The 144,179-nt window shown below is 38.2% G+C and overlaps 2 protein-coding genes across 2 annotated transcripts in view; both read left to right on the forward strand.

Moving 5' to 3' along the window:
- Positions 1–2,341: 2,341 nt before the first annotated feature.
- On the forward strand, positions 2,342–73,490 carry DDX4 (DEAD-box helicase 4). Its single transcript, XM_040262547.1, has 21 exons — positions 2,342–2,660; positions 10,081–10,141; positions 28,514–28,591; positions 32,634–32,711; positions 34,591–34,641; positions 38,705–38,764; positions 41,396–41,497; positions 42,433–42,513; positions 43,828–43,875; positions 47,014–47,061; positions 47,166–47,213; positions 47,768–47,910; positions 48,541–48,693; positions 50,787–50,941; positions 53,499–53,628; positions 55,022–55,188; positions 59,448–59,593; positions 69,321–69,420; positions 70,192–70,462; positions 71,734–71,844; positions 72,792–73,490. Exons 1-21 carry the CDS (start codon positions 2,589–2,591, stop codon positions 72,876–72,878), a joined length of 2,190 nt encoding a protein of 729 aa, XP_040118481.1. The 5' UTR covers positions 2,342–2,588; the 3' UTR covers positions 72,879–73,490.
- Positions 73,491–99,040: 25,550 nt separating this feature from the next.
- Positions 99,041–144,179, forward strand: part of IL31RA (interleukin 31 receptor A) — a 47,416-nt gene continuing 2,277 nt past the window's right edge. The window contains exons 1-14 of the mRNA XM_040262392.1: positions 99,041–99,119; positions 99,591–99,668; positions 105,748–105,865; positions 107,049–107,218; positions 112,782–112,933; positions 119,091–119,256; positions 125,989–126,068; positions 129,458–129,674; positions 135,029–135,211; positions 136,212–136,313; positions 137,140–137,286; positions 139,177–139,317; positions 142,304–142,397; positions 143,996–144,077. Coding sequence (XP_040118326.1) covers positions 99,041–99,119; positions 99,591–99,668; positions 105,748–105,865; positions 107,049–107,218; positions 112,782–112,933; positions 119,091–119,256; positions 125,989–126,068; positions 129,458–129,674; positions 135,029–135,211; positions 136,212–136,313; positions 137,140–137,286; positions 139,177–139,317; positions 142,304–142,397; positions 143,996–144,077 — 1,809 coding nt within the window. The remainder of the gene's footprint in view (positions 99,120–99,590; positions 99,669–105,747; positions 105,866–107,048; positions 107,219–112,781; positions 112,934–119,090; positions 119,257–125,988; positions 126,069–129,457; positions 129,675–135,028; positions 135,212–136,211; positions 136,314–137,139; positions 137,287–139,176; positions 139,318–142,303; positions 142,398–143,995; positions 144,078–144,179) is intronic.

Raw genomic sequence — 144,179 nt, forward strand, 5'->3', positions numbered from 1 at the left:
ATTTCTTCTAGAATTAATAGCAGAGAATGTTTGCCAAGTGTTTTTAAAAATAAATGCTCATTTTAGAAAATATTTCCAAGCTTTCCATTCCTAAAATAAAAAATCTAGTTGGTTATCATTCTATCTATACAATTTCATATTTTGTTATTTTCACTTAATACATATTTTCCCACAACATAAAAAATGTTGAAAGAACATTCAATTCAAAGTGAGTAAAAATACATTAGAGGAAACTGTACAAATTCAGAGCATCAGAAAGAGTGTTGGTAGCTCTCCCCCATAGATATACAGTTGAAAGTATAAGATGCCTCAAGAGTATGATGTAAAAATTTTGTTTAAAAATAGAAATTATTAAAAATGAAAAAATAAAAATTATAAAAAATATTCTGGTTTCACTTTTGTTAAATGTAATCTTTTAAAGATAATTCACCTTGATAATAGTCTGACAAAATTTGATGCTAACTAAATAAATCCTTTTTAAGGATTCAAAGAAAATAAGTATTTTTAATTAAAGAGACCAATAATGACGGTTCTAGAGCTGGAAAGTATAAAGTGTTCCATAAAGTACCTCAGCCTCTATGCCTGAGTGTCAGCCTGTGTTGGGACTTACATTTCTGAACTATTTAGGAATTTATTAAAAGATTCAGAGCATGGAAAATGATGAAAATAAAGACAAAAATAAAAATGGTATTTTTTCCAGCGAACTGTTGTTATGCCTTTTGGAGGGATGGGAAAATATGAAAAGATTTCCCTGACTTTTTGTGGGACAGAACAAACACTAACTGGTTGATGAGTGGAAGTCCGAAGTACCTTCGGACACCCTTAGGTTTGGTCAGTAAGTAAGGCTATAAACAGGTGGGTCACAAATCAAATGAACGACCTTCACCAGCACAATTTACTTCTTTCTGGATCAGAGGGTGCCCAAAGAATTCGACCTCTAGCTCTGTAAGCAAGTTACTGGCTTCACAGCCTCCTAGGTATCGGCGTGACAGTTTCATCCTTCGGTCTGGGAAGAAAAATAAATACACCACCGCCCCCGGCCTCAGCCGTACTTTGTGGTACCTGGGAACCCCCTGGATGTGAAGCAAGCACCTCAGAAATAGAGGCCAACTGCCAGGGACTGCAGTAGGCAAAAAAGGAGAGAAAGCTTAAAGAGGTAGGTAGGAGGATGTTTTATTCCTCTTCTAGTTTAAACTTTGACTTGCAGTGCTTACATAGGAAAATTCTATAGCCTCTCCAGATTGAGGACCTCGCACAAGCATCCAGAGAAAGTGACCCACGGTCAGCCTTGTACCCCGAGGCCTAACGGGCCATTCCGTCCGGAACGTAATGGGTCAGCGGAGGGCGGCCTCGAACGCGAACGCGTAGGGTAGGAGAGGCGGGAGATGGGGGCGGGACGACATGGCTGCCTGACGCTGATTGGCTGATGGAGCTCGTCGCCTGGTGCCATTTGTTGTTGGATCAGCGCACCAGACGCAGTCTGCGTCCTGCACGTGCAGCCGTTTAAGCCGCGTCAGCGCCTGTGAGGACCCCGGGAGAGCAAGCTGCGGAGAGGTGAGTGGGCCGCCGGCTCTTTTCCCAGTACGGGTTTTGTCCCAACACTCTGGGCTTCCTAGTAGTAGCTGGACTTCGGGCCAAGTGAAGAACTGTTGGTGTGGGTAGGGGTTGGGGTCTTTCTGCTTCCTGCCGGAGAGTCCAGTAGCATGGTGCGTGTCCGAAATCTGGAGTTGAGGCCTGCAGGAAAGGCGAAGGAGCATTTTTGACTACCTGGTACTACACCATTCGTGTTCAGAGAAAAAGACTCTCTGAACACGGATGATTGTAGAACTACTCGTGTATACACTCTCTTTCGCGAAGCTAGTTGTTTGTTGGAGACATTCGGGCCACTAATCACCCCTTCCTTCCCTGCCAAACTTCAAGGCCTTGATCCCTGGTCAGTCTCCCCCTCTCCCGTCAAAGAAACTAAATAAACCCCACGCGAAACGTCGTACCCAGTTTTGAAGGGAGAAACCTTGAGTAGTATCTGAAAAATTTCCCCTCCCCCTTAATATTCAGTAAGACGTATTGGGAACCCTTCAGTGAGAAAATAAATTCTATCAGCAGATTTTGGGGAAAAGCCTAAACTTCACCGGGACATGGTGATTGCTAGAGTGATTAGATAAATGGTTCAACTAATTATTTAAGGTTAAAAATTGAAAGTTGCTCAGTAGTGTCCGACTCTTTGGGACCCCATGGACGATACAGTCCATGGAATTCTCCAGGCCAGAATACTGGAGTGGGTAGCCATTCCCTTCTCCAGGGGATCTTCCCAACCCAGGGATCGAATCCAGGTCTCCCGCATTGCAGGCGGATTCTTTACTGTCTGAGCCAAAAGGATGAATATAAATGGTATTTCTCGGTAAGAAACAAAACTTTAATTGCCCTTTTTGCAAAAAGTTTTGGGGAGGAACAACAGTTAATTGTGTAGTTTGGAGGTATATGTGTGAAAAGATGATTTATGCTTTTAAAGGTACAACTCTGATCTCTGATTCTGACTGAGCCTAAATGTGCATGTTTGTATTTTTATAAAAACTGAACTGGAAGCCACCATGGAAGATGAAGATTGGGAAGCAGAAATAATCAAACCTCATATGTCTTCCTATGTTCCTGTATTTGAGAAGGTAATAAAATTTAAAGTTTGTAGTTATTGACTGCTACAGATTCTATTAAAGTTGAAAATCTCTATGGTGAGAAAGTTCATCTGCGGTGAGAAGCATGCTGTGCTTCTCCATGTGATTGTTATTAACTGTCTTATAGGGAATGATGAAGCATGCTAAGCCTCAAATAGAAGAAAACAGTCTGACATAATTTAATAATTAAAACCTAAAACGGGTATAATATTATTAGCAACTTAATTTAAATCTCAGTGATTTAGAACTTATTGTGGGTGAAAGCAAGCTTGTGTTAATGCCGTTGAATGTCTCTGAGATCCAGTTATATAGAAAATGGAAAAATAAAATTTCGTTTTTGGGTGGCAATTTGAATTCTGAAAATTGGTTTTATACAAGCAGGGCTCTCAAGATGAAAACATTAGGCTGGTTCAGATGGTAACATCAGTTTGATCTTCAGATGTACAAAACTGCAGATCTTTTCCCTCAATAGCTTTTGAAGAGTTAAACTGTAATTTAGATGAGGGGGTTGTGGAGTGGGTTTTTGGATTTTAGTTTTGACTTTAAGATGGTGAACAGAGTCTACTTTGGAAGACAGTGTATTTAATGGATTGCTTTTACGTAAATGTTATCTACTTGAAAATGTCTCCAAAAGTCAGTTTGTTTTCCTTTTAGGATTTCCAGTTTGTATTTATGTTAGTCAATTCTGACACTTTCTATTTCAAGTGATGTCTTAGTAGAAATTCTTAATTTACCCCAAAACTTAAAATTTAATTCTTTGTCTGTCTTGAATTTGGTCTGTTTGCATATAAAGTTTAGATTAAAATACCTAAGATGTTAATCTGAGTTTATCATGTTTCTTGCTTTGGGACTTATTTTAGAAATAACATTTTTTTGTATGTTATCTTTTTATAGTCTTCTTTATGTTACAATATCATAAAATATTGTAAGACTAAAAGAGGAGAAACATTACCGAACAGTCTTGCTCACTAGCACAAATGCTCTGTTGAGGTTTTAGTAAATTTTCTTATATATTTCCCAAACACATTTTTATATGGATTGTAATGATTGTACATAATAGTAGTGTTTGATTTCAGCTTTTTCATTCTTCAGCACTAGCTATTCCATATTACTGACTTCCTAAAAATAATTTTTTATGGTTATATAGTATTTAATGGACTAGAACTACCATACTGCTAAGTCACTTCAGTTGTGTCCGACTCTGTGCGACCCCATAGACGGCAGCCCACCAGGCTCCCCCATCCCTGGGATTCTCCAGGCAAGAATACTGGAGTGGGCTGCCATTTCCTTCTCCAAAGTATGAAAGTGAAAAGTGAAAGTAAAGTCGGTCAGTCCTGTCCGACTCTTGGCAACCCCATGGACTGCAGCCTACCAGGCTCCTCCATCCATGGGATTTTCCAGGCAAGAGTACTGGAGTGGGGTGCTGTTGCCTTCTCCAATAACTACCATAACATATTTGATTTTCTGTTGGTAGAAATTAAAGTGTTATCTTTGCTCTGTAGTATTGTCATGAATATCTACAGTTCATTATTTAATTTGGGAGTATTTTTTCAAAAATGGAATTACTTGGTCAAATAATTTTTTATGGTTCTTTTTTTCCCAGATTCTTGGTAGATTTTTTCTAATAACACAGTTTAACTCACAGGTACAGATGTTCTTCCATTTAGACTTGTCTAATTTTTACTTTTTCTTACTCTGAGATTTTGTCTTAATTAAGTATTATTCGAACGGTATACTGCACTGTAGCATGTTGTGCATGGTTATTGCAAAGGGTGTCTGAAATTGAGAATGGTCAACTGTCAGGCTTCCAGATTTACCTTTTGGGAGTCTTTGTGCTATTCAGTAACATACTTTGTTTCTTGATATTGGTCATACTGATTGAGTATTAATTATGTTAATATTTCTACCTTAGGATTCTTAGTACATATCTGTGTGGGGCCAATTTGTAGTAAATTTTTTGCATTTGTCCACAAACTTAACACCTGGTGCTAGATGTGCAGTTAGTAATTTGACCTACTTGACTTGAAGGAACATGATGCATTCAGTGGCTTTGTTTGCTTGTCTTCGTTGAATAAGCTGTGTTGAAGCTAAGGATGAGCACATGACATTTTTATGTAGGAGAAATCTGAGGTCTTTTCTTTAGCCTGTTTTCTTTTAAAGCACCATTTGATTGGTTGGTCTAATTGCGTTTCTGTTTCAAGAAGTGACTGGGTTTCCCTTTTGTTCAGTTTGTATTGGCTGTGAGATCATCTTGGATTGGTAATAAGATCTGTGATCAGCCTTTTCTTAATTTAAAAAATTGGGAGTATGGTTGATTTACAATGTTGTGTTTCTGCTGTACAGCAAAATAGGTCAGTTATACATATACATATATTCATTGTTTTTTAATCTTCTATTCTTGTATAGATCTATACACAGTATTGAATAGAATTCCCTTTGCTATTCAGGAGGTTCTTATTATGTGATAAACCTTTTCTGAATGCTTCTAAGGATCCTTCTAAGGAGATTTAGTATTAACACAAGCTTATATAATTTTGAACTAACAGGTTGCTCTTCTGGTAGTTTTTAGAACTTCCCAATGCTAGTTTTTGAAGTGAGTGTACCATGCGGGGATAGAATAATAAAAAAATGTGAGGTTGAGAAATATTTGGTAATCTCGCAGTTACAGTAGTCCAGAAATGGTTAGGCATTTGCACATTGCGTGCACACTTGTTGGGGTGAGAGATGAAATGGATGAGCGTGATGACTGTAACAGGATACTGGGTTTGCTTGCTAGTTGTAATATTTGTTATTAAATGACCGATGAATCTACACACTCATCTCTTCTATCTGATCTTTTTGCCTTTTTTCTGGTGTATTTCAGAAGGCATATACTCTTGTGATTAAAGTGGAAACTGCTTAAGATAATTAGTCCATTCACAATTATTATTTTGAAATTTATAGTGTTTGAAATAATGTTGTTTTAAAATTTCTAAATTGGTTCACTTGGATGAGTAAAGAGGTTATAAAAGTTTTATAGCTAAGTGTTCTAAAAATAGGTAATGTTAAGACCTAAGACTCATTCAACAAGTTTTTTTGAGCCTTATTAGATGCTGGAGTTAGTGGTGAACATGATAGATAAGGGGCTTGCTGGTATGGATGTTGTATTTTACTGGAGGAGGCAGAATAAGCACATTAAAAATCACATACTAACAGTGAAAAGTATTAAATAATAATTTAATAATAATAGTAATAAAAGAATCAGGAAACTCTCTGTGTGTGAGGGAGAGAGGAAGAAAATTGATATGGGTAGATTTAGATCATATGGAGAGGAAAATATTTCTTGAGACTATGACTCATGAGCCGGAAACCTGAAAGAGTCCCAATAACACATGATGTGCAAAGATCCTGAAGAGGGAACAAACTTCCGGTATCAGGACAACAGAAAGAAGTACAATGTATTAGTTGCCTATAGATGCTGTAACCAATTATCACAAACTAGATAGCTTTCAGTTCAGTTCAGTTCAGTCGCTCAGTCGTATCTGACTCTTTGCGACCCCATGAATCGCAGCACGCCAGATCTCCCTGTTCATCACCATCTCCCGGAGTTCACTCAGACTCAGATAGCTTACAGTAACAGAAAAATTTCTCTTATAGTTCTGGAGGCCAGAAGTTAGAAACCATGGTCTCAGCAGTGCTATTTTCCTTCAGTAGGCTCTTGGAGAGAATCCATACTTCTTCCAACTGCTGGTGGTTATAGGCAGCCTTGGCTTGTGGCTGCATCTCTTTCTGTTGTCTTCACTTGGCCTTCTCTGTGTTTGTGTTAATACCCTTGGCCTTTCATAAGGACACTTGTGATGACATTTAGGGCCTACTTGGATAATCCAGGTTAATCTCTTCATTTCAAAATTTTTAGTTATATTGGTTAAAACTTTTTTTAAAAAAATAATATAACACGCATTTCAGAAATTAGGGCTTGATATCATTGAGTGGACATTATTCAATCTCCTATAGCTAGTATAGAGCTATTTCAAATCCTAAAAGATGATGCTGTAAAAGTGCTGCACTGAATATACCAGCAAATTTGGAAAACTCAGCAGTGGCCACAGGACTGAAAAAGGTCAGTTTTCATTCCATTCCCAAAGAAAGGCAATGACAAAGAATGTTCAAACTACCACACAGTTGCACTCATATCATGCAGAGTAATGCTCAGAATTTTCAAAGCTAGGCTTCAGCATAAACCGAGAACTTTCAGGTGTTCAAGCTGGATTTAGAAAAGGCAGAGGAACCAGAGATCAAATTGCCAACATCCTTTGGATCATAGCAAAAGCAAGAGAAGTAAAAAAAAAACCACCTGCTTCATTGACTACGCTAAAGCTTTTGACTATGTGGATCACTTCAAACTGTGTAAAATTCTTAAAGAGATGGGAATACCAGACCACCTTACCTGCCTCCTGAGAAACCTGTATGCAAGGCCAGAAGCAACAGTTAGAACCGGACATGAAACAGTGGTTTGGTTTCAAATTGGGAAAGGAGTACCTCAAGGCTGTATATTGTCACCCTGCTTATTTAACGTATACGTAGAGTACATCATGTGAAATGCCAGGCTGAATGTAGCACAAGCTGGAATCGAGATTCCTGGGAGAAATATCAATAACCTCAGATTTGCAGATGATATCAGCCCTATGGTCGAAAGCAAAGAGGAACTAAAGAGCCTCTTGATGAAAGTGAATGAGGAGAGTGAAAAGGCTGGCTTTAAATTTAACATTAAAAAAAATGAAGGTCATGGCATCTGGTCTCATCACTTCATGACAAATAGATGGGGAATCAATGGAAACAGTGAGAGACCATTTTTCTGGGTTCTAGAATCACTGCAGGTGGTGACTGCAGCCATGAAATTAAAAGATGCTTGTTCCTTGGAAGAAAAGCTATGACCATCCTAGACAGCATATTAAAAAGTGGAGACATTACTTTGTCAACAAAGGTCCATCTAGACTAAGCTATGGTTTTTGAATAGTCATGTATGGATGTGATAGTTGGACCATAAAGAAGGCTGAGTGCCAAGGATTGATCCTTTTGAACTGTGATGTTGGAGAAGACTCTTGAGAGTCCCTTGGACTGCTAGGAGATCAAACCTGTCAATCCTAAAGGAAATCAGTCCTGACTATTTTGGCTACCTGATTTGAAGAGCAGACTCATTAGAAAATACCCTGATGCTGGGAAAGACTGATGGCAGGAGGAGAAGGGGATGACAAAGGATGAGATGGTTGGATGGCATCATGTAACTCAATGGACGTGACTTTGAACAACCTCTGGAAGATGGTAAAGGACAGGGATGCCTGTAGTGCTGCAGTCGATGGGGTTGCAAAGAGTCAGACATGACTGAGTGACTGAGTAACAACAAATATCTAGTATGGCTAAACCATAGTAAGATAAGGCAAGATTTGTAGAAAATGAAATCTGAGAAGGAAAGAGAAAAGGAAGAAAGGGGCAGGACCCTGGAGATAGAGGTGGACATATAGTTGATAGGACTAGATGGGCTGGATATGGGGAACGCAAGAGAGAGTGATGCTAAGTTTTTTTATTGAAGCAAGTAGATGGATGATGGTGCTCTTTACTGAAATGGGAAATATGTGGAAGATGAACCATTTTGGGAGAGAAAAAAATCAAGAATTCTGTATTTGCAGTGTTCAGTTTCAGATGCCTAAGAAAAGATTTAAGTTAGGATATTAGTCAGTAGTTGTTGCTTAGGAGAGGAATCAGAGCTGTAGGTACAAATTTGGGATTTATCTATTTTAATAGGATTTAAATCTGTGAGAGTGGGTAAAGTTGGATGGAATAAAACAGACTTAGAGAGCTCTGCCATGAACTGTGGGGCACTTTGACTTCAAAAGTATGTTAACTGGGGAGTTGGCAAAGGAGACTGTGGAGGGAGTGGCCATGGGGCAAGAGGAAAACCTGGGAAGTATGTGTTCCCTAAGCCAGAGAGGGAAGTAGATAGCCTGTTGTTTCAAATGCTGCTGAGAGCTCTGGCAGTATGAAGCTTAAAAGAAGTAATTTTATTACACAATATGCTTATTATAAGCTTTTTGAGTGCAGAGGTGAGGATGGAGGCTAGCAAGAGCAGCTTGAAGGAAATATGGAATGTGAGAAAATAGAGGCAGCAAATGTAGACAAAATTTTTTGCCTACAATGGAGCAGAGAAATGATGCAGTAGCTGGAAATTATTTTTAAGGTATGAAAAATGTTAAGGATTTTTATGATGAAAGATGAATTCTATTGAAAAAAAATTTTTTTTTTTTCTAAATTTACCTTAGAGTGTATGTGGGATGTTAAATTCCATCTTCTGAAGATTGTTTGGTAATAATTTTTCAGTTGTTTGGTACCAGGGTGTTTCATTACTTTTTATCAGTTATATGAAACTGAGTGTTGTAACACTTATAAAACTAACCTTTTGGGGGTCTCTATTCATCCAGTAGTATTTTGGATACTAGAAAAGAGAAAGTCTTCAGTGTTTCACTTTAAATCGGGAAAGCCGGATTACTTTTCTTGTTTGTCTTATCATCTATGGTAATCATAAATTGGAACTTTTTACTGTAGCAGTTACCAAAATCTCAAGCCATTTCAAGGATTTTATTGTATGTTTTTAGTAAGTTAGAAAAATAATTGAATGTCTTTTGAGCTTTATAAAGGTGGGTTTTGTGTTGTTTTTTTTTTTGTGGAAAGGAAAGTTTGCTTTATTTTGGATTCTGGGAACCAAGGGTGTAGGGTGAGGAAGGGTGGACTCCTGTCCAAAGGCCTACTCCCCCCATCCCTGCCCCACCACTGACAACCACTGGGCAAGAGCTTTTTTTAAAGTCAGTGTATTTTGTGAAAGAAACTTTGGAGCAAAAGTGTTACCTGAAAATGTTAATACCTACCTTGGTGCACTCCCTCCAGTTTTAGGTTTATTTAAAGAAACTTATTTGACAAAAAAATTGATTTTTCTAATTCAGTCAGTTAATTGAAGTGTTACCTGTAAACTTTAGGTCACTTTTTGTGCTTAAATTATCGAATTTGATTTTGAAGAGTTTCAGAGCTCTGTTCAAAATTTTTGCCTTTAGCATCAGAAACTTGTTTGAGAAGAAGCAGCCTGTTACATACCTAAATGAGTTGAGGATGGCTTTTTTCCAATAAAACTTTATTTCTAAAAACTGGTGACCCACCAGATTTGGCTTGTGGCTATAGTTTTCTGACCATTGTTTTAAGTACTATATTAGTATGCTATACATACAATTTTAAAGTGAAGGTGTTTTAGAGTAGTTAATAAAGGAACATGCAGTGACCCAGGAAATCTTACATCCTTTAATTGTTTTGTTCTGGACAAAACCCAGTTGTTATACTCATTTTTATTATTCAAAGTAGAAAACTAATCTTTTCTTTTTTCTTACAGGATAGGTATTCTTCTGGAGCAAATGGAGACACTTTTAACAGGACTCCGGCTTCATCGTCAGGTATGTGTTAAGGCAAAAATGCAGAACTGTTTTTAGGTTAAGGGCTTCATCCAATGGATGAGAAGCAGACTGGTAGATACCTTGTCAAGGAAGTTTTTTAATTTTCTAGTGAGACATTCCGGAGAAGGCAATGGCAACCCACTCCAGTACTCTTGCCTGGAAAATCCCATGGGCAGAGGAGCCTGGTAGGCTGGTGTCTCTGGGGTCGCTAAGAGTCAGACATGACTGAGCGACTTCACTTTCACTTTTCACTTTCATGCATTAGAAAAGGAAATGGCAACCCACTCCAGTGTTCTTGCCTGGAGAATCCCAGGGACGGGGGATCCTGGTGGGCTGCTATCTGTGGGGTCGCACAGAGTCGGACACAACTGAAGCGACTTAGCAGCAGCAGCAGTGAGGCATTCTGGCTTGAATATTTTGGGTTGGGAGCCTCTTAACAATTAAAGGAAGGGAGAGAAGAAAGAGTGTAGTATTACAGAGTGTATCTTTGATTTAGTGGGTTTGCTGTAAAACTTTTGCCCAGCCTGGAAGTTGCATGTTTGGCTTTCAGGCTGCTATGGGAATTCCTGATATCAGGATTCCTGATATAAGGCAGTAGGAGAGTAGACTCAGGTGTTGAAGCAGGTTACAGTGATGGCGACCTGTCAGGGTAGCAACTATTTAAATCAAACTTATATCAAATTAATACACATAAATCCCTTGGATTTCCTATACACTAACAATGAGAAAATAGATATAGAAATTAAGGAAACAATCCCATTCACCATTATGTCAAAAAGAATAAAATACTTAGGAATAAATTGACCTCAGGAAACAAAAGACCTATATTTAGAAAACTGTAAAACACTGATGAAAGAAATCAAAGATGACACAAATAGATGGAGACATATACCATGTTCGTGGATTAGAAGAATCAACATAGTGAAAATGAGTATACTACCCAAAGCTATCTATAGATTCAATACAATCCCTATCAAGCTGCCAATAACATTTCTCACAGAACTAGAATAATTAATCTCACAATTTGTATGGAAACACAAAAAACTTCAAATAGCCAAAACAATCTTGAGAAAGAATGGAACTGGAGGAATCAACCTGCCTGATTTCAGACTATACTATAGAGCTACAGTTGTCAAGACAGTATGGTACTGGCACAAAAACAGAAATATAGATCAATGGAACAAAATAGAAAGCCCAGAGATAAATCCATGCACCTGTGGACACCTTATCTTTGACAAAGGAGACAAAAATATATAATGGAGAAAAGACAATCTCTTTAACAGGTGGTGCTGGGAACACTGGTCAACCACCTGTAAAAGAATGAAACTAGAACACCTAACACCATACACAAAAATAAACTCAAAATAAATTAAAGATCTAAATGTAAAACCAGAAACTATAAAACTCCTAGAGGAAAACATAGGCAGAACACTCTCTGACATAAATCACAGCATGATCCTCTATGACCCACCTCCCAGAGTAATGAAAATAAAAGCAAAAATAAACAAATGGGACCTAATTAAACTGAAAAGCTTTTGTACAACAAAGGAAACTATAAGCAAGTTGAAAAGACAGCCTTCAAAATGGGAGAAAATAATAGCAAACAAAGCAATTGACAGTTAATCTTAAAAATATACAAGCAGCTCAATACCAGAAAAATAAATGACCCAGTCAAAAAATGGACCAAAGAACTAAACAGACATTTCTCCAAAGAAGACATACGGATGGCTAACAAATACATGAAAAGCTGCTCAGCATCACTTATCAGAGAAACGCAATTCAAAACCACAATGAGGTACTATCTCACGCTGCTCAGAATGGCTGCTATCAAAAAGTCTATGAACAATAAATGCTGGAGAAGGTGTGGAGAAAAGGAACTCTCTTACACTGTTGGTGGGAATGCAAACTAGTACAGCCGCTATGGAAAACAGTGTAGAGAGTCCTTAAAAAACTGGAAATAGAACTGCCATATGACCCAGCAGTCCCACTGTTGGGCATACACACTGAGGAAACCAGAACTGAAAGAGACACATGTACCCCAGTGTTCATTGGAACTCGGTTTACAGTAGCTAGGACATGGAGGCAACCTAGATGTCCATCTGCAGATGAATGGATAGGAAAGTTGTGATACGTATACACAATGGAATATTACTCAGCTATAAAAAGAACATATTTGAGTTCTAATGAGGTGGATGAAACTGGAGCCTATACAGAGTGAAGTAAGTCAGAAGGAAAATCACCAATACAGTATATTAACGCATATATATGGTTTAATTTAGAAAGATGGTAACAGTGACCCTATATGCAAGACAACAAAAGAGACAAATATAAAGTACAGGCTTTTGGACTCTGTGGGAGAAGGCGAGGGTGGGATGATTTTAAGAGAATAGCATTGAAACATGTATATTACTATATGTGAAATAGATGACCAGTCCAACTTCAATGCATGAAACAGGGCACTCACAGATGGTGCACTGGGACAACCCAGAGGGATGGGATGGGGAGGTACATGGGAGGAGGGTTTGGAACAGGGGGACACTTGTACACCCATGGCTGATTGATGTCAGTGTATGGCAAAACCCACCACAATATTGTACTTAGCCTCCAATTAAGTTAATTAAAAAAGTAAAATATTTAAAAAAAGATAATATGAGCCTCTTTGGGATCTGAAAACTAACTTAGGGAGGTCCTCGGCAAATAAGAGAAACAAATCAAAATAAGGGAGCTGTTGTTTTTCCCCTATCACTTGTCTCCATCTTGTTCGCCTACATTTTTTATGAAGTTGAGAAGATAGCTGAAAGTGGTAGGACCTGGGCTAGAAAATTAAACTCATGACAGTAGTCTTTGATTTTAAGTTCCCAGCAGGCTGATATGCTACTTCTAGTATTTTTTCAGTTAAAAAATACATATAGCAACAAAATTTACTGTAAACCATTTTTAAATGTACTGTTCAGTGATATTAAGTATCTTCATGTTGTTATGCAGCCTGACCACCGTCTACCTCTGAGACTTTTTCACCTTCCCAAACTGAAATTTCAAACCTAGTAAGCAATAACTCAACAATCACTCCTCTCCTTAGCTGTTGGCAACCATTGTTTACTTTCTATGAATTTAAGTTACTATGAATTTTCTATGAGTCTCTGTGACCTTGAGTAACTACTTCTTTTAAGTCTTACTCTCATGCAAGAGAGGGGCTTTCTTGGTGGCTCAGTGGTACAGAATCCACCTGCCTAATGCAAGAGAGGTGTGTTCAATCCCTAGTCAGGAAAATCCTCTGGAGAAGGAAATGGCAACCCGCTCCACTATTCTTGCCAGGGGAATCCCATGGATAGAGGAGCCTGGAGTTGCAAAAGAGTCGGATATGACTTTGCAACTAAAACAGCAACTAATGTAAGAAAGAGGGCCTGGTGATACCAAGTAGTTTCATTTCTCTCATCAAAAATTTGTGAATGAAGTAAAACATTTTTATAGTTAAGGGAGCTACTGGCTTACTGAAGCCCTGTCCTAATGTGAAAAAACCTGTGGAGAGGTAGTTTATAAAATGTAAAAGCTGGAGTGGGGGTGTTGAGAGAGTTCATCAGGTTAAAGCAGATTTAATTCCCATGTTCACCTTAAGTTCAGAGTAATCCTCTTGATAGAAGGAAGTGAAGTTTAGACGAAATGCTTTTGTTATTGTCAAGATACACTTAGCTTTTGTAAACTTTTAAATGCAGCAGTTTAATATAGAATATCCTGATTCTCAAAAGTTTATGAAATTCCTGCCTGCTGAAACCCCAGCAAAAGGCTAATAACCATGTGTATGTGTATGTACTTGAAGTATTCAAAGAAGAAAATTGGGTGAAAGTAGTCTAAACTTAACATATCTATATGCATAGATCATTGTGTAATCAGAAGAAACCTTGTTCTGTGAGGTGTCAAAGATAACTTTCATGAAGGAATGAAAGTTTGAATCTATAGTATATTAAGGTGTAACATTACTTTGTAGTGAAGTCATCAATAAGATTGAAATGGCCACCAGCTAAAAACGTGGACTTCTTTTAGCATTAGATCTTGAACGTTCAGACTAATGAAGTAAAATCAATAATAAAAATATAGTTCGCCTGTTTACCTTCTGAATAACAAGTACTTTGGTATCTCTTTTTTAATTGGTTTCTTTTTCATTCAAATAGATTTTCATATTATAGAAATACATACCAGGGCAATGAATGCTATCCTAAGTTACTATCTAAATATTCTTATTGCAAAAAAATGAAAAAACTTAAATGTAGTGGTGAAAAGAAAGAAAATAATCTGAAATCTTGACTTCAGGGTTTAACCACTTTTGTTAAACTCTGTTTTGTTAAGTCTGTTGATTCTGATATTTTAGATTTCTTTCTTTTTTTTAAAAAATTACTTATTTGTCTGAGTCTGCTCTGTTGCAGTGTGTGAGCTTCTTTCTAGTTGAGGCGTGTAGGCTCAGTAGCTTAGTTGCCCTGTGGCATGGTGGGATCTTAGTTCCCCAACTAAGGATCGAACCTGTGTCCCCTCCATTGGAAGGCAGATTCTTTTTTTTTTTTATTATTTATTTTAATTGGAATCTAATTACTTTACAATAATGGTGGTTTTTGCCAGACTACCAGGTTCATCTGTATTGCCAGTTATTGTAGTTCATTTATAATTACATCATGAGAAACACTGGGCTGGAAGAAGCACAAGCTGGAATCAAGATTGCTGGGAGAAATATCAATAACCTCAGATATGCAGATGATACCACCCTTATGGCAGAAAGTGAAGAGGAACTAAAAAGCCTCTTGATGAAAGTGAAAGTGGAGAGTGAAAAAGTTGGCTTAAAGCTCAACATTCAGAAAATGAAGATCATGGCATCACTTCATGGGAAATAGATGGGGAAACAGTGGAAACAGTGTCAGACTTTTATTTTTTGGGGGCTCCAAAATCACTGCAGATGGTGACTGCAGCCATGAAATTAAAAGATGCTTACTCCTTGGAAGGAAAGTTATGACCAACCTAGATAGCATATTGAAAAGCAGAGACATTACTTTTCCAACAAAGGTCCGTCTAGTCAAGGTTATGGTTTTTCCTGTGGTCATGTATGGATGTAAGAGTTGGACTGTGAAGAAAGCTGAGTGCCAAAGAATTGATGCTTTTGAACTGTGGTGTTGGAGAAGACTCTTGAGAGTCCCTTGGACTGCAAGGAGATCAGCCCTGGGATTTCTTTGGAGGGAATGATGCTGAAGCTGAAACTCCAGTACTTTGGCCACCTCATGCGAAGAGTTGACTCATTGGAAAAGATACTGATGCCCGGAGGGATTGGGAGCAGGAGGAGAAGGGGATGACAGAGGATGAGATTGAGACGGCTGGATGGCATCACTGACTCTATGGACGTGAGTCTGAGTGAACTCCGGGAGTTGGTGATGGACAGGGAGGCCTGGCGTGCTACAATTCATGGGGTCGCAAAGAGTCGGATACGACTGAGCGACTGAACTGAACTGTTGTGTGAATACTATGTAATACAGTATGACTATACAGTTGAAGTAAGAAATAGATTTAAGGGGCTAGATCTGATAGATAGAGTGCCTGATGAATTATGGACGGAGGTTTGCGACATTGTACAGGAGACAGGGATCAAGACCATCCCCATGGAAAAGAAATGCATAAAAGCAAAATGGCTGTCTGGGGAGGCTTTACAAATAGCTGTGAAAAGAAGAGGCGTGAAAAGCAAAGGAGAAAAAGAAAGATATAAGCATCTGAATGCAGAGTTCCAAAGAATAGCAAGGAGAGATAACAAAACCTTCCTCAGCGATCAATGCAAAGAAATAGAGGAAAAGAACAGAATGGGAAAAACTAGAGATCTCTTCAAGAAAATTAGAGATACCAAGGGAACATTTCATGCAAAGATGGGCTCGATAAAGGACAGAAATGGTATGGACCTAACAGAAGCAGAAGATATTAAGAAGAGGTGGCAAGAATACACAGAAGAACTGCACAAAAAAGATCTTTGCGACCAAGATAATCACGATGGTGTGATCACTCACCTAGTGCCAGACATTCTGGAATGTGAAGTCAAGTGGGCCTTAGGAAGCATCACTACAAACAAAACTAGTGGAGGTGATGGCATTCCAGTTGAGCTGTTTCAAATCCTGAAAGATGATGCTCTGAAAGTGCTGCACTCAATATGCCAGCAAATGTGGAAAACTCAGCAGTGGCCACAGGACTGGAAAAGATCAGTTTTCATTCCAATCCCAAAGAAAGGCAATGCCAAAGAATGCTCAAACTACTGCACCATTGCACTCATCTCACACGCTAGTAAAGTAATGCTCAAAATTCTCCAAGCCAGGCTTCAGCAGTATAGGAACCATGAACTTCCAGATGTTCAAGCTGGTTTTAGAAAAGGCAGAGCAACCAGAGAAGAAATTGCTAACATCTGCTGGATCATCGAAAAAGCAAGAGAGTTCCAGAAAAACATCTATTTCTGCTTTATTGGCTATGCCAAAGCCTTTGACTGTGTGGATCACAGTAAACTGTGGAAAATTCTGAAAGAGATGGGAATACCAGACCACCTGACCTGCCTCTTGAGAAACCTATATGCAGGTCAGGAAGCAACAGTTAGAACTGGACATGGAACAACAGACTGGTTCCAAGTAGGAAAAGGAGTACGTCAAGGCTGTATATTTTCACCGTACTTATTTAACTTATATGCAGAATACATCATGAGAAATGCTGGGCTGGAAGAAGCACAAGCTGGAATCAAGATTGCTGGGAGAAATATCAGTAATCTCAGATATGCACATGATACCACCCTTATGGCAGAAAGTGAAGAGGAACTAAAAAGCCTCTTGATGAAAGTGAAAGTGGAGAATGGCTTAAAGCTCAACATTCAGAAAACGAAGATCATGGCATCTGGTCCCATCACTTCATGGGAAATAGATGGGGAAACAGTGGAAACAGTGTCAGACTTTTTTTTTTTTGGACACCAAAATCACTGCAGATGGTGATTGCAGCCATGAAATTAAAAGATGCTTACTCCTTGGAAGGAAAATTATGACCAACCTAGATAGCATATTGAAAAGCAGAGACATTACTTTGCCAACAAAGGTCCGTCTAGTCAAGGCTATGGTTTTTCCTGTGGTCATGTATGGATGTAAGAGTTGGACTGTGAAGAAAGCTGAGTGCCAAAGAATTGATGCTTTTGAACTGTGGTGTTGGAGAAGACTCTTGAGAGTCCCTTGGACTGCAGGGAGATCCAACCAGTCCATTCTGAAGGAGATCAGCCCTGGGATTTCTTTGGAGGGAATGGTGCTGAAGCTGAAACTCCAGTACTTTGGCCACCTCATGCGAAGAGTTGACTCATTGGAAAAGACTCTGATGCTGGGAGGGATTGGGGGCAGGAAGAGAAGGGGATGACAGAGGATGAGATGGCTGGATGTCACCACTGACTCTATGGACGTGAGTCTGAGTGAACTCTAGGAGTTGGTGATGGACAGGGAGGCCTGGCGTGCTGCGATTCATGGGGTCGCAAAGAGTTGGACACGGCTGAGTGACTGAACTGAACTGAATACAGTATAGAACACAATATATGCAAAACTCTGTTGTGTGACTGTACCACATATTTGAATTCTTTCTTTAATGCACATTTGAGTTGTTTCCTTTTTTGTTGTTACGAGCAAAGCTACCATGAACATCTCTTATTTTCCCCTGTTTGCTAAATATATGTTTTAGGTTATGAATGGTGTTGAATTGTATTATGTAGTTTAATCTGTGGAGATAATTACTTTTTTAATCTGTTAATGTTGTTAATTAATTACCTTTTTAGATGTCTGATGGTAAACACCCTTGCATACTGGAATAAACTCAACTTGGTCATACTGTTGTACCTGTTCAGTTTACTATTGGGATTGATTTGCTAATATGTATTTTTGAGATTTTATATCTACTCATGAGTAAAAGAGGTTTAATTTTCTTCTGTCTTGTCGTATAATAATTACTATGGCCTTGTGGAATGAATCGGGGAATAATTCCTCTTTCTATTTTCTGGTAGAATTGTATAATGTTGGAATGATTTGTTCTTTAAGAGTTTGATAGAACTCACCTGTGAAACTACATTTAAATAGGTATGATACAGAGATTTGAGTACTGGTTCCCTTTCTGTAGGGAAACAAAAACAAACCTTCTGTTTTTGTTTTCTTGAGTCAGTTTTGGTGAATCAGAACTTTGCTGTTTGTCTTTTTTTTAGATTTCAGATGTAAGTGATATATGATATTTGTCTTCATTTTTCTGACTTGCTTCACTTAATATGTTATTCTCTGGGTCTACCCATTTTGCTTCAAATGGCATTATTTGTCTTTTTTTAATGACTGAGCAGTATTCCACTGTGTGTGTGTGTGTGTGTACACGTATTCTTTGTCCTTTCCTCTGTTGATGGGCATTTAGATTTCTTCCATGTCTTGGTTATTGTAAATAGTGCTGCTGTTAACATTGGGGTGCATGGGGTGTATGTATCTTTTCAAATTAGAGTTTTCTCTGGATATATGCCGAGGAGTGAGATTGCCAGATCATATAATAACTTACAATACTAAGGAACCTCTGTAACGTATGGAGGTTTTCCATAGTGGCTGCACCAGTTTACATTCCCACCAATAGTGTAGGAGGGTTCCTTTTTCTCTACACTCTCTTCAGGATTTATTATTTTATGACAAACCCAGCCAACATAGTGATTTATTTTCAGGACCTTTTAGTGACAGCCATTCTGACTGATATGAGGTTATGCCTCATTGTAGTTTTGATTTGCATTTCTCTGATAGTTAGCGGTGTTGAGCATCTTTTCCTGTGTCTGTTGGCTATCTGTATGTCATCTTTGGAGAAATGTTTGTTTAGGTGTTCAGCCCATTTTGTAATTGGGCTGTTTGGTTTTTTTGTTGTTGTTGTTATTGAGCTGTTTGTATGAGCTCTTTGTACATTTTTGAAATTAATCACTTGTTGGTCCTATCATTGGCAGATACTTTCTCTCAGTCTGTAGTGTGTCTTCTAATTTTTTTTTTTTTACGGTTTCCTTTGGTGTGCAAAAGCCTATAAGTTTTGATTAGGTCCCATTTGCTTGTTTTTGTTTTTATTTCTGTTGCCTTGGGAGAGTAACCTAGGAGAACATTGGGTAAGATTTATTTCAGAGAATGTTTTGCCTTTCTTCTCTTTTAGGAGTTTTTAATGTGATTTTTAAAAGAATTTTAATTAATTTTCCCTTTCTGATATTTCCTTGTAAGTGTTAAAAAATGCAATGGATTTCTATATGGTAATCTTGTATCCTGCTACTTTGCTGATTTTATCAGTTCTAGTAGTTTTTGTGTGGAGTTTTTAGGGTTTTCTATATATATTATCATGCCATTTGCATGTAATGACAGTATTACCTCTTCCTTTCCAGTTTGGGCATCTTTTATTTTTCTTATCTCGTTGCTGTGGCTAGGACTTCCAATACTATGTTGAATGGAAATGGTGAGAGTGGGCATACTTCATTTTTATTTATTTTGCGGGGGGGGGCATACTTGTTTTAGATTTTAGTAGGAAGGCTTTCAGCTTTTTGCTTTTGAATACTATGTTGGCTGTGGGTTTGTCATAAATAGCTTTTATTATGCTTGGATACGTTCCTTCCATGTCCACTTTGGTAAGAGTTTTTATCATGAATGAGTATTGAATTGTATCAAATGCTTTTTCTGCATCCATTGAGATGATCATGTGGTTTTTGTCTTTTGTCAGTATGGTGTATGTATTGAACCATTCTTTTGACCCTGTGATGAATCCAGCTTGATCATGGTGTATGACTTTTTATGTGTTGTTGGATTTGATTTGCTAATACTTCCTTCACAATTTTTGCATCTATATTCACCAGAGGTACTGGTCTGTAATTTTCTTTTTTGGTAATGTCTTTGCCTGGTACCAAGGTGATGGTGATGTCATAGAATCACTTTGGGAGTGTTCTTTTCAGTCTTATGGAAGAATTTGAGAAGGATTGGTTCAAGTTTTTCTTTGTATGTTTGGTACAATTTTCCATTTGTGCCATCCAGTTCTTAACATTTGTTTGTAGGGAAATTTCTTTTTTTTTTTTTAGTAATATTTTGGTCCTTATATTTAAAAAAATTTTAAATTTAGTTTTTAATTGAAGGATAATTGCTTTATAGAATTGTATTGGTTTCTGCCCAACATCAGCATGAATCAGCCATAGGTATACATATGTCCCCTCGCATTTGAACCTCCCTCCCACCTTCCTCCCAATCCTACCCCTCTAGGTAGTTACAGAGCCCCAGTTTGAGTTCCCTGAGTCATACAGCAAATTCCTGTTGACTGTCTATTTTACATAATGGTAATATAAGTTTCCATGTTACTCTCTCCATACATCCCACCCTCTCCTTCCTCCCCATATCCATGTCCATAAATCTGTTCTCTATGTCTGTGTCTTCATTGCTGCCCCAAATGATTTCACAGTACCATCTTTCTAGATTCCATGTATATGCATTAGTATAAAATATTTGTTTTTTTCTGTCAAACTTACTTCACTCATTATAATAGGCCCTAGGTTCATCCACCTCATTAGAATTGGCTCAAATGTGCTCCTTTTTGTTGCAGGAGTTTTAAAATTACAGTTTCTATTTTACTTCTAGTGATCAGTCTGTTCAGATTATCTGTTTCTTCTTGCTTCAGTTTTGGTAGGCTGTATGTTTCTAAAAACTTGTCCATTTCTTCTAGGTTGTTTAATTTATTGGCATATAATTGTCCATAGTATTCTCTTATGGTTTTTTGTATTTCTGCAGTATTGGTTGGTATTTATCCCCTTTTCATTTCTTGTTTTATTTCTGTTCTCTCTCTCTCTCTCTCTCTTGTTCTTGGTGAGCCTGGCCAGAGATTGTGGATTTTGTTTGTCATTTCAAAAAACCAGGTCTCGGTTTTATTGATTTTTTTCTATTTCTTAATCTCTATTTTAATTTATTTCCTCTTTGATCTTTAATGACTCCCTCCTCCTTCTGACTTTAGTTTTTGTTTGTTCTTCTGTTTCTAATTCTTTAGGTAACAGGTTAGGTTACTTGTTTGAGAGTTTTCCTTGTTTTGTGAGGAAGGCCTGTATCACTATACACTTCCCTCAAAGGACTGCTTTTCCTGCATCCCATAGATTTTGTATATGGTTATGTTTTCATTGTCATTTGTCTCAAGGTATTTTTAAAATTTCCTCTTTGATCTCATTGATCCTTTTTTTTTTTCTTAAGTAGCATCTTGTTTAGTCTCTGAATAGTCACTTTTTTTCTTGTTTCTCTGTGGTTGATTTCTGACTTCATGCCATTGTAGTCAGAAGAGATGCTTAAAATAATTTCTGTCCTCTAAAATTTGTTGAGGCTTACTTTGTATCTTTCATTTCAGTTCAGTCGCTCAGTCGTGTCCTTACTCTTTGCAGTCCCATGAATTGCAGCACGCCAGGGCTCACTGTCCATCACCAACTCCCAGAGTTCACTCAAACTCGCATCCATCGAGTCAGTGACGCCATCCAGCCATCTCATCCTCTGTCATCCCCTTCTCCTCCTGCCCCCAATCCCTCCCAGCATCAGAGTCTTTTCCAATGAGTCAGCTCTTCTCATGAGGTGGCCTAGAATGGGTCTAACCTAGAGAATGTTTTATGTGTAATTGAAAAGAATGTGTAGTATGTTTATTTTGGGGGTGTAATGTGACTGGTTCCAAATCAGGAAAGGAGTTCGTCAAGGCTGAATATTGTCACCCTGCTTATTTAACTTATATGCAGAGTTACATCATGCAAAATGGCAGGCTGGATGAAGCACAAGCTGGAATCAAGATTGCCAGGAGAAATATCAATAACCTCAGATATGCAGATGACACGACCTAATGGCAGAAAGCAAAGAACTAAAGAGCCTCTTGATGAAAGTGAAAGAGGAGAGTGGAAAAGTTGGTTTGAAGTTCAACATTCAGAAAACTAAGATCATGGCACCCAGTCCCATCACTTCATGGCAAATAGATGGGGAAACAATGGAAACAGTGAGAGACTTTATTTTGGGGGGCTCCAAAAATCACTGCAGATGGTGACTGAAGCCATGAGTTAAAAGACGCTTGCTCCTTGGAAGGAAAGTTATGACCAACCTAGACAGCATATTAAAAAGCAGAGACATTACTTTGCCAGCAAAGGTCCGTCTAGTCAGAGCTATGGTTTTTCCAGTAGTCAGGTATGGATGTGAGAGTTGGACCATAAAGCTTAGTGCCAAGGGCTGATGCTTTTGAAGTGTGATGTTGGAGAACTTTTGAGAGTCCCTTGGACTGCAAGGAGATCAAACCTGAATATTAATTGGAAGGACTGATGCTGAAGCAGAAGCTCCAGTACTTAGGCCACCTGATGTGAAGAACTGACTCATTTGAAAAGACCCTGATGCTGGGAAAGATTGAAGGTGGGAGGAGGGGGGTGTGACAGAGGATAAGATGGTTGGATGGTATCACTGACTTGATGAACATGTGATTGAGTAAGCTCCGGGAGTTGGTGATGGACAGGGAAGCCTGATGTGCTGCAGTCCATGGGGTCACAAAGAGTCTGAGCAACTGAACTGAATGTCCTGAAAATATCAATTAAGTCTGACTGTTCCAATATGTCATTTAGGATCTCTGTTGCCTTACTGATTTTCTGTCTGGAAGATTTGTCTACTGATGTCAGTGAGGTGTTAAAGTCTCCTCTATTACTGTATTCTGATCCATTTCTCTCCTTAGGTCTGTTAGTATTTGTTTTCTGTATTTCAGTTCATTTCAGTTGCTGAGTTGTGTCTGACTCTTTGCGACCCCACGGACTGCAGCACACCAGGCTTCCCTGTCTATCATCAACTCCCAGAGCTTACTCAAATTCATGTCCATCGATTGGTGATGCCATCCAACCATCTCTTCCTCTGTCATACCCTTCTCCTCCCATCTTCAATCTTTCCCAGCATCAGGATCTTTTCAAATGTCAGTTCTTCGCATCAAGTGGCCAAAGTATTGGAGTTTCAGCTTCAGCATCAGTCCTTCCAATGAATATTCAGGAATGATTTCCATTTGGATTGACAGGTTGGATCTCCTTGCAGTCCAAGGGACTCTGAAGAGTCTCTTCTCCAAAACCATAGTTCAAAAGCATCAGTTCTACAGCACTCAGCTTTCTTTATAGCCCAATTATCACATCCATACATGACTGCTGGAAAAAGCATGGTTTTGACTAGACGGACTTTTGCTGGCAAAGTAATGTCTCTGCTTTTTAATATGCTGTCTAGGTTGGTCATAGCTTTTTTTCCAAGGAGCAAGTGTCTTTTAATTTCATGGCTGCAGTCACCATCTGCCTTCATTTTGGAGCCCCCCAAAATAAAGTCTGTTAATGTTTCAGTTATTTCCCCATCTATTTGCCGTGAAGTGATGGGACTGGATGCCATGATCTTTGTTTTCTGAATATTGAATTTTAAGCCACCTTTTCCACTCTCCTCTTTCACTCTCATCAAGAGGCTCTTTAGTTCTTCGCTTCCTGCCATAACCGTGGTGTCATCTGCATGTCTGAGGTTATTGATATTTCTCCTGGCAATCTTGATTACAGCTTGTGCTTCATCCAGCCTGGCATTTTGCATGATATGCTCTGCATATAAGTTAAATAAGCAGGGTGACAACATACAGCCTTGATGTACTCCTTTTCCTATTTGGAACCAGTCTTGTTCTATGTCCAGTTCTAATTGTTGCTTCTTGGCCTGCATACAGATTTCACAGGAGACAGGTCAGGTGGTTTGGTATTCCCATCTCATTAAGAATTTTCCATAGTTTGTTGAGATCTACACAGTCAAAGGGTTTGGCATAGTCAATAAAGCAGAAGTAGATATTTTTCCCGAACTCACATGCTTTTTCAGTGATCCAGTGAATATTGGCAATTTGATCTTGGGTTCCTCTGCCTTTTCTAAATCCAGCTTGAACATCTGTAAGTTCACGGTTCATGTACTGTTGAAGCTTGGCTTGGAGGATTTTGAGCATTACTTTGCTAGCCTGTGAGATGAGTGCAGTTGTGCAGTAGTTTGAACATTCTTTGGCATTGCCTTTCTTATGGATTGGAATTAAAACTGACCTTTTCCAGTCCTATGGCCACTGCTGAGTCTTCAAAATATGCTGGCATGCTGAGTGCAGTACTTTAACAGCATCATCTTTTAGGATTTGAAATAGCTTAATTTGAATTCCATCACCTCCACTATCTTTGTTCATAGTGATGCTTCCTAAGGCCCACTTGACTTCACATTCCAGGATGTCTGGCTCTAGGTGAGTGATCACACCATCATGGTTATCTGTGTCATGAAGATCTTTTTTGTATTGTTCTGTGTATTTGCCACCTCTTCTTAATATCTCTGCTTCTATTAGGTCCATACCACTTCTGTCCTTTATTGTGCCCATCTTTGCATGAAGTGTTCCTTTAGTGTCACTCATTTTCTTGAAGAGATCTCTAGTCTTTCCCATTCCATTGTTTTCCTCTTTTTCTTTGCACTGATCACTGAGGAAGGCTTTCTTATCTCTCTGTGCTGTTCTTTGGAACTCTGCATTCAAATGGGTATGTCTTTCCTTTTCTCCTTTTCCTTTCACTTCTCTTCTTTTCTCAGCTATTTGTAAGGCCTCCTAAGACAGCCATTTTGCCTTTTTGCATTTCTTTTTCTTGAGGATGGTCTTGATCACTGCCCTTTGTACTATGTCAGGAACCTCCATCCATAGTTCTTCAGGCACTCTGTTAGATCTAATCCCTTGAATGTATTTCTCACTTCCACTCTATGATCATAAGAGATTTTATTTAGGTCATACCTGAAGAATCTAGTGGTTTTCCCTGCTTTTTTCAGTTTCAGTCTGAATTTGGCAATAATGAGTTTATGATCTGAGCCACAGTCAGCTCCTGATCTTGTTTTTGCTGGCTGTATAGAGTTCTCCATGTTTGTCTGCAAAGAATATAATATTTTTATATACTTATATATAAGTATTTGAAATATTTAAATATAATTTTAAATATAAAAATTTATATCTATAAATAAATATGTATATATTTATATAAATTTAGATGCTCCTATATTGAGTGCATATGTGTCATTGAATGTAATATCCTCTTCATGTATTGATTCTTTTATCATTATGTAGTGTCTTTCTTTAGCCTTTTTATGGCTTTTTTTTTGATAACTGTTTTGTTTATATGAGTGTTGCATCCCCCACTTTATTGTCATTTTCACTTGCATGAAATACCTTTTTCCATCTCTGCACTTTCAGTCCTTTGTCTTGGAGTGTCTCGTTGCTTTCTTAAAAGAACTAGGTTTTGTCTTTATTGAGCCACTATTATATTTTGTTTCCTATTGCATTATTTTTTGTTGTTAACATTTTTTAAAAGATTTATTTGTTTTTATTTATTTACGGCTGTACTGGGTCTTAATTGCTCTGCACAGGCATTCTCCACTTGTGGTGAGTGGGGGCTACTCTCTAGTTGCTGTGCATGGGCTTCTCATTCCAGTGGTTTCTCTTGTTGTGGACCACAGGCTCTTGATGCATGGGCTTCAGTAGTTGCAACTCATGGGCTCTAGAGCACAGGCTCAGTAGTTGTGGCACACAGGCTTAGTTGTCCCACCTCATGTGGGATCTTCCTGAACCAGGGATTGAATCTGTGTCTCCTGTATTGGTGAATTCTTCACCACTGAGGCACCAGGGAGGGCTGCTCTTACCACTTTTTTTCTCCTTTATTTTTATGTGATTTATTTTGTTGTTTTTCTAATGTGCTTACTAGTTGAGATGGATGTTTATCTAATAATATTCAGTTCTTATTGTATAAAAATTTAATTTCTGATATATATCATTATCATACAATTCTAAGTATTTCTAAAGTTCCATTGTAATTTTTCTGCTTTGAATTGTTTTGTATAGAAGTGTTTTAAAATTTATTTCCAAATGTAAGAGAATTTTAAAATTGTATAATTGAGTTATACTGTCATATTAATTTTCAGTATATTATAGTGATTTGCTATTTTTATAGATTATACCCCATACAGAGTTAGTATAAAATATTGACCATATTCCTTGTGCTGTATATTACATCCCTGTAGCTATTTATAACTAGTAGTTTGTACCTCTTACCTCCCCTTCAACTATTTCATACCTCCCTCACCCTTCTCCCATGTGGCAAACCACTACTTCATTTTCTATATCTGTTCATCTTTTCTGTTTTTGTATATCAGTTGACTTGTTTTATTTTTTAGATTCCACATATAAGCAAAAATATACAGTATTTGTCTTCTAGCAACTTTTAATTTGATTGCATTGCAATTAGAGAATTTTGTGTATGTGATACTGATTTTTGAAATTGTTGAATTTACATTTTGGCCTTCTATGTGGTCGGTTTTTATGAACATTCTATTGAAGAATGTCAGTTGTTTAATGTTTTTAGTTCTGTGAATGTTTACAGTGTTCTGTGGATGATTGTAATTTATCTGTTCTCCTTTGACAGTTTTTCTTGGCTGTTATAGACAGTGCTTATCAAAACATTTTTATGTGTATCTGTGTTACCATGTGAGTGTATCCACAGGAAAAATTATAATAGTATATTTTCAAAAAGTATTTTCTTTTAAAACTAGGATCAAGATTGATCTAGTTTATAGTTTCAATATTGTATATGATTCGTGTTTGTTTCCCTATGTCCTTGACTAGTCTTGGTATTAAAAAAAATATTTATTGGAATATAGTTGCTTTACAATGTTATGTTATTTTCTATTGTACAGCAAAGTGAACCAGTTATATATATATTTCCACTTGTTTGGATTTCCTTTCCATAGAGCAATGAGTTCCCTGTGCTATACAGTAGGATTTTCTTTAGTTACCTATTTTACACATAGCACCAATAGTATATATACATGAATCCCAGTCTTCCAGTTCATCCTTCCCCCCACCGCCTGCCTCTTGGTATCTATATATTTGTTTTCTATGTCTGTGACTCTATTTCTGCTTTGCAAATACGTTCATCCATACTATTTTTCTATATTCCACATTTATGCATTAATATATGATACTTGTTTTTATGACTTTCTTCATTCTCTATGACAGTCTCTAGGTACATCCATGTCTCTACAAGTGACCCAATTTCATTCCTTTTTATGGCCGAGTAATATTCCATTGTCTGTGTGTACCACATCTTTATTCATTTCCTCTGTTGATGGAAATTTTGCTTGCTTCCCTGTCCTGGCTTTTGTAAATAGTGCTGCAGTGAACATTGGGGTACATGTGTCCTTATGAATTATGTTTTTCTCTGGGTATATGCCCAGTGTTGAGATTGCTGGGTCATACGGTCCTTATGTTTTTAGTAGTTTTTAGGAACCTCCGTTGGAGAAGGCAATGGCAACCCACTACAGTACTCTTGCCTGGAAAATCCCATGGACAGAGGAGCCTAGTAGGCTGCAGTTCATGGGGTTACAAAGAGTCAGACACTTACTGAGTGACTTCACTTTCACTTTTCACTTTCATGCATTGGAGAAGGCAATGGCAACCCACTCCAGTGTTCTTGCCTGGAGAATCCCAGGGATGGCAGAGCCTGGTGGGCTGCCGTCTATGGGGTTGCACAGAGTCGGACACGACTGAAACGATTTAGCAGCAGCAGGAACCTCCATATTGTTCTCCATAGTGCCTGTATCAATTTAACCTTCCCACCAACAGTGTAAGAGGGTCTCTTTTCTCCACACACTCTCCAGCATTTGTTGTTTGTGGACTTTTTGATGTTGGCCATCCTGACTTGTGTGAGGTGATACCTCATTGTGCTTTTGATTGGCATTTCTCTAATAATTAGTGATGTTGAGCATCTTTTCATGTGTTTGTTGGCAATCTCTATGTCTTCTTTGGAGAAATGTCTGGTCTTCTGGTGGTGGTTTAGTCACTAAGTCATGTCCAACTCTTGGAACCCCATGGGCTGTAGCCTGCCAGTCTCCTCTGTCCATGGTATTCTCCAGGCAAGAATACTGGAATAGGTTGCCATTTCTTTCTTCAGAGGATCTTCCCAACCCAGAGATCTAACCTGGGTCTCCTGCATTGCAGGCAGATTCTTTACCAACTTAGCTATGAGGAAAGCCCATTTAGGTCTTCTGCTAGATTTGTATTAGCAAACTGTTCCAGGAAGTCAGTCATGGTTGGGAAAAGTTATATTCTTCTTTTGATTTTCAGTATCTTTAATTATCACCAAGAGTAGCCCTTTTCTACTAGTCTACTCATCTTTCTTATTGCTGTGTAAAATTCCTCCTGTGCCATGTGCATGGCACATTTAAATGGTTTAAAGCTTGCTTACCACCAGGATACTTTTTTGTTATTTTGACTTGGTTCAAATGTTATTTACTTTAGAAATGGGTGATGGATCATCTCGAAGAGATCATTTCATGAGAAGTGGATTTGCCTCTGGGAGGAGTTTGGGAAACAGAGGTAAGTATCTTTTTTTAACCATCTATTATAATAGGTGAATAGTGGAATGAATAGAGGCTTTTATGGCTGTTTCAGTTCAGTTCAGTCACTCAGTTGTGTCCTGACTCTTTGCAACCCTGAGAATTGCAGCACGCCAGGCCTCCCTGTCCATCACCAACTCCTGGAGTTTACCCAAACTCATGTCCATTGAGTCAGTGATGCCATCCAGCCATCTCATCCTCTGTCATCCCCTTCTCCTCCTGCCCCCAATCCCTCCCAGCATCAGGGTCTTTTCCAATGAGTCAACTCTTTGCATTAGGTGGCCAAAGTACTGGAGTTTCAGCTTCAGCATCAGTCCTTCCAAAGAACACCCAGGACTGATCTCCTTTAGGATGGACTGGTTGGATCACCTTGCAGTCCAAGGGACTCTCAAGAATCTTCTCCAACACCACAGTTCAAAAGCATCAATTCTTCGGCGCTCAGCTTTCTTCACAGTCCAACTCTCACATCCATACATGACCACTGGAAAAACTATAGCCTTGACTAGATGGACCTTTGTTGGCAAAGTAATGTCTCTGCTTTTCAATACGCTCTCTAGGTTGGTCATAACTTTTCTTCCAAGGAGTAAGTGTCTTTTAATTTCATGGCTGCAATCACCATCTGCAGTGATTTTGGAGCCCCCCAAAATAAAGTCTGACACTGTTTCCACTGTTTCCCCATCTATTTCCCATGAAGTGATGGGACCAGATGCCATGATCTTCGTTTTCTGAATGTTGAGCTTTAAGCCAACTTTTCACTGTCCTCTTTCACTTTCATCAAGAGGCTTTTTAGTTCCTCTTCACTTTCTACCATAAGGGTGGTATCATGTGCATATCTGAGGTTATTGATATTTCTCCTGGCAATCTTGATTCCAGCTTGTGCTACTTCCAGCCTGGCGTTTCTCATGATGTACTCTGCATATAAGTTAAAAAAGCAGGGTGACAGTATACAGCCTTGACATACTCCTTTTCCTGTTTGGAACTAGCCTGTTGTTCCACGTCCAGTTCTAACTGTTGCTTCCTGACCTGCATATAGGTTTTTCAAGAGGCAGATTAGTGCAAGGTAAATCTGATATAACTTAGTGTACAGTAGACTGTGTTGGGATGATGAATTTTTTTTTAATACCAGTATTCTTTTCACTCTTTTACTTTTTAAGATAGTAGGAAATAGTTGAATTGATTAGATGGGTAGATTGATTAGAGAGTTGCTTCCCAGAGCTGCTGCTTAATGTGTTGATGGTTTTTGTTGCCAATTGGCATGGAAGGAATGAGAGAAACTCCAGAAACTAGAATATGAAGGACCTCTTTCTTAAGTTTTATGTTTTTCAAGAAAAGGCAGTATGTGAAACAGTTCTGTTAGCTCGCTAGTATTAAGAGGTTGTTTTCCCAAAATTCAAAATTTTTATTATCACTTTTAGAGCAGTCAGCACTAGATTTGACAGATAATGACCCAGCAAAATATTTCCCTCCATTCCATTTTTAGATTTGTTATTAAAATGCTGAAAATATTCTGCACTGCATTTTAGTATAGTGCAACAAAATATTATTAGAACCTTAAATGGTCATATGGATTTTTAAATAAATTTCTCTTATGGGATGCCGTAAGCTAGGGTTAATAGTTTTAAATATACATGACACTTCTTCTTCAATATATTAAATGTTACTTTTTGAAAAACTTTGGTATTTCTATATATTTTTATTCATTGGCAACTAAAAGTTGGTATATGGTATTTCATTTGCTACTTGGAAAACTTAATTTTTTAAGATAGAGTTAACGTAAGTGTGAATTTTATGTTTTGACGTATTTCTTCTACTAATGAAATTTGTTGAAGATGCATATATATATTTTTATTTTTAAGCCTGCTTATTAAGTAAGAGGCATTAATATTTTGGACCATGTAGTTGTGCTTAGAGATTCAAGTGTGAAGTTTGTTTGCTACTACTAAGAAGTAACAAATACCTTAATATGACACTCAGGGAACTAGTTAATGTTTGGATATATTTTAAAATCCTAATTTAGAATGATATTTTTTGATGCAGACTTCTAAACATTGTTGAATAGAGCCTTTTAAAATGAGAAAACCATCACTGAGATTTTACTATGAATTGTTATGTTGTAGATTTAAATACATTAAATTTCTGATCAAAACTCTCTGAATATTGATACTTTAAAAAGTTTTGAAAAATCTGAAAAAGAATGAATATATGTATATGTAAACTGAATCACTTTGTATACCTGAAACTAACACAAAATTGTAAATTAATTGTACTCTGATAATACTTAAGAAAAAAGTTATCTTTAATACTGCATATAATCCTGGTAATTTATAGAAGAACCACACCTTTCCTAAATGATTCAGTTTAACATTCTAGTTCGTTTCAATATCTATGGTATTTTTCTCACAACTTGGATATATTTAGTAATGTGGTTCTAAAATTGACTTTTAATTACCTAACATATATATTGACTAGCTTTTTATCTTCTGTGAAGTATGGCCTAAAAAGCCTTAACTTCCTGAATCACATGCTTTTTTAGAATATGATAAAAATACTGATAGTTGCATATACACAGTTTTACATGTGGCATTAGGAGTTTCACAGATCTCTTAGCTCCTCTGTATTAGGATATTACAGATGTAGGGAAGACAATTTGTGAAAATCACAAGATAATGATAATTATCCTAGTGATAATTTAAAGTGGCTATTTATGATGTTTTGGGTGCTTTAAGTTTGTTTTAAATAACTGTGCTGCTTGACATAGAAACTCTGCCCTCAAAATTCTTAATTTAGTGGTAGAGAAGCACATGCAAAGAAGTATTGCTTAAAAAGAGATACACATAGTATGCTGTGGGAATGTGATTGATGAATTGATTACAGTTGGAGGACTGAAGGAGGACTTCACAGAAGAGGTGGGTTTTGAATCAGGCTTTTGAAGAGTGAAAAGAATTTTGCTAGGAAAAATAGGAAAGCAAGGAATGTCATGCTGAAGGAATAACATTTAGGAAATAGAACATATTAGAAGTTCACAGATTGGAGGATGGGAAGTTGTTTTATGAATTAAAATGTTGGGTGTTCAGAGTTGCACGATAGTGAAGTCGCTCAGTTGTGTCCTTTGCGACCCCATGGACACCAGGTTCCTCCCTCCATGGGATTTTCTAGGCAAGAGAACTGGAGTGGGTTGCCTTTCCCTTCTCCAGGGAACTTCCCAACCCAGGGATCGAACCCAGGTCTCCCGCATTGTAGATAGATGCTTTACCGTCTGAGCCACCAGGGAAGTCCAGAGTTGTATAGTGGGATATAAAACTAAGACGGTTGATACAGGGAAATGCTATAAAGGAGTGGGAGATAAAGGGAAGTGGTATTCTTAGCATTTTTTCATTATTATATAGCTCCTTCTTAATTCTAATTTTAAAAAGTAGATTGAGAGTGATTTAAGTACTAGAAAAATGAATCGGGACTTCCCTGGTGGTCCAGTGACTTAAGACTCTATGCCGATACCAGTGGCCCTGGTTTGATCCTTGGTCAGGGAACTAGATCCCACATGCTGCAACTAAGAGTTTTCATGATGCAACTAAGACTTGGTGCAGCCAAATAAATAGTAAATGTTTTTTAAAAAAATGAATAATTACAGGACAAGAGTATAGAGTTTTCATTAGCAGTGACTTTCACATAGAGGTATAATGTAAATAGCTGGATCTATCAGGGTGAGGTTTCAATATATAGAAGATCAGAGTTGAATAGAGTTCAATTGTAGAGTTGAATTTCTTGGTTAAAGTTCTCTAGTAAAATAGCAACTAGTTGAGAGCTGTATTTCAGCAGTAGTATATTTATGTTTTTAGTTTGGTATAATGTAAGAATTTTTAAAAAAGAAGTTGCAGGTATATTTTAATTTTATAAGTTCCTGTAACACTCTCTCCTCATCCTTGTAAGTTCCCTTACCACACAGATTCATTTAATTCCTAGTTATTGATGACACACTTGATTTTATACTTTAAAAATTTTTAATTGTATCTGAACTTTTTCAGATCCTGGTGAGTCTAATAAAAGAGAGAATACGTCCACAGTGGGTGGTTTTGGAGTTGGAAAGAGTTTTGGAAACAGAGGTAATCTGCTTATGATGTCTTTCCATTGAAACTTAAGTGACACGTTATAGTCTTTGAATTCTGTTTCCTTTTAACATGCATAGGAAGTGTGTTCCTTCCCCAAGAATTTATGGAGATCGCAAAGGAGTGCTTTCACTTTCGTAAACATAGTTTAGAGCAAAACTTTATGCTGCTTTGGATATGTTTGCTATTCTGTTTAGTTCTCTTGGTTGGTTTCCTTTTTAATAGCCGTGCTACTTGCTGCAGCATCTCGTCAAATTGATTTACCCCACAGGGGAACCCCACGTCTTTTCTCCTCTACTCATGATTTCCTTGCCCTGCTCCTGCAACAAGTGATCTATCTTACACTTCCGGGGTGAACCTGAGTTTCCATCTTTACTTGAACAAAGAACCGGTGGTGGTGGTTTAGTCACTAAGTTGTGTCTGACTCTTGCGACCCCGTGGACTGTAGCCTGCCAGGGGGATTCTCTGGCATGGGATTCTCTGTCCATGGGATTCTCCAGGCAAGAATACTGGAATGGGTTGCCATTTCCTTCTCCAAAAGAACCAGCAGAAGTTTTGAATTTGCATTTTGTTTCTAAAAAAATTTAAAAACTATAAAGTAGAACTTACATAGAGTTTAAGATCAAAACCAATAGTACGTAGATGGAAGACTTCTCAAGCATTTTGGAGACTGAGCACTTGACTTTTCTGGGAAAGGTGTATGGAGGGGAAGGGGCAGTTGTAGAGGGCAGTAGAGTATAATCCTTTTCTGAACCAACTTCAAAGATTGCAAATATTTAAATGAATAAAATAACCAAAAAATCTGTTTTGTTATATATAATCTTTTTGTAGGGACTATCTTTACTTTGAAATTATATATCTGCTTAAGGAAAAAGTGTTATCCATTCATATATAGAGGCCATATATGGCGGGCCTCTATATATGGATACTTACTTTTTTATATGCTAATTGTATATTAAATGTCTCTGGAGTTTAATGCTGGGACATGAGATTTTGTTGAGCCTGAGATGTTAAATGACTTGATATGTAGACACTTTAATGTCTGTCAAAGAGTAATTGATTAGTCTCTGTACTACTGAAGCTGTAATTTAATATATTTTATTATTTAAATTAGATCATGATTGATAGACATTGCATATTGACATTTAATTTTAAGTTACATTATCTAAGTAACTTGTAGTTACTGAGGTACCCTGAGTATCACTTCAGTAAAGATCATTTTATTAAGACTCATATTTTTAAAAATGTATGAAATATTACTGATGGATGTTTTTAAAGTGAATTTTAGAGCTACATCTATATGTTCCAGAGATGCATAGATCTAGACACAAGGTTTTATTAAATGAGAAATTTGAAAGCAGACTTTGGTGAAAGATTGTTTTTAAAATTTTATAAACAGAAGTTGGCAGAATCTCCTTGATACTGAGAAGGGAAAAAGGATATGATATTGGATTATAATTTAGTTGTCCTCCAGCAGATGAGAGTATAATTTATAAAATTCATAAAAATTTGATATTTTGAATAAAAAGTACATAGTGGTTATAGTGAGATACGCACATGCATACCCATGTTTCACTCATGTACATGTGGAGGAATATGTAACATTTCAGGTAATATAAGATTGGCTGGTATTTTAATCTTAATAAATTGACACAAGGCAGAAGTTGTCATACAGTGTATATGCATTCTCATTCACTGTTTATATATATAGTTGTATGCGATTTATACAATTTTAAAGGGACATCATAACTATCAGTCCCTGTAAGGTGTGTGTTTCTCTGTTTCTCTTTCTTCTGCAGAAGAAATTGGTTTTTGGTCATTTGATTCAGGTAATTGTTTTCAGAAATTTGCAAGTTTAATTTTATGTTTCGTGTAGGTTTTTCAAATAACAAGTTTGAAGAAGGTGATAGCTCTGGTTTCTGGAGAGGTAAGTTCACTGTTTTTTGTAGTGACTTAAGAATTTAGTGTCTAGAATACATGTTAAGGAGAAAATAAAATTAAGTATCTTAGTCTGTTCCAGCTCTGATTTATTTAAACATGGTTTTATAAAGCAACTATCATTTCAGTTGCTCAGTCGTGTCCGACTCTTTGTGACCCCATGCACTGCAGCATGCTGGGCTTCCCTGTCCATCAGCAACTCCCAGAGCTTGCTAAAACTCATTTCCATCCAGTCGGTGATGCTATCCAACCATCTCATCCTCTCTTGTCCCCTTCTCCTCCTGCCTTCAATCTTTCTCAGCATCAGGGTCTTCTAATGAGTCAGTTCTTTGCATCAGGTGGCCAAAGTATTGGAGCTTCAGCTTCAGCATCAGTCCTTCCAATGAACATTCAGAATTGACTTCCTTTAGGATTGACTAGTTTGGTCTCCTTGTAGTCCAAGGGACTCTCAAGGGTCTTCTCCAATACCACAGTTCAAAAGCATCAGTTCTTTGGCACTCAGCTTTCTTTATGCTTTCTTTATGGTCCAACTCATATTCATACATGACTAGTGGAGAAACCATAGCTTTGACTAGATGGACCTTTGTCGGCAAGGTAATGTCTCTGCTTTTTAATGCTGTCTAGGTTGGTCATAGCTTTTCTTCCAAGGGGCAGGCGTCTTTTAATTTTATGGCTGCAATCACCATCTGCAGTGATTTTGGAGCCCAAGAAAATAAAGTCTGTTGCTGTTTCCATTGTTTCCCCACCTATTTGCCATGAAGTGATGGGACCAGATACCATGATCTTCATTTTTTGAAAGTTGAATTTTAAGCCAGGTTTTTCACTCTCTTTCACTTTCATCAAGAGGCTCTTTAGTTCCTCTTGGCTTTCTGCCATAAGGGTGGTGTCCTCTGCATATCTGAGGTTATTGATATTTCTCCCAGCTATCTTGATTCCAGCTTGTGCTTCATCCATGAATTCTCCTGGCCAGAATACTGGAGTGGGTAGCCATTCCCTTCTCCAGAGGATCTTCCCAACCCAGGTCTTCCGCATTGCAGGTGGATTCTTTACCAGCTGAGCCACCAGGGAAGCCTCAAAGCAGTATCAATTCAGTTCAGTTCAGTCACTCAGTTGTGTCCGACTCTGTGACCAAAGCAGTATAGGCAGAGCGTTAACCAAGAATTCAGCCTTCCTAATCTGGGCTGTTGTCATCTATCTTAACTAGTCTATGAAGTACAACTTTTGAATGCTGTGTTACATTAAGAAAAAGAAGATAGTAGAAAAGTCAGGAAGCAAAATTTCACTTTCATATATAAGTACAATTTGGGGCATGTAGGTCCTTAAGTGAAGTTGCTCAGTCGTGTCCAACTCTTTGCAACCCCATGGACTATAGCCTACCAGGCTTCTCCATCCATGAGATTTTCCAGGCAAGGGTACTAGAGTGGGTTGCCATTTCCTTCTCCAGGGGATCTTCCTGACCCAGGAATCGAACCCGGGGTCTCCTGCATTGCAGGCAGACGCTTTACCCTCTGAGCCACCAGGGAAGCCCATGTAGGTCCTTATTCAGACTCAAATAAGTATTTCCAGTGGAAAAGGATTCATGAGACTGGATCACTGCTGAACAAAGACATTTATGTAAAGGTCCTGACACTGGTTTGGAGGAATACAGAAAATGGTGAGAATAGAGTATTGTTAGCAGAAGATAAACTACAATAATTAATAATACTTTCCAAGAGAACCTGATTGAGGAGATTTGAGTGAGGCCCTGGATCCTGTATTTAAAAGCCTCCTTGCTGACTCTGATGCCTCTTTCACTTGGTACCCACTGATCTATGGAGTCTTTATAACTTCTCTGCACACAGATACATAGTATATTTTGTGGTTATTTTTCCTGTATCTTTTGTCCCTTAGCTGGTCCAGTATAGCAATAAGCTCAGATTTTAGAATCAGACACCTGGGATTTGAGACCCAGATCCTTCTCTTCCTGTCAGTTGTATTATCTTAAAAAAGCATGTTTAACTTTATATTTCTTTTTCTCTGTTTATAAATTGAGGATATTACCCACCTTATAAGGTTCTTGTGAAGATTTAAAAAGTTAAAATAGAAGTCATTTAGAAGAGTGTCAGATGGATACTAAGTTTTATGTGTTATTATTACATTATTTTTCTATAATAGATTATAACTCATCTTGGGATCATTATCTCATTTTTGTTTGTGCTTAAGTTTATTTTTAACTCTACAGAGATTATTTCTTTTTAAATAACTTTTTATTTTGAAATCATTTGACTCAAAGTTTCAAAAATAGTACAGAAGATTTCTTTCAGCTTGCCTCTGATGTAATTGTACTCCTCACCCAACTTCTTCTAATGTCGTTCAGTTCAGTTGCTCAGTCGTGTCCGACTCTTTGCGACCCCATGAATTGCAGCACGCCAGGCCTCCCTGTCCATCACCAACTCCCAGAGTTCACACAGACTCGCGTCCATTGAGTCAGTGATGCCATCCAGCCATCTCATCCTCTGTCGTCCCCTTCTTCTCCTGCCCCCAATCCCTCCCAGCATCAGAGTCTTTTCCAATGAGTCAACTCTTCACATGAGGTGGCCAAAGTACTGGAGTTTCAGCTTTAGCATCATTCCTTCCAAAGAAATCCCAGGGTTGATCTCCTTCAGAATGGACTGATTGGATCTCCTTGCAGTCCGAGGGACTCTCAAGAGTCTTCTCTAACACCACAGTTCAAAAGCATCAATCCTTCGGCGCTCAGCCTTCTTCACAGTTCAACTCTCACATCCATACATGACTACTGGAAAAACCATAGCCTTGACTAGACGGACCTTAGTTGTCATTAGCCTATTTTAATTCCCAGTGTGGTCAAAATAACTGTAAGTTTGTTTTAGGAGAACAGTTGGCCAAAGGTTATGTGAGGTGGGTTTTCTTTCCTATATGACAATAAATGCTACCATCATCATTATTCCAGATGATGATGAATTATTATATCATCAAATAATAATTCCATTATTCTAGATTATTCTAAGAATCTTTCCAGAATTCTTTTTCCTCTTCAACCCCCTTGTATGAAATCTTGCTTCCGAGAAGGTGGTCTTGATATTAAATGACTCTTCAGGAATATTGTCAATTGTTGATGTCAGCTCAAATAGGAGCCTGCAACAAGAGCTGTGGGCCATTGTTTATTATAAATCAATATTAATTGAGTAGATTAGTACTTTTGTACATAAACAACTGATAGCTTTTAATCTGTTTAGCCACATATGTCATCACTGGGACCTAAAGTTTTCGAGTACTAAATGTTAGTGATATGTACAAAGATTCCTTGAAACCATCTTGATATTTTCCAAATATGGCTTTATTGGAATCTTCTAGAAAGCTTAAAGTTATTACTGAAAGTTATATCAATAATGTATAATTTTTTAATTTAGAAAAATTGTTCATTCCTTGATGTCACTCTGCACATTCAAAATGAATCTCTCTAGGGTGGGTTCTAATAATTTATTTGTAACCAACTTTCCTGATATTTTTTAGTCATCCTTCAATGTAGTGGTCCTCATACTACTATGTAGAAACTCTGGTAATGTTAGTTAATAATGTCACTAAGAACAGAAAGCCAGGATATCCCCAAATGCTTCCATTAGGATGGATGGGGGAAAGTTTGCATATGTTAAAAAAAACACTAATGTCTCAGGTTTATTAAGAAAGACAATTTACAGAAATAATGATGACATTATAAATATAATAGTTATGCATTTCTGAGATCCATTTGACTACTCAGCTGTTCAGATATTTCTGAAACTGTTTCATGACATTTATGAAATTCTTATTTTTTGGCTGTGCTCAGAACTTGACAGATACATGCTTAACATTTAGTATTTAGGTATATTAGGTGATTTTTAAAAAGAATTGACTGAATAATGTGTTTGTATTTTGTTGTTATAGTTATTTTAAAATTTAAAATTTTGCTCATATGTTAGTTTATGAATATATTTTTCTCAGTAATTTCTCTTGTGACAGTACTACTTCAATAATTATTTAGATGCTATTCACATGTTAAATTTTTATTCAAGAGTCTAGTAATGACTGTGAAGATAATCAAACACGGAACAGAGGGTTTTCCAAGAGAGGCGGTAAGGACCATGTTTTGGAACAACTTGTACTTAAGACAGAAATTAAACTGAAAAATTGATTTTGGAAGAGCTGAAAGAAAAATTTTGGTGGTGAAAACCTTTCAAGAAAAATACTTTGGCATTCCTTTATGCTGTTAATATTTGAGTTAATATTCAGTAGGTGTCTCTCCTGCTTTCTGATGTCACTGGATTTGTCTTTTCCTAAGACCACCAGAGTATTCTATGAAGTACGAAAGGTGGGACTGTGTGAATCTTGGTCAGTCACAGTATAGATAACTGGAATGTCTTTGTCTCTGAGTAGGAACATCGGAGATATGGGGGAAGGGAGAAATTGTAGATTAATTACCATACTTGCTAATCCTGCCTCTACTTGAGGTGAGATGGTATAAAAGTGCTCAGTTCTGGATTATCTATAGGCAGACATGTTAAAATAGCAACAATATCCACGAAAGACCACAGTGAGCTTATAAAATTGCTACAAATGTGAAAATATATTTATGATAGAACTTTAGTGTTTGGAGCTGCACTAGATACATCAGATACATCATAGTTTTTGCTGTAACTTGGAGATATACTTTTCCCTTGCCTATTAGAGATGATTGGCTCATTGAATAGATCATTGAGTAGCAGGCCTTCCTAGTGAAGCTGAGACTTGCTGTGGATTTCACTATAGCCTTGGTTGAGTTGTGAGGTGGGTGTAGGAATTTGGTGGTGAATGAGGGATGGCTTATTTGTCTCGTAAGCTGAGTCTTTAATGGCAATTGCAGGGGTTCCTGCAATGATGGGGTGGACATTTAGTTAAGAAACAGACTCCTCTTTCAACATTGCTTTCCTTCCCCCTTTAACAAGCAGTTTTGACACTAATGTTCCTAAAACATAGCTCTTACTTAATTTTTTTGGTTTTCTGCAGAACAGTGATTATCTTTCTTACTATTCAGTTTTCTTTAAATCATATTAATTCATATTTAAGTGAAGCAGTGAAAAGCCAGTTGCAGCTCTTTGTGCTTGATCCTGGTTTATTGACTAGTGTAGGTTGTCTAGTAGGGTGTCCCTGATTGTTATTTTCTTTAGATGTATACATTTGAAGGTAGAAAATTTGTGTGTGACACGGTGGTCACTCAGTGTGTAAATAAATAGAACTGTATCTAAGTTTATGTTGAAGTATGATGTCATACAGGAACCGGTAGGTGCATATGTCATGAATGTATACAGCTCAGTGATTTTTCAGTAACTGAAAACACCTGGGTTCTCTGTTTTCCCAAGCATGCAGATCAGGAGTAGAAATTACTAGATCCTCAAAAACCCCTTTCATGCTCATTTTTAGTCATTAGCACTGCCCTTCCAGTTAATCTCTATTCCGACTTCTAGCAGCATAAATTTTTAAAAATTTTGTACTTAATATAAATGGAATCACATAGTGTATTTTTGTGTCTAGCTTCCTCTTAATGTAATTGTGAGATTGTCTTATTGTTGGTTGCAGTTGAAGATCATTATTGCTATATAGTGTTCTTTTGTTCTCCTGTTCTGCTAATGATGGGTACTTGGATTTTGTACAGTTTTGGACTGTTCTGAAACTGCTGCTCTGAACATTCAAGTACATTTCTTTTGGTGACACTTGTTAGTGTTTGTCTTTTTGACTGTAGTCATTCTAATGGATATAAAGTGGTATCTCATTATCATTTTTTATAATTGACATATAGTTGATGTATAATATTTTGTAAATTAAAAGTATCAAAACATAGTGATTCATACCTTTTAAAGGTTATACTCCATTTATAGTTTTTATGAAACGTTGGCTGTATCCTCTGTATTGCACAACATATCCTTGTATCATTGTGATTTTGATTTGCATTTCCTGATGACTGTGATGTTGAGCAGCTCTCCATGTGTATCTTGGTCATTTGTATACACAAATCTTCCAGACAGAAAATCAGTAAGGCAACAGAGGTCCTAAATGACATATTAGAACAGTTAAGAATTAATTGATATTTTCAGGACATTCAGTTCATTTCAGTCACTCAGGCTCTCTGCGACCCTGTGGACTGCAGCACACCAGGCTTCCCTGTCCATCACCAACACCCATAGCTTGTTCAAACTCATGTCCCTTGAGTTGGTGATGCCATCCAACCATCTCATCCTCTGTCGTTCCCTTCTCCTCCCACCTTCAATCTTTCCCAGCATCAGGGTCTTTTCCGAGTCAGTTCTTCACATCAGGTGGCCAAAGTATTGGAGTTACAGCTTCAGCATCAGTCCTTCCAATGAATAGTCAGGAATTATTTGCTTTAGGATTCACTGGTTTGATCTCCTTGCAGTCCAAGGGACTCTGAAGAGTCTTCTCCAACACCACAGTGTTTATAGGTGTCACTTTTTCTTTCTAGTCACTTTTAGGTTTTGTTCGCAAAGCAAATAGTGGATTTTTTTTTTTTTTTAAACATAGCTTTTGTCTATTTACTGGTAAAGTTGATCATTTATAGGTCAAATACAGCATTTCTTTTTAGTAACTATCTGTTGATGGCTTAAAATATTAAAGTCATTGAATTATGCAAGGCTTAAATTAACTTGGCCACCATGTCCCCAAGATTGCTTTGTTGGTTTTTGTGTCGTTTTTGTGTTTGTGTTTTAATATTATAGGTTATCAAGACGGAAATGATTCAGAAGCTTCAGGATCGTCCAGAAGAGGTGGAAGAGGTAGTTTCCGAGGTTGCCGTGGAGGATTTGGTTTAGGAAGTCCAAGTTAGTAGTGGATTGTGAATATTGTGCTTCATTTATTAAAGAAATGATTAAAAATAACACCTATCACATATAAGATTGTTATGACTATATGGGAATGGTTTAGTATAGTGGCTGGTATATAATCACTTATGCTATGTAAAAATAGACACATGTAATTCCTTATAGATTAAATGAGAATATGTGAATCTTTCTAACAGTTTGTGTGATGCAGTTCTTTAATATTACATGCCGTGAAGCATTTCAGAGCTTTGATAAAATGGCTGACCTTACAAATAAGTGGCATTCTCATGACTCAGCCTCCCATTATACCTTCTTATACCAGTGTGGCTTTCTACCTAAATTTTTCCAGTCGTCTTTCCTTGGTGCTAAGATATTGTCTCCTGAAGTCACTTTTGGAATGCATGTCTCTCTGAGGAGAACAGAATAGTAAAACTAAAAACGTAAAAGATTTAATGATTTAATAGATGTGTAGCAGATTAGTGAACTGTCACTTTTTAAAAAGTGAAGAGATCCAGTGGGTTGCTGTTTAAGACCGATAAAGTTTGATTTGAGTACAGTGGGTACCAAGCGATGAAATTCTGGAGAATAAGCAGTAAGATTATGTAATGTGAAATTTTGAGGGACAGTAACAGTGCTGTTTTTCAAAGGTAATTTAATTTGCCTATATCATATTTTGGTGTAGTATTAGCTCTGACTACTTTTATAAGATAATTTTAATAAAATTTTGAGAAAGTAATTTATAATTGAAGGAAATAATTTATGGAAAAATCCTTCTGTGTGATACTTCAAAAACACTATGATTCCTGTTAAATTTAAATTATTTTATCTTGCATCTTTTTAACTTCTGGTACCATAAATTGATTTTTTTCTGTTTACTGCATGATTTAAAAGTTTTAAAAAGTAACATAATCTAAATTTTTTATCTGGAAATCTAGATAGCAATTATGAACAAGATGAGGGGACCCAGCGCTCTGGTGGCATTTTTGGTTCTAGAAGATCAGCATTAAGTGGTGCAGGTGAGAAATAAAATTTATTACTGAATATTAGTCATTTACATTTGCTTTTAGCTTTAGGATTATTGAACCTAATATATATTTTTAAGTATATTAGATTGGCTTATGATTGTCGCTGCTTTTTTAGATTTGTAGGGAAAAAGAATGTAGACAGTTTTCCCTCCCTCATAAAATTTGTACTCTGAATTATTCCTTCTTCCTTATCTACCAGTTAATTATTATTAGATATAAATTATACTTTTAGTTAGAAGAAGGAAAATGAAGTTTCCTTTGTTTTCAAAGAAAGGATTCTGAGGGGATTTGAGGAGAAAGTGAAAAAAAAAACATTCTGTTGATGAAAATGTTTAACAGTAGTTAAATCAACTGTGGTATTAAAAAGAAATGAGCTATCAAGCCTGAAAAGACATGGAGGAGCCTAAAATGCATACTGTGTGCATGCTAAGTCACTTCAGTTGTGTCAGATTCTTTGCAAACCCATGGACTATAGCTCACCAGGCTCCTCTGTCCATGGGATTCTCTAGGCAGGAATACTGTAGTGGGTTGCCATGCCCTCCTCCAGGGAATCTTGCCGAACCAGGGATTGAACCTGCATATCCTGTGACTCCTGCATTGCAGGCAGATTCTTTACTGCTGAGCCACAGGGGAAGCTCTAAATATGTGCTACTGAGTGAAAGAAGCCAATCTGAAAAGCCCATATACTGTATGATTCCAGCTCTGTATGACATTCTAGAAAAGGCAAAACTAGAAGAAGAGGGGTGGAAAAAAATGAGTGGTTGCTAGGGATTCAGGGAAGAGATGAACAGACAAAGCATTGAGAATTTTTAGGGTAGTGAAGTTACTTTGTATGATACTATAATGATGGAGACATGCCTTGATACATTTTTGCAAACATAAAAAACACTGTATAGTACCATGAGTGAGCTGTAATGTAAACCATGGACTTTGGGTGGTTATGTTGTGCCAGTATAGGTTTATCAACAAATACCTCTTGTAACAAAATACCTCTCTTGTGGGGAGTGTTGATTGTGGGGAGGTCGGGAATATGCAGGTGTGAGGACTGGAAATATCTGGGAAGTCTCTGTATTTTCCCCTTAATGTTTCTGTGAACGTGAAATTGCCCTAAAAAAATGAAGTGTTTAAACAAAATGTTCAAATGAGAAAAAGGTTTTAGTTAAATATAGTATTAGGAGATGGGTGGGTTAAGGGTCTAGGAATCCTGAGAAATTACTCAGTATTTGAAAAGAAATAGCTATATGTTTTATGTGCTTGAAGAGGAGCTGTGTTTTCTCTAAATATTCTTAAAACAATGCCTTACAGATAATGGTGACACTTTCCAAAGCAGGAGTGGTAGTGGAAGTGGACGAGGTGAGTTCTTATTTGGTTTACCTGTTAGTGGTTAAAATGACTGTAATCCAAGTTTAATTTTTGAAGTTAAAGGTAACTGTTGCTGCTTTTATACACACTTCGAGGAATATACATTTGCACGGCCAGTTTGGAGAAGTTGTTTACTTTTGTTGTTTAGTTGCTGTGTTTGTGTCTGACTCTTGCAACCCTGTGGACTATAGCCCACCAGGCTCGTCTGTCCATGGGATTTTCCAGGCAAGAATACTGGAGTGGGTTTCCATTTCCTTCTCCAGGGAAAGCCAGTTGTTTACTACTACTCTTTAATCCAACAATTCCATTATATACTATAGGTATATATGCTCAATACATGTAAAAGGATGTTCACTGAAGTTTCATTTATGATAAGTGAAAACTGAAAATCACCTAAAAGTCATCAATAAATAACTGCTTAATAAGTAATATAACCATAAAATGGGAGTTACCATGTAAATGTTAAAGACTGAGATATAATCTATGTTTACAGAATCTTATATTAAAATAATTTTTCTTACTATGAAAAGAAAACATGAATATTTAAATATAGCTCAGTAAATTTATAGCCATTATTTCCCAATCACCTTGATTCAGTATATGAAACATTTTGGTATAGTTGATAGAGACTTGAGAAACACCTTGATCTCATTAGCAACATAATAACACTCTAAAGTGTATCGTTTTCTCAGAGGATTTGTTTCATTTTCTTTCTGTTGAAAAATGTTTAACGTTTTGCAAAAAGTCTGTGAATGCACTCTGTTTTGGACTCCTGATCTCCTATATACCGTCACCATCTAGAACATTTCAGAGAAAGTTCTATTACAAACACAAGTAACTGTTCATTTTTAAAATTGTTTTGACATTTACAGATTAATACAGAAAAATCAACTGCCCTATGATCTTGGAGGAGCCAGGGTTTTCATATGCTTCTGTTTACTCCTTTCCTTTTAAATCAAAGAAAAATTCTGATTGTAAGACATTTTACATGGTCTTACTTTCACCATCCGTGATATATCTTTACTCTCCCTGCTACAATTCCAAGGCCTTAACAACTTCAACTTTCTCTACGAACATCTGCCTCTGAACCAGAATTGTAACATAATGCCTCACATAATTTATTCTACACCTTTAGAAATGCTTAAATAATTCTCATTGTTTTAAAATGAGTGGTTTTATTTAAATAAATTGAATATTATGTCAATTTAGGTAATGCATTTTTAAAAACTTCTGTTTGCAGTTTTAGAGAATTTAGCATTTTACAGAATCTGAGACATAACCATACAGTTTTCAAACAAAAATTTGTGGTTGACTTTGACTTATAAAATTGTTGCAATATTTAAGAGAACTGAAAGCTTGGAAAGGTTTTGCTTATAAGGTCAAGCATTTAAAGTGTTTAAAACGGAATGTATTAAATTTACAAATGCAGTTTAAAGGTTTAAAGAAATGCAATTAACTAAGTATAATTGTTTGATGAATATTTGTTTACTCAAGTGAAGTTGATTGCATATTCATTAGGTAATTTTTGACATTTTCTTGATATATAAATAAAATAATTGAAATTATTATAAAAAAATAAAATGATCTTTCTTATTAGATAATTAGCTTGGTGTAGGGGATAAATAAAATTCAGTATAGATAATTTTTTATTACTAAAAAAATCTCAGAGTTAAAAATGCTTAAATTTCATATAAAAGTTAAAATATTTTCCAGACTGGTAAAACAATAAAGCTTGTTTAATATCTCTGAAAAATTCTGAGATTGTTATTAGTCTGAGAGCATTCAGAGTGGCAACTCCCTTGAACCACTTTTCCCTGCTTCACTCCTTCAAGTTCTTGGTTTCTTCATTATAGAAAAAGATTATTAATGGCTAAACCATATTTTATACAAATTCTTAGATCTTATTTGAAAAGGGGTTTGAAGACCTGTGGACATACAGGACAAGAAAATTAGAGAGTGCACGTATAAAAATGCTATATAAGTACCCTTGCCTGGAAAATCCCATGGACAGAGGAGCCTGGTAGGCTGCAGTCCATGGGGTTGCGAAGAGTCGGACGCGACTGAGCGACTTCACTTTCACTTTTCACTTTCATGCACTGGAGAAGGAAATGGCAGCCCACTCGTGTTCTTCCCTGGAGAATCCCAGGGATGGGGGAGCCTGGTGGGCTGCCACCTATGGGGTCGCACAGAGTCGGACATGACTGAAGTGACTTAGCAGCAGCAGCAGCAGCCTTTCAAATCTAATGCAGTCCTTATTATTTTTGTGATACTACCTGAAAGTGGCACAATCAATGACTCCTTGTCTAGAAACCAGAAAGGTAGTGTGTGGAAAAGAGTTAACATGATAGGCCTGACTGCTCTTCTTGGAAAGTCCTTCTTACAAGACCCTTCTCTGACTTCTGGGAACTTGGATTTTGGGAGGGGTTTCAACACCCTTAACCAGTGTGAGTGGTCCACTGTACCTAAATGATTTATAAAACAATGTGGTTTATAATGAATACCCACTTTTCTTCTGGGAGTTGGGAAATTTGGTACATGCCAGGCAGAAGGTTCCTGCCTGCTTTATCAGCCCCTCCTGGATATTGAATCTCTAATTGATTACTCTGGTAAACATTTTCAGCATGTTGTCACAACTTGACACCAGTGGGAGTGACTCTTGAAATCTTGCACTTGGTCTTCTCTGGGCTTTTCTCCATACCCTTTTTTCCTTTGCTCATTTTGCTCCATATCTTTTCTGTGTAGTAAGTCACAGCCATAGTTATGACTGTATTCTGAGTCCTAGCAAATCATAGAACCTATAGGTTATAGGGGGGACATTTCAACAGAGATGGTCTTTTAGTTCCTGTTAGAAAATATATTCCTTTAATGAGGAATATAGGAATAGGAAAGAGACATAACAGCTTAAACAAGAAGATACTAATATATAACATTGTAACCTGCATAAAGTCAGCATTTTAAATGCTAAGGGAACTTAAAATATTCAGGATTCTATTTAACTTGTCTCAAGTATTATTTGTTTGAGAGGACCATCCATGTTTAGAACTTTTTCTCTTTGAAGACAAGCAACAAAAATAAAGATAGACATAGTCTTGTATATTGACTGACTGTCACTGTGTATTTCTTTAATAGGTGGTTACAAAGGTTTAAATGAAGAAGTAATTACAGGCTCTGGAAAGAGTAAGTTTTACTTTAGATAAGGTATTTGATTTTTATAGTGAGTATTGTTTTACCCCTCAATTTTTAAAAAACGTTTGTCTTTTTTTGGCTTGATTCCTTTTAAGATTCTTGGAAGTCAGAAGCTGAAGGAGGAGAAAGTGGTGACACTCAAGGTATATTAATTTTTGTGTGATCCACAGAAATGTATATTACATTTTAATACGAATGCAGAATATTTAAAGAGATAACTTTAAAAGTTTGAAGTAAAAACTTTAATGGTAAACATTGGGAACTTTTTTGTAATTTTATTTATTTACTTTTGGCTGTTCTGGGTCTTCGTTGCTACATAGACTTTTCTCTAGTTGCGGAGAGTGAGGGCTCTCTAGTTGCGGTCTTCTCATTGTGGTGGCTTTTCTTGCTGCAGAGCATGGGCTCTAAGGTGCACGGGCTTCAGTAGTTGTGATACGTAGGCTCAGTAGTTGCAGCTCCTGGGCTCTAGAGCACAGGCTGCGCATGGGCTTAGTTGCTCTGTGGCATGTGAGATTTTCCTGTGGCAGGGAGTGAACTTGTGTTTCCTGATTTGGCAGGTGGATTCTTTTCCAGTGAGCCACCAGGGAAGCCCAGGAATTTGCATGTTGTTTTAAATTTGAGTTTGTTGGTTTTTGTCTGTTTTCCCTCTTGTTTTTATTCTAGTCCTTATAATGTAAATTTTCTTTTAAATTCTAAGGACCAAAAGTGACCTACATACCACCTCCTCCACCTGAAGATGAGGACTCCATCTTTGCACATTATCAGACAGGCATAAACTTTGACAAATATGATACTATTCTTGTAGAAGTATCTGGACATGATCCACCACCAGCAATTCTGGTCAGTGCAATAATTGTTTCTGTAATGACTGTGAGGCAAACTTTGTTTTTTAAAAAATTGATACATTTCTTTAAGTTGATATTAAAGAATACAAAAATTTCATCTTTAGTATTTAATGTCTTAGGTTGGAAATTTAGAATCATATCTAACATCTACATTAGAATTAATTGCTGTGTTGAAAGGGAGGGTACTATATTTCCTCCCCACCTCCTCAAACTAGGATGGAAACTTGATTTAAATTTATTAAAAAGGATACTTTTCATAAAGATTCAGTATTTCTGCTTTCTACGTATGTGAGAAAGTGCATCTTAGGGGAGTGATTTTTCTAAGGAATGGGGGATCCCAGAGTCCCCTGTTGATAATGAACCATTTTTATTGATCAGAGTTATTTGTATCTCACAGGTTTTAAGGGGGCTGAACAAGTTTTTAGAGCCATTTTCTATATGTAATATTCCTTAATTCTATCAAGTAATCACATACAGGTTCTAGATATTACTTTTGAATGGGGGCATATGTATTACATAAAGTAGAATTAACAACTTGAAACTAATTCAAATGGAGTATGTTTATGGAATGACTAGTGTATGGAATGACTAGTGGAATTTAACCACTGCCCCCTGTTTTTTTTAGACTTTTGAAGAAGCTAATCTTTGTCAGACACTGAATAACAACATTGCTAAAGCTGGTTATACTAAGCTTACTCCTGTGCAAAAATACAGTATTCCTATTGTACAAGGAGGACGAGATTTGATGGCTTGTGCTCAGACAGGCTCTGGAAAGACTGTAAGTCACTTCCCTACATATATTTTGCCCAGTATTCAAACTGTCACTTTTGATCTTTGGTTCTTCCTAAGTAGATGATTTTAGTGAACTGTCATAAATACTCATGTTTTTGCCTCTGATTTCTGGTTTTATTGAAGTTTGTGTACTTTTGAACAAAGAATTTTTAACTATTTCTAGAGTAATGTTTTGCAGTTCATAGATGTTTAATCTCTAAGTATATTCAGCTCCTTCTGTGGGACATAATATTTAAAACAAAACAACTGAGAGTCAAAGCACCAAAGGTTATAAGACCTTTGATTATAAGAACAAGGGAAAAAATAATTTATGTAATGTAAAGTTTTCCCTGTCACTTCATGGCAAATAGATGGGAAACAAAAAGTGGAAACAGTGACAGATTTTATTTTCTTGGGCTCCAAAATCACTGTGGATGGTGACTGCAGCCACGAAATTAAAAGATACTTCCTCCTTGGAAGAAAAGCGGTGACAAACCTAGACAGCATATTAAAAAGCAGAAATTTACCACTTTGCTTACAAAGGTCCTTACAGTCAAAGGTAAGGTTTTTCCAATAGTCATGTATGGATGTGAGAGCCTTAAAGAAGGCTGAAAGCCAAAGAATTGATGCTTTCAAACTGTGGTGCTGGAGGAGGCTCTTGAGAGTGCTTTGGACAGCACAGAGATCAAAGCAATCAATCCTAAAAGAAATTTGCCGTGAATATTCACTGGAAGGACTGATGCTGATGCGCCAATACTTCGGCTACCTGATGCAAAGAGCCACCTCATTGGAAAAGACCCTGATGCTGGGAAAGATTAAGGCAGGAGGAGAAGGGGGCGACAGAGGATGAGATGGTTGGATGGCATCACCAACTCAATGGACATAAGTTTGAGCAAACTCCGGGAGATAGTTAAAGGAGCCTGATGTACTGTAGTCCATGGGGTCAAAAAGAGTTGGACACAACTTAGTGACTAACAATAACAGTGTGATAGCTGATACAGTTTTGGAGTCAAGAGAATGAGAAATAGCTGTATGTACTGTTGTTGTCTATGTACAGTGCTAAGTCGCTTCAGTCGTGTCCGACTCTGTGCGACCCCATAGATGGCAGCCCACCAGGCTCCTCCGTCCCTGGGGTTCTCCAGGCAAGAACACTGGAGTGGGTTGCCATTTCCTTCTCCATTGCATGAAAGTGAAAAGTGAAAGTGAAGTCCCTCAGTTCGACTCTTTGCGACCCCATGAACTACAGCCCACCAGGCTCCTCTGTCCATGGGATTTTCCAGGCAAGAGTACTGGAGTGGGGTGCCATCGCCTTCTCCCTATGTACAGTACCTGGTCCTTAGTATGAAGTGACCTCTGGTTATGCTAATTCTAAAAGAACTCTGATGGGACCAAGCTGGTCTTAGGACTAAACTGTGAGATTTGTGAATTAAATAGGGTTCCATAAGATGAGCATTAAAGACTGTCATTTCCAGGATCATAGTCTTGCCTCATACTATATATTAGTCTTAAAAATCCTCCATAGTAGAGCTGAAAGGAAAATAAGTGAAAATAAGCTGTACAGTATAGCAGCTAATGTGTGACTTAAATGTGGATTTGGTGGTAGATTTTAGTGTCTTATTTAATAAGAAAACTGTAGCACAAAGTTACTCTTTCCATATGTAACTTTTACAAGGATGATAAGTTTAGTAATCCAAATGAATGCTTTCCCAGTTTTTGCTCTGCTTTGTGGACCGCTTTTGTCATGCATTCTGATTTTATTTCTACCTCAAAAGGAATCATTTAGAATAAATGCTACATTCCTCGTTAACCTCTCAAAATAAGTTAATGTTTGTTTATTTAGAATCTTTGGTTGTGTTTTTTTTTTTAAAGCACAAAAGATAGTTTCATAAGATAGATTAACTTTATCAAACATTTTATATTGTATAATATGAGCATGACGACCAAAATGTTAGAAACTCATTGAAATAAAAATTTCCCTTTGTCATTTTAAATTTATCAAAAAGATGAAAGAAGCTAAAGCATATAAAGACGAGGAATAGGTTCCCATAGGGAAAAGGATGATGCCCTATAAATTTGTAAGTTATGCAATTTAACTTCTAGGCAGCTTTTCTCTTGCCAATTTTGGCTCATATGATGCGTGATGGAATAACTGCCAGTCGTTTTAAAGAACTTCAGGAACCAGAGTGTATTATTGTAGCACCAACTCGAGAGTTGATCAATCAAATCTATTTGGAAGCCAGAAAATTTTCTTTTGGGTAAGTACATCTGGAATGCCACTCACAAGTCTTTCTTTAGAGAATTATTGTATTTATTTTGGGAAAAACTCAGTACATGAATAAGAATGCAGTCATATAATTTAATTTGGTGTTACTTGACTGAAGTTAACTTTTTCATAATCTTGTTTATAGAATCTATTTTTTAAAATGCTTATTAAAAATTAGATGATGATAGAAGTAGAACAATAAGACAGTGTAATATTCATGTGTTTTCTGGTAGTTTTTAAGTATATGTTTAAAAATGAGTTTATGGTGTTCCTAATAATTTTCTATTATAATTTTCTATGTGTTAATGTTTCCTTAACACATAACTTCGTAAAATGGATAACTGCTTATTTAGCAATCGGACCTAATTTTTAATGACTGTAAGATTGTCCATGTGTTTGTATTTTATTTCTCTATTTGGGAGATTTAAGTTGTTTCTAATTTGGGGCTACTATAAATAAAAGCAGTTCTTGCTTTAATGAACAACTTGTTTATAAACTTTTTCTACTTTTAAGTATTTTGTTAGAGTAGATTTTTATAGATTTAATGTTAAAGAATATGAAGTTATTTTAAAGTTTGCATTCTGCTAGCAGTATTTGAAAATGTTAACTTCAACTTCACTATACACTTTGCCACTATTTGGTATTATATTAGTTATCTGTTGCTGCTTACCTTAAAACCTAGTTGCTCAAAACAATACATATTATTATCTTACAGTTTCCGAGGGTTAGGAATTGAGGAACACTTTAGCTGGGTGTTTCTGACTTGGCATATCATGAGGTTGCAGACAAGATGTCATTTAGAATTACAGTCATCTGGCTTTGTTGGATTTCTCTGTAAGAATGGTTGTCTCTAGGAAATGACAGCCAGCTTCACTTAGATTGAAAGGTCAGTGAGAAAGAGCAAGGAGGAGGTTTCTGTGACTTTTGTAAGACAGTTGCAGTCACTTTTGCTATATTCTGTTCATTACTAAGCAGGTCACTAAGTCTAGCTCGTACTCAGGACTGGCTATATAATTTGCGAGAACTAGCCCAAAATGAAAATACAAGGTCCTTTGTTTAAAAATTATGATGAATTTTAAAGCAGCAAATAGAATATTAAACCAGGCTCAGGTCTTTTTTAAGCATAGGACTCTGTATGACTGCACAGGCTATATACCTATGAAGCCAGCCTTGCACACATCTTTGGAGGAAGGGAGTTAGGATCTATATTTAGGAAGGAAGGCATATTGAAGATTTTGTGTATGTATTTTTAAATCACTACAACCATCTTCATGTTTCCATTTATTTGGTTATTGAGAGGTTGCACTACTTTTTGAATGCTTTGTACATTTTCCCTGTGAATTATTCATTTGCTGTCTACCCATTTATCTGTTGGTATATTAGTGTTTTTCTATACAGTTCTTTAGAGCTTTCTATCTAGAACCTTCACCTTTTATTTTGTATAAATCAGTTTATTTGAAATTAGAGGAGAAAAATTAAAATTTTTTTAATGTCAAGCTTGACAGATCTTTTGTAAGAAGTAGATGTACATTGCTTATACCAGTGTTTATTTCAGTGTTTATACTGTGTTGCTCTTCGAGCTTTTAAATCAAGTAAAAGATAAAAGTTTTAAAAAAAATAATGATATTTCAAATAATATGTATGCACAAAATGTGTATTAGTATGTGGATATTTGTTGGAACATTTTTGTGGCAAAAAACTGAGAAGTATCTAATTATCTTTAATCCTCCTCTTCAAAGTTTACACACTATTACCAGTTTTATGTGAAATAGTATAGAAAGAGCTGGTGCATATGTACACACTTTAATTCTCCTCTCAACAAATCTTAGCATACTAAGCTTGGTTGCCACCCTTTTTTTAAAAAAAATGGTATATGTTGGAGCTAACACTTACCATAGAACTGTACTCCTCTTTATAGATGCTCAGTTCTTTTGTAAGGAAGGCCTATAATTCTGTTTTTTATTGTTAGACAGCTAGATAGTTTTCAGTCTTTTGATACTAAAAATCATGTTAGCAGTGAATATATTACACAGTCATCTTTACCCATTTGTGGGGACATACCTGAAGGGAAAATCCTATATGTGAATTTATTGAGAAAAATAAGTTTTAAAATTTTAATAGAGACTAAAATTGTGAAAGGAATTGTATCAGTTTATCCCCCAGAGTGCCAATTTCCCTACACTGGCTAACATGGCATTATCACACTTGAGGGAAAATTTTGTTAGACTTCATTTGTTTTGCTTTTTTGCTTTTAAAAGTAATATTGAACTTAAAGTGTTTAAAAACCATTTGTATTTTTAATGAACATTTGTTCATGTTATTGGCCCGTTGTGTGGGTGTCGGTTGTGTTTATCATTGTTTTTGAAGAGCTCTATCAAGACAGGTTGCAAGTATTTTTTTCCTGCAGCTTTTCAACTTTCTGGGATGAATTGTAAAAGAATGTTGAATATATTAGCTCTTTCTTTATGGATTTCATTTTATATCTCATTAAAAACAAATGACTAATTTTCAAGCAACTAGAAAATGACACTTATTTTTATTGTCAATAGGACTTGTGTAAGAGCAGTTGTCACATATGGGGGAACCCAGTTGGGGCATTCAATTCGACAAATAGTACAAGGCTGTAATATATTATGTGCTACTCCTGGGAGACTGATGGATATCATAGGCAAAGAAAAGGTAGGCTCTAGAGGGATAACAAAGTTGTGAGATTGACTAGTAATTGTTTTGTTTGGGAAAGAGAGAAACTTGTGTAAAGACATGTATGTTCATTACAGCACCATTTGTATATTAGGCTCCCATTTGATTCCTTGAATGCTTTCTTATATAAATCTTAATACAAATAGGTAAATAGTATTTTTCATTTTATACTTGGGAAACAAACTTTTAGTGAGATTATGTAATTTATTCTAATCTCTAAATTAGCTCTAGTAAGTGATAGGGTTAGAATCTGGATCTGATTCCAGAATCCATATCCTAGACCGACTACACTGGGAGAAAAATGAAATCAATAATTTTTTCTAGTCTCATATATGTCTTGAGGAAATCTTTTTTTTTTTTTCCCTGGAAGAAAACCTTTGTGGCATCAGTAATTTTGTCTCCTGTTTTAAGTGTGAGAGTGATATTATCCAGGATTATTAAGTTTCTCTCTTTGGAGAGAGATTTTAGGGCTATTTATTTTCAGTATTCATATACCACATCATTACATCTCTGTATCAGTATTTTCAGTTCACTTTCATGACCTTGCTTTGCTTTTTTAAGACTGTTCTCTAAAGGGATTATTAAAAATATGCTCTTTCTGCAGAAAGGAATTTTTCTTTACTTATTAAGAATATCCAGAGAAATTCACCTTGATTTCCCACCTTGTTTCCCATCTTCCATGGAGTAACAAAATCACTTGTTTTCTTTTTGCAAATATGTGCTTCTGTTTTTAGCACTAAGTATTCATGATAGGTAAGAAAAGTTTCCCAGTTGTTCCTGAGTGATTAGAGAATCAGGGATTTATTAAGGGTTTAAAGGAGTTAAAAATAAATTTGTCAGTTATAGGCCATTTGATAATGTCATGCTATTAAGAAATTTTATTTCTTACATTGAATAGCCTGACTTTATCAGATAATGCAGTCTAGATATGTGCTGTCCAATACAGTAGTCACTAGCTACATGTGGATATTTACATTTTAACTGATATAAAATTAAAAATTCATTTTTCAAGGCACGCTAACTACATTTCAAGTGCTTAAAAGCTGCATATGGCTACTGGCTAATAGTGAAGATATAGAATTTTTAAGTAATTACAGAAAGGTCTATTGTGTAATACTGATCTAAATGTTTTAATTTCTTTCAGTTTTATGAAATGTTTTATAACATAAGACAAAATTGAGAACTGAAATGAACATTAGTACTATTACTTAACCATAACAGTGGTCTCATCATTGTATGCATTGATTTCTAATCTTCATCTTAGAAAATATATTAATAGTTAGGCTTGATGAGAATATTTTCATTTAATATATCAACTACTATACTAACTAGTATGCATTCTTTGCTCTAACCCTTGAAAATATCTTAAAAGATTGGTCTCAGACAAGTCAAATACTTAGTTTTGGATGAAGCTGATCGCATGCTGGATATGGGTTTTGGACCAGAGATGAAAAAGTTAATTTCCTGCCCAGGAATGCCGTCAAAGGAACAGCGTCAGACCCTTATGTTCAGTGCCACTTTTCCAGAAGAAATTCAAAGGTAAACTTTTTCTTCTCAGAAGTAGCTGCTATGTACTAAAATGCTTTTACAGCAGGAGAGCCAATGTGAATATCTTATTCTTGAGAGATTTACTTTTAAAAAAAATTTAGGATTATAACATAGTTTAAAAGTAAAAGTATTTCTAAAAAGTTTACTGTATTTTTCCTTGTTTCTTACCTTAATTCCTGGCTTTGCATTAGTATCACATTTTATGAGAGTGTAGGTGGTTGTGTGAGGGAGAAAAAAATGAGAGCACGTAGCACCTAGCTAGGATTTAATAAGTGCTTACTAAATGAAATTATTTTTATGGTGGTGCCCCCTCTTTGACCCCAAATTACAGAGCTTGGGGGAATTGCACTTGTGTTAGGAAATTTATGTGCTAATTGTTGACAGATATTTGAGTATCATAAATACACTGTGTGGTCTGTGAGTTCTGAGGTTAGCATGACATATTCCTGCTAGAATGGTGACTCTTCTTTCTGCCTGCTAATCCCTGGGCAACAGGGAACCTGAAGTACTTATACAGTTCAGTAAAACTCCTGTTTTCTCTGGTGGAACTGTTAAGTGAAGTTGCTCAGTCGTGTCTGACTCTCTGCGACCCCATGGACTGTAGCCTACCAGGTTTCTCCGTCCATCGGATTTTCCAGGCAGGGTTACTAGAGTGGGTAGCCATTTCCTTCTCCACGGGATCTTCCTGACCCAAGAATCGAACCCGGGTCTCATGCATTGCAGGCAGACGCTTTATCCTCTGAACCACCAGGGAAGCCCCTTTGGAAACCAAGACCTCCAATACTTGTAGTAGGTGCAGTAAGCACAATTTCCCATGTGGGTCACTGGGAATGATGGTAAATGGGCCACTCTAGTTTGGATCCCTTGGTTCCCAGACCCATATACTCCATAAAGATCTTTGGTTCCTACTAAATGATTGCTTTACTGTCTGCTTTTAAATGTTACAAATTGCCTATTATTCCATCTGAAGTCCATTTTTCGCATTCTGCATATTCTGCAAACCATTGTAGCATCCATATCCTTGGCTTGCATTTCTACCTGTATGTTCTCCCAAACTTATTACCTGTAATTTTTTGATTGAAGTATAGTTGACTTACAATATTATATTAGTTTCAAGTGTACAACTTAGTAATTTAATATTTTATAGAATATATTCCATACAAAGTTATAAAATGTTAAGTATGTTCCTTATGCTGTACATTCTGTCTTTGTAACTTACTTATTTTATACCTAGTAGTTTGTAACTCAGTCCTCTTTACCTCTTTTACTACTCTCCTGGCCCCCTCCCTTTTGGTGACCATTGGTTTATTCTCAATATCTGAGTCTGTTTGTTTTGTTATATTTGTTCCTTTGTTTTATTTTTTAGATTCCACTTATAAGTGAAAATGTACACTATTTGCTTTTTTCTGACTTCTTTTACTAAATATAATTACCTCCAGATTCATCCATGTTATTGAAGATGGCAAAATTTCATTATTTTCTATGGCTGAGTAATATTCCATTGTGTGTGTGTGTGTGTGTGTGTGTGTGTGTGTGTGTGTACATACCACATCTTCTTTATCCATTCATCTGTTGATGGAAACTTAGGTTGTTTTTATATCTTGTCTATTGTAAATAATGCTGCTATGAACATTAGGATACATGTATCTTTTCATTTTAGTGATTTCATTTTCTTCAGATATTTACTCAATAGTGGAATTGCTTCCTATGGTAGTTTTATTTTGAATTTTTAGAAAAATGCCCATTCTGTTTTCTGTAGTGGCTGTACCAGTTTACACTCCCACCATCAGTGCATGTGGATTCTCTTTTCTCCACATCTTGCCAGCCCTTGTTATTTCTTGTCTTTTTGATAATAGCCATTCTGACAGGTGTGCAGTGATATCTCATAGTAGTTTTGATTTGCCTTTCCCTGATGATTAGTGTTATTGAGCATCTTTTCATATGCCTATTGGCCATCTGTATGTCTTCTTTGGGAAAATGTCTATTCAGGACCTCTGCCCATTTAAAAAAATTGGGTTGTTCATCTTAACACTATGAAAGAGATCATGAAGAAACCCAAAAACAGTATACTGATTGGGAGAAGATATTTGTAAACAGTATGTTCAATGAGGGGTTAATATTCAAAATACATGAAGAACTTGTGTAAGTTAATGTGTTAACTTGTATAAGCTAATATCAAAAAACAAACAGCCTGATTATTACTTGTATGCTTAATCCTTCTCCTCAGCTTCAGACTTTTAGATTTAACTCTTCAGGGTTATTTTTCGTCTTAGATGAATTACGAGTAACTCATGTTCATCAGGTACAAAATTGGACCTCATCTTCAACTCCCTCTTTTTTTCTTTCCAGTTTTCCTTGTTGGCATCAAGGTCTTTTGAAACCAAAGCATGTTGATTCCTCCCTCATATTCCTTTAACTTCGCCATTCAAAAGTATTCAACTTGGCAGTTATCTCTAAAATATTGCAAATTTGTTAGTTTCTTCTCTGTTTACCATTATTTTAGGTCCTTTTCAGTTCCCCTCTGCTCATTGATAGTAGCTTTCTAATATGTCTATAGTTTGACTTTTGGGCTGTTAAAATTGCAAAACTAAGTCTGATCTTTATCACCATGTATTTAAAATAAATTCTCCCATGTCTTTTCATTTCCACAGACTAACCAACTTTTAAATGCTTTTCTACATGACAATTTTTGCCTCATTTGCCACTTTATTCCTTGTAATGATGTTTTTCTGGCTTATTTAGAGTATTTTCTATTGGCTACGCAAGCCAAATTCTGTTCCTCTTCATTATTTATCCTTATTTCTTCTTTCCTTCTGCATAGAGTGCTTTTCCTTAGTCATCACTATTTCATGTTCTTGCTTGCTGCTTCCTTAGATCAAGGTTTAAACTTGAAGACTCTTAATAGACATCATTTCATCCATTTCCTGCCAGTCTTATAAAGGAACCCTCTATCTTGTGAAAGAACCTATTTAAAACACTTTTCAGTTTTCTTGTAATATAGTAAGGTTCAATCGGTGTTAAATATTGTAGCACTAGCTTACTATAGTAAAGCATTAAATAATTAAAATATGTAAATATTAAACCAATAAAATATTTTTAAATTATAGTAATTGCTTTTATATAGCTATATTTATGCAGTTTGATATGAGGAACACAGGCAGAGATCATCATATTCATCTTTATACACACAGTACCTTATACCACATATGCCTCACATGAGGCACTCAATGTATATTTTAATGAGTGTAAAGGATGATTGATAATTAAGAATTTTAGATAATGTCAAGGTTTGTGCCTGGATGAAAGGGTTCTTTACTCTAGAAGTAATGTATGAACAAGAAGTTTTTCTTTTATGATAAGAGAGCAGATGAAGAAAAAGAAGCAGTAATTTATTAAGATTCTAGATATGCGGAGTTTGAACTATTTTCTTGATATGCTAGGAAATGACTAGAAAGTAAGAGATTGCTATGTAGGAGAGAGGAGGACTGCTCCATGACCTCCTCTTTTTTCCTCCCAAACTTTCGCTGTAATTGGCAATTCCCCTTCTCCCCACCTCATGTTTCTGTGATCTAAAGCAGGGCTTCTTCATTATATGTTGTCTGTGAGTTGTGTGAGTGTCCGGATGCTGATACCCTCAAACCTTGGGGAGACCATCTGCAGCTTGGTGTGGCCTAGCCCCTAGTCTGTTCACCTGGTCTCATTTTTTTCACCAGTTATGCCCTACAGATACTATCATTTTCTATGTTTGTCATGATGTGAAAAGCATTGACTTAAGATCTGGTTTGCTCAGAATATTATAGTTCATTTAGAATATACTAATTTAACAGCTCATATTTTCAGGAAACAACTCTTATAAATAACATATATGAAGGCATTGAATGAAGAACAGAATTTTTGCTGTAGGTTTGCATTTTAATCTTTAATTTAAAAATTCCTGCTTGTTGTAGTCTGATAGTTTAGCATACTTTTGTTGTATACACATTTATATAGTTTCGTGTGGTCAGGGCTCCACTTGAAATTACCCATCATTTGACACAGACTTTTTCATTCATAATAAGTGTTTTGCAAAATGCTAACATTTTACAATGATATTTGAAAGTGATACTTGGATGATGTAATATCTACCATCTCTTATTATGACTGTTATAATCTGGCTTATAAATGTTGAAGTAACACTTGCAGGAATTCAGTGAATATTATTAGTATTAATGGAAGAGAATAAGTTAAGGAATACTCTTTTGTCTTTCAAGGTTGGCTGGGGAGTTTTTAAAGTCGAATTATTTGTTTGTTGCTGTTGGACAAGTGGGTGGAGCATGTAGAGATGTTCAGCAGACCATTCTTCAAGTTGGCCAGTACTCAAAAAGAGAAAAACTTGTTGAAATTCTACGAAACATAGGTATCTTATGTTGATTATCTTTTGTCATGATTTTGATTTTTTTTAAAATTACTTTTAGAAATGACTTTAAGCATTATTTGGCATGAGTTAAGTAAGTTTTCACTGTTTCTTCTTCCTCTAAAGTTCTTTTTCTTATGATTTGATTTTTCTGGTAAATTATATAGCAGTATAGTCCTTTCTCCTCCATAAATGTTAAAAAAAAATAGGAAGAGTTTGAGACTTTAACAATGCTTGACCAAAAACTATTCCAGCAAAAATATATATGTTCCTGTTTTAGAAAATAGAAAGGATTAGTAACATATTTTTACATCAAGCTCCATTTACTCCACTAAAAGTAAGATCTTTGTTGTATTTCTGATTCCTAGTTTTTGCTCTCTAAGGCTTCCTGTATTCATATATTCAAAGAATTTTGGAGCTAGAAGGGACTTTAAAGGTCTAATTCTATTCCTTACAATGTTAATGAGAAGCTCTATCCCTCCCTTCAAAAAAGCCAGTTTTTGTGGAAAGTTGTATTTCTTTGTTTGATTGAGATAGCTTTAGTTTATTCCTAGAAATAAAATTTTATAATATGGCCATTTTAATATTTTTTGTCGCCTCACAGGCTAAATGTATCATATGGATCCTTTCTCCTCATCCTCCATTTTAAGTGCCTGTTTCAGTTTGAAGTCAGTGTTAGGAATGGGGAATAAAAAGGCAAGAAGCTGTCTAATTTCCAACAATAAGAAGAAGTTGATTTAGAAATGCTTTTGAAAGGCTTCTAGTCTTCAGTTTTTTCTGAGTTTTATATAAAAAAAACTTTTAAAAACCAAATATTAATCTTGAGTTTGAAAAATGTTATTAGTTTTACTTCATGATATGTTTCATAGCATGTACTGTTGCATGCAAAATAAAAATAGTAATTGTTGTGGGCCATATACTATTCTGATTATTTTACATGTGTTCACTCATTTAATTCTCAAAACAACCTCTGAGAGTGGGGTTTGTTACCCTCATTTTAAAGTTGAGGGCACTGAAATACAGAGATTTCAAATAACTTGCCCAGTATAAATTGAAGTTCCAAATGCAACAGGAGATAAGTAATACATGGTTTTGCTGAAGTTAGAGCAAATTTCTAGTATAATTATCTTAAGACTTTTTATATATGAATTTATGGAATGAAGTTTGAGAATAATTCTGCTGAAGATAGTGTTTAAAAAGTGCTGGTTTCTCTTTGGGAAACCTTTGAGATCAGCATGTAAGCACTGTTGGTATACTTCTGTATTATTTGAAAGGTTAAATGTTTTGTAGTTCATAATTTATTATTCTTGGTTTCTTTTTACTTTGCATAGAAATGTTATGCTGTATATCATATTTTACATATTTTTGTTCATATAAATTGTTCTCTTTTTCTAATCATTAACTTAAATCTGGTAGCTTTCCTCTTCTGCTTTTAAAATGTAAAGGTTTCATTATTTCATAGTGGTATACCAACTGCCTTTTTCATAATTTTAAATGAATAGCTGTAAAAGATTTTATTGAGCTCATTAATTACAAAGGAAACTAGTAAGATGTTATAGCCAGTTCAGAGGAGAATTCAAAGAACGCATTTATGTGTAGGATATCAGGAAGACTAAGATGAATTTATAAATAGATGCAAAATTGATCAGTGTCCACAAAGTGTAATAATCTATTACATTTGAGGGAAGATTTTCATTTGTATTTTTAACGATAATCATTTTCACTGCTCTCAGTTGCAGTAGAGGTATAAAACAAAGGTAGTAAAAGGTACAGACAACCTTGAAGGGTATGCTAGTCAGTATCAGCTTTGCTCATTTCAGAGTCTTCAACAGTTTTTTCGGACAACCTGTATTCCCACATAGTCACAATAATCTCAGATTACTCTTGATCAAAGAAAGGCTGGTCTCATTATGTTTGGCCTATTTTCATAGGTGCAGCAAGACTGTTTCATAACAAAGGCCTCTCAAGTTTGTTTCACAAATCTAGAGCCGTACAGTATTGAACAACTATGAAAGTCACAAAGTTAACTTCTAGATAGTTTTCATAAGAAATCTGAGATTGAAGTTGTAAAGGTCTCTGAAGAATAGGAAACTAAGTCTAAGATACTTTTCATATACCATTTACAGTACCTAGAAATTTAAGTGAATTCCTCTCTTCTAAATTTCCCCAGATTTTTAATGTAATTGGTTCTTGTTTCATTGAATCTGTCAGCAGATTCCATCTGCTTTTGGACTATAAACAGTTTTAGAAATTATCCTCAGTCCAGTGATCTTTGCAAGTTGTCAGAATGTCAGTTTACAGCCTTTTACCTTGAGGTATTAATAGTTTGAAGTGCCTGAAACAGTCCTTTCCCACAAGACTTGGAGTCTGTTCTTCTTCACTGATGATAGAAATTCTCTGGTTTATAGAAAGTCTTTGGACAAGCATCAAAACAAAACAGAAACTGTCTGTAGTGGACAGAGAATGATTGTGGTTAAGTTATTAGTGATCATTGTTAAATACAGAAGATCTGACGAAGGCTGAAAATAAGAATAAGTCTACAAACAAATTTGGTTGTATGGAGCAGTGTACCTCCAAGCCTCTGAAATATACAGAAAACCTGTTTAGAGTTGTTTCATAAGTGTCTTTGTCAGTGTTTCTCCTGAAGTTTAAAAAAAATATTATGAACAGCAAGAGAATTTACATAATTCTAGGGACTTCTCATAAAGTATAAACAGTTTTGAAATGTATGAATAACATTTTACCTATGCATTTCAACCTAGGGAAAGCTTAATGTCTTCTGATAAAACAGTTCTTACCACACAACTCCTAAAAGTAATAAGATGCTATACAAGCTTAATTATTTTTAGCCTCTCTTTTATTTTATATGGTGAAATAAAAAGCCTGTCTTTTCCCTGATTTCTTTGAGAAATCCCAGAAGTAGTTTAGGTGGATTTTTCCTTCTAAATTTATCAGTTCCGTTTAGTTGTTCAGTCGTGTCCTACTCTTTGTGACCCCATGAGCCGCAGCACACCAGGTCTCCCTTACCAACTTCCGTATTCTACCCAAACCCATGTCCATTGAGTTGGTGATGCCATCCAGGCATCTCATCCTCTGTCTTCCCCTTCTCCTCCTGCCCTTAATCTTTCCCAGCATCAGGAAAAGTCAGGAAAATCTGACTTTTCCAGTGAGTCAGCTCTTCACATCAGGTGGCAAAAGTATTGGAGTTTCAGCTTCAACATCACTCCTTCCAGTGAACACCCAGGACTGATCTCCTTTAGGAAGGACTGATTGGATCTCCTTGCAGTCCCAGGGACTCTCAAGAGTCTTCTCCAACACCACAGTTCAAAAGCATCAATTCTTTGGTGCTCAGCTTTCTTTATAGTCTAACTCTCACATCCATACATAACCACTGGAAAAACCATAGCCTTGACTAGACAGACCTTTGTTGACAAAGATATGTCTCTGCTTTTTAATATGCTATCTATGTTGGTCATAATTTTCCTTCCAAGGAGTAACCATCTTTTAATTTCATGGCTGCAGTCACCATCTGCAGTGATTTTGGAGCCCAGAAAAGTAAAGTCAGCCACTGCTTCCACTGTTTCCCCATCTATTTGCCATGAAATGATGGGACCAGCTGCCATGATCTTCGTTTTCTGAATGTTGAGCTTTAAGCCAACTTTTTCACACTCAACTTTCATCAAGAGGCTTTTTAGTTCCTCTTCACTTTCTGCCATAAGGGTGGTGTCATCTGCATATCTGAGGTTATTGATATTTCTCCTGGCAGTCTTGATTCCAGCTTGTGCTTCCTCTAGCCCAGCATTTCTCATGATGTACTCTGCATATAAGTTAAATAAGCAGGGTGACAATATACAGCCTTGATGTACTGCTTTTCCTATTTGGAACCAGTCTGTTATTCCATGTCCAGTTCTAACTGTTGCTTCCTGACCTGCATATAGGTTTTTCAAGAGGCAGGTCAGGTGGTCTGGTATTCCCATGTCTTTCAGAATTTTCCACAGTTTATTTTGATCCACACGGTCAAAGGCTTTGGCATAGTCAATAAAGCAGAAATAGATGTTTTTCTGGAACTCTCTTGCTTTTTCGATGATGCAGAGGATGTTGGCAATTTGATCTCTGGTTTCTCTGCCTTTTCTAAAACCAGCTTGAACATCTGGAAGTTCACGGTTCCTGTACTGCTGCAGCCTGTCTTGGAGAATTTTGAGCATTACTTGACTAGCGTGTGAGATGAGTGCAATTGTGTGGTAGTTTGAGCATTCTTTGGCATTGCCTTTCTTTGGGATTGGAATGAAAACTGACCTTTTCCAGTCCTGTAGCTACTGCTGAGTTTTCCAAATTTGCTGGCATATTGAGTGCAGCACTTTCACAGCATCACCTTTCAGGATTTGAAACAGCTCAACTGGAGTTCCATCACCTCCACTAGCTTTGTTCGTAGTAATGTTTCCCTAAGGCCCACTTGACTTCACATTCCAGGATGTCTGGCTCTACGTGAGTGATCACACTATCGTGATTATCTGGGTTGTGAAGATCTTTTTTGTACAGTTCTTCTGTGTATTCTTGCCACCTCTTCTTAGTATCTTCCATTTCTGTTAGGTCTAAATTTATAGTCTGATATTAAAAAAACAAAATCAAAAGTTGTCAGAGGAGAGTTGAACATTTTACTAGTGTAAGATTACTTACTTCTTAGATAGTAATTTAATTGAAGTGACAAAGCATTTAAAAATGAGTAGACGGTAATGTGGTTATAAAGACACTAGCTCTTTCATAAAGGTCTTTTTCTCTTTAAACAACCAAAGACATAATAAAGTCAAAAGATTCTCTGCTATATAGGCTGATTATAAGGAAGAGAAAGAAGAACCTTTCATATTGTAAGTAAAGGCATTAAACAGCAAGTCAGGAAATAGTTCCATGCAAATTGATTGAATTTGTTAAAATTTTAACACATTTCATCCTTTTTTTTGTTGGGGGGGTGGCTTTCCTGGTGGCTCAGTGGTACACAGGATACCTTCAATGTAGGATACACAGGAGATGTGGGTTTGATCCCTAGGTCAGGTAGATGCCCCCTGGCAGAGGGCATGGCAGCCCATTCCAGGATTCTTGCCTGGAGAATCCCATAGATAGAGGAGCCTGGTGGGCTACCGTTCATAGTGTCGAAAGAATAGGACACCACTGAAGAGACTTAACACAAGCACATAGCTTTTTTTTTTAAAGACTCACATATTATAAACTGGTATAAAATTCAGTTTCCACGTTTTATCTTTTATTGTGCATTTTTCATATTCTGGAGCAAACTGACACTTTAGGACAAAATGAATCTTTCTCAGGGTCCCTGAGATGCTCTCAAGGAGTCTGTGAGGTAGAAACAATTTTCATAATTATACTGAAATTATCTTAACATGCAGAATGTTCCAGTAAATATTTAAAATTTTTTTGGTTTTAGTTTTTAGGGTGGTAAATGTTAGTTGTTACAACCCATGTAGCTAAAACTCTTTGGGATTGTTGGTAATTTTTGAGTTTAAAAGAGTCATAGACCAAAATTTTGAGAGCTGCAACCTTAGGGAAATTTTACTTTTTCTTTCCTTGAAAAATAAATGTGAAAACAGTTTATATTTCTTGGTCAATATTACTCCTAGTACAGTCTCAACCACTTATGTTAATTATTACTTTTAACCAAAGTTCACTTCTGTTTCATAGAGGACACTAGAGTCAGGGATGGATAGTTGAGAGATACCATACAGAGACATTGAGGCTGACTACCAGAACTCATGAACTTTCTATACTACTTTCTACACCATACATATCCTTTTACATTTAAAGTAGCAAAGTTGAGTATCTTCCTTGTTATGACTCAAAGATATTGCCTCTCTATAATATATGAAAAATAACAAGCAAATTCTATCCTATATTCAGTGATTATCAATTTAAGTAACTCAGTATAGTCTGCTATTTTACCTTAACCTAAAGCCAAAGATCTTGGAAGTTATCTTCTAGATGACAGTATGCAAAACAGTAGATAATGTTGAATAGTCAGTTTAGTTGAACACAGATTTACATTTTCATACACTTAAACATTATGGAGAATATTAATTTGATTGGCAAATCTTCATACATTAAGAAAAACCCAAGTAAAATAAGATATGTTTGTTTTCTCCTTAACACTGATAAATTGGAGAAAGGACATGCATATTTTTAAAACCAAAGTTATTGTTAGTCTTATTTATCAAAAGTTTCACTTAATTTATGAGAACTTGGAATCTTAAAATATTTCTGCTTAGTTGGTATAGGAAGAGTTTTTAATTTGATACAGTTGGAGTGTGTGCTTAGTTGCTTCAGTTGTGTCCGACTCTGCGACCCTATGAACCATAGCCTGCTAGGCTCCTCTGTCCATGGGATTCTCCAGACAAGAATACTGGAGTGGGTTCCCATTTCCTTCTCCAATAGTTAAAGTATTATGAGTCAGTTTCTCTATTTTCTTGGAATTTTAGATTTCTGGAATTTTTAGAATCATAGTTTTTAGAATTATGGATTTCTATAAATTCTCTAATTTGTCTGTGTAAACCAGTCAGAATTGAGCTCCTTTAAGAGACTTATGTTTGTTAATACTTGTCCATAGAGTATTAACATAATGATTATATACAGTGGTAGATAAACCCCTTTCTGAATTATAGCTACATAAAGATAACTTCAGTTCTGTCGCTTAAGCCATAGGTGAAGAACGTACACAGAAATAGAAAAAAATTGCAATTTGGGTACCGGAGCTAGAATTCTTTTCAGATTCTTAATTTTAGTTCACAGTGGACTAATAGACAAAATAAGCTGACAAGATGAATTCTGTATTATTTTTCACCTCACAGAATAAATAATTATAATTCATTAATCCATTTACAAAGATCACAAAATGGTCTGATCATAAAACTAAATTTTAATTACCTCTGCCACTGAAGGGTTATAGCTTATTACCTGAACTAGAAAAAAATCCGAAATTTTTAGTAGAGGTAAAAACAGAGAAAGTGTCAGTGGAGTTAAATTTTTATTACCATTTTGGGATTCACACTGGGGAACCAGGAAAAGATAAGATCAAGCCTTTAAGTTGCATAGTAGTGTTATGTACCTGACTATATCAAATGAATCAGTTTTGGCATTGGGCATCTTGATGGATGATCTCCAAAACTGTTGAAAGATAATTTTTGATAAAACATAAAATCATTACTCATTAATAAAATGACTATGTCTCAAGGATATAACTCATTTATTACTGTAGGAATCAGACATTCTCTTGATTTCCTACCTTGTTGTCTGATATCTGAGATTAAATATCACCTCTAAAACCTTCCTTTCTTGCAGTCCTACTATCTCACTTAGGAAGTTCCATTCAGTATCTTGCCTGGAGAATTCCAGGGACAGAGGAGCCTGGTGGGCTATAGTCCATGGGGTCACCAAGAATCAATCGGACATGACTGAGTGACTAACACTCGCTCCAGTTGTTCAGACACAAAAATATGAGGCATTTTTGATTTCTTTCTCCGGTGTACATATCTGATCTGTCAGCAGAGTCCTCTTGTTTCTGTCTAGCATCAAACTATTTCAGAACCCATCAGTTGCTAAGTTAAAACAAAGATCAGATCTACTTCTTTTCTCCAAACCCAATGGCTTCCCTCCTCAAAGTAAAGATCTTGCAGTGGATTTCAGGGCACTTCATGAAATGGCTTCCATCATCCCTCTCCAAATCCTGCTGCTCTCCATTGCTCACCCTATTCTAGCTGCACTTTGCTCATTACTCTTCCCCACATGTACTAGACATGGTCCTACCTCATTGCCTTCGTTCTTGATATTCCCTCTGCCTAGAATGTAAAAACCAGATGGGGACCTCTTTTCTTTTTTTTGGGGGGGGGATCACATAAAGAAAACCTATACCTTAGAACCTTTATATTTTTTCTTACCTCTGACCTATAATGAGCTTCCCTGGTGGGTCAGAGGTTGAAGCGTCTACCTGCAATGCGGGAGACCTGGGTTCGATCCCTGGGTCAGGAAGATCCCCTGGAGAAGGAAATGGCAACCCACTCCAGTATTCTTGCTTGGAGAATCCCATGGAAGGAGGAGCCTGATGGGCTACAGTTCACGGGGTCGCAGAGTCGGACACGACTGAAGCGACTTCACTTTCACTGACCTATAATGCTGTTTCCTCAGATATCTGAATAGTTCACTTGTTTAGTAATATCTGTCCTCAGATGTCATCTAATTGCAGAGGGTGCATAAACCCATCTGGCCCTTTATTCTGCTAAACTTTTTCTTTTTTAGACTTAATGCATCATATTTGTTATTTACCTCTCCACAATGAGTATAGGTGCTTTGTTTTATTTGCTGTGTTTTCAGTATCTAGAATAGATACTGGCATCTACTGGATGCTAAATATTTAATGGAGACAGCTGATAGGGACACAGGGGAATGAGATTATGAAAAGTAACACCTTGTTACTTCTATTCAGGCTATAGATTATTATCTTTCCTCTCTAACATTTTATAGAAAATTTCTTGGTGTGGAAAAGTCTCTGGCTCATGCTTGTATTTAAACCAATTAACTAAGCTAACAAGTAAATATTCTTTAATGTGTTAAGACCCTGAGATAATATCTTGTATATCTATCTATATATATAGATAGATATATAAGATACTTTGGGGATTAAAGGGTTTGAATTGAGATAATGTTGAAACATAGAATATTGTAGAGTTTGTCAGCCCTGGGTTGAATGCAGTTATTATGAATGCCTCTGGCAGTCAAGGTAGAATAAAAGATTCTATAACCGTGGGAAGAACAAAGGCATTTATTTATAGAGAGGAAAATGAAGGGCCTGAGCCAAATCAGGAACTGCTAAGAGTTGGAGGGTAGATACCATTTATCTTTCCCTGATTGCAGCCATGAAATTAAAAGATGCTTACTCCTTGGAAGGAAAATTATGACCAACCTAGATAGCATATTCAAAAGCAGAGACATTACTTTGCTGACTAGGGTCCATCTAGTCAAGGCTATGGTTTTTCCAGTAGTCATGTATGGATGTGAGAGTTGGACTGTGAAGAAAGCTCCGTGCTGAAGAATTGATGCTTTTGAACTGTGGTGTTGGAGAAGACTCTTGAGAGTCCCTTGGACTGCAAGGAGATCCAACCAGTCCATTCTGAAGGAGATCAGCCCTGGGATTTCTTTGGAGGGAATGATGCTGAAGCTGAAACTCCAGTACTTTGGCCACCTCATGTGCAGAGTTGACTCATTGGAAAAGACTCTGTTGCTGGGAGGGATTGGGGGCAGGAGGAGAAGGGGATGACAGAGGATGAGATGGCTGGATGGCATCACTGACTCTATGGACGTGAGTCTGAGTGAACTCTGGGAGTTGGTGATGGACAGGGAGGCCTGGCGTGCTGTGATTCATGGGGTCGCAAAGAGTCGGATACGACTGAGCAACTGAACTGAACTGAAGTCTCTACTTATTGGTTGGCCTATGAAGGCAAAGGGCAAGTGGTTGCTTTTCTTTTTTTTGTTTTTTCAGTCATAAAGTAGGAAAAAGTCCTTGTCTCTCTGTCTTTGACATTTATCCACTCAGAAAATATTTGAATTGCTCTTACCTATCAGGCCTGAGTCTAGGTGCTGGGAATACAGTGGTGGATAAGACAGTTTCCTACTCACTCTGTGCTTTTTTTTCCTTTTCCTGATTTTGTAGTTTGAATGTTTCATTGTCTTGTAGGTGATGAAAGAACTATGGTCTTTGTTGAAACTAAGAAAAAGGCAGATTTTATTGCCACTTTTCTTTGTCAAGAAAAAATATCAACAACAAGTATTCATGGGTGAGTAGATTATTATGATTTCCTAATAAGGAGGTAACTTCTATTTGTCATTTGTTAAGAAATGTTCGTATATTTAACTAGTAAAAAATCCTGGAATTAGGATCTCAAGATCTAACTATTATTCTTCATCTTTAAGTTTTTATAAGAACCAAGTGCCAGGGATGGGTGAGTTAGAAGTATCTTAAGTTCCTCATCATGATTGTCAAGCGATCTCACTTAAAGTCTCTCTGATCCTTAGATCTAGGTGTTTATTCAGCTAAATCTGTCTAGTGCTTGATATTCTTTTCACTGGAGTCCTCAAAAATGTCATATTAACACAACTTCATTGGCACTTTACTAGGAGATCTAAAATATTAATCAGTGAATATATAGAATTCAGAGATTATACTTTAAAAAAAATCAGTAATTTTTGAGAAAGCATTTGATCAACTAGTTGTGTATGTTTTATCAAAACTAGAAACAGTTTATTAGTGGGTAAGATTTGATGTTTGTCATATTTGAGTCTGTATTTTGGCTGTAGGTATTAGCTGTCACCTTACTTCATCTGCAAATGGGGTTAATCATCCTAACCTCAAAGTATTATTGTGAGAATTAAATGATGACTTAAAAGAAATTAGTATAATACTTTGTATGTAAGAAGTAGACATTAATGTTAACTGTTGCTATTCTTTTTTAATGTTATTAAAAAGAAATCTATCCGTTGAACTTTAATGGATCTCTTTAATAATTTTCTTAAGGGCTGTTCTAATACATGCTTTGTTTTCTTTCAAGTGATCGTGAACAGAGAGAAAGAGAGCAAGCTCTTGGAGATTTCCGCTGTGGAAAGTGCCCTGTTCTTGTTGCTACTTCAGTAGCTGCCCGAGGGCTGGATATTGAAAATGTTCAGCATGTTATTAATTTTGATCTTCCTTCTACCATTGATGAATATGTTCATCGAATTGGGCGTACTGGTCGTTGTGGAAATACTGGCAGAGCTATTTCCTTTTTTGATCTGGAATCAGATAGCCATTTAGCACAGCCTCTAGTGAAAGTGCTATCAGATGTAAGTTTTTAATTTTTAAAACTGAATGGATAGTGTTCTTACCTTGTCATTGGAAGCAGACATTTTATATGTATGGATTTTCAGTTCAGTTCAGTTGCTCAGTCATGTCTGACTCTTTGCAACCCCATGGACTGCAGTATGCCAGGCTTCCCTGTCCATCACCAACTCCCAGAGCTTACTTAAACTCATGTCCATCGAGTTGGTGATGCCATCCAACCATCTCATCCTCTCTCGTCCTCTTCTCCTCCTGCCTCCAATCTTTGCCAACATCAGGGTCTTTTCCAATGAGTCAGTTCTTTGCATCAGGTGGCCAGAGTATTGGAGCTTCAGCTTCAGCATAAGTCCTTGCAATGAATATTCAGGACTGATTTCCTTTAGGATTGACTGGTTATATCTCCTTGCAGTCCAAGAGGCTTTCAAGAGTCTTCTCCAACATCACAGTTCAAACACATCAATTCTTCTGTGCTCAGCTTTCTTTAAAGTCCAACTCTCACATGCATACATGACTACTGAAGAAACCATAGCTTTGACTAGACAGACCTTTGTTGGCAAAATAATGTCTCTGCTTTTTAATGTGCTGTCTAGGTTGGTCATAGCTTTTCTTCCAAGGAGCAAGCATCTTTTAATTTCATGGCTGTAGTCATCATCTGCAGTGATTTTGGAGCCCAGAAAAATAAAGTCTCTCACTGTTTCCATTGGTTCCCCATCTGTTTGCCCTGAATTGATGGGACTGTATGCCATGATCTTAGTTTTCTGAATGTTGAGCTTTAAGCCAACTTCTTCACTCTCTTCTTTCACTTTCATCAAGAGGCTCTTTAGTTCTTCGCTTTCTGCCATAAGGGTGGTGTCATCTGTATATCTCAGGTTATTGATAGTTCTCTGGGCAATCTTGATTCTACCTTGTGCTTCATCCAGCCCAGCATTTCGCATGATGTACTCTGCATATAAATTAAATAAGCAGGGTGATGATATACAGCCTTGACATACTCCTTTCCCTATTTGGAACCAGTCTGTTGTTCCATGTCCAGTACTAACTGTTGCTTCTTGACCTTCATACAGATTTCTCAGGGGGCAGGTCAGGTTGTCTGGTATTCCCATCTCTTGAAGAATTTTCCAGTTTGTTGTGATCTACACAATCAAAGGCTTTGGTGTAGTCAATAAAGCAAAAGTAGATGTTTTTCTGGAACTCTCTTGCTTTTTCGAAGGAAAAGTAAACGTGAATCTTTTGATACTTTATGCATGTTGTTTATGAAGTTAATTTTTTTTTTAAGGCTCAACAGGATGTTCCTGCATGGTTAGAAGAAATTGCCTTTAGTACATATGGTCTTGGCTTCAGTGGTAGTGCAAGAGGAAATGTGTTTGCATCAGTTGATACTAGAAAGGTTAGTTGAGGGGGAAAATTTAGAAATTGGCTTTTAGTTATTTACTCTTTATAAATGTTGTGCTTAATATTGTGAAGTAACTATAACAATAACTTAAGCCAGTATTTTCATGCCTGGAAGATTAATGTTTCTCTAAATATTTTTTTTTAACTCAAACAAGTTTATTATATTTGGTTGACCTATATTTCCTGTCAAACATACATCATCTTTAATGTCAGAAAATATTTTGCCTCAAAATATACTGCTCAGAATTAGTGATACATTTCCATTTTACATCTTTTGTAACATTTAACCCTTATGACAATGTCCTCCTCATATATATCTCCATCAGTTAAGTTCAGTCATGTCCAACTGTTTGCAACCCCATGGACTGCAGCACGCCAGGCTTCCCTGTCTATTAACAACTCCCAGAGCTTGATCAAACTCATTTTATGTATATATATAGTTTTGGTCTTAAAGGGGAGGAATTTAAGATTTATGCTCAAACACCTTCCTTTCCCATTTTAAATTTTAATTTGGTATCTTCTGAGATTTTTGTAGTAATTCTTTATTTTTTGAATTCTGACCACGTTATTAAGTAAGAAAATAATAGCAGTGTGATTGCATATCTTTTCTATTGTGTCAGTTTCTAGGCAACATAATTTTTATACAGAAACAATGGACATACTGGTCATTAAGTATTTATGCTTATTCATTGAAGTGAAGAGATTTGTCTTTCCATTTGCCGAAACTATTGGCTTACATTTTTTCTTTAAATACTCTGTGCAATTTAAACTTCCTAGGTTGATTTGGACCTTTTTTCAAATGAATTGGATTCAGTGAGAATGAAATTTTTTGTTTGGGGAAGAAATGGTAGAAAGCTTGAGTCCTTGCTCTCAGACTAGGTAGTGTAACTTTAATGGTGCATAAAATTAAATGTTTGTTTGTTTGTTTGTTTGTTTTTTAAGAATTACCACGGCAAGAGCTCTTTGAACACAGCAGGGTTTTCTTCATCGCAAGCTCCTAATCCAGTAGATGATGAGTCATGGGATTAAAACGAAAACAACCTGCAAGTTTGTGGTACAGTTTTGATGCAGAGAAGAAAGTAGTTTTGATTTTTGAGGTTTTAAAACAGAAGTATAAAACCTTGCATCTCCTATCCTTCTGTTCTTACTCCCACCCTTAAAAAAAATCTTTACTGACTAGTTATTTGAAATGCTAAAAGTTACAGCGTTGCAGTTACTAACACAGATGGTGTTAACCAGAAAGATTAAAGCATTCTAAATGTCTTGCCTATTTCTATTGTATTCTTCAAGGGTTTTAGACATATTTCATGTCTAAATGCAATGTCTTAGTATAGTGTTTATTGATCCTACAGCAAACAGGATTATAGGATACACTTTTGGTTAAAAATTATTGGGTTCTATTTTTACTTAAAAGGAGCCTTTAAACAACAGTGTGTCACTGAAATGTAATGACATGATTTTCATGATAGAAACAGTGAAAGACAAGCTTTTAAAAGCAATTTTGATTTTATATCATCAGATATGTGATGAACATGCTTGAATGTTTGCAACGTGAACTCTGTACTCAATGATACAACTGTTTGTATTTATAATATACAGACTTCTCCTTAAAAATAAAGGATGAAACTCTTTCCCCCCTAAGTTTTCCAACAGCACTTTTAATTGTTCTTGTTATAGATTATAGTTCTCAACTCTTGTATTTTGAAATTTTATTTGAGTCTTGTGAAATCAATGAAGTGAAAAGTCTTATATCAATTGAATATCCAAAAATATACATTAATGCACAGATGCAGTAATGAAAATCATTCTTTGAGCTCAAACTATATCAACAGAAACAGTATTGTCCACTCTTGCCATAATTAACTTTTTGATATTTTAATATTGAGGGTGAAAACTTTTTTTCACTTACCATTACATATCTTAAACTTACTGTGTCTACGTGTACCCCAATGTTCATCGCAGCACTGTTTACAGTAGCCAGAACATGGAAGCAACCTAGATGTCCATCGGCAGACGAATGGATAAGAAAGCTGTGGTACATATATACAATGGAATATTACTCAGCTATTAAAAAGAATGCATTTGAATCAGTTCTAATGAGGTGGATGAAACTGGAGCCTATTATACAGAGTGAAGTAAGTCAGAAAGAAAAATACCAATACAGTATATTAATGCATATATATGGATTTAGAAAGATGGTAATGATGACCCTATATGCAAGACAGCAAAAGAGACACAGATATAAAGAATAGACTTTTGGACTCTGTGGGAGAAGGCAAGGGTGGGATGTTTTGAGAGAATAACATTGAAACATGTATATTATCATATGTGAAATAGATTGCCAGTCCAGGTTTGATGCATGAGACAGGGTGCTTAGGGCTGGTGCACTGGGATGACCCTGAGGGATGGGATGGGGAGGGAGGTGGGAGGGAGGGTCAGGATGGGGAACACATGTACACCCATGGCTGATTCATGTGAATGTATGGCAAAAACCACCACAATATTGTAAAGTAATTAGCCTCCAATTAAAATAAAGAATAATAATTTTTTAAAAAAAGAGGGAAGAAGGGAAAAAAACTTATGTGTCTAGATTGTAAGAAATTCTTAATAAATCATTAAACAGATGAACCAAAATATTAACATAAAACAAGTAAGACGTAAATACAGGGGGACAAAAATAATCAGTTTCAAGTGTATGTTATTATTCACTTAAAATATCCAAAGCAGCTTTTCCTGAACATGTATGTCTTGTTATAGGAATTTGGTTAATAAATGAGGCATCACAAATTAAAAGAGGAATGGAACATTCAACAGATTCTGCTAGGATAACTAGATGCCTACCCCCATGCCATATTAAAAATCAGCCCTATGTGACATGTAAAAATTACAACTACAAAAAAATACAGTTAAATATTAAACCTTTGACTTGGGAATGAGAGTTGACATTAAGCTCAAAGGACAGAAATCATGAGGGAAACAATGAACAGATTTGATCACAATAGATTTAGTTGCTTATATAAAAATGGTAAACAGACAAGGAAAAATATCACTATGACTATAGTGGATTATCAGCATATAGTTATTTATACATGTGGGTATGTAGGAATACTATTAAACAAATACACAAAGAACAGACAACTCAAAACGAAAAGTTTAGTTTAAAAGAATAAGCAACAGAAATTCCCTAGGAATCCAGTGGTTAGGATTCTGTGCTTTCACTGCCAATGACCTAGGTTTGATCCCTGACTGGGGACACTTAAGATCCTGCAAGCAAAAAAACAAATAGGACATATTTAACTTAATACTGTTATCTCACTTCTGGGAAAGGCTAAATGAAAGTGTTTGCATCGTTAGTTGTTTTGTCTGTATGTCTTAATTGTCTCTTCCAGTTTTGTTTACAAAGAGAATTTATAGGTCATTTCTTTTTTTATTTCCTCAAAGAGCTTCTTGGTCATAGCCTGATTGCCTTAAAACTTTTTTGAGTCATGCTTGATTTATCAAATTTACCGAAATTTGTTACATTACTGAAACAATTGTAAAGAGAAAGTCACACATAATCCTACCATCATAACAAACCAACTATAAATCTTCAAGTGTTCATTTACTTTCCTTATTTCTGAGTATAGATTTGAAAATTTACTTTAAAAAATACCAAAGTGATAGATACACATATGACTAGAAAATAAAATTCTGTAGAAGGATTATATAATAGAGCAATGTCCTGCTGCCTCTCCCTTTCTAAATTGCTGTTCCACATCCCACAGTCTACTGACTGTGCATGGTAAAGACCACTCACCTCATTCTCCCTTCCTTGGTAACTTTTTTCCAGTTCTATTGAGATGCAGTTAATATATACCACTGTGTAAGCTGAGGGCATATAGCATATGGTTTCACTTATACTGTATTGTGAAATGATTACTACAATAAGTTTAGTTAGCATCCATCATCTTATAGTAGATAAAAAGAGAAAAGAAAAAAATTGGTAACTTTAATATAGTTAGAAGTATACTTTGTGAGATGATAAAGGCACCCTACTTCTGTTTTTACATTGCAACATCTGTAAACTATACATTTCCATTTCCAAAGTTAACATTTGCATTCTGTAACAGCTCCCTTGTTATATCTACAAGTTGATTCTAAAACTGAAAATCAATAGGGTGTACATTATATAGTTTGTTCTCTGCGTGGGCCAGTTAACATAGTCTGATTATCTTTCCTTTACTGTTTTTCCAATTTTGTCACCTCTGTGTTTCTAGGGACAATTACTATAAATATTCCACAGACCAATTTGCTTTAACTTTGGATAAACTCTTAGAGTAGTTTGCTTACCCTATAGTTCGATTGTCTTTCTCTTTTTTGGAGAAGAAATATGTGCTTTTCATCATATTATTTTCTGTGTTCAAAGTTAGTGTCTGGAAGCTAGATCACCAAAGAGGTTAATGTTTTTAAACTGTATAATGAGGGGACCTTTAAATTCTAGAGTATTTGGTGTGCTCTGCAGATCATATTTTCCTGACTCTGGGAGTGTATTGTATTTCTTTGATAATTTTTCCTAGATTTTCTTTGTTCTTCATGGAACTCCTGTTGATATTAATCAGATGCTAGAACTGCAAAATTAATCTATTTTTTCATCTTTTTGCTTATTTTTGGTAGAATACTATCTTTAAATCCTTTTATTTTTTAGCAATTATATTTTATTTCCAATAGCAATCTTATTTTCTTTTGTTTTTCCAAATGTTGCTTAATAGTGAATTTTCTACTTCACTGATGCTTGTTTAATCCCTGGAATTTAACCTGAGAAATCTTTTTTTTTTTTTTTTACATTAAGCATGTGTTTTCCTCTGCTTGACATCAGAAATCTTTAGCCTTTATCAACTTTAAGTTGTTATGGTATATAGAATGCTGCTGCTGCTGCTAAGTTGCTTCAGTTGTGTCTAACTCTGTGCGACCCCGTAGACGGCAGCCCACCAGGCTCCCCTGTCCCTGGGATTCTCCGGGCAAGAACACTGGAGTGGGTTGCCATTTCCTCTCCAATGCATGAAAGTGAAAAGTGAAAGTGAAGTCACTCAGTCGTGTCCGACTCTTCGAGACCCCATGGACTGCAGCCTACCAGGCTCCTCTGCCCATGGGATTTTCCAGGCAAGAGTACTGGAGTGAGGTGCCATTGCCTTCTCCGATATAGAATGCTGGCTTTAGTCAAATTCAGTAATCTGTTCATTTTTGTGCCTTCCCTGCCAACTGCTAGAGTCTAGTGACCTCTCCTCTATCTGTTCATTGAGGTCTCCTCTCAAGTGAGTGCCTAGTCACTTCTCAGTTATGTCCAACTCTCTGCATCTCCATGGACTTTGTAGCCCGTCGGTTCCTCTGTCCAGGTAATTTTCCAGGCAAGAATACTGGAGTGGGATGCCATTTCCTACTCTGGGGATCTTCCCAACTGGAATTGAATCTGTGTCTCTCCAGTCTCCTGCATTGAGACGTGGATTGTTAACCACTAGTACCACCTGAAAAAGCATAGGTTAAGATATGAATAATAAAGCTTAGATTTTCTTCCATTGAATTCTTTGCATTTTAAAGCTTTGCAGAGACAAAGGTTGTGGCCCAAACTAAAGAAGCTCAAAATGTAGAATGTCAGGCATCAGCTGTACAAATCAAGGTTTGGGAATAATGGTGATGTTAGTAGAGAGTAAGGATGAAGAGTGGTCCTGATTTCATACTGGGTACATGACCCATCCAGCCCATCTGTCTGTTAGGGTCTTGGGTAGAGTAGTGATTGTTTTCTGATTTAATTTTTCAGCGTTGATAATTTTTCAGCTTTGGACAGAAGTTCACCCCTTCTTTACACTTTACACTCCTGGCTTTACATTTTGTGCTGTTCCTATAATCTCTCTACTGGTCCTCTAACTGGGGAGAAGAGAGCATTTCATTTTGTTTTATATACTGTTTATTGATTTTAAACTATGTTTAAAATGGCCGTGTTAAAAATTTTAGCCACACACCAGTGTGCCTGATGCTGTGGTCGGCACTTATGTTCAGTGTCGGCTTTAGATTTCCCTGCCATGCCCCACGCAGAACCGGGAACCTAATACCTCCTTAGGAAAAGCCCAGAAGGGACTTGTATTATGTCCCACGATGCTGGTGGTGAGGAAAAGTGCTCTTTTACTGTCCGACCAGCAGAGAGCTCAGCCTTGGGGTCAGACAGATGTGAGCGATCAGACAGCTGTGTGTGGCTGTGGTCACCTTGAAGCTGCTGGTGCTGGGAAGCAGCTTTGCCTGCATCCTGACTTGGTCCCAGAGGCAACTCTGAGCTGGTGGTCCTTCTTTTCCGGAACCAGGGCAGTGCTTTGCTTTGCCGGGAATGACAGCTACTGAGGGTGTGGGGGTGGCGGGAACCTTCCCCCTGGGGCGGAGCCAGAGGTTGGCTTCCTGGGATCCCAGGGACTAGGATAAGCAGATAGGAGGGCGTCCCTGCCGCTGAAAACTTGCGCGCTGATCGTAACCAAGTGAGTGTGGGGCGTGCCTGCGTGGTGGGGTGGCGCTGCTGTACTCCTAGGGTTCTCCCTTTAGAATCTCGGTTCTTAATCACTTTAGATCACGTTGGTTTTCGACTCAAGTTTTGCTTGAAGTTTCAGGGGATTTATTTGTGTTGTGCTTAGTTGTGTGCTTAGATTTCTCTACCTATGTAAAATCCATCCATAGACACAGCAAAAAGGCCAGGGAACCAAAGATTAAATGACTCCTGCTTTAGAAACAGTTCCCTGAGGAATTTCTTGTAAGGAGAGGACTGTGGGGAGGGACAATAAGGTGCATGTGTGCTGGAATACTAAGGATGTTTGAAACTGAAGTGAGCAAATGGTTTGTCGAGTTTGGGGTCTGGCAATTTAGGTTAATCCTTTAAGTGCTTCATTAATTGTTTTGCTATAATTTAGGAAATTGCCAAATTGTCATAGTAGGGCATTGAAATCTACTTCTCTGGGGGATTTTGCATGTCAGAATTCCTTGGAAAAAAATTTTTTTTTCCCTTTATCAGTGTTTTCTGGATTTGGAATTGTGTTTTTTTGTAGAATTCTTTTTCAGCATTCAGGAACAAAGCCCAGTTTTTTCTTTCCTGTGTATATGAATTTATTACCCTGAAGTCTTGGCTATCTCTATTTAACCTAGTTTTCTTTTTAGTTTTGGCAGAGTTTCACCATGTGAGGGATATATTCTCAACAGATAGAAAAACAGTTAAAAATAACTCAAAAACTTTTATGTATAGGAAGAGACACTCCTGTATAACAAAGTGGGTATGATGCTTCACAGTAAAGAACTAGGTGGAGTAGCCTTGACATTGGTCTTATTCAGTGACTTGGCTGGTACCTAGCACTATCAGTGATCTGGTTCATCCTTCAGTTTGCTTTTACATAAAAGAAAGACAATAACTGGAGGTTTCTTCATTCAGTGTGCATCCAGTAAAGATGCCACACAGTCAGTGCATGCAGTTACAATAAAATACTTTTAAAAGAGGCAGCCCCATGTAAGAATGCAGAGTATCATAGCCGTATGCTGGCGCCCTTATATTTTAATGTTCATTTTATTCTAATATAAAAAAATCCCCTACATACAAAGAAATTCTGTTCTAAGAGCACATTCATAAGTCTGATTTGCTTGTAAATCCAACAGTTAGCCTAGGTACCCAGGCAGAACAATTGGCTACAGGGGACTGTACTGTATTGGTTTGTAATACTTATCACACAAATAAAACATTAAAAAACAAACATTTTTAGTCTTACAGTACAGTACCTTGAAGAGTATAGTAGTATAGTGTAGAAGCTAGCATACAGGAGCTGGCACTGAGTGAACAAGCAAGAAGAGTTACTGACTGGAAGAGGCAAAGGAGATGGGGAATGATAGACCTGAAGGATCGTCAGCAATAGGAAACAGAGGGCAAGCTGCAGTTCACTCATGCCTGATATTGATGGAATGCATATTTGCATCCTTCAAATTTAAGAATTTGAAGGTTTGTATTAGGGGACATACTGTATTGAATTAGCTGATATATCAATGATCAATAAATAGTTGTTTCCTGAGAAACAGGGATCACGTTTCCAACTATAGTGTTTGAGTTGCTTACAAATATCACATGAGTGACACCACAGTTCAAAATATATGAGTGACACTTGTTAATTGACCATTTATCATCTCACTATATCTTCCATCTATTAATTGTTTCATCAGTTTTAGGATGGTCTACCACTTGAGATTTTTCATGATAATCTACAGATGCTAATCAGCTAATGTATTTGTGTTAGTTAAATGGCAGGTTCTGACACTTTTATCTTACCATGTTTGTTCTTCAGGTGGATTATCTTACTGTGTTACCAGTTGTATGGGATGGTGGAAAGTTTGATTTCAATAATTTGTTTCAGTTCTATAGACAGAATTGTTAGTGCTGTAGTGCCACAAATTAAAACCATCATTTGAACTATAGAATGTTTTGGTGCCAAAATCAGTACAGTTCAGTTCAGTCACTCAGTTGTGTCTGACTCTTTGCAAACTCATGAACTGCAGCACGCCAGGCTTCCATGTCCATCACCACCGCCCAGAGCTTATTCAAACTCATGTCCATTGAGTCAGTGATTTCATCCAACCATCTCATCCGCTGTCATCCCCTTCTCCTCCTGCCTTCTATCTTTGCCAGCATCAGAGTCTTTTCAAATGAGTCAGTTCTTCGAGTCAGGTGGCCAGAGTATTGGAGTTTCAGTTTCAGCATCAGTCCTTCCAATGAATAGTCAGGACTGATTTCCTTTAGGATGGACTGGTTGGATCTCTTTGCAGTCCAAGGGACTCTCAAGAGTCTTCTCCAACACCACAGTTCAAAAGCATCAATTCTTCGGCACTCAGCTTTTTTTATGGTGCAACTCTCACATCCATACATGACTACTGGAAAAACCATAGCTTTGACTAGGCAGACTTTTGTTGGCAAAGTAATATCTCTGCTTTTTAATATGCTGTCTAGGTTGATCATAGCTTTTCTTCCAAGGAGCAAGTGTCTTTTAATTTCATGGCTGCATTCTCCATCTGCAGTGAATTTGGAGCCCAAGAAAGTAAAGTGTCTCACTGTTCCCACTGTTTCCCCATCTATTTGCCATGAAGTGATGGGGCCCAGATGCCATGATCTTAGTTCTCTGAATGTTGAGTTTTAAGCCAACTTTTCCACTCTCCTCTTTCACTTTCATCAAAAGGTTCTTTAGTTCTTCACTTTCTGCCATAAGGGTGGTGTCATCTCTATATCTGAGGTTATTGATATTTCTTCTGGCAATGTTGATTCACCATGTGCTTCATCCAGCCCAGTGTTTCGCATGATGTACTCTGCATATAAGTTAAATAAGCAGGGTGACAAACTACATCCTTGACATACTCCCTTCCTGATTTGGAACAAGTCTGTTGTTCCACGTCCAGTTCTAAATGTTGCTTCTTGACCTGCATACAGATTTCTCAGGAGGTAGGTCAGATGGTCTGGTATTCCCATCTCTTTCAGAATTTTACACAGTTTGTTGTGATCCACACAGTCAAAGGCTTTGGCATAGTCAATAAAGCAGAAGTAGTTGTTTTTCTGAAACTCTCTTGGTTTTTTGATAATCCAATAGATGTTGACAATTTGATCTCTGGTTCCTCTGCCTTTTCTGAATCCAGCTTGAACATCTGGAATTTCACGGTTCGTGTACTGTTGAAGCCTGCCTTGAAAAATCAGTACAGTTTATCATAATATAGATATTATGGATAAATTATGTAGTGAGAGTGATGCTACTGACATATTTAAGCTAAGTAACAATGGTCTTGTAGTTTTCTCATTTCTCTATGTATTGGATGGGAAAGTGAACCCTACTCAGGTCAGAAGACTAAGATTAACTTAAGTTTGAACCTGAGCTCAGCATCTTATATTTGTGTGCTTTGGGACAAGTTAACTTTTTAATCATTTTATTAGAAATATGATTTACATATTTTAAAATGCACAAACCTTTAGTGTATGGCTTAAATTTTTATTTACATATACTTAAAACCATTGCATGAATCAGAATGGGTAACATTTCTATTACCCTCATGCCCCTTTGCATTCAACTGCTTTGCCCAGAGGTAACCACTATTATGATTTTTATAACTATAAATTATGTTTGTTCCTGAACTCTATATAAATGGAATCATAAGCTCTCTTTTTTGTTGTTTTTTTCAACATAGTATTAGTGAGATTTCTCTGTGTTGTGTGTATCAGTTCTCTCTTATTGTGTGGTGTTCTGTCATATGAATATACTATAAATTGTTTTTCTAATATCTTGTTGATGGGCATATGAGTTGTTCCCCGTTTTTCACTATTGTAAATAAAGCTCCTAAGTATATTCTGTAAGTCTTTGGTAAACACAGCTCTCAGTTCTCACAGGTGTGTACCTAGGAGTGAAATTGCTGGATCATAGGTATGTGTTTAGCTTTCTTAGTAACAGCAAAAGAGTTTTCCAAAGTAGTTGAATTATTATTATTAAAGCTACCAACATTGTAGGAAGATTGTTCCATTTGCTTCACATCCTTACCATTATTTGTTATTGCCAGCTTTAAAATTTTAGCCATATACTGTGGTTTTAATTTACGTTTACCTGATGGTTAGTGATGTCAGGCACCTTTTCATGTGTCTGTTGGTTATTTATTTCATTGTTTCTTCATCTGTTTACATGTCTACCCAGTCACAGTCTTGGCAGCAATTCACCTGGGAGTCATACAAGGAGGTGGAGAAGAGATGGAATCAAGGGATAGATGGGGTGTTATCTTACTGCTTCATTATGACACCAAGAGTTGTGAACTGGTTTATTGTTAGCCTTTTGAGTCACTGATTTTATCTACTAGGATGACACTAGCTGCTTTTTAGAAACCCCCAGAACTTCAGTGACTTAACAGGATGGAGGTAGGTTTTTGCTCGCCTAACTTTCCAAGGAGGGTGCTCCTGCAAGGTAGGTATTTAGGACTCCAGGCTTCTGTCGTGTGCCTCTACTATCTTTGGTACATGGTGTCCAAGGACTTTTTGCTTCTCTTCATCAAGCCAGGAAGAGGGAAAGAGTGGGGCCAGGGGAGGGCAGAGGTGGACAAGAGGAAGATGTTTATGAATTAGACAAAGAAATGGCATATAGATCTCTTTTGCTCTTCCACTGTTGAGAACTTAGTCACATCTAACTGTAAGGAGGCTAGCAAGTGGCAGAGTTGGGCTTTAAACCCAGATATTCTGGCTCAAAAGTCTGTTTGCTGAACCTCCAGTCTAGCCCATCTCCAGCTGCTGTGTGTATGCTCAGTTGCTCAGTCGTGTCTGACTCTGCGATCCCGTGGACTGTAGCCCACCAGGTGGTTCTGTCCATGGAATTTTCCAGGCAAGAGTACTGGAGTGGGGTGCTGTTTTCTACTTCAGGGGGTCTTCCTAACCCAGGGATCAAACCCACGTCTCTTGAGTCTCCTGCATTTGCAGGTATATTCTTTACTGCTGCCTCACTGGTACGGGATAGACATGTGATCAATATATCCCAAATATCATATCAGTATATAATCAGTATAAAAATTAAGGTATTTTACATTTTTGTACTGAATCTTTGAAATCCAATATATATTTTATAATTACCTCATATCTCAATTTGGAAGCTGTTTTCATTGGAAATATTTAGTGTTTAGATTTTATACACTATACTGAATATAGTAAATTATGATTTACATACCCAATATAGATTCACATACTCAAGTTGTTTCACATATACTTAAGTTTCCAATAGCCAAATCAAGTCTCAAGCTTTAGATTAAGTAAAATAAAATTTTAAAAATTCAATTTCTCAGTTGTACTGTTTCAAGTGCTCAGTAGCCACATGTGGTTAGTGGCTAAGACTCTTAGCAACAGTGGCTAAGAGTTTTTAGCAATTCTAAAGTCTAGACTAAGCTCTAGGAAGGCAGAGACTTCAGCCTGGCTCTGAGAAAGTGCTCAAGAAATATTTGTGGTTTGAAAATAATGTCATCCTATTCTGAAGTTGGTAAGAGTTGAAAGTGAGGTTTAATAAATAATTTAATTGAAAAGCTGGGAGGAAGCCAGATTTCCAAAGCCAAGTTTTGTCTCAAAAATTTAATTATTAACAAGCATTTAGTATATGCTTATTATATATAAATATAGCATTTATTTTTATTTATATATTCATATATATTTGTTTTAAAATATATATTTTATATATTATATAGAATATATTTTAATTATAAATATAGCATTTATATATAGCATTTATTATTATTAAATATAGCATTTATACATGTAGTGATTTAGGCTATAATGGCTATACATTTTTGGAGGATGTCTTTTTCCACTCCACTGGCTGGCAACTCTGGTCAAATTACATATTAATAGCCACATAATGGATTAGCTAAACAACTATGGAGGAAAATGTTCAAAGTTAATTTTTTGGCAATTCATTGGTTTGAATTTGGGGAATAGAAACTAAAGGAAAATGAGGTTAAAACAATTAAGGTTCAAATTCTGAAAAATAATCATACATCCTATTTCATGTTGCTCTGCAGAGAAAATTATTTTGTTGTGTTACAGAGGCAACAACAATGAAAAATGTTTTTTGAAAAAAACTTGAAAAACTATATTCTTTGAGAATGGGAGTTTTATATATTAATATCTGTATGTTTTTCCCACTAATCACCCAGACTTTACTAGTTCAGTGCTCTACTCAAGTCACACTTCTTTTGCAAAATCTTCCTTGGTTACTGTACTTCATAGTGCTTCCTCCCATCCTGGAACTCATAGACTCAAAATATTTTGTTATCCAAAATCTATAGTGTTGTGAATTGTTTCTCATTTGACTCATGTCATGTCATGTCTAGTCATCTCAACTCAGTCGTCTCAGTATTTAACAAGTAACAGTTGTTCAACATGTGCTTGAGTACACACAAAAATGACAAATGGAAATCCTGACTGACAGACTTCTTAAGAACCTCTGACTGTTCTCATGCTCTGAGTTCAAATTGCTTTACTGCATTCTGCTTGACTTGAATAGTGAGAACAGTTCAGCTGAGCTGGAGAGAGATAACTGCCAAGTGTTGGAGTACTGCATTAAACAGGTCAAAATGAAAGTGAGTCAAGTCTTTAACCACTAACGGCATTTGTATAGACAAGGGTCTGAACTAAAAGACTCCCTCTGTTCCACTTCTTCCTGTGGAATGGCCGCCTTGTTGAGGGTCGGATAGATCAGTACAGATGGGGGGTTGTCTCACTGTTTAGGGAGCCCTGAACAAAAGGCACCTGCAGACTTAAGGACCCAGAGGCTGGGAAAAGGAAGAAGGAAAGGCTAGGAGTGGGAAAGTACTGAGTCAGGGTCTAGAAAATTGTCCTCTAATTTTTTCTCATAAGAAGACTTCCAAATAGAGGTGAAGATGTGTATAACAGCACCACCATCCAGGGGGACCTGAATCCTTGTCTGCAACAACTTTCAGAGATGGTAATGCATTGTGTATTGATTTTGTATCAAATCTGATATGGGGAGGAAACCTTTGATGTGAAGCCCACCAAAGAAAGTTTTTGTAATTGCTTATTGTCAGGCCTAAAATATTGGTGTTTTTTTGGCTGGGACATGGACTCCTTATGTATGAAATCTGTTCTCGGGACCTCAAACTACCGTTATCTGTTCTAGGGTGGACATTTCCCAACATTTTAATATCTTTGAAATCAGGATATATTTTATAATTGATGTCATCCAGATAACAGTTGTGATCTAACTGATGCTTTGGGATAAAAATCAAGAAAGTACCAGCATACTCAGCCCTAAAAAGGAATGAATGTGAGTCAGTTGTAGTGAGGTGGGTGAAATAGAGTGAAGTCAGAAAGAGAAAAACAAATGTCATTTATTAGTTCATGGAATCTAGAAAAGCACTGATGAACCTATTTGCAGGGAAGGAATGGAGACACAGATCTAGAGAATGGACTGTGGCCATGGGGAAGGTAAGAGTGGGATGAATTGAGAAAGTAATGTTGACATATATACACTATCAAATAGTGAGAAGTTACTGGATAGCACAGAGCCCAGCCTGGCACTCTGTGATGACCTAGAGGAGTGAGATGGGGGAAGGGAGGGAAATATATGTGTGTGTGTATGGTTTGTGTATGTGGTTTAGTTACTAAGTTGTGCCTTACTCTTATGACCCCACAGACTGTAGGCCACCAGGCTCCTCTGTCCATGGGATTTTTCAGGCAAGAATACTGGAGTGGGTTGCCATTTCCTTCTCCAGGGAATCTTCCCAACCTAGGGATTGAACCCAGGTTTCCTGTGTTGCAGGTGGTCTCATGCATTGCAGGCAGATTCTTTATTGACTGAGCCACCAGGAAATCCCATGTATTTGTGTGTGTGTGTGTGTATATAATTATGACCTTTTCACATCATTGTTTGGCAGAAACCAGCACAACATTGTAGAGCAATTTTCTTCCAATTAAAAAAATAAAAGTACTAGCAGATGGAGAGCAAGAAAGCCAAGTAGGAGAATGTGGAGCTCACCTCCCCTGATGAGCACATAAAAATACATCTACATGTGAAGCAATTCTCACAGAAAAACTGGAGACTGGCAGACATACAACCAAGGCTGTAAGATCCACACTGAGTTGCATAAGAAGGGAAGAGAAGTGGTCAGGTCAGGACCTTTGCCCTTGGGAGAGAACACAGAAGAGGAGCAGGATTCTGTGGGCTTGGAGAGCCTCTCTGATGAGTAAACAGTTTGAACCATACATTGGGTGTCTCAACCCTGGGGTCTGACACTGAAAAGACAAGTCCCTTTAGTTGGTGTGAAAATCAGTGAAACTAACAACTGTTAGGAACCTAGACTTCATTCATGAAGAACACGCACATGCTTGCTTACTCCTGAAACAAGGCAGAGGATGCAGATTGAAGCTTCCTGGAACTTAGTCTGGTTTCCCTCAACCACCCCAGTGCATGCCTCAGTCCATGCCAAGCACCCAAGCACCAGACAAAGAATCCAGAGCATTAGTAATAAGAACGCTAACTGAACTAAGGAAAAGAATAGATGAACACAATTTTAATAAGGAACTAGAAAATGAATAAAAGAACCAGTCAGAACTGAAGAATACAGTAGCAAATGAAAAACACACTTGAGGGAGTAAACAGCAGACCAAGGATACAGAAGAACACAAGTGATCCAGAAGACAAAATAAGGGAAATTATGCAATCAGAACAGGAAAAAGAGGGTGGCTCAGGTAGTGAAGAGCCCACCCGCAGTGCAGGAGACTCAGGTTTGATCCCTGGGTCAGGAAGATCCCTGAGGAAGGAAATGGCCACCCACTCCAGTATTCTTGACTGGAGAATTCTGCAGACAGAGGAGCCTGGAGGGCTACAGTCCATGGGGTCGCATAGACTCAGGCACAACTGAACGACAAACACACACATACAAGGAAACATAAGAACACAAGTGATCTGGAAGATAGCATAAGGGAAATCACCCAATCAGAACAGGAAAAAGAAGAAAGGGAACAATTTAGGGTACCTGTTGGAAAACACGAAGTATACTAATATTCACATTATAGGTGTCCCAGAAGAAGAGAGAAAAATGTGTTGAAAATATAATTTGATTAAATTGTGGCTAAAAAATGTCTGAATCTGGAGAAGGAAACATATCTAGGTATGAGAGGCACAGTGAGTTCCCTAAAATTTATGAACTCAAAGAGACCCATACCAAGATATAATTAAAACAGCAAAATTTAGAATTTTAAAGGCAGCAAGAACAGACTCATATAAAAGGGGATTCTCATAAGGTCATCAGCTGATTCTTCTGCAGAAACTTTGCAAGCCAGAATGAAGTGGCATGGTTTATTTAAGGTATTAAAAGGGGAAAAACCTACAATTTAGGATAATCTGCCTGGCAAGATTATAATTCAGAGTTGAAGGAAAAATAAAGAACTTCTCAGACAAGTAAAAGTGAAAAGAATTCATCAATACTACACCAATGCTAAAAGAAATGTTAAAGGACTTTCTATAGGTGGAAAGAAAAGGCTGCAAGAAGAACTTATAGGCAAGGAAAAATCCAATTAGTAAAGGCAAATATATAGATAGTAAAGATTGTGAATCAACCAGTTAAGCTTGTGTAAAGATTAAAGATTAAATCTTTAATTAAAAGATTTAATTAAAGAATTAAATTCTAAAATCAACCATAACTATAATAAACAGTTAAAGGATAAACGTGAAGATGGAAAATATGACATCAGAAATACAAAAATGCGGGGGAGATGAGTAAAAAAATGTAAATCTTTTATTTATTATTATTATTTTTTAATTTTAACATAATGTTGGCTTCCCTGGTGGTGCAGAGGTTAAAGCGTCTGCCTGCAATGTGGGAGACCTGGGTTCGATCCCTGGGTCGAGAAGATCCCCTGGAGAAGGAAATGGCAACCCACTCCAGTATTCTTGCCTGGAGAATCCCGTGGACGGAGGAGCTTGGTGGGCTACGACTGAGCGACTGAGTCGGACACGACTGAGCGACTTCACTTTCACTTTCAACATAATGTTTATTTTATTTTTTTAGACCTTTTATCATTTGTTTATTATTATTATTTTTTTACTTTACAGTATTGTATTGGTTTTGCCATATATAAACATGAATCCACCATGGGTGTACACGTGTTCCCTATCTTGAACCCCCCTCGCACCTCCCTCCCCATCCCATCCCTCTGGGTCATCCCAGTGCACCAGCCGCAAGCATCCTGTATCCTGCATCAAATCTGGACTAGCGATTCATTTCTTATATGATATTATACATGTTTCAATGCCATTCTCCCAAATCATCCCACCCTCTCCCTCTCCCACAGAGTTCAAAAGACTGTTCTATACATCTGTGTCTCTTTTGCTCTCTCGCTTACAGGGTTATTGTTACCGTCTTTCTAAATTCCATATATATGCGTTAGTATACTGTATTGGTGTTTTTCTTGCTGGCTTACTTCACTCTGTATAATAGGCTCCAGTTTCATCCACCTCATTAGAACTGATTCAAATGTATTCTTTATAATGGCTGAGTAATACTCCATTGTGTATATGTACCACAGCTTTCTTATCCATTCATCTGCTGATGGACATCTAGGTTGCTTCCATGTCCTGGCTATTATAAACCATGCTGCAATGAACATTGGGGTACACGTGTCTCTTTCTGGTTTCCTCGGTGTGTATACCCAGCAGTGGGATTGCTGGGTCATAAAGCAGTTCTATTTGCAGTTTTTTAAGGAATCTCCACACTGTTCTCCATAGTGGCTGTACTAGTTTGCATTCCCACCAACAGTGTAAGAGGGTTCCCTTTTCTCCACACCCTCTCCAGCATTTATTGCTTGTAGACTTTTGGATTGCAGCCATTCTGACTGGTGTAAAATGGTACCTCATTGTTGTTTTGATTTGCATTTCTCTGAATGAGTGATGTTGAGCATCTTTTCATGTGTTTGTTAGCCATCTGTATGTCTTCTTCTTCTTCTTTTTTTTTTTTTTTTGTATGTCTTCTTTGGAGAAATGTCTATTTAGTTCTTTGGCCCATTTTTTTGATTGGGTCATTTATTTTTCTGGAATTGAGCTGCATGAGTTGCTTGTATATTTTTGAGATTGTTTGTCAGTTGCTTCATTTGCTATTATTTTCTCCCATTCCGAAGGCTGTCTTTTCACTTTGCTTAGAGTTTCCTTTGTTGTGCAGAAGCTTTTAATTTTAATTAGGTCCCATTTGTTTATTTTTGCTTTTATTTCCCATATTCTGGGAGGTGGGTCATAGAGGATCCTGCTGTGATTTAGAATGTGTGTGAACTAAATGACTACCAGTTTAAAACAATAGATACAGGCCAACATATGTGAACCCCATGGTAACTACAAATCAAAAACCTACAATAGATATGCAAAAACTAGAGAGAAAAGGACTTAAGCATACCACTGAAGGAATCAAACCACAAGAAAAGAATCTAAAGGAAGAAGAAAACAGAAGAACTGCAAAAACAACCAGAAAACAAGTAACAAAGTCGCAGTAAGTGTATTTATATGTCAATAAACCAAATGCTCCAATCAAAAGACAGGGTGTCTAATTGGATAAAAAATAAGACCCCTGTATATACTGCTTACAAGAGACTCACTTCAGAGCTAAAGACACACATGGAATAATGTGAGGTGATGGAAAAGCATATTTCCTGAAAATAAAAATAGCAAGAAAGCTGGAGTAGCAATACTCATATAAAACAAAATAGGCTTTAAAACAAAGACTGTAACAAAAGACAAGGCCATCATATAATAATAAAAGGATCAATACAATAAGAGGATATAACGTTTGTTAATGTGTGTATCTTATATAGGAGCATCTAAATATATAAAGCAAATATTAACAGACATAAAGGGAGAAATTTACATTGATAATAGGTGACTTTAACACCCCCATTTACACTGGTGGACAGATCATCCAGACAGAAAATAAGGAAATAGTATTAAATGATACATTAGATCAGTTGTGCTGAATAGATATGTATAGGACATTCCATCCAAACCCAGCAGAATACACATTCTTTCAAGTGTACATAGAACATTCTCTAGGGTAGATCATATGCTAGGTCACAAGTTTTCAACAAATTTAAGAGGATAGAAATTATATCAAGCATCATTTTCTGACCACAATAGTATGAAACTAGAAATCAACTACATTTTAAAAAATGAGGAAAAAACCAAACACATAGAGACTAAACAATAAGCTACTAAAAAACCAGTGAGTCAACAAAGAAATAAAAAAGGAAATCAGAAAATACCCCGAGACAAAAATACAACTTTCCAAAATCTATGAAAGTGAAACTGTTAGTCGCTCAGTCACGTCCCACTCTTTGCAACCCCACCAGCCTCCTCTGTCCATACAATTCTCCAGGCAAGAATACTGGAGTGGGTAACCATTCCCTTCTGAAGTGATCTTCCCAACCCAGGGACCAAACCAGGTCTCTTGAATTGCAGGCAGATTCTTTACCACCTGAGTCACCAGAGATGCCCCAAATCTATGGGACACAGCAAAAACAGGTCCAGAAGAGAAGTCTATAGCAATGCAGGCCAACCTCAGGAGACATGAAAACTCTACTATCTATAGGAATTAGAAAAAGAAGAACAAAGCCTGAAGTCAGTAGAAGGAAGGAAATAGTAAAGATCAATCAGGAAATGAAAAAAGCCCCCCTAAATAAAAAACCACTAGAAAAGATTGATGAAGGTATGAACTGTTTTTTGAAGAAATGAAAAACAGAATTGATAAGGTTTTAGCCAGTTGCCATGTCAGGCTCTTACACATCTCTACCAGAAATATGTTATTTTTATAATTTTTCCATTTACTTTCAATGTACTGCTAAAATGTTCCTTTCTCTTACTTTCTGGGATCCATTTCCCTTAGGGCACAATTAATGGCTCCTCTTTGCCATTTCCTGTAGTACTTTATACACACCTTTAACAGCACTTGCCACTTTGTTTTATAGTGCCTTGTTTATTCTTGCCTGGAGAGTCACATGGACAGAGGAGCCTGGTGGGCTACAGTCCACAGGGTAGCACAGAGCTGAACACGACTGAAGCGACTTAGCACAGCACAGCACACAGCACCTTTGTTTATGAGTCTGTTTTCCCACCTAAGTTGTGAATTTTTCCCAGTTGGGACCTCTGCTTTGTTCAACTTTGTTTCCACAATCTCAAGCATAAGATCTGACACTGACTTATGTTTGTGGAGTTGAGTGAAAGGCTGGAATGCATGGGTTTCATCTCTCCTCCTCCAAACTCAATATTACTTTCTTCCAGTGTATTAGCCATTCTAGCCAGCACTGTCTCCTACTGTGCTCTGTTGCATGCTTTCTGTCAGATGCTCAGATTGACTTTAGCCCCTATCAGTAAACTCCTGCTGCCATAGCTTCTGCTGCTGCTAAGTCACTTCAGTCGTGTCCGACTCTGTGCGACCCCATAGATGGCAGCCCGCCAGGCTCCGCCGTCCTTGGCATTTTCAAGGCAAGAACACTGGAGCGGGTTGCCATTTCCTTCTCCAATGCATGAAAGTGAAAAGTGAAAGTGAAGTCGCTCAGTCGTGTCTGACCCTCAGCGACCCCATGGACTGCAGCCTTCCAGGCTCCTCCGTCCATGGGATTTTCCAGGCAAGAGTACTGGAGTGGGGTGCCAAAGTCCAAGTTGCCCTCCTCCTTCAGTTGACATTTATCTTCTCTGTTGCATGTGTTATTTGTGGTAATCGTGTTTTATAAAGGCACCGTGGACACGGAGTTAGTGAATACTGAACACCTCTCCCTCATGGAAACAGGGTTCAGTTCCTGTGAACCTCTGCTCACGACATTCGTGTCAGATATTCAGCACATAACCTTGTTGTATATGTGTTTCCATTTAAAGTCACCTGGTTCAATGTATATTGTTGGTGCATCAACCTTGAAGTCACAGCCAACAGCAGTATAACTCACACCTGAACAAAGCTTGTCTAACACACGTATGTCCTGTCAAGCACATCACCACCTTCTGCTTAGGATCACTAGACAGCACTTCAGCACTATGCTTGAGGGCCATTTTAAGTAGCAAAATCACCATCAAAAAGCACACAAAAATGTGAAAACGGTGGCACTGAAAAGATCATGAAAAGAACGTTTGTATAGTACAAGAGCAGTGTTACTTATTCAACCTCAGCATGGAATGTATGCTTCTTGCCACTGCTCATGTCTGCTACTATGATGTAGCTCAAGTACTGATTTTGGGGACACAGTGAATTTTAGAGTTGGTAAATTTGCAAATATGAATCTATGGGTAATGAGGATGGATTGTGCCCCCGTAGTGTCTCATCTTCTGAAATTATGAGATTCACGGCACAGATCTTGCTTCTTGGTGGCCTCCTTTTTAGGTGTTTTTAGGTTTCAACTTTCTCATGTTTCTTAATTCAGCTGCCACTTGACTCACTTCTCATACTCCAAAACTTTTTGACCTCTCTTATTGCCATGTTTTGTTGTCTCTTCTCCCATTTGTTTTGTTTTGTGTGACTTTGTAGCTTTCCTCTACCTTTATCATAAGTTTCATGGAGTTATCTGGTAGAGCAGAGAGAAATGTATATATCCAATCAACCATATAGCCAGAATTTTATTGTATAGCATCATTAGTCAGGTGCTATATGTATAATAAGTTTACTATTTATTGAATAAATTAAAGAACTGCTATTTTTATGCAAAAATTTACCTGTCTTGTTACATTATAATGGGATTTTTTAGTACCTCATAGTTTACTAGGTAAAAAAAATACTTTCTCCTCCTTACTTTTGCTAAACTTTCCTACTTAGTAGAACATTGCCTAAGGAAGATGGGAAATAAATTAAGACATATATGGGGACGTCCCTGGTGGCACAGTGGATAGGAACACCACCAATGCAAGGACATGGGTTCAATCAATGGTCCAGAAAGATTCCACACACCTCACGGCAACTAAGCCCATAAGCTTCAACTCCTGAGCCTGCATGCTTCAACTACTGAAGCCCAAGCGCCTTTGCTCTGCAATAAGAGAAGCCACTGCAATGAGAAGACTGCACCCTGCAACAAGGAGTAGCCCCTTCTCATCACAACTGGAGAAAGCCCATGTAGCAACAAAGAGCCAGCACAGCCATAAATGAATAAATAATAAGTTTTAAAAATTATTAAATAAAAAAACATTCAGCTGGAGAACATATTTTAAAGCTTAGGTTGAGTTTCTTTCCTTTTGCATCGTAATTTTTTTCCATAGAGAAGAGATTTCTTTATGATTTTGTCAATTACAAAAAGTTATAAAATTGTAATGCCTAAAGTGATCTCAGAAACCATCAGATTTAACCTTTGATTTATAGGATACTGAGAGTCAGGCTGTCTTGGTTCAGTTCCTGGCTCTACTATTTGCTTTGGACAAGTCTCTTTTTCTGGCCTCTGTGTCCTCATCTAGAAGATGAGAGGGAAAATATTATTGATGTCATAGAATTGTTGTGAAGATTGAGATGATTTCAAGTTCATCATACTGTGACTGACACGTAGTACGATCTCCATATATATTTAATTATCATATTAAGCCACTTAATTAGTAATTTAGCTGGCTTCCAGCCCTCCAGTTTAGTATACTTAATATTGGGTTGGTCAAAATGTTTGTTTTTCTGCAATACTGGATGAAAAACCCAAATGAACTTTTTGGCCAACCCAACACATGCTTAGGAAGTATAAATCTCTTTCCAAGTTAGCCACCATTATTTTCTCTCCATCTCCTTCTTCATTTGAAGATAATTGCATGATGATGTATTTCTGAAGCTAAACATACTCTTAGCATTTCGCCCATTACCACCCACATTTGTAAGGACTTCCTTCCTGGATAGAACATTTTAAGTTTAGTCCTTCCTTTTAGTTGTTTAAAGGTACTTTCAGATGGCACTTTTTCCTGTAAAGTTGAGTGGTCTCACAGAAGCAGATTTTTTTAAAGTTACAATAATGCACTCCACTTCCCAGCATAAGTGGGTTAAGTGCCACCCTGGCCTGGGCTGGGCTTAAAAGCAAAGGAAAAGCCCTTGGACCAGAGAGGAAACACTTGCATAACTGTGTTGATAAATTACAAACCACTCTCCTTGCTCTCACTTGTGCTGTGGAAGACCGAGCACCTTTGATGTGGATCTTTTTAAACAGCAGAACCTCTGTGGGATACCGCCCCACACAGAAAGGTGAGTATCAGGCCACAGAACCTGATAACGCAAAAACTTGCAAATTTGGTCCCTTCTTCTATTATATGAGGGTTTATTTCTGCTTTCTTCAATAAAGTTGTCGCTCAGAACTCACTGCATGACTTACTCTGTAGTTAGACTGGTTATTGATGGTTACAAGGAATCTAATCTTCTGGCAGTAAATCTTTTTAAAATGCTGGTGCTAGGGTGGGAGATGGTGGAGGACAGCGACCAGGGGCTAGGGAAAATATAGGAACATTAAAGGTTTATCTTTCTGGGAACTTGCGGCTGTAGAAAATTAGACCTAGGAGATTCAGAAGAAAATCCCTGTGGGTAATGGCATTTTGTGGCAGGAGGACTGAGGGAGAGTAAATCACTAATAACTACTGCTTGATTTTGATGGAAAGAATCTAGGCTTTAGATAGAATAAGACAAGCATAGGTTGGAATCCAGCTATGGGGTCGCAAAGAGTCGGACACGACTGAGCGACTGAACGGAAAAGGAAACTGAAGTCACTTACAAACTATGGGAGTTTTGGACTGATTACGTGATACTGTGAGCCACAACTTCCATATCTGTAAAGCAGGGGTAATAATACCAACTCTGCAGGGATTTTAGGAAGAAAAGATGTAATTTATGTAATGCAATTAGGACTTTGTAGACTCTTACTATCGCATCATACTTGTGTTTTTACCAGTCTTGCTGCTGGCAGTCTCAAAGTATTCATTGTATGAAAGCAGCCTGAACCTCAAATGGGTTTATACTCTGAAACTGAATGCAGTTTCCTTATAACTCTTTTTAAAAATAATTGAGATATAATTAACTTACTAGTTTCAGGTATACAGCATAATGATTGAATATCTGTAGGTAGTGTGACATGATCACCACATTAAGTCTAGTTAAGGTAACATATATGGTGGCACTAATGGTAAAGAACATGCCAGCCAATGCAGGAGATGTAAGAGATGTGGGTTTGATCCCTAGGTTGGGAAGATCCCCTGGAGGAGGGTGCGGCAACCCAATATTCTTGCCTGGAGAATCCCCATGGATGGAGGAGCCTGACAGGCCCCAGTCCACAGAGTCGCAAAGAGTTGGCCATGACTGAAGCGACTTAGCGTGCACCAACATCACTATACATAGACAAAACTTTTCTCTTGTGATGAAAGCTTTTAAGGTCTCCTGCCATGAAAGTGGGGGAGCCTGGTGGGCTGCCATCTACGGGGTCTCACAGAGTCGGACACGACTGAAGCGACTTAGCAGCAGCAGCAGCAGCAGCCATGAAAGTGAAAGTTGCTCAGTCGTGTCCAACTCTTTGATATGCCATGGACTATAGAGTTCATGGAATTCTCCAGGCCAGAATACTGGAGCGGGTAGCTGTTCCCTTCTCCAGGGGATCTTCCCAACCCAGGGATTGAACCCAGGTTTCCCACATTGCAGACAGATTCTTTACCAGCTGAGCCACAAGGGAAGCCCATACATAGTTACAAACCTTTTCTCTTGTGATGAGAGCTTTTAAGGTCTACTGCCATAGCAACTTTCAAGTATACAGTACAGTATTATTAACTAATATTAATATATTAGTCACCATGCTGATAGCTCTTAATCTCATCTTGGATAAGGTACATAAGCATTTCCTCACCCAAAAAGAAAAGATACAGTTAGTTTACTAGGATGAAATTGCCAATATTTGACTGTTTTAGACTTATAAAAATAGCAATTTTGTATAATTCAACCTGAAAGTATGTTGCTATCCCTAGAATTTACTTCTTTGCCCATCCTTTAAAAAAGTCTCATATTCTGCACAGTTTGTGGCACAGAATGGTTATCAACACACATTAGCTGAGTAAATGTATGAGTGAGTGAATGAAAGCAGGGTCAGATAGTGAGATATTTGTGTGCACGTGAAATCAGGTAAAACAGCCACCAGGACACAGCCTTGAGTGGGAACTGAAGCTCCAAAGCACAGCCTGTGTCGGGGGTGGAGGTGTTTGTGTGTGTATAATGGGAGATTTCTAGAGAGTAAAACAGCCGTGCTGTTGCTTCTGCTTGGGTGATAGGAGACAGAATGTGGAGAGAAAGGGGTAGTTTAACATCAGCTGGCAAGAGCCGAGTCTCTTCCTTTGTTTTCTTGTCTCCAGCCACTGCTGTAGCCAGCAATAATTGGTTGGTTTCACTTCCAGTCATTGTACTCCTAACCGTAGCTACTACTTTAAAGATAAGACACTAAAAATTACTCAAGCGGTATCACTTTATGTTCTGAGTCCTTTGGTTCAGCATGGAATATTCATAGTGTTGTTTGAGAATTCCAGAGCTCCTGTTGTATTCAAATCAGGCACCACTAATGAGAAGGTGTATATTTCTAGGAAGTGCCCCCTTAGTGGAGACAGTTATTCAAAGCTGCTTCATTTTAAAAGTTAGCGCTAATGAGTCAGACAATAAAGGTAATAGTTTAATGGTTCTCCTTAAGAGCACAAGATAATCTTCAAGAATTTTCTATAGCCCACAGTCTTTTTGCACCCAAAATTGCTCAGATTTGGAGAGGCTGATTACCGCATATAAGACTTCATGAGGCTGGTATGTTTAAACAAAGGAGAGTAGTCTTTTCTAATTACTAGAAAGCTTACATCCTTTGTTCAGAATCTGAACTTCTGCTAAATTATTAATAATCAGAAACGGCTTCACAGAATCTGAGCAATCATGGAAATTTTGGGTTTTGAGATATCTTGCATGAGGCTGTGGTGAAGTCTAATGATTGTCCTGTTATAGAGTACAGCTGACCCTTGAAAAACATGGATTTTAACTGTGTGGGTCCACTTATGAGTGGTCTTGTTTTCAATAGTAAATACTGTTGTACTATACTGTTCGTGATTGGTTGAATCCAACGTTGTAGAACCTTATATGGGGAGGAACTATGTGTATGGACAGAAGTTATGTGATTGGATTTCTGACTGCGTGGAGAGCATGTGCTCCTAACTTTGGCATTGCTCAAGGTCAACTGTATGTCACCCCAGCAATGGAAAACTTCATAATTTCCTTCCATGGATGCTTAGTCACTCAGTCGTGTCCAACTCTTTGTGACCCCATGGACTGCAGCCCTCCAGGGTCCTCTGTCCATGGGATTCTCCAGGCAAGAATAGTGGAGTGGGTTGCCATTTCCTCCTCCAGGGGATCTTCCTGACCCAGGGATCAAAACTGCATCTCCTATGTGGCTAGCAGATTCTTTACCATTGAGCCATCAGGGAAGCCAGTGAACACCAATGAACACTGCTGTTTTTTTTGTTAAGGCTTTAAAAATCCACAAATAATAGGTGAGTATTCTCACTGTAAAGTAAAGAAGCAGTAATTACAATTAATTAAGTACAAAATATTCAATTGTTAATATTGATAAGATTTTAAAATGCAAAACCCTGTGTTGGAATAACAATTTGAGCTTTAGCACGTATAATTGTTTATTTATTCAATCACTGAGACGGTCAGCATCATGTCTTTAATAGTGTCTTCATGACTGGGCCTCCCTCCCTTTCCAGTATGCTTTTAAAACTTGTAAAGGCATGTTTTTTGGCTTAAGAACTGGAGAAAATTAAGACAACATTGTGAATAGTTGGATGTTAAAAAGTGCTATTACTGGGAATTCCCTGGTGGTCCAGTGGTTAGAACTCCGAGCTTCCATTGCAGAGGGCATGGATTCTATCTCTGGTCAGAGGACTAAGATCTCAGATGTTTCAAGGCCAAAAAATAAATGAATAAATAAAATTCTATTCAAGGCCAAAAAAAAATATTCTATTGCTGTTATAATTAATTTTCAAAGAACACATTTATTCTTCATTGAAAAATTTTAAAACTTCCTAAGTTTTATACTCATTTAAATGAAAATGGTTGTTTTTGGAGAGATTAGCCACAGCTCTTAAGTAACAGGCATTAACTATTGCTGTTATATAACCAGTCTTTTATTGTTTCATAATGGTATTTCTATTACTATGGATCCAAGTTCTCACTCTGCTTTATTTTGCCTTAGGCACTTTCAGTTAGTTAGATGTTTCAACTGGTTTGTGTGTGAGAAAATGTTATCCCTGTGGTTTTCATCCAGAAATGCTGCATTCAACTTTTCCTAAAATGATTTATCTTGCTGAAAACTCTCCTTTTCCCCCCATAATAATATGTCAGCTGAAAATGTAGCGTCATTTATTTCTTTCTGAAAGCGAGGTATTGCCTTTACATTTGCTTTAATCCATAGACTATCTCACCATCTCGTCTGGGATGACGTGAGGAGCCAGCAGCCTTGTTATTCTAATTATTCCACAAACAATAGTGAACGTCTACCAGGTACCAGGCACTGCCTTCAACACTCAGGCTTCACAGAGAGAGAAGCTCCACTCTTCAGAAGTTCCCTACCTGTAGAGAAGCCAGCAGGTAAACTACTAAACCCCATTCTGTGTACTGTGTGCACAGTACAGATGGCGTGGAGGGTGGATGGGGCACAGAGGCCGACTGGCGGGCTGAGTCCATCCGGGAGTTCAGCGAAGGCACTTGGAGGTTAGCTTTGAGCTGAGTCTGGAAAGATGGATCACTTTGTCAGGAATAGGGAAGAAAGGACATTCTAGACAGAAGGAACCATATGGACAAAGCATGGAGATGTGAAATTGCATGGTGCTTTTGGGAAATTACGAGATGTCTTGTTTAGCTGCAGTGCTCAGGAACTGAGGCAGCGACTGGAGGACAGTACTGTTTTTCTGGAGTGTATTCTTGCTGGCTGGTGTACTTTTTGTATTATATAGTAGAATTAACTGTGGACAAAAAAAATTGGGGTAATAGAATAATCACAGAGGGATCTGTGTGACACTAACCAAATAAATATAACAAAATAGAATGTAACACAAAATATATAAAATAAAATACCTTTCCTCAAAATTCCCAGAATCCGTTTATCACTAGAAACAGAGCTGTTGAGGACAGACAGGAAGCAAACTAACTCTTGACTGATGATATTTTCTGTTCTCTTTCCAGCCTCCCTGCATTATTTGGGAACAATGTGGGCCTGGACACTGTGGATGCTCCCTCTACTCTGCAAATTTGGCCTGGCAGGTAGGTCAGCCTGTGCCCTTTTATGGATTATGTGATTCTATTTGCCTTTTTTGGATAAGAATTGTTAACTTGAGAACAAAGGGGCACCTGGAGATGGGCATTCATGGATGAACAATGGGGGATTTGTGAACTCCCTAAATTTGTGTGGGGTTGTATGTGCATGTTGATATATACTCATGCATATGCAAGTTTGGCAAGATGATCTATCATATTTTCAAAGGGAGATATGACCCTTTGAAAGTCAAGATTCACTGTTTTAGAGTGATAGTAGGTGATTATCTTGGTGATTCCTGTGTTAAGCGTGCATTGGTTCATATAAGATACACACATAAAAACATATATACATTTTCACACTATTTGCCATAAATTCCAAGGGTATAAAGGGAAATGAAACAACATGTTTCTACAATGGTCCAACTCAAAACTATGGGCCTAATGGCCATATAATACCATGTAGGTCTAAGATGTATTACTTAGATCACATATTATGTTAAAAAAGATAATACCAGATTAAAAGAAATGGTGATTGAGCACTGGGAATGTAGACAAGGCATGTAGTATAAATATTGGTCTGGTCAGGCTGCTATATAACAAAATACCACAGACTGGATAGCCTAAACAACAGAAGTTTATTTTCTCACAGTTTTGGAGACTGGAAGTCCAAGGTCGAGGTGTCTGCAGAGTTGATTTTCTCTGACACCTCTCTCCTTGATTTGTTTATGACCATCTTCCTGCTGCCTCTTCGCGTGGTCATCCCTCTGTGTACCTTAATCTCCTCTTATAAGGACACCAGTCAGATTGAATTAGGACACACTGTAAAGGCCCCATTTTAGTTAATATATCCTTATATGCCCTGTTTCCAAATGTAGCCACCTTCTGAGGCACAGCAGAGAGAGAGGAGGGCTTCAACATATGAGATTTGTGGGGAGGGACACAATCCAGCCCATAATGTATCATAATTGGAGGTCACCCAGAAGGCAGTTGTGATCCAGAGATAATAAGAATGTCTTCCAAACCTCTGGCATGGCCTGGCCCACCTTGCAGGTCCCTGGGGTTATAGTTGTGACACTGCAGAGCTTTGTAGACAATACAGGCAGGTAGGGCTGTGTGTCTCTGTCTCATTCAGCCTCTTCTGGCCATCTCAGAAATCCCCAAATGCTTCCAATTCTCCAATTTAAAGTTCTGCTTATAAGCATCATGACACCTTTTCCCCTCAACTTGTCTTTTTCAGTCTTGTATCTCTGTCTTCTCTTACTACCTTTCACTAATACCATTTCCTGTGTAACTGACTCCAGTTTCCATACTACTTCCCTTCTAGACAATTTTCCCCTTGGTCTCAGCTTTGCTCTTCTTTTATTTCAAGACACTGTTCACAACAAAATTTGACTTTGCAATGACACCAAAGTGATATGAGCGTAGAGGGGAAGAAGGGAGATTGAGAAGATCTTTTTAATTTTGAAAAATGTTCTTTTTGCATATAGGAAATTTGCTGATAAGCAAGAACATTCTCCTGGTCCTTCTTAGAGAAGAGTTCTGAATATATCTGCTTATTTCTAAAAATAAGGGAAATAGTTATTTCTAGAAATGTGGCAATATGTTTATATGCTTTTTCTTAACATGTGGAATGATACATGTGTGTGAGGGGCAAATGTAACCTTTAGTTGTCCACGTGCAAAAAATAAACATTCTGTTGTAGTTTTAAATTTACACAAAAATTGTGAAGATAGTACAGAGAATTCTTATATACCCTTTATCCAGTTTCCCTTATTGCTAATATTTTATAATAGCATCGTATGCTTGCTGAAATAAAGAAACTGATATTAACACATGACTATTAAGTACATTCCAGACTTTACTTGATTTCACTAGTTTTTCCTCAATGTTCTCTCTCTATTCTGGGATCCAGTTCAGGGTAGCATATTGCACTGAATTGTCCTGTCTCCTTAGTCTCTTCTGGTGGATGACAGCTCATTAGTCTTCCCTTTTTTCTCATGACTGTGGCAGTCTTGACGAGTACTGTGAGTACCCTTGGGGTTTTATGAAAAATAGAACAGAGGTAAAATGCCCTCCATTGCTCTATCACAATTATATAATGTTTGTGACAGTCTTTTGATGAAGAGCTTGTGTTCTAATTAGAGGTAAGTTGAATAAGACTTAAAACAGGCACACTAGTTGCCAGCAAGTAGGAGGACAACAGATGTATAAGCCTTGCTACTCACTGGCAGTTCTATTACATAAGTCAGGGCAGTTCAGATGTGTGGGATCCACACCAGATAACTGAGGCTGTAAGTAATAACTATAAGTACAGAAAGCAAGCAAAACTGAAGGTATTTGTTGATCTGGTTTTCCTTTTTTATTCCAGTTCCCCTTGATACCCTCATTTGTGATAAAACAAATCTACAATGCCCTGAGATCATATGCAGAGTTAGGATGTCATGAGGACATAACAAAGAGAAGAGGGAAAATTACTCTTAAATGAATTCCTCCCCCAAGTCCTAAAATCTTGGATTTTCAGACAAGCTATTTTTCGCATGAGGCAGGGAAAGTTGTTTATGCTGTGAAAATAAACAAGCCCAAAATCTTAGTGCTTAAGACAACAAAGTCTATATGTCCATCACAGGTAAGCAGGGACCTAGGCTGATGGAGGCTGTACCAGCCTAAGACTCATTATCTCAACATGGATTTGCAGGGTGTGCAGGGCAGAGGGAGGAGAGGAAGGATAATAACGTAGTAGCGCTTTAGTCTCCTTTCATGTCAGGGGCCAAAGAAGTCATGTTGCTATGCCTAATTTCAAGGAAGCAAGGAAATAAAATCTTCCCATATGTCGAGGAAGGGGAAATACTGATGAGCACTGGAAATGTTCTTGGGCTTTCATTTTATTTGTCATAAATCTCTTTTGTAACACCAACATAGGGGATCAGAATATGCCACCCCAAAATATACCACTTTGGCATAAGGATTTATTTTGGTTTGGAGTCAAATGAGAATCAATAGATGCAGAAGTGAAGTCTTTGGAACTTCTTTTATTTATTTAAAAGAACAAACTTCTGAAAAGTAAGGACTGCTATAAATCTCCTCTTCTGGAGGAGTTTTATGACCATGAGGAAGACAGAAAATCAGTGCCAGGATGGATCTGCACATGTAAACCCTGCTCCATTAGTGTCTCACATATATTTACCTTTTCACAGTTTGCCACCCTTGAAAGCCTAAGTTCATTTTCCTTTGCCCTGTCAGTTCTCTACAGATTTATTGGTTTTGTCTTAAGATGCTGTATCAGCGCAGGTTCTAACCACCCCTTTAAGTTACTCTTCATTGAGTTTTCGCCTGTGTAATTTCACTGCATGCATTAATATAATGTTTTTCTCTTGTTAATCTATCTTTTGTCAGTCTGATTTTACAGGGCCCAGGCTGGAGAGCCTAGGAGAGTGAGAGGAAAGAGAATTTTTTCCTTCTCTATACCAATATCAAGTGGCCTCTCCAAGAATATTTCTGTCTTGCTATGTACCAAACAGTGAGAGTAAAACAAATGTAGCTCCTTAAAAAAAGCTCAGGTGAAGAGGAAAATCATTTTTAGAACTACTTTCTCTTCTGATATCTGATGACACTGATGGTTCTGGTAACCAGAGGTTGGACTCCCCTCTGACTTATGGGTTTCTTTTTTTTTTAATTTTATTTTTACTTTATTTTGACTTATGGTTTTTATAGATATTAATCAAAGCTTCTGAAAGAGCTAAAGAGAGATATTCAAGGAAGAATAGTAAAGACCAAAGTTCACCATGGTTCGATGGGGATATGTTTAGATCCACAAGGATCTCTTCCTGTGCTGTGCTATGCTAAGTCGCCTCAGTCGTGTCCGAGGCTCTTCTGTCCATCTATTTCTACATTGGTTTTTTTGGTGGCTGTCTTTGGAGTCAGCCTGTTCAAGGCAGACCGAGAATGAAGGTGGAAATAAAATGTGACTGTAGGGGGCCATAATGAGAATAGTACAAAACTAAAGACTATTCTGAGTAGACAGGGAAAGACATCTTATTTCTTTGTTTTCCAGCCAATGATCAGCTTTGATATCCTGCTAAGAGTCCATGTGCTGGTATGAGTGAAATGGAGGTGGAGGGCAGGCTAGCTTTGGATGACTATTTGTAAGGAAATTGGCCAGAGGACTAAAGACAGACCCACATGTACACACAAACGCATACAGCCAAAAACTCTGAGCCAGAGAGTGTCAGTCAGTGTAACAGCTATTCCCCTGGGGACATTGTTGGCTAACCATTTGCTCACCCTCTTATAGGATTTTGGCTGTCCCCACTGACAGTTGTGAAGTGTGTATCTGTTAACATTCTGCTTGCTGTCCTGAGGAATCCTTAGGGAATGTTTTCAAGCTATGTGGGCTCTCTGAGGAATTACTGGGCTAATTGGTCTACCTTCTGATCTCCACTTAACATGTAGTATTATTTGGTTCAGGTCAGTTAACTTTGGTCCTTTAAGCAGTTGGACTTGGAGATCACCAGCTTTTTCATGGTTTTCACCATGCAAGTAGCATAGATAGAAAGTCATTTTCTTAACTACTGACTAGTGGGTGTTGTCAGGATTAGGCTCATCTGCAGGACTCAGAGGAAGGCTTCTCAGAAAAAAGCTAGAAATGTGGACATGACATGAAGGCCCCCTTGCTCCCCTTCATTCTTGTTTGTCACTCCCAGGGGCTGCTTTACCTATGTAGACAATTCTCATTTCTTAGACAACAGTCTCCCATGTTGCAGGCAGATTCTTTACCATCTGAACCACCAGGAAAGCCCATGAATGAATATACAAATCCTGAAAGTCCCAAATCTAAGCAGTGAATACAACCCATTCTGAAACTGTTTATTACTGACTTCCTATTAGAAGGTGTTACCTCTGGAAGAGTTGAAATGTATACATTAGTCAGATATGCAGATATATTTTATAACATCCTTATTTTCGATGATTAAGCTAATCAGTTTTCAAAAAGTCCCTGCTCCCCTGGAAAGCAAGCAGGGCTGAGGAAGGGGACAGCACAGGCAGCACTTATTAGCATTGTCTCTGTTTATTCTGATTTATAGTGTTTTCCAGCTGATTCAGTCTCTCTGGGGTAACTGTGCACAGTTCCAGCGTTTCTCCCTGTCCCCCTACTCCTGCCTAGAGTGGTGTCTCCGTATATGAGTGGGTTTATGTAACTTCAGAGTCCTGGTCTCCTGAATCTGTGTGAGCAAGTCTTTGTTTCCCTCTGGACATTCTGCTAGGGTCTTATCCCTTCTCTGCTGTCTGCTGCCAGGCAGCCAGCTTTGTGTGGACTTTGGGGTACCATTGCCAAACCCACTCCTGAAGTTCATGCCCCAGCTGTTTGCCTGTGGTCTTGACATCCCCCTGTGCACAGAAACCTCTTCATCTGAATCCCAGGCCTGATCTACAGCCATATCACCCTGAACGTGCCTGACCTCTTCTGAATCCCAGGCCTGGACCAACCCCACACATCTATACCCACCCACAGTTCCCCACCCTGAGATACGGGGGACTTCTGAATCCCTGCTTGCTACTCTCACCTGTTCAGGGCTTATGTGAAGATCTTCCCCAGCCCACTCTCTGCAGTGCTAGGACTTCTATATCATGCTGGAGTTGGTGCTGAGTGGTACATGAGGCTCCGACAAGACTTGCTATGCCTGGTGAAATGGGCCACCAGCCCAAATGACCTTTGTTCTTCAGACTCATGCATGTTTGTACTGTTGCACCAAGAACACTGACATCCGAGTTCTTTGCTCCATCTTACTTTCACTCCCCTGCTCCAATATTTTACTTGCTACAAGTGATGGACTTCTTACTTCTTATCTGGTAGGAACTTCCTTGAATAAAAATATAAGGAGTGTTTTTTAAGTCAAAATCTAGCTGTTTAAAGGGAGTAACTGCAGAGATGGAGTTAGATTCTTTCCATGGCCCTGATAAGGAGAACCTATTATACCTAGTAACTTACCAAGAAATTCAGCTTTCGATTAATCTGTTTTCATCAAACTCGTTAATGCTAGTAATGTCTATCATGCACTAAAGTTATTGTGTTTGTGTATTTTTCTAGACCTGCCAGCTAAGCCTGAGAATATTTCTTGCGTCTTCTACTATACGAAAAATTTTACTTGCACCTGGAGTCCACAGAAAGAAGCTAATTTTATATCATACACAGTCAGGAGAACTTCGTGAGTATGGGAGCTTATGTACCATCAGGGAGAGTAAAGGGAGGAGGCAGAGGCTCCCACCTTAACTCATGACTCAAGTCACTTAGGCAGTAAAATGTTTTCTCAGTTATAGCCTCTAGATAACCACTATTTGCATCCAGTGGCTGGGGTGATATCTTGGTTATTTGCAACCATACTGATAGGATCTACAGCTAAGAGGGTGGGGAGGATGCTTGTATAACCACGACACAACATTACCCTGTACGCCATTTTTGCATTCTGTGATAACCATGGAAAACCCTGAGATCCTTTCTGCTTTCAAAATTCCATGGTTCTATATTTCTGTATGTTCAGTCAATGCCCCCTCACCCCTGCCTTTGCAAATCCTTACGCAGTAGGCCCCCTCTTCTGGTCTCAGCCTGTTTCATCTTCCACATAGTCCCTAGAGGACTCTAGCAATACCCATCTACTTGATTCCTACCAATATGTGTAGTTGTTTTCATTAAGTTACAGCTTGATAGGGTTTAAGTTATCTATCTAAGAAAATAATTGTAATGAGTTTTCTGAAAACAGTGTACACCAGTGGCAAAAAATTCAATCTGAAAAATATGAAGAATATAAAAAATCACCCCAAATCCCACTACCAAATATAACAATTTTTAACATTTTGATGAAGGCCTTCCTAGACACCTTTAAGAAGAGTTATGTAAATATGTAAGTTCATATTAATGTAATCATTATTTACATAATATGCATCTTGCTTTTTTTCACTATTAATAGAGTACCAGGCATCTTTCCATATCAATAAACATAGCTGTATTAAAAACTATCATTTTAAATTCTATTTATGTATCTACTGTAATTTATTTAACAAATTCTTTTTATTTTTTTCTTTTAAGAATAAATTCTCAAGGTTAGAATCTCAGATTTTCAAGAGCCTATTCATTATTCCTTACCAATAGAAAATGCATTATATGAATATAACTTTTGATGAACTTACAGGGTTCCCAGGGAGGTCTCCATTGTAACTTTTTTCTCTCCTTGAAGGTGAGGAAGGAATCTGGAGAGATAAACATCAATTTCTGGACCATACAGTTCTCAAGACCCAGAAGGGAGCTACCAAATATATGCTTAATATATTAAATATGCTTATGTTTCTAAATTGCTGTACTAAACTCACACTGAATTATTTTTTCCTTCAAAGGTGTTATTTACGTGAAAATGATACTTGTATTTCTACCAGTGAAAATGGTTCTTCATGCTCTTTTTATTCAAGAATAACACCACCAGATATTTACATTATTCAAGTGGAGGCTCAAAATGCATATGGTATAATTAAATCTGATATAACATATTGGGACTTATATACCATAAGTAAGTGTCACTTTATGTTCTTATGTACTTTTTAATTAAAATATACCCTCTTCTTTTTTTAAAAAGTGCTATCTGTAAACTCAAAAGTAGATTCACAGCTCAAGCATATAGTAGGTGTATGTTATGGATATATGGAAAACTTGTCTTCTTTTGAAGAAGGAAAAGAGAGGTAGGGTCAGAGGGAAGAAGAAAGGAAGTAAGGAGGGAACTGACCAAAAAAAAAAGAATGAGAAGAAACATTTTGCTGGTCCTTGATTTTCTCTTGCAGTTTGTACCATAAATTATATTAGAAGAAACAGTGTTTCTTCTTCAAAACATTATTGCTCCTGTAGGAGAAAGTAAAACTCTTATTTTTAAAAATATCTCACTGATTGTTACTTTTTAAATTCTTTTTCAGAGTCATTTTTACTATTTAATTTAAAAATAACATCATTTGCAAGATATAATTCACATGTTATAAGATTCGCCTTTTATGTTTATTTATTTTTAACTGGAGGATAATTGCTTTACAATATTGTGTTGGTTTCTGCCATACCTCAACGTGAATCAGCCATAGGTATACATATGTCCCCTCCCTCTTGAACCTCCATCCCATCTCCCACCCCAAAGATTCACCTTTTAAAAATGACAATTCACCAGTTTTTAAAAATCATATTCACAAATTTATACAAATATCACCAGGACCTAGTTCCAGAAACTTTTCATCACCCTTCAAAGAAACTTCATGCCCATTAGCAGAAATCCTTAATTCTATCTTCCCCTTGATCTCTGGCAGTCACTAGTCTATTTTTCTGTCTTTATGGATTTACTTATTTTTGAAAATTCATATAAATGTAATGATACAGTATAGTCCTTATATCCTATTTCTTTCACAGCATAATGTTTTCAAGGTTCAATCTATCTTGTAGCATTTATTCCTTTTATTGCTGAATAATAATCCATCATAGGGACATATCACATTCTGTTTAACCACACATTGGCTGATAGACATTTGAGTTGTTTCCACTTTTTGGTTATGAAAGCTACAATTATGAATATTTGTGTACAAATTCTTGTGTGGATATAGGCTTCAATTCTCTTAGATATATACCTAATGAAATTGCTGGGTCATATAACTCAGTCTTTAACTTTTTGAGGAACTGCTAAATTTTAACAAAATGGCTGTATCATTTTACACTCCCACCAGCAATTTATAAAGTTACCAGCTTCTCCATATCCTTGCCAACACTAGTTATTGCACTTTTTTTTATTATAACCATCCTAGTGGGTATTGGATAAGGCAATGGCAACCCACTCCAGTACTCTTGCCTGGAAATTCCCATGGACAGAGGAGCCTGGTGGGCTGCAGTCCATGGGGTCGCTAGGAGCTGGTCACGACTGAGCGACTTCAGTTTTACTTTTCACTTTCATGAATTGGAGAAGGAAATGGCAACCCACTCCAGTGTTCTTGCCTGGAGAATCCCAGGGACAGGGCAGCCTGGTGGGCTGCTGTCTCTGGGGTCGCACAGAGTCGGACACGACTGAAGTGACTTAGCAGCAGTGGATATTAGGGGACTTCCCTGGTGGTTATCACATCATACTTCACTGTTCTGATTTGCACTTACCAAATGATTAATGATATTAAGCATCTTTTCATGTGCTAATTGGCCATTTGTACATCCTCTCTGGAAAAATGTTAATCCATAATCTTTGCCGATTTTACAAATATGTTGTCTTTTTACTGTTCAATTTTAAGAGTTCTTTTTGTGAGGGTCTGTGCTCTGCAGCATGTGAGATCTTAGTTACCCTGCTGCTGCTAAGTTGCTTTAGTCGTGTCCGACTCTGTGCGACCCCATAGATGGCAGCCCACCTGGCTCTCCAGTCCCTGGGATTCTCCAGGCAAGAATACTGGAGTGGGTTGCCATTTCCCTCTCCAACAAGGGATCAAACCTAAGCCCCTTGCAGTGGAAGAGTGAGTCTTAATCACTGGATTGCCAGGGAAGTTCGAGTTCTTTATATATTCCGGGTATCAGCTCCCTATAAGATATGTTTTGCACATATTTTCTTTCTTCCTGTGGGTTATGTTTTCCATTTTTAAATAATATCCTTTGAAACTACAACATAATTTAATTTTGATGATTTTATTATAATTTATCTATTTTTTCCTTTATTGCTTGTGCTCAGGAGTCAGAACTAATAAACTAGTACCAAACCTGAGGTCACAAAGATTTCTACTCTGTTTTCTTTTAAAGACCTTTATAGCTTTAGCTCTTACATTTAGTTCTATGATCTTTTCTGAGTTAATTTTTAAACAAAGTTAACAAACTTTGTATTCCTGAAATAAATCTCACATGGTTGTAAGTGTATAATCCTTTCTATATGTTGCTGAATTTGGATTGATAGTTTTTTTGTTTAGGATTTTTTCTTCTATCTTCATAGGGGATATTGGTCTCTTGCTTTCTTTTCTTGTGATATCTTTTTCTATTTTTGGCATCGTGGAAATATTGGCCTCACAGAATGAGTTGGAAAGTGTTTCCTGGTCCGGTTTTTTGAAAGGGTTACAGGGATAAAGACCATCCCCAAGAAAAAGAAATGCAAAAAAGCAAAACGGCTGTCTGAGGAGGCCTTACAAATAGCTGTGAAAAGAAGAGAAGCGAAAAGCAAAGAAGAAAACAAAAGATATACCCATTTTAATGCAGAGTTCCAAAGACTAGCAAGGAGAGATAAGAAAGCCTTCCTCAGTGATCAATGCAAAGAAATAGAGGAAAACAATAGAATGGGAAAGTCTAGAGATCTCTTCAAGAAAGTTAGAGATACCAAGGGAACATTTCATGCAAAGATGGGCTCAATAAAGGACAGAAATGGTATGTTCCTAACAGAAGCAGAAGATATTAAGAAGAGGTGGCAAGAATACACAGAAGAATTGTACAAAAAAGATCTTCATGACCAAGATAATCACGATGGTGTGATCACTCACCTAGAGCCAGACATCCTGGAATGTGAAGTCACGTGGGCCTTAGGAAGCACCATTATGAACAAAGCTAGTGGAGGTGATGGAATTCCAATTGAGCTATTTCAAATCTTAAAAGATGATGCTGTGAAAGTGCTTCACGCAATATGTCAGCAAATTTGGAAAACTTAGCAGTGGCCACAGGACTAGAAAAGATCAGTTTTCATTCCAATTCCAAAGAAAGGCAATGCCAAAGGATGTTCAAACTACTGCGCAATTGCACTCAACTGACACGCTAGTAAAGTAATGCTCAAAATTCTCCAAGCCAGGCTTCAGCAATACATGAACCGTGAACTTCCAGATGTTCAAGCTGGTTTTAGAAAAGGCAGAGGAACCGGAGATCAAATTGCTAACATCTGCTCGGTCATCGAAGAAGCAAGAGAGTTACAGAAAAACATCAATTTCTGCTTTATTGACTATGCCAAAGCCTTTGACTGTGTGGATCACAATAAACTGTGGAAAATTCTGAAAGAGATGGGAATACCAGACTACCTGACCTGCCCCTTGAGAAATCTGTATGCAGGTCAGGAAGCAACAGTTAGAACTGGACATGGAACAACAGACTGATTCCAAATAGGAAAAGGAGTACATCAAGGCTGTATATTGTCACACTTCTTATTTAACTTATATGCATGATGCATCCAACACTGGGCTGGATAAAGCACAAGCTGGAATCAAGATTGCTGGGAGAGATATCAATAACCTCAGGTGTGCAGATAACACCACCCTTATGGCAGAAAGTGAAGAGGAACTAAAAAGCCTCTTGATGAAAGTGAAAGAAGAGAGTGAAAAAGTTGGCTTAAAGCTCAACATTCAGAAAACTAAGATCATGGCATCTGGTCCCATCACTTCATGGCAAATAGATGGGGAAACAACAGTGGAAGCACTGGCTGACTTTATTTTTTGGGCTCCAAAATCACTGCAGATGGTGACTGCAGCCATGAAATTAAAAGACGCTTGCTCCTTGGAAGAAAAGCTATGACCAACCTAGTCAGCATATTAAAAAGCAGAGACCTTTGCCAACAAAGGTCCATCTAGTCAAGGCTATGATTTTTCCAGTAGTTATGAATGGATGTAAGAGTTGGACTATAAAGAAAGCTGAGTGCCAAAGGATTGATGCTTTTGAACTGTGGTGTTGGAAAAGACTCTTGAGAGTCCCTTGGACTGCAAGGAGATCCAACCAGTCCATTCTGAAGGAGATCAGCCCTGGGATTTCTTTGGAAGGAATGATGCTAAAGCTGAAACTCCACTACTTTGGCCACCTCATGCGAAGAGTTGACTCATTGGAAAAGACTCTGATGCTGGGAGGGATTGGGGGCAGGAGGAGAAGGGGACATCCAAGGATGAGATGGTTGGATGGCATCATGGACTAGATGGACATGAATCTGAGTGAACTCCGGGAGATGGTGATGGACAGGGAGGCCTGGAATGCTGCGATTCATGGGGTCGCAAAGAGTCAGACACGACTGAGTGACTGAACTGAACTGAACTTATGTACAGTACACTAATAAAGAAAGTGTCAAATTCTGTTTCTCTATAAGAGAATATTATGAAGCTTTGAAAACATGTTTTGAAAAATTTTAATGCAAAGGGGTATTTGCTGATACCATAATGTTTTTCATAAAGACAAAAGATTTATTTAGCATAGCATCAGTTTTCTTTTAAAAAGTACAAATTTTTGTATAGGTAAAAGCCTGGAAATACACCAAAATGCTAATAATGATGATCTCTGGTTGATGGCAAGGAGGGCATGGCAACCCACTGCAGTATTCTTGCCTGGGGAATCCCATGGACAGAGGAGCCTGGTGGGCTATAGTCCATGGGATCACAAAGAATCCAACATGACTGAAGTGACTTCGCACACATGCTGGTTGATAGAATTATGGTTGACTTAAAGTTTTTCTTAGTAGTTTTTCTATATTTAAAAAATTTTGGGGGGACTTCCCTTATGGTCCAGTGGTCAAGACTCCGCCTTCCAATGCAGGGGGTATGGGTTCAATCCCTGGTCAGGGAACTAGATCCTACAAGCTACAACTATGAGTTCTCATGCTGCAACTTAGACCTGGCACAACCAAATAAATTAAATAAATAATTTTTGAAATGAGCCTATGTTAATTTTATAACCAACCCCTCCTTTTTCAAGGATAAATTTAGGGTGAGAATGTTTATAGTGTTCAGGGGAGATGAGAGGTGCTTTCTACTGGGCACTTCTTCATCCTGGGAGTCAAAGAAGAAGAGATGGGGAGAACAGACAAGAGGAAACACCCATTCTCTGGTCATGAAGTTTCTTTTTACCTCCCTTCTGTTTGACAAGAGATCTGACCCAGTCAGTAAAAGGCTGATTTGTTAAAAACAAAAAAACAAAAACACAGAAATATAGCCTCTCCTCACTGGACACTCTTTTTTGAAGGGATGGGAGGTGGCAGCATTCTTTTTGTCCTGCTTTCTTAATGCCTTTTGCATACACTGAATCATGGAATATGCACTATGATTTCCTTTGCAATTCTGGGTGGATGTTATTAGCCCTTTCCGGTCTTTGTGCAAATACAAGAACTGTATGATTTTTATTTTCAGCTAAAATTGAGCCACCTGAGATTTTCAGTGTGAAACCAGTTTTGGGCCTTAAACAAATGGTTCAAGTAAAATGGACACAGCCTGTGTTGGCACCTAAGTCATCTACTTTAAATTATACACTTCGATTCAGAGCAGTAAATAGTACCCATTGGGTAAGTTATGCCATTATATTGTTTCTAAGAGAATTATTTGACGTTTGTTGATCTGGAATAATTTTTTCCATTTTCTACACTTAAAATAGAAGATAGACAATAGTGAATACTTTTCTCCCCAGTTTCCCATTTGGGCCTTTTAGATTGGAAAAGTGTCTTACTATACGCATCTTGCATTCTGAACATAGGGGCATACAAAAAAGTGAGAAATTTATTTTTGCATTTCATTCTGTTTTGTGTCTAGCTACATTGGTTCTTGAACGTCTATAGCTTGGGAATTTCCTTTTAAATTGTTTTAACCTTTGTGATCTATAACACATATTTAGAAAAGTGAATAAAACATAAATATTGCATTTAACAAATTATTATTGTCAGTGTGCATGTAAAATCCACTGATATAAAAAATAGTATGCTATAGCCCCCTGCCTACCCTTTTCTGATGACATACTCCTCCTGCCTTTAGAACTAATGATTATCCTAGTTTTCATGGTAATTACTTCTTTGCTTTTTATTATGGTATTACCATGTAAGCCTGCATCCCTAAACAATGTAGTCTGAGACAGTGTATAAACGGAATCCATATATTTTGTATTTTCTTTATGTTTGACTCCTCTCTCTCAATATTGTGCTTCTAAGATCCATTCATGTTTTACAGTGCTGGAGTTTATACATTTTTATTCCAGTGTAGTCTTCTGTTGCATGTACACAATGGAATCATGGCTTTAATGTGCACTTACCTGACTTTCAATGAGATTGTATGTCTTTTCACGTATTTATTGGCCACTTGGAATTCTTCTTTGTGAAGTATTGATTTAAGCCTTTTGTACACTCTTTTTTTCTGCTGGATGATCTGACTTTTTAATTGACTTATAGGAGTTACTTACATATTCTGTTTATGAGTCTTTTATTTTTTATGTGTCTTGTAAACATCTCTCATTATGCATCTTGCCTTTTTACTTTCTTAATGGTATCTTTAGAGGAATAGAACTTCTTAATATGAATACTGTCAAATTTTATCAAGCTTTTTCTTTATATTTATTGTCTTTTGCAGCTTGAGAAATATTTTCTTACCTCAAAATTCAGAAATAATTATCATATTTCCATAATGCAGTTTATATCAGCTTTCTATTTCTAACCAACTTACATTATTGACTCTTAGCTTCCAGCCAATTAAATCATTTAAATCTTTGACTTCCCCCCGACACACACACAAAAGATTTACTAGTAAGAACATTTCCATTATCTTATAAACTTATCCCTTTTTAACCTAAAATCCTGATGTTTTATTTATTCCTATTGAATTTATTCAGGTTGGTCTTATCCATCATTTTGGCCTATTGAGAATCTTTATTCTATTACCCAAAGCCTGTAGTCAACTTTCTACTTTCTAACTTTTCAATAAACCTTAGAGTTAATTTTTTACTTTTTAATTTTTTAAATATCTTCAGATATGATAACACTTTTATACCTTCATCTAATCATTGATCAAAAAGAATGACTATATCGGAGCCCATCCAAAGACATCAGCCTCTCCTTTGAGCTAAAAGAAGCTCATTTACTCAAGCTTCTTTGAATATAGAAGACCACCACAATCATTCAGCCTACTTTTTTCATCTTGGCCATGAGGCCATCACTAGACTTTTTCCTTTAGTGAAGCCCATCTTACTATATCTATTGCATCCTTCACTAGACTAGAACTCTTTCAGAAAAAAAAAAAAAAACTGGTTAAGTTTCACTTGTCTTATATTCAAGTCAAGAGAAATAATGAGTTCACTCTTCCTCTCAGCTTCTTTTCTGTGCCAGCTCTGGATCCATTCTCTTAGAACTGACTATAGGAACATAAGACTCACTAATTGGTAGTTTCTGGAACCCAGAAAGGAACCTCTAAGTAGGGCACTCCCCAGCACAACATAAGGTCATCTTCATACCACATATCATGGGCTCAGTGAATCTGAGGAACTTCTGTGTGATCTACTGTCTAGCAACCCTTGGTTTCTTTTGTCTGATCCCAGAGTCCTGTGACTACTTTATAAAATCCAAGAAAAATAAACCAGGATCTATATTCCTCTGGAAAATTACTAAACCATTTACAATACAAAGTGAGGGCAACACATGCAAACGGCTTCAATCCCTAGCATCCTGTACCCCACCTCTTTGATAAACTTACCTCCATCTGTACTCATCTTTGTCTCCCTCCTCCCAATCCCCTGGAAGGAAGAGGTCCTTCCTCCGGCTAACCTGGAGAAAGTGGGAAGGAGAGTGGAATGTGCAACCAGAATCTCTCTCAGTTCTCAACCATAACCAAGTCTAATCAGTTCTAAATCCAACTAAACCAATCCAGTCTTGTCTGGATGGTTCTCATCCCATTGTCAATGGAAAAGGTCTAAATTCTTAGCCCTCCAGGGCCTGGCCCCTATCAACCCCTCCAAACTCATCTTCCATCTTGCTCTTGCTTCTCTAATGATTCTGAGTTGCTAGTTTCCCTTGCGTCATGTCATTTCATTACTCTGTGCTTCTGCCTAGAACAGCTCTCTGCTTTGTACCTCTCTTCTTGGCCTAACCCTTGCTAGATCCACTCGTCTCTCAGAACTCTGGTCTGACATATTTTCTTCTGGGAGTCTGAGATAGGTGCTCCTCCTCTGTCATTGCACTTAACATAGTCACTTAAACTCATCTCTCCCCATATTTGATGATAAGTTCCTCAAACACAGAGACTGTGATTTTCATCTTAGTTTTCTCATTGCCTGCCACATATGCTCAATAAATGTTTAATTAAACTGAACCACATAAAAACTAACTCCAAAATCCCCATATGTTCATATAACAAGACTCATACTTGTGTGATGCTAATATATGGGTTTGCTTCCCAGGTGGCTCAATGATAAAGAACCCTACTTGCCAGTGCAGGGGCTGCAGGAACTTGTTTCCAGTTCGTGGGCTGGAAAGGTCCCCTGGTGGAGGTGATGGCAACCCGCTCCAACATTCTTGCTGTGATGATCCCATGGACAGAGGAGTCTGGTGGGCTACAGTCCATGGGATTGCAAACAGCCAGATGCGACTGAGTGACTGAGCACCCACGCACATAGTATATGGGTTACAGAGTGCTTTTTACACTCCAAGCTACTCAGTCCTTGGAAATATCCTATAAATTGTTGTTGTTTCATTAAGTTGTGTCTGACTCTTTGCAATCCCATGGACCATAGTCTGCTTGGCTTCTCTTTCCATGGGATTTCCCAGGCAAGAATGTTGTTGTTGTTCAGTTGCTCGGTCATGTCCGACTCTCTGCAACCCCATGTGAATGCAGTATACCAGGGTTCCTGGTCCTCCACCATCTCCCAGAGTTTGCTCAAACACATGTCCACTGAGTTGATGATGCCATCCAACCATCTCATCCTCTGTCACCCTCTTCTCCTGTCCTTAGTCTTTCCCAGCATCAGGATTTTTTCCAATGAGTAGGCTTTTCACATCAGGTGGCCAAAGTACTGGAGCTTCAGCTTCAGCATCAGTCCTTCCAATGGATATTCAGGGTTGATTTTCTTTCAGATTGACTGGTTTGATCTCCTTGCAGTCCAAGGGACTCTCAAGAGTCTTCTCCAGCACCACAGTCCAAAAGCATCAATTCTTTGGTGCTCAGTCTTCTTTATGGTCCAACTCTCACATCCATACGTGACTACTGGGAAAACATAAGCAAGAATACTAGTGTGAGTTACCAATTCCTTCTTCAGGAGATGTTCCCAACTCAGGGATTGAAACTGTATCTCTTCCATTGGAAGGTTGATTCTTTACCACTGAGCCACCTGGGAAACCCCTCCTATAAATAAGATATCACTATTCTTCTTTGTTGTTTAGTCAGTAAGTTGTGTCTGACTCTTTGTGACCCTGTGGATTGTAGCCCACCAGGCTCCTCCTCCATGGGATTTCCCAGGCAAGAATACTGGAATGAGTTGCTATTTCCTTCTTCTAGGGATCTTCCTGACACAGGGATCAAACCCACATCTTCTGCATTTGCAGGTGAATTCTTTGCCACTGAGCCACCAGGGAAGCCCCATTATTATTACAGATTAGTAAATTGCAATGTAGAGTGCTTTGGTCATCTGTCCAAGATTTGTAAGTTACAGAGTTGAGCTCAGGTTTTGTGATGCCAAGTTCAGCCATTCATTTGCCCATACTTTAGCCTCCAAACCACCTTCCCATGGCCCTAGTGTAAAGAGTTTCTACTTTTATAAAAGGGAACCATGTGAACACTCTACCAAAGGATTTCAAGACTATTTTAGGAATTTGATTTAGGCTTTGCTCCAAAACTTCTGACTCATCTCTTAACACATAAACAATTGGAATAAGCTAGGACTTGGCACAAAATACAGGTTGCTAGAAACAAAACTGGTAAAGTTAATTAGAGTTTTGGTAGGAGTCCATTGCTTGTGCTGAGTTTGGGAAGTTTTAGATTTAAGCCTGTATATAGAGGATCAATTGATCTTGGACCCAATGAGGACCAAAGCTGTATAGCCCGGAAAAAAGCCACAGTAAAGAAGCCTTAGAGGAGCACTGTTTGGAACTTTAACTGCATTTTTCACTGCCCTGAGCCTAGGGCTAGGAAGAACAGGTTTGCATAGGTACAGTGAAGAGAGCTTTCTGATTGTGAGGAGACCCAGCAAGAGACCAAGCATATGCTCAGGGTACTAGCAAAGCAGAAGGAAAATTCTGAGAAATTAAAAATAGAAGAATATTATGTATTTTTAAAAGCATGAAAAGTAAAATAGAGTGTCTTTAGACTCTCTTGCATGTATTTTATGGATTAATACTGTTTTTATTTGGATTTACGCATGGAGAGTACCATGTAGTTGACCTTCTCTCAAAGGTCTTAATCTGGTTTTAACTGAGCCCCATAACTGAGGTCAGTTGGGGAGGGTACTTCCCCAGAGATGATGAATTGTCCCAAGATATGTTCCCAACAGCCCTGTTCTACCACTGCAACGTCTCCAGGGGCTTTTGCAGGAAGGTGCTCAGGGAACCTGGGGTTCAGCAGCAAAATTGCCCTCAGGCCTAGATGCTGCTTCTTTGCTCTAATGCCATCTCACTAGACTGGGAGTTCAGAACCGTCCATCTGCAGCTGAGATGTTCAGCTGTTGGCCACATAGACACATCCTCATTTTGCCCCAATTTCCTTTAGGCCCAGCACCTATAATTGTGTACCTATTTTCACAGCTGTTGTTGTACACATAAGCGATGTCAGGGCTTCCTATTCTTGCCAGATTCTATGGGCTAGTGTGCATTCTCACAAAGTAGTCATGTCTGTAATTACAGTTTATTTTCATTAATAAGCTCAATATAGATTTATATAAACCTACAGCTAAAAGTTCATGTTGCAACAACAATGATCATGCTCAGTAAGACATAGCTGAATTTCTAGTTTCTTGTGGAGAGTTAAGTCCAGAGGGACTTTATAGAAAGCAACACGCTCATTTACTAACAAGGAAACTGAGGCCTAGAAAGGGGAGGTGGTTTATTTGCCTCTCCCTGTTCTGCACATTGAGAGAGTGTCAAAATCAATTTATTTATCTAGGATACTGAGATCTTTAGCAACTTGAGTGATCACCCAAAAACCAATCATTTGAAAAGGGAAGTTTGAATAAAAGGAAAGAGTCTGAGAATGAAGGGATCTGTGCTCCCATCCTAGTTCTGCTGATTATAAATGCTGAGGTAGTCCATAATCACTTAACTTGTCTGGGTTTCTTTCATGACATGAGTTTGAATTTAATACTGTCAAGGTGTCTTTTACATGCTGTTCCCTGAGATCTTATCTCTACGTATTGTTGTCACCTCCAGAAATTAAACTGAGGCCTGTGTCGGGTGCCAGGACTCTACCCTGCATCTTCCAGAACAGCAAGATTCACTCACATTCAGTCCAGAGGCAGGAATCTCTATCTCACAAGCTTAGAAACAAGAAAGGGGAGGGGTGGTGATTCTTGGGGTAACTCACCTCTATTTGATGCTAACAGTTTCCAGGTATGTGGAGAAGTTTATTTATGAAAATTAAAAAGTGTGAAATATAATGCTACTAGTTCCGAAAGGTAAGAGAAGATTGGGAAGTAAAGAAGAAAAATGGAAAGATAACATGTGGTCTCCCATCTAGCTCAAGGCTGTCTTTGTCTTTTAGATGGAAGTCAACTTCACCAGAAGCTGTGTGAATGAAGAAGAAGCATACAACCTCACAGGGCTGCAAGCTTTTACAGAGTATGTTGTAGCCCTGCAATGTGTGGCTAACAAGTCAAGGTTCTGGAGTGGCTGGAGTCAAGAAAAAATGGGAATAACTGTGGAAGAAGGCAAGTTGGTCCCTTGTGGTTTCTTTTTTGCCTGCTCTGGTTTAGGGCAAACTGAACTGAGGCTTTGTGGATTTTGTCAAGTTCTTTGCCGTACTTGGGAATCATGGAATCCCACAATCCCAGAGCCAGAGTCTGTACAGTACCCCTCCACAGGGCATGCATGGCACATGCCTGAGCCTACAGGGTAAGCTGGCCCTCCCCTAATGATGTTAGTGACATTAGCAGCTTTTTGCCTTGAAGGCAAAGGACCATATCTTGAATACTTGTGTAAAGTTCTTACACTATGCTTGAAGTAGTATAATATTATTTAAAGATGTCCTATGATAAATTAAAGATTGATGTTGCAAACTCTGAGCTACTGCTAAAAAATAAAGGTATAACTTATGAGAAAAAAGGTCACATCTTTAATTATAGTGAAGGAAGGAAGGAGAAGAGGATTGCACCTTGATTGAATGGTAACCATGAGTCAGGAATAGTAACTAAGAATACTGTTGGGTTAGCCAAAATGTTCATTTGAGTTTTTCTATAACCTCTTACAGAAAACCTGGAATGAACTTTTTGGCCAACCCAATACTTCAAATCTGTGGGTTTGATATAAAATCCAGCCTGGCTGTGGAGTAACTTTGGGCAAGATACACAAACTCTAAGACTCAGTCTCCTTACTAATTTTTCCCCTTTTCCATAATGAACTATAATTTATAAAATTGAGTTAATAGTGGTACCTACTTTTTAGTATTATTTTAAAGATTAAATGAAATAATGTGTTTAGCCCATAATCAACATTCAGTAATTGACAGATTTCCTATTAGTGTTATTAATTCTCCTAAAAGCCCTATAAAATATGTAGAATCACCTCCATTTGCAAGTGAGATAGATGAGATGTTAATTTGTTCAGGGTCATTCAGCATGTTACCATGCTCTATAAATTAGGAGCCTTGCCCAGCGCCTGACCCCAGTAGATGTTCAATAAGTGTTTGATGAATGTGTTAGTTTCCTGTGGCCACTGTAACAAATTGTGGGTGTGTGGGTGTGCTCAGTTGCTCAGTCATGTCTGACTCTTTGTGACCCCAGGGACTATAGTATGCCAGGCTCCTCTGTCCATGTAATTTTCCAGGTGAGAATACTGGAGCAGGTTACCATTTCCTACTCCAGGGGATCTTCCCAACCCAGAGACTGAACTCCCCTCTCTTGTGTCTCCTGCATTTGCAGGTGGATTCTTTGCCACTGCGCCACCTGGGAAGCCCGCATTTTTTTTTTCTCTTCTAGTTCTAGAATTCAAAGGTCCAAAATCAGTTTCACTGGACTAAAGTCAAAGTGTTGTCACAGTTGGAGATTTTGAAGGGAGAATATATTTTCTTGCCTTTTCTACCTTCTAGTAGCTGCCTGTATTCCTTGGTTTGTAGCCCCGTCCTATGAACAAAGCATATTACTCCAGACTCTGCTTCTGTTATCATATGACCTTTTTCTCCTCTTCCATGTCAAATCTGTCTGCTTCCTTCTTGTAATGGCCATTGTGATAACGTTTAGGGCCCACTGGGATAATCCAAGATAATCTCCCCATCTCAAAATCCTAACCAAGTCACATGTACAAAGTCCCTTTGGCCATATAAAGTAACGTTTATAGGTGATTGAGATTTGTACTCAGATCTTTGGGGTTCATTTTTCAACCTACTACAATGAATGAATGACTAATTAAATGAATACCTGTCAAAGGCCACACATCTTCTGAAATATGGAAAAGAAACAGAAAAATGCTGATCATTCTAACCTTCTGAGGCTTAAACTTTGTTTATGAGACATGTAAGTTCTAGACCATGAATTTGCCCCCACCCCACCCCTGGGCATGATTTCAGGCCCTTCTTAACCAATCTTACAAGTCCCTCACTGGTCTTAGGCAACATGTGGGGTCAGCTCCTGTGCTCCCTGTTCTATATGGCAAAAATTTATTCCCCTGGATCCTGGTTGAGTTTCCCATGACACCCAAATTAGTATTAACATATATTTGGCACGTTTGCCCATATGATCACATGTCTGGGAATAATCTGGTGCCTTCTGAATTTCGTATCTCCCACTGGAGATGTTCATGTTTAGTCTGGACTACACACTGGTGGATGTAGTTACAACAAAGATTCATGTGACACACATAGAGGATTGGGCTGGATGGCCTCTGAAGTTCCTTCTTACTCTGAGATTCTATTCATCTGTGGCATTCAGGCATCCAAGTTTCCATGCTCAACTGTAAGAATACAGAAAAAAGTAATAAAAAATTTCTAATCATTATGCTTAGAACAGTGCCTTACAAATGGTAAGTGCTATATAAATTTTAAATAAATAAAAATATGTGCATGATTAAAACAAAACTAGTCAAGCTGTGGACCTAATGTGGATTTTTGATTGAAATTATATGCCATATTTGGGAGCACTCTATAGACATCATCTCAAATAATCCAATCTTAAAACAAATATACTAGTTTACAAATACCAAACAGCACATAAATTGTACAATATAAAATGACCCAATGGTTATAATCTGTTGGAGTGCTTAGTTATTGCTGTCTGTGGCTTGGCTCCTCCCTATCTTTTAAAATATTAGAATGAAATGCAAGCAGTATCCTTGTGCAAGCTGTCCTCTCCCTCTGCTATACCTTTCAGCAGGCAATCTGGGAGAGTGAGTTCTACCCTTGGTTTGATCTTGTTTTGTACAGCTCTCCTCCCTGTAGCTGTCATTCTTCTTAGAGACCCAACATCATTATGGTTCACTGTCTTAAGTTCATCACAGTCCAACCACTTGCTAATGTCAATTTCATACACTTGTTTCATCACTAGAAATGAGATTTACCATTTCAACTGATTTATTATTTCAGCTTGCTTGGCTAAGATTGACTACCAAAACACTAGATGCTAGTGTTCTCTGTGCCCTGTGCTAATTAAATAAAATGAACATCTGTCAACATTGCCACTGGACAATTTTTGCTTTTCTTAATTTTTTCAGAATCCCAGAAGAAACTAATGAAAATGTACCCACCCCTAGCAAATCCTAATTTGCTAATCCTAATCCTAATCTTCTTCTAATTCATAAAATGTTTCTCTGTTTCACAATGAAATGCCAGCTGTTTTATACACACCACTTCAAACCTTTTCTAATTTGAAAATTTCTGTTTTAAGTTGAATATGAAGTACTCTTCCCTTTTACATTTCAATATATTGATTATTAGGATTATTTACTCACATTAAGGCATATAAATATATACTACATGAAACATGCATACTACATGAAACAGCCAATTCATGAGAAAAGACCCTAATACTAGGGAAGATTTAAGGCAAAAGGAGAAGAGGGCAGCAGAGGATGAGATGGCTGGATCACATCACTAACTCAATGGACATGAACTTGGGCACACCTCGGGAGACAGTGAAGGACAGGGAGGCCTGGAGTGCTGCAATCCTTGGGATCACAAAGAGTTGGACATGACTTAGTGACTGAACAGCAACAGGAAACAGATATAATAATATTCAATTCCTGGCTCTGTTACTTAAAAGTTATATTGGGCAATTGTCTCACTTCTTAACACCTCAGAAGAGGAAATAGTAATATTGATGTACCTAATTATAGGCCTGTGGAGGTTAGATGAGATGATTCAGGTAAAATGCTTAATATGTGATGCTTGCTAAAAGTGAGCAATTCTTAGTGTTAGTCTTCAGCAAAGGCAGCAGAATGTGTCTAAAGTGCTGATTGGTGGTGACTGTGGGTATTTCCAGATTGTAACTAAAACAACAGAGCACCAAATTCTTACTACATCTGTCCAAACAGTTGATGCCTTGGAATATGTAAACGCCAATATGTAATTGTAGAAGGAAATGGCAACCCACTCCAGTATTCCTTGCCTTGAGAATCCCATGGACAGAGGAACCTGGAGGGCTACAGTCTATGGGATCACAAGAATCGGACATGACTTAGTGACTAAACCACCACCACCAATATGTAAATATTTTGGCAAATTTGTAAAAACTTAGTGTTATTCTTTCACAAATACAGAAGTATTACTTTTCCCCATTTGGTTAAGCTGGATTATTAATTTATTCATTATCAATTTATGATCATGGAAAATTGACTGTAATAGTTGTAGAAGAGGGCTTTTCAGACAGCTCAAGTGGTAAAGAATCCACCTATAAATGCAGGAGATGCAGTTTCAATCCCTGGGTTGGGAAGATCTCCTAGAGGAGGAAATGGCAACCCACTCCAGTATTCTTGCATGAAAAATTCCATAGACAGAGGAACCTGATGGGCTACAGTCCATGGGGTTGCAAAGAGTTGGACACAATTGAGCATGCACATATAATTGTAGAAGATTTAAATGCTAGCCATTTGTTTTACTAAAAGTCGCATCTGTAGGAAGTCTACATCAGAAAGACTGTTTCTCTCTGGAACACATCTGCAGGAAATAGTGACCACAGTGAAAGAAGAAAATACCTGATTAAATTCATTCATCAGCACCATCTACCATCTACTAGAATTAAGTGGCTGCCAATGGGGTAAATCTAAGTAGAATTTTACTCTTTCTAATCAATGACTGGAATGATTAATTATTTAATAATCAGTTTATTTTTGTTTCTGTCTATGCTTCAGATGAGTATTTGGAACTGGCTTGTAATGAAAACTTTGCCTTTAGGTTTTTTCTTTCTTATTCTCAATATTATTATCCCTGAGTCTGACTTCCATGTAACTGGAACAGAGAGAGTCTGCAAGTAAGAGATGGATTGAGAGTGTTTCCAGGTCTGTGGGTCACCTGTGAAGATCTCATGACTTTGTAGCTTTGTGCTGAGAAGACTGTCTTCTGGGAGCAACACTGTCTTTGCTTACATCTCAGGCTGTATCCTGTTGACAGGCTGAAACCTGTTGCTCAGTGTCTGAGAAAGTTGAGTCCTGACTGTCCAGTCTCTTGATTCGATAAAGACCTTTGGGAAAACTCCTGGCAGAGCTTGTGAAACTACATTTCAATGGAATGCAGATTGAGTCATATATAAAGTTTAAATAGTTTCAATTTCCTTGTATGGAACTTACGTGGAATTACAATAGGTCTCATTGGGAGACTTGGAACCTAGCAGTTAGATGGTGTTACCCACACTTTGGCTTCTGCAAGCGTAGTTGTAGAAATGTCACCCTTCATTGATGACAAGACAGGTCATTGATTTAATTGCCCTTTAGTGCAGTTTTCTACATTATGAAGTTGTCTTTAATTAGGGTTCAGTATGTAATTTCACTTTAAACGCTCAATTACCTGAATTAAAAACAAAAAAAAAAATCCCTAAAAATGGTCTCTCAGTACTAAAATAGTTTAGATCTTGGCCTGAGTGGCAGACCCTGTTTTTTGCAGACTGATTTACATTCTTTTCACCCATGCAGCTTCAGAGACATTTCCTCAGTTTCATAAATTATAGGCCAGTAGCCTTCTGAACAGTTCTTTAGAACCCTGCTTTCCTCTCGTGACTAAAGTATGTGTCATTCTCTAGTCAGTAGCTCAGCATTTTGAAATTTCAGGTGCATGTCAGAAGGTTCAACTATAAATTACCAGTGGCCCACTTTGTGCCAAAACTCCTTGAGACAAGATATTTGGGAGATACAGTCCAGAGGTCAAGTGTAATAGAAATTGCTCTCTCTCCTATTTTTTTTATTTTTTCTCCCTGAATAGTTAGATCATCAGAAGCTAACACACTTGAACTATGCTGTCTTCAGGTATGTTGTTTTTCACTGGAGAAATGCATGAACCTAGCTTTCACATTATGACCTTGTATTTCATAGAAGACAACCATGAGAAGTGTACACCTGCCATATTTATGTACTTTTGTTCAATTGTGTTTGCAGGCATCAGCTTTTAGGTTATCTTTTGTCTTTTTTGACTGGATCTACAAGATAATTCCATTTATGAATTTAATGCCCATAGCCTGAAAAAACTTGCCTCTTCACAATGATTTCTATGTGTTCTTTTTTTCAGTCCATAAGGAATATACAACTAAATTTTATCTTTTTCATTCTTCCTGCCTGGAAAATCAGCATTAAATTTAGAGCTCACAGAGGGGCTTAGGAAAGATTATTTCTCTGCTTCTTCTTTGATTTTTTTGTTGTGCTTTATAACATTGTAAGTGGGTGGTTTCATCTCTTTTGGGGAGTAGATATGGCATAAATTATATATAAAATCTCTTTAGCAGTTATCTATGTTATTCCTAGCTTTCATTTATGTGAATGATAGAGGACATGAGGTGTCATATTCCAATCCAGATTTGAGTGATAAATTATTTTACAGTTGGATCTATTATAGTTTTATTTTAGCTTACCTTAAGTCATCAGATCCAAGAGCAGTTTTTTGTGGTTTTTTTTGCCCTACATGATTGTGGTTTTATTTTTTTCACAAAATACAAAGCTTTTTACTACATTATAGTAGTTTCTAATACAAGAAGATCCCAACATTTTCATTGCAGGGGAGGAGTGATTTATATATTGGATATTCATTTTATAGATCTTTTGTTATTTTTGACTTTTGGTTGATTCTAGTCCTTCAACCACAGCATGAAGACGTCATTGCAATGAAGTCTTCCACTCTCCACCTTACTCCTGCTGGCCCCCTCAAGCAAATCCTCCCCAACTGCATTTTCTAAACAGCCTCACTAATTTCACCATCTCCTGTTACAGCTCCCTTCTGTTTCTGCTGAACACCTCACTCTTATTCTTTACAGCTCCACATGGCCTGGATCTATGGAGAGTCCTGAGATCAGACAAAGTGGATGGAAAAAGGCCAGTGCAGTTGTTGTTGAAGGTGACTTCTCTCTGGGTTATTTATTTATAATTCTGTGTAAAAGCCTTGGTCTCTTATACCTTTAAGAATTGTGATCATGGACATTTTACCTCCTTAATTTCCTTCCATAGAGGCTTTTGTGCCCCAAATCTCACAATGATTTCCTATCTCAGAAAAGCCCTGTATGTCATTTTGTAGATGTCCTGAATGCAGACCCTGAGCCTTCTTCTTTGATCTGAAATGTTAACACTTGGAAATGTTAACACCTGGGAGGGTACAAAGTATAAGTGTAAGTGCAAGTGCAGGAGGTGCCTTGACCTTCTGGAGAAAACCGTTGCTGGCTAGCCTTCACTCCAAGGCAATGTAAAATTATATAACCCCTCCCCCCACAACACACACTGGAGAAAGGCACTGGCTTGGGGGTGAGTTTACTAGTGTGCCCTGAGGTCATTGCACAGGTGCCCCAGAGCACTGGGATAGTGGGGTGCAAGGACAGAACAGGGGCCAAATGGTCCTTTGTAGGATGGAGGCGTCGGAATGAGGAACAAAGGAGGAGCCAGGTTAGTACAGAGGACACAAAAGAGGGGATGAGAGGTGATGGTAGGAAAAAGGATAGAAAAGGAGGGGAAGAGGGAATCAGTAGGAAAGGAAAAGGGCAAACAGAGGGGAAAAAAGTAGCCAGAAAGTAGGAGAGAGGAGTTGGGGGAAAGAAGAGAGGGAGGAGAGCAGTGAGATGCCCCGATTCTTTGGTGTGTCTCCAGATTTCTCAGGAAATACTCATTGGGTTATTTCATACTTGCTCAAGTCTGGGCAGGTTTCAAATGCTCTTGAAAATGGGGAAATCACCCTGCTTTTTCCAAATGACATTCCATTCCCAGTTACCTCACGGTTAGAGCATCCTTCTACCTTTCTCCTCTCCCCACTCCGAGGACAAGAAGGACACCCTCAGTGGCAGCAGGCAAGGGAGAACACAGCCCGTGGTGTTGGGAAATCTTCAAGAATTGATCCCAGATGTTGTTGAGTTCTTTCTCAGTCATCAAGTGTGGAAATGAATTACTCTGTCAACGTATTTCTGAGAAGGAAATTAAACAAGAGCACATCCTGTGTATGGCCAGACCCACATAGGTCAAGTAGGCCAACCTGTGAAGTAGGTGACATGGACTTGAACACCCTTCTTCTCCCCCTCGCCTGGGGACTGGTCTTCCTTTTGCTTCAGCAGAGTTTTCTAAGAATTAGAGCTGCTTAAAAAAGAATGAGCTAAAATCAGATCGTGGTGATGATTGCACAACTCTTCACTATACTAAAAGCCAGTGAGTTGTACACGCCAAGAAAGTGAATTTTCTGATATGTGAATTATATCTCAGTAAAACTATTAGTTTATTATAAAAAGAGAATGAGTTATCATGAAAGATAAATTCCTCCCAGTCATTAGGAAGATGTTTAACTGACTTTTTATGTCATGGGAGGTGTAAAGGAAATTCTCAAACCAGAAAGACAGTGGGACAAAGTGACTTCTGAAGTCCTTCTGACTTTTATATTCAGTCATTCTGCTCATCTCTCTGTGTAATCAGTAACAGAAAGAGAAAAACAGGAAAGCCCTCTAATTCCTGAGAAATATTCAGCATGCTGATCTCTAGCAAAACATGGGCTCAGGTTCAAGGCTGAAAAAAAGAGGTTGGCCTGGAGCCCCTGGGGTCACCTTCATTTCTCACCAAGGATTTGGTCTGGTAGGGTAACCTTGAATGTTCTAGTCCTCTTAGCTGGAATGTCTGGTTGGGGAAGCTAGCTTTCTCTTTGGAGAGGGTGTTATGGAGATAAAAGGACAGGGCACTCTCCACCCCTGGACGTTTCCATGAAAGAAATGACCCATGGCCAGAACAGACTTGGGATTGGCTCAGAGGAAATGCCTCAACTTTTGTTTATGCTTCTCTGTCCATTACCAATATCCACTGAATCATAGAAAAAGCAAAAGAATTCCAGAAAAATATCTGTATCTGTTTCATAGACTACACTAAAGCCTTTGACTGTGTGGATACCAACAAACGATGGAAAATTCTTCAGGAGATGGGAATATTAGACCACCTTACCTGCCTCCTGAGAAATCTGTATGAAGGTCAAGAAGCAACAGTTAGAACTGGACATGGAACAACAGACTGGTTCCAAATTGGGAAAGGAGTATGTCAAGGCTGTATATTGTCACCCTGCTTATTTAACTTATATGCAGAGTACATCATGTGAAATGATAGGCTGGATGAAGCACAAGCTGGAATCAAGATTGCCAAGAGAAACATCAATAAACTCAGATACGCAGATGACACCACCTTTATGGCAGAAAGTGAAGAGGAACCTCTTGATGAAAGTGAAAGACGAGAGTGAAAAAGTTGGCTTAAAACTCAACATTCAGAAAACTAAGATCATGGCATCTGGTCCCATCACTTCATGGCAAATAGATGGGGAAACAATGGAAACAGTGAGAAACTTTATTTTCTTGGGCTCCAAAGAGCCCACTGTGGATGGTGACTGCAACCATGAAATTAAAAGATGCTTGCTCCTTGGAAGAAAAGCTATGACAAGCCTAGACAGTGTATTAAAAAGCAGAGACATTACCTTGCCTACAAATGTCCTATAAGTCAAAGCTATGTTTTTTCCATTAGTTGTGTATGCATGTGAGAGCTGGACAATAAAAAAAGCTGAGCACTGAAAAATTTATGCCTTCGAATTGTGGTGCTGGAGAAGACTCTTGAGAGTCCCTTGGACAGCAAAGAGATCAAACCAGTCCATCCTAAAGAAAATCAGCCCTGAATATTCATTGGAAGGACTGATGCTGAAGCTGAAGCTCCAATACTTTGGCCACCTGATACGAAGAGCTGACTCACTGGATAAGACCCTGATGCTGGGAAAGATTGAAAGCAGGAGGAGAAGTGGGTAAGAGGACAAGATGGTTGAATGGCATCATCGACTCAATGAATTTGAGTCTGAGCAAGCTCCGGGAAAGAGTGGAGGACAGGGAAGCCTGGTGTGCTGCAGTCCATGAGGTCGCAAAGAGTTGGACATGACTGAGCAACTGAACAACAACCACTTCCATTTAAGACAGAGAGAAAGATGCTGCCTAAAGGAATAAGGAGTGGTTTGCTTGCATTGGTTTGGGCATCATGCTAGTTTAGCTTTGTGGAATTAGACTCATGTCAAGGGTTTATACCAAGAGACCATTTAGAAATCCCCTCTTCTGGCATTTGGAGGGTTAACATGGCACAAGGTATGTTACTCATCCCAGAGGGATCATCACATGGTTATAGTTTAGCACCTAATAGTTAATATTACCTCCCATCCCTGATTCCCACCATTTATTACTGTCTCAATGACTTTCTTTCTTTGCTGTTAGCAGTAAATTTTGTTTCGTTTGTGTTCAGAAGGCAAAAGGAACCCCAGTCCTGGAGAAAGTACTTGGTTACAACATATGGTATTTTCCAGAAAACAATACTAACCTCACAAAGACAATGAACACTACTAACCAGCAGCCTGAACTGTACCTGGGAAACCAGACCTACTGGATACATGTGATTTCTTATAATTCTCTTGGGAAATCTCCAGAGGCCATCTTGAGGATTCCAGCTATTGATGAAAAGTGTGAGTATGACATAAATTTCTTATTTAGATGCCTAACCCTATCTGATATGCCAAGGAGTTGTCCCTATCCTCTCAATGGTTGCTGTTTTTTTAGCATCAAAATGAAAATGAAGTAAGGACATTTTAGGTTAAGGTGGGGTGATCATAATCTTCAATTAATTAATGAGCTTCTTGAAATAATTTTCTTTTGGAATAAAGCCTGTGTTGAAAATCAGAGATTTTATAAATCATATGATACACAGTCATGAGCCTAGAAGTTCTATGTGCAGCATGTATTTGTTTTATTCTGAGTGAGTTTAAGCTGGATTGAGCATTATAAAACTGTCAGATCTGCCATGTTTATCCTCGGTGGCTAAAAGATGTCTTTCGAAATCTTCCCTTTATAGTGCTGACCATATCCCAGTCTTGATTTGTTCACTTTCCTGTTTTCTTCCAGAGAAGGCAATGGCACCCCACTCCAATATTCTTGCCTGGAAAATCCTGTGGACGGAGGAGCCTGGTGGGCTGCAGTCCACGGGTCCGCTAAGAGTCGGACACAATTGAGTGACTTCACTTTCACTTTTCACTTTCATGCATTGGAGAAGGAAATGGCAACCCACTCCAGTGTTCTTGCCTGGAGAATCCCAGGGATGGTGGAGCCTGATGGGCTGCCATCTATGGGGTCGCACAGAGTTGGACATGACTGAAGCGACTTAGCAGCAGCAGCAGCAGCAGCTGTTTTCTTCCTTTTCTCCCTCCCATTTGACTATCTAGTTAGGGATATTTCTAATGTTAATTGTTGTTGTTCAGTTGCTAAGTAGTGTCTGACTCTTTGCAACCCCATGGACTGCCCCATGCCATAGGTTTATTCTTGCCAATAATTGCTCATTACACCTTTAAGTAATTTTAAAAACGTTACTACTTTCATGCAAACTTATATTTTATATCCTGTTTTGGAATAAAATAGTTTCTTTGAGTCTTATTCAAGGAGTTGCAGGCAATCTATTTCCTCTTCCTGGCTTTATTTTCTCTATAAATCTTATTGCTGTTGTTCAGTTGATAAGTCATGTCTGACTCTTTTGCAACCCCATGGGCTGTAGCCCACCAAGTTCCTTTATCCATGGGATTTCCCATGCAAGAATACTGGGGTGGGTTGCCATTTCCTTCTCCAGCGGATCTTCCTGACCCACGGAAGGAACCCTCATCTCCTGTGTCTCTGCAACAATGTGCAGCAATGACAGTGTTATTTGCAACAGAGGCCTGCAAAGCCTAAAATGTTTACTATTTGCCCCTTTACAGACCTCTTTGCAGTTCCCAGTCCAAGACCTTTAAGAACGTGATGTTTTACAGAATTTTGTTTAATAGAGTCACCTGGAGAATAGTTATAATAATAATTGTAAGTTTAACAATCATTAGGTATAATCATCCAGCATTGTCTATTAGGATATCTCAGACATTGTGCTAAAATGATATGGTTCAATCTAATTTTAGCCTCAAATGACCCATGGGAAATGTGCTATCAGGTTTACTTTTTAGCTGATGAAGCTGTGATTCAGGAAAGCTTAGTAATTTGCCCAAAGATCTCTCAGGTGGACTTTAACCACAGGTCTACATGATTTCAAACTTGTCCAATATATTTTATCCAGAACCGTGGACTTAGTAAAGGGACTTAGAAATCTGATCACAGCTTCTGTGTGACACTGAACGATTATTTTCCTCTATGGACCTCTATTTTCCTATCTTTCAAATAAAGAATTGGAATAGAAACACCTTCAGGTTCCTTTTGGGCCCAAGACAAGAAGCTCTGCTTCTAGGAGACCTTAGCCAGCAGACAGCTGTGGAGTGGTCTAAGGCAGGACATGGCAAAACATGGCCAATTGTCCAGTGAGGAGGTTGGTACTGAGTTGAGGTAGGGTTCAAGCTGGGCTAGGATGGTGGGCAAAGATGAAGCATTAGTAGCATCTGAGAATGGTATTTGATGGGCCCAGAGTGACTGACTTTATGCAAATCATAAGAAATTAATGGCTTTTGCAGTCTAAGTCCCTTTCCTCTTTTCTCAAGAGGGATCTATTTCCTACCACATCTAGGGGGTGTATTGTGTTTGGAGAAGTTGCTCAAAAGTGATTATTGAGTGATGGAGGCAATTAGTCGACATTCAGTAGAACAATGAATTGGACACTTCTTTCAACAACCCTTAATGCTGCCCGGGCCCTTTCATCTTGCTAGGCTGACTTATGGCTTGATTCCACACCCTCTGTGGTCCAGAATCTGTGCTTATTTCTTAACTCTTTAGACCTGACTTCTGCTCCTCAGAGTTCCAGTGCTGCTAAAGAGAAAGAGTATGTGGTTAGCAACCAACATGCACTTCCATCTTCAAGTTGGGATGTTCGTGCAAGTGGTTTATTAATCAGAAAAGGAAGGAAGGCCAGGGAAGAGGAGGAAGAGGAGGCTGAGCCAAAGATGCTGATTGATTTTCCCAAATATTCCCAACAAAGCACCATACACTAGGTGACTTCAAACAACAGAAACTCAACTGCCTCATTGTTCTGCAGGCTTGAAGTCTGAAAATCAGGCATTGGCAAGACAGTGCTCCCTTAAAAACTTCTAAGGGAGGATCTTCTTTTTTATTCCAGCTTCTGGAAGCCCCAGGCTTTCCTTGGCTTGTATCAGTATAATTCTAATCCAACTCATTCCTCACATGACCAGCTTCCTGTGTGTGTCTGTCTCTGCATTCAAATTCCACTTTTAAAGAGACCAGTCATATTGGGCTAAGTACTCTCATCTTATTTTAGCTACTTACACCTGCTTTCCAAATGAGGTTACATTCTGCAATACCAAGAATATCTTCTGCAGGCACACAATTCAACCCATAATGGTTCTATCTGAGTTGGCAGTCCTGAGAAGGGTGGCTCTAGCCTGACCCTGCACAGGAACTCTGAAGTTTGTTACAGCTCAAAGTTATCCCAAGCAGGCGACATATAAAGACAGCAAAAAGGCATCAGAGGGGATCGGTTGGCAGTTTAGTCTCTAAGTCGTGTCCGACTCTTGCGACCCCATGGACTATAGCCTGCAGGCCCCTCTGCCCATGGGATTCTCCAGGCAAGAATGCTGGAGTGGGTTGCCATTTCCTGCTCCAGGGGCTCTTCCCAACCCAGGAATCGAACCCAGGTCTCCTGTATTGCAGGCAGATTCTTTACCAACTGAGAGGATCAGGGAACACTAATGTTACCTGCTTCAAGAGGCTGAGTAAGTTTCCAGACGCTCCAACAATGACTTTCAGCTTGACTGCAACAGTGACTAAGGATGCTTAGAGGCTGTGAGCAGGGGAGGGCAGGGAGGAGAGAGCTGGGATGCTAGGGCTTAGGTGGGGTTGATTTCCTGTACTGCTTGCCCCACTCCAGCTTCACAATTTCCCCATGTCTCAGAGCTGCCCTTTCAAGTTGACAGATTCTCTGGCCTTGCCTCTAGACCAGATGCTGGAGTCTCTCATAAAGGCCCAGTATGGGGAAAGAACTCCTTTCCCATCAATTGTGAGCTTCAAGAACAGAGGCTCCTAAATACATACACAGCCCTCTGGGGCTTGTTATTTTCCTTTTATTTTAAATTAATTTTTACTGGAGTATAGTTGCTTTTGGAGGGGGGAGCTTCCTTGGTGGCTCAGATGGTAAAGAATCTGCCTGCAATGCAGGAGACCTCCGTTCGATCCCTGGGTCAGGAAGATTCCCCTGGAGAAGGAAGTGTCTACCCATTCCAGTATTGTTGCCTAGGAAAGCCCATGAACAGAGGAGCCTGGTGGGCTACAGTCCATGGAGTTGCAAAGAGCTGGACACGACTTAATAATGACTAATGTACACACAGGTGCTTTACAGTGTTGTGTTAGTTTCTGCTGTACAGCAAAATGAATCGGTTATACATATTCACATATCCCCTCATTTTTAGATTTCCTTCCCATTTCTTTGGCTTCCCTGATAGTTGGTAAAGAATCCACCTGCAGTGCAAGAGACCCTGGTTCGATTCCTGGGTCAGGAAGATACCCCGGAGAAGGGATAGGCTACCCACTCTAGTATTCTTCGGCTTCCCTTGTGGCTCAGCTGGTAAAGAATCTGCCTGCAATGCAGGAGACCTGGGTTTGACCCCTGGGTTGGGAAGATCCCCTGGAGAAGGGAGCAGCTACTCACTCCAGTATTCTGGCCTGGAGAATTCCGTGGCTACAGTCCATGGGGTCCCAAAGAGTTGGACACAACTGAGCAACTTTCACTTTCCCATTTAGGTCACCACGGAGCACTGAATAAAGTTCCTTTTGCCATAGAGTAGGTTCTTATTAGTTATCTTTTTTTACACATAGTAATGTATTTGTTGCATAGGCATAGCGGAATTTAGTACCCCCTGGCCTCTTATGCCAAATCTCTATAGTTGCCTAGGTTTCCAACTTCAAGAGGCATTGTGGCTTTTTTGAGGGACTCTATCTCCTCTTCTGCCCTCATCCAGGACCATCTTTGATGTTTATTTAAACACGCTTCCTGTGGATTCCAATTCTAAAGGCTCAGGGTTGTTGCAGGTGGTGAGGAGTAGAAGAGGGGAAAGCCACATGCTATGGTCTTCTGAACCCCACTCCTTCATGCCCTCCTCCTCCTCCTTCTCTCCCCACATCTCCAGTAGTGCTCTCTTCTGCATATTGAGAACATTTTCAGTAAGGGAACTCTCTGATTCTGATTAGACCCCAGGTACTAGATTTGAAGCCACATGTTCAACTTTTCTACTAAAGAACACTGTGGACTGTTTCCCCACCTGTCTTTTTGCTAGGTCTGCACGGAATGTAGTCATTTACCTATTGGTCCACAAATAGGTGCTTCATTTGAGTGTGTCTATATCCTTCTGCAGCAGATACAATTCTTCCTACCTGAAGATGGGACTGCATAGACAGGTTGTATAGCACCAGTTTAGATAGTTGAAATTCGAAGCCATCACCCTGGTATGATTTTAGGGTCACCAGCTTCCAGCTTCCCAGTCACAAAATTATAGATGCCTGAAATTCTACCTTTAGAAATCCATTCTTTGTCTCCGGCTTACTTTCCTTTTGACTTGCACAGACCTCAGAGCTGCCAGGTAATTCTTAGTCATCAACTGTCTAGTAAGATTCTCTGCTGGCAACAGGCAAATTTAGGGAAGATAACAAAAGGCACTTCATCAAATATTAAGAGTAAGGAAAAGGGATACAATAAAAACATTAAAAATAGCATCCTAGGGGAAGGTGGCAGTGGAGATCCTGAACTTTGACCTTCTCTACACTTTGGGCAGTGAATAGATGTAAATGTGGTTGGTGCATCTGGAGGATGAGTTCGGTGCTGTGAAGCAGTCTTTCCCTCTCCTTTCAGCGTTCCAGTGCATCGAGGCCATGCACACCTGCCTCACTCAGGACCAGCTGGTGGTGGAGTGGCAAAGCTCTGCTCCGGAGGTTGATACATGGATGGTGGAGTGGGTCCCAGACTTGGACTCAAAGCCCTTGGCCATCTCCTGGGAGTCTGTGTCTCACACCAGGAACTGGACAATCCAGCAAGGTAGCCAGTGTGGACCCCACAGGTTCTTGCTGTGTAGGATTCACTTTCAGTTTCACCAGTTTTAAAATCCTTAATTTTGGCTTCATACCTGTAAATTGTGAGTAATAGAATTTGACAGGCTAGGGCAAGCTTAGTGACGTGTGCTTCTTGGCATTTCCCAGCATTGCTGGAATAAGAAGCCGTGAGCATCAGACTAGGCAGCTGATGTGTTTCCAGGCGGAAAGCACCATCTTTGGTGGTGGACACCCACCATCAGAGAGCTCTTCCCAGATACTGTGATCATGTGGATGCTATGTGGAAATCACGTGATTACATGGAAACACCAGACTTTGTATCCCATCTGTCCTACTCAGGGTGCCTCCCTCAGTTCTGGCTTCATGTTTAGGTTCTAGGGCCCTTCCCCAAGTGACTGATACAGAGAATAGCCTTCTTTTCAAGAAAGTCCTTGCTCCATATGACATATAAGTGAGGCTTTACTCTCCCAGTCCTATTACCCCAACCATTTTTAATACTTAATAGCATCTATATGAAGAATTATACTTATGTAAGGATGCAGACAGACAGAAGAGCTAGAATTTATGGTAGCTGAGTTCTCTAGGGTGATATGCTATTGAAAGAAGAATTAAGTTTATTCTGTAGTGCACCCCAAATGATGTAACAAAATCAGTGATGAAGGAGAGCCTGGATCTCTTACTTCTCCTTTCCTGGGTGGCTCAACCATTCTGTCAGAGTGGTGCAGGTTTGGTTCTAAGAATTAGTTTTAAAATGTTAGAACCAACATAGATATTAGAGACCATCCAACTTAACTCCCTTATTTTCGAGATGTGGAGATGATAGGGAAATAAAATATCTTCTGTAAGTCATAGGTCATAAGTCTTAGTCTAGCATTCCTTCCTCTATGCCGTGCTCTGCACCTAACGCTTCTTTCTCCCTCCCTCCCTCCTTCTCTCTCTTTCCCTCCTGCTGCCCCATTCTCTCTCTACCTCCCCTTTTTCTACAGATGAATTGAAACCTTTCTGGTGCTATAATATCTCTGTGTATCCAATGTTGCAAAACCGAGTGGGCAAGCCATATTCCATCCAGGCTTATGTCAAAGAAGGTGGTATGTATGGACAAGGTTCCATTGGGCAAAGGCAACATTGGGGCCTGTCCATCATTTACCCAAGGCTGCAAAGGCCTATAGCTTGTTCACAGTTGCTTTAGTGCTCATCCATGCTGCACATTTAGCTTGTAGTAAGCTATGTATACTTATTACAGTTTGTAGTACTTGACACAGTTGTGGTCAAAGTATGGAGTCACTGAATTTTAAAGCTGTGGTGGACATTAGAGATCATCAAGTCCAAGCCCCTCATCTCACAAAAGCAAGGCTCAGAGAGGTGAACCAACTTGCCCAAAGTCACAAAGAAACGGCGCTAACAGCTCTATAATCAGAAAAGACCAAGCTAGGGACCCTTAGAGTTAACTGTAACTTGGAGATGCTAAAAAATTATATTTGATTGTATAACAGTAAGCAAAGGTTTTATTGGTGAACCACTCAGACTTGACTTCTACGTTTTTGGAAGTTAACATCTTCCAGATTCAACCTTATGAAATATATCCTGTCACTCAAAGATAGCTCACGGAGGCATAATCTTCAATGGTTTGATAATAGCTATTACACGTATGGATGAAAGAGCTGGGTGCCAAATTAGTGAGAGGTCTGTGAGGAAGTACTCTTTCTCTGGTCTTTGACTCTGCTTCTCTTCCTGTTTGAGAGGCATGATTCCAGACAACAGTTTTCTCAAGACAAGTTGACTCATCATTTCCCTACTCTACCCCGCCTCCCACGCCCAGCACTGATTACAGCTTGAGGACTGGGCAGAGACTTCGTAGGGGAAGGATCTGCTGGGGTGTGATTCGGTGTTCATTTGTCTCCTCGTCCTATAAAGTTCCATCAGAAGGTCCCAAGACAAAGGTGGAGAACATTGGTGTGAGGACAGTCACAATTACATGGAAGGAGATCCCCAAGCATCAGCGAAATGGCTTCATCAACAATTACACCATATTTTATCAAGCTGAAGATGGAAAGGAATTCTGTAAGTGAGCTTATAGTCAAGCTGAAAGAACCCTGAGCCCCAGACAGATGCTGCAGATAGACCTGCTATCGGGGTAGATCCTGTGGTGGGTGCCCTTCCATTTTGCAGGAATCACTAACTTCCTTGAGATTCTCTGAAAACAGAGTCAAGGGTGTCCATCTCTTGAGTTTTTAAGAGTCAAATGAGATTGAAATGACTGTACCTGAGAGTCCTGTAGGGACCAGAGAAATTGATACAATTTGTGCCCATCAGGCTGTGGACAGTGGGCCTCCTGGGAGCATCTTGACCTTGACTCCAGAGTGGGACATGCCTAGATTAAAGGCTAGAGGGGGCAGACCCTGTTTGGTGGCACTTGCTGCAGTGAAGCACCCTTTACAATGGCCCCTACCGTCCGCTGCCTTTCTCTTGCGTCTACAACATTGCCTGACATCCTCAATTGTGGGCTGGGCCTGGGTTTCTGTTTAGGCTAATGTTTTTGTTGTTGTTATGGTAAAATACATATAATGTAAGTTTTACCACTTCATACATGTGAAAGTATACAATTTAGTGGCACTAAGTATTAAGCATCCATAATGTTGTAACTATAACACTACTTATTTCCACTCCAAACAGAAACGTGTACCCATCAATCACTTCCTTACCCTTGTCCCACAGTCCACGGCAACCAGAAAACTCCTTTCTTATTTCTATGGGTTTACCTATTCTGGATATTTCATATAAACAGAATCATACAATATGTGACCTTTTTTTGGGGGTGGGGGCTGGCTTCTTTCACTTGGCATGATGTGTTCAAAGTTCATCCATGTTGTAGCATGTATTAGCCCCTCATTCCTTTTTATGACTAAATAATATTCTATTATATCAAGAAACATTTTTTTAAATCCATTCATCAGTTGATAAAACATTTTAGCCACTGTGATTAATGCTGCTGTGAACATTGGTGTATAAATATCTGTTTGAATCTCTGCTTTTAATTCTTTGGGGGTATATACTAGGATTAGAATTGCTGGGTCATTTGGGAATTCTAAGTTAACTTACCAAGGAGCCACCAAACTGTTTTCCATAGCAGCTACACCAATTTACATTACCACCAGCAATAAATTAGAGTTCTAATTTTTCTACATCCTTATCAACACTTGTTATTTTCCATTTTTTAAAAGTGTGGCTGTTCTAGTGAGTATAAAATGCTACCTCAATGTGGTTTTTAAAAAATGTATTTATATTTAATTGAAGGATAATTGCTTTACAACACTGTGTTTGTTTCTGTCATATATCAACATGAACCAGCCATATCAATGTGGTTTTGATTTGCACTTCCGTAATAACTAATGATGTAGAGAATCTTTTATATGTGTTTGTTGGCCATTTGTATATCTTCTTTAGAGAAAGTCTTTTCAGTCTCTTTGCTCATTTTTAAATTGGGCTGTTTGTCTTTCAGTTGTTGAGTTGTTAGTGTTGTTTTTTTTTTTTTTTAAACATTCTGGATACAAACTCCTTATCAAATGTATGATTTGCAAATATTTTTCCCATTCTGTGAGTTTTTCCCTCTCTTGATAGTGTCTTTTGATGCACAAAAACTTTTAATTTTGATGAAGTCCAGTTTAATCTTTCTGCTGCTTCTGTGCTGGTGTCATATTTAAGAAGTCTTTGTCATATTCAAGGCCATATAGATCTACCCTATGTGGTTTTCTAAGCATTTTATAGTTTTAACTCTTATATTTAGGTCTTTGATCCCTCTTAATAAGCTAATTTTAATGGATAGAGAGATAGGAGTGTGAGATGGCCAAGCTTGGAAGCACACAGGTTCCAGTGCTCTTATTTGAGCTCCAAAAAAGCACAATTTTCACTTGGGTTTGGCTGTAGTGTTTGACTTCTGTATTTTACCTTTAGCCAAGACAGTCAACTCCAGCATCCTGCAGTATGACCTGGAGTCCCTGGCACGAAAGACCTCTTACACTGTTCGGGTCATGGCCAGCACCAGTGCTGGGGGAATTGATGGCCCCAGGATAAACTTCAAGACATTGTCAATTAGTGAGTACTCCTTTATTCCCTGGGAATGTCTCCTTGGCATTTCTCCTAGGCCAGTCACAGATGGTGTTTGCCAGGGGCAGGGGGAAGCCAGGTGGAAGGGCGAAGCAGGAAGAACCATTTGTTCTCTGACTCACTGGCCTTCCAGGAAAGGATATGAGTGATGGGAGGGAGAGCAGGAAGATTGACAGCTGAATTTGGAAAGATGGTTCATTTTGCTTCTTCCTCGGGGGTAGCCCCAAATCTTCATAGAGAGGAGGGATCAAGTTAATGCCAACTTTACTGACCCTTCAAACCAGCCCCACCTGAAGACTGTCCCCAGTTCACAGTCATCAATCCCTGTGTGTCAAACAAGTAAAAACCTTGCACCATTGACCCACTTAATGTCACATTTGTGGAGTCTTCTGAGTAAAAAAGTACATAATATGTTCTAGTAATCAGATTTTATATTAAAAATGGGAGCAAGAAAAAGTTAATAAATACAACAATAGTGTGATTCATATGATGCTTGTGGGGGCTATTCAAGAGGGAAAGAAGATGGGCTGAGAAGGGAGATGAAGGAGAAAGAAGGAAGGAAGATGGGAGAAACAGGTTAATTTTTCCAAGTCTTTGAATGACAGAGATTTGATTGTTCAGTTCAGTTCAGTTCAGTTCAGTTCAGTCACTCAGTCGTGTCCGACTCTTTGCGACCCCATGAATCGCAGCACGCCAGACCTCCCTGTCCATCACCAACTCCTGGAATTCACTCAGACACACGCCCATCGAGTCAGTGATGCCATCCAGCCATCTCATCCTCTGTCGTCCCCTTCTCCTCCTGCCCCCAATCCCTCCCAGCATCAGAGTCTTTTCCAATGAGTCAACTCTTTGCATGAGGTGGCCAAAGTACTGGAGTTTCAGCTTTAGCATCATTCCTTCCAAAGAAATCCCAGGGCTGATCTCCTTCAGAATGGACTGGTTGGATCTCCTTGATATACTAACACTGTTCTTAAAAATGAAACTTAAAAGTGAAAGAATATTGCAAAATTTCAATAAAAGCTAGAAATAGTCTAAGTATTCTAGGAAGTCCCTTGTTTATCATGTTTCCAAGAGAAGAAAAGTAGTTTATGGTTCTAGAAAATATGGGTACAGTATATGTTTCTACACAGAAAACGTTCTTTTTTAATTGACTGAAACATTGTCTTTAGGGACTTCTTTTTTTGATACTGCTCTTTAAAATTTTTTAAAAATCATGTTATATTTTTACAACACTAGGCACAAATTGCATTATCTGGTAGAATTTCTCTAGGGGTCAACTTGAAGGCAAAATTCTACCTTGGAGCCTAGACGTTTCTTACCTTTGGTTCTTATAGATCTCCCTGCTTCTATCTTTGATCCTCTACCATCTGTTTTCCACACAGCAGCCAGAGTTTAAAATCCTAGATGCCCTGCTTAAAAGCCACCAGTGGCTTCTGTTGTATTTTAAATAAAATCCAAACTCCTTCCCATAGCTTTTAGGACCCTTCCTCATCTGTCCCTTCCTGGTCTTACCTCCCACCCTTCCCAATTATGTTCCCATTTATGCTCCTGCATCTGCTCTTTTTTCTGCCTGGAATGCTTTTCCCAAAATGAACATGGCTCATTCCTTCTCATTATTCACATTAGCTCAAATTTCACTTCTCCCAAGAGCCTTCCTTTGCTACCCTATCTACAGGTGCTAACTCCTATCCTACTTTACCCTAGTTATTCTCTAATAATAAAAATAATTTTAAAAAATACCCATTTTATCTGAAATAATCTTACATTATTTATTGTCTCAATTCTTGTTCCAGAATGTAAACTCCATGAGAGTAGGGATTCTTGTGTTTTTTTGCTGTTTATTTTATTACTCAGAATAGTGTTTGGCAAATTATAAGTTCTCAGAAATTGTTTATTAAATGAATGAAACCGGAGGATGAACCTGGGGAACACAATTTCTGTCAGTATTATTCAGGGAGAGGAGAAATGAAATGAATTTGAATTAAATTGAAAGAAAATTGACAAGGAATATGTTGCTAAAACTACTGGTTCAGTTCGGTTCAGTTCAGTCACTCAGTCGTGTCCGACTCTTTGCAACCCCATGAACCACAGCACGCCAGGCCTCCCTGTCCATCACCAACTCCTGGAGTCCACCCAAACCCGTGTCCATTGAGTTGGTGATGCCATCCAAACATCTCATCCTCTGTCGTCCCCTTCTTCTCCCACCTTCAATCTTTCCCAGCATCAGGGTCTTTCCAATGAGTCAGCTCTTCACATCAGGAGGCCAAAGTATTGGAGTTTCAGCTTCAAAATCAGTCCTGCCAATGAACACTCAGGACTGATCTCCTTTAGGATGGACTGGTTGGATCTCCTTGCAGTCCAAGGGACTCTTAAGAGTCTTCTCCAACACCACAGTTCAAAAGCATTAATTCTTTGGCTCTCAGCTTTCTTTATAGTCCAACTCTCACATCCATACATGACCACTGGAAAAACCATAGCCTTGACTAGACGAACCTTTGCTGGCAAAGTAATGTCTCTGCTTTTTAATATGCTATCTAGGTTGGTCATAACTTGTCTTCCAAGGAGTAAGTGTCTTTTAATTTCATGGCTGCAATCACCATCTGCAGTTATTTTGAAGCCCAGAAAAATAAAGTCAGCCACTGTTTCCCCATCTGTTTGCCATGAAGTGATGGGACGGGATGCCATGATCCTCGTTTTCTGAATGTTGAGCTTTAAGCCAACTTTTTCACTCTCCTCTTTCATCAAGAGGCTCTTTAGTTCTTCTTTGCTTTCTGCCATAAGGATAGTGTCATCTGCATATCTGAGGTTATTGATATTGCTCCCGGCAATCTTGATTCCAGCGTGTGCTTCCTCCAGCCCAGCGTTTCTCATGATGTACTCTGCATAAAAACTGAAGGAATTATTAATCTTTGATTTTTGTCAAGAAAATAAGGAGCTCAGCCTACTACTGACTTTTGTTCTCCTTTTCCCAAAGGTGTCTTTGAGATTTTTCTTATAACTTCTCTGGTTGGAGGGGGCCTTCTTATTCTCATCATCCTGACGGTGGTATATGGCATCAAAAAACCCAAGTGAGTTTGAAGACAACAATGTGGGCCCTCAAAATCAGGGATGGAAAGGGGGTAGAAGGCACCATGGGTGGAAGAGGGCAGTCTGCCATTTAGGCATATTTGTTCGTTTTTTGGTACTGAATTTATCATGTGCCTTACACTGTGGAACGTCGGAATTCTAACTGGAGCAGATGACCTCCACCCCCCATAGTCCCATGTACCAGGCCTAGGACTTTTTGAAGCCAGGGAAGTGCCAGCTGCCTCACAGTCTTTATCTGCTATGTTCTGCAACTGGATCTAGAGCTGGGGAGAAGATCCTCTCTCTCAGGGTCTAGTGGGGACCACTGGCACCAGCAAAGGGTCTCCAGGTGGCCAGCTTCTCTTCTAGGTAGAGTAGGGAGCAGGGTGCCCATGGTGCTGGAGCACTGGCTAGCACATGCCCAGCATAGACTGCTCCTTACTAGTTACACAGTGTTGGAGGGCTGGCTGAAGGCCATTCGTCCCGCCTGCTCTGGCCACTGTAGGGAAGGAAGCCTGTCTTCAGGGTCTTGTGCTTTCTCTCCCGGGGTGCCTCATTCTACCCTGAGGGTCACGGGCTCCCTCCCTGGCAGGCCTCTCTCTCCAGAACTGCACAGCTGTGAGCCTTCCCTGCCAAGCTGCACTTGCGTGTGCATGCGTGCTGCATCACTTCAGTCGTGTCTGACTCTTTGCGGCCCTAGAAACCCTAACTAGGGACCATAGCCCGCCAGACTCCTCTGTCTGTGGGATTCTCCAGGCAAGAATACTGGAGTGGGTTGCCATGCCCACCTCCAGGGGGGGTCTTTCCAGCCCAGGGATTGAACCCACGTCTCTAATGTCTCCTGCATTGGCAGGTGGGTTCTTTACCACTGACGCCACCTGGGAAGCCCAAGCTATGCTTAGTTATGGTCAGACTAAGTCAATCTTAGTTCCTGTGGATTGTAACTGAATCTTCAGCACAAATTCTTGTACATTTTGCATATCTAAAAGCTCCCAGGTGGTGATGATGCTGCTGGTTGGGAACCACACTTTGAGAATCACTGCTCTAAAATATGAGTATCTTATAAGACTTAGAGTGTTACCTTTCCTGTGGAATAAATCTCAAACAAATGGCTCTGCAATAGTGTGATTCCTGGCACCAAGAGCAGGGGGTGGGGACGCAGTGGCAGGAGAGTGGGAAAGAGTAGCTTTGTCTGGGGAAAGGTCTCCCTCCATCATGTCCCACAATTGACTTGCAGTTTCACCCCCCAACCGCAACGAAGTATTTTGTTTTCTCAGTTTCCATCAGGAGGCTGTGAGCTTGCCATTATTCAATAGGGAGCCGTATAGTTCCCCATGTGTGTGTGCATGCTCAGTCGTGTCTGATTCTTTGTGACCCCCATGGACTGTAGCCCACCAGGCTCCTTTGTCCATGGAATTTTCCAGGCAAGAATACTGGTGTGGGATGCCATTTCCTTCTCCAGGGGATCTTCCCAACTTGAACCTGGGTCTTGCGTCTCCTCCACTGGAAGGCGGGTTAACACTCTTTTGGTTTGGCCATGCAGTACAAGTAAAATGCTTCTTGGACTCACTTCCTGTTTTAAAATCTTCTCTCTTATTAGCAAACTGAAGCACCTATGTTGGCCTGATGTTCCCAACCCTGCTGAAAGCAGTATAGCCACGTGGTGTGGAGATGATTTCAAGGTAAACGCTCCTGTTTCTATTAAGGAGATTGTGAGCAGGCTGGTTATGGGAGGTAGACAGGATGTTGCAGGTGGGGAGCAGTCCTGGGCTGAGATTTGCACA

The sequence above is a fragment of the Oryx dammah genome, unplaced genomic scaffold, assembly GCF_014754425.2.
Source record: "Oryx dammah isolate SB20612 unplaced genomic scaffold, SCBI_Odam_1.1 HiC_scaffold_20, whole genome shotgun sequence".
Lineage (NCBI taxonomy): Eukaryota > Metazoa > Chordata > Mammalia > Artiodactyla > Bovidae > Oryx > Oryx dammah.

What these genes read in the sequence shown, in the direction of transcription:
- DDX4 (XM_040262547.1), top strand. Translation starts at nt 2,589, where the DNA reads ATGGAAGATGAAGATTGGGAAGCAGAAATAATCAAACCTCATATGTCT. An exon ending in ATCCACCACCAGCAATTCTG is followed by an intron (nt 47,911 to 48,540) that starts GTCAGTGCAATA and finishes TGTTTTTTTTAG; the next exon opens with ACTTTTGAAGAAGCTAATCT. An exon ending in CATCAGTTGATACTAGAAAG is followed by an intron (nt 71,845 to 72,791) that starts GTTAGTTGAGGG and finishes TTGTTTTTTAAG; the next exon opens with AATTACCACGGCAAGAGCTC.